General features: G+C 44.6%; 11 protein-coding genes and 3 long non-coding RNA genes across 20 annotated transcripts in view; 11 read left to right on the top strand and 3 right to left on the bottom strand.

Moving 5' to 3' along the window:
• Nucleotides 1-37,840, top strand: part of ryr1b (ryanodine receptor 1b (skeletal)) — a 53,425-nt gene extending 15,585 nt beyond the window's left edge. The window contains exons 18-106 of the mRNA XM_076036642.1: nt 29-270; nt 345-537; nt 629-845; nt 1,334-1,438; nt 1,747-1,850; nt 1,957-2,040; nt 2,125-2,284; nt 2,403-2,550; nt 2,630-2,835; nt 3,321-3,495; nt 3,582-3,790; nt 3,877-4,223; nt 4,439-4,571; nt 4,729-4,889; nt 5,126-5,288; nt 5,403-5,489; nt 5,613-5,839; nt 6,071-6,515; nt 6,594-7,145; nt 7,241-7,441; nt 7,557-7,668; nt 7,755-7,898; nt 8,020-8,293; nt 8,421-8,538; nt 8,661-8,793; nt 8,914-9,008; nt 9,083-9,218; nt 9,299-9,482; nt 9,612-9,723; nt 9,825-9,945; nt 10,042-10,211; nt 10,310-10,530; nt 10,607-10,697; nt 10,912-11,052; nt 11,183-11,346; nt 11,537-11,615; nt 11,701-11,790; nt 11,986-12,129; nt 12,249-12,326; nt 12,427-12,502; nt 12,678-12,801; nt 12,882-12,997; nt 13,088-13,155; nt 13,270-13,391; nt 13,644-13,693; nt 14,561-14,621; nt 14,906-15,032; nt 15,117-15,225; nt 15,355-15,436; nt 15,588-15,718; nt 15,825-16,145; nt 16,230-16,470; nt 16,588-16,675; nt 16,761-16,853; nt 17,265-17,279; nt 19,180-19,350; nt 19,542-19,601; nt 19,709-19,843; nt 19,943-20,055; nt 20,142-20,238; nt 20,322-20,428; nt 20,521-20,572; nt 20,702-20,782; nt 23,105-23,204; nt 23,339-23,418; nt 23,754-23,830; nt 23,934-24,007; nt 24,871-24,888; nt 26,506-26,586; nt 26,786-26,874; nt 27,451-27,579; nt 27,872-27,976; nt 30,132-30,213; nt 30,296-31,611; nt 31,716-31,798; nt 32,006-32,180; nt 32,323-32,409; nt 32,593-32,847; nt 32,933-33,063; nt 33,292-33,334; nt 33,414-33,547; nt 33,629-33,689; nt 33,780-33,926; nt 34,328-34,462; nt 34,547-34,703; nt 34,832-34,896; nt 34,997-35,097; nt 36,250-36,301; nt 36,432-37,840. Coding sequence (XP_075892757.1) covers nt 29-270; nt 345-537; nt 629-845; nt 1,334-1,438; nt 1,747-1,850; nt 1,957-2,040; nt 2,125-2,284; nt 2,403-2,550; nt 2,630-2,835; nt 3,321-3,495; nt 3,582-3,790; nt 3,877-4,223; nt 4,439-4,571; nt 4,729-4,889; nt 5,126-5,288; nt 5,403-5,489; nt 5,613-5,839; nt 6,071-6,515; nt 6,594-7,145; nt 7,241-7,441; nt 7,557-7,668; nt 7,755-7,898; nt 8,020-8,293; nt 8,421-8,538; nt 8,661-8,793; nt 8,914-9,008; nt 9,083-9,218; nt 9,299-9,482; nt 9,612-9,723; nt 9,825-9,945; nt 10,042-10,211; nt 10,310-10,530; nt 10,607-10,697; nt 10,912-11,052; nt 11,183-11,346; nt 11,537-11,615; nt 11,701-11,790; nt 11,986-12,129; nt 12,249-12,326; nt 12,427-12,502; nt 12,678-12,801; nt 12,882-12,997; nt 13,088-13,155; nt 13,270-13,391; nt 13,644-13,693; nt 14,561-14,621; nt 14,906-15,032; nt 15,117-15,225; nt 15,355-15,436; nt 15,588-15,718; nt 15,825-16,145; nt 16,230-16,470; nt 16,588-16,675; nt 16,761-16,853; nt 17,265-17,279; nt 19,180-19,350; nt 19,542-19,601; nt 19,709-19,843; nt 19,943-20,055; nt 20,142-20,238; nt 20,322-20,428; nt 20,521-20,572; nt 20,702-20,782; nt 23,105-23,204; nt 23,339-23,418; nt 23,754-23,830; nt 23,934-24,007; nt 24,871-24,888; nt 26,506-26,586; nt 26,786-26,874; nt 27,451-27,579; nt 27,872-27,976; nt 30,132-30,213; nt 30,296-31,611; nt 31,716-31,798; nt 32,006-32,180; nt 32,323-32,409; nt 32,593-32,847; nt 32,933-33,063; nt 33,292-33,334; nt 33,414-33,547; nt 33,629-33,689; nt 33,780-33,926; nt 34,328-34,462; nt 34,547-34,703; nt 34,832-34,896; nt 34,997-35,097; nt 36,250-36,301; nt 36,432-36,527 — 13,279 coding nt within the window. The 3' untranslated portion in view covers nt 36,528-37,840. The remainder of the gene's footprint in view (nt 1-28; nt 271-344; nt 538-628; nt 846-1,333; nt 1,439-1,746; nt 1,851-1,956; nt 2,041-2,124; nt 2,285-2,402; nt 2,551-2,629; nt 2,836-3,320; nt 3,496-3,581; nt 3,791-3,876; nt 4,224-4,438; nt 4,572-4,728; nt 4,890-5,125; nt 5,289-5,402; nt 5,490-5,612; nt 5,840-6,070; nt 6,516-6,593; nt 7,146-7,240; nt 7,442-7,556; nt 7,669-7,754; nt 7,899-8,019; nt 8,294-8,420; nt 8,539-8,660; nt 8,794-8,913; nt 9,009-9,082; nt 9,219-9,298; nt 9,483-9,611; nt 9,724-9,824; nt 9,946-10,041; nt 10,212-10,309; nt 10,531-10,606; nt 10,698-10,911; nt 11,053-11,182; nt 11,347-11,536; nt 11,616-11,700; nt 11,791-11,985; nt 12,130-12,248; nt 12,327-12,426; nt 12,503-12,677; nt 12,802-12,881; nt 12,998-13,087; nt 13,156-13,269; nt 13,392-13,643; nt 13,694-14,560; nt 14,622-14,905; nt 15,033-15,116; nt 15,226-15,354; nt 15,437-15,587; nt 15,719-15,824; nt 16,146-16,229; nt 16,471-16,587; nt 16,676-16,760; nt 16,854-17,264; nt 17,280-19,179; nt 19,351-19,541; nt 19,602-19,708; nt 19,844-19,942; nt 20,056-20,141; nt 20,239-20,321; nt 20,429-20,520; nt 20,573-20,701; nt 20,783-23,104; nt 23,205-23,338; nt 23,419-23,753; nt 23,831-23,933; nt 24,008-24,870; nt 24,889-26,505; nt 26,587-26,785; nt 26,875-27,450; nt 27,580-27,871; nt 27,977-30,131; nt 30,214-30,295; nt 31,612-31,715; nt 31,799-32,005; nt 32,181-32,322; nt 32,410-32,592; nt 32,848-32,932; nt 33,064-33,291; nt 33,335-33,413; nt 33,548-33,628; nt 33,690-33,779; nt 33,927-34,327; nt 34,463-34,546; nt 34,704-34,831; nt 34,897-34,996; nt 35,098-36,249; nt 36,302-36,431) is intronic.
• Nucleotides 14,035-15,161, bottom strand: LOC142895524 (uncharacterized). Its single transcript, XR_012928226.1, has 2 exons — nt 15,095-15,161; nt 14,035-14,967 (listed from the first exon to the last, which is right to left on the bottom strand). It is a non-coding gene; the product is annotated as an uncharacterized LOC142895524 (long non-coding RNA).
• A 2,899-nt stretch (nt 37,841-40,739) lies between the features above and the next one.
• LOC142895519 (galectin-4-like) lies at nt 40,740-43,923 on the top strand. The gene is made up of 10 exons (XM_076036640.1): nt 40,740-40,894; nt 41,277-41,365; nt 41,782-41,986; nt 42,151-42,264; nt 42,428-42,457; nt 42,579-42,605; nt 42,685-42,714; nt 43,263-43,351; nt 43,440-43,605; nt 43,681-43,923. The coding sequence occupies exons 1-10, from the start codon at nt 40,850-40,852 to the stop codon at nt 43,825-43,827; spliced, it is 942 nt and encodes a 313-aa protein (XP_075892755.1). The 5' UTR covers nt 40,740-40,849; the 3' UTR covers nt 43,828-43,923.
• Nucleotides 43,924-43,954: 31 nt separating this feature from the next.
• On the bottom strand, nt 43,955-72,994 carry axl (AXL receptor tyrosine kinase). 2 transcript variants are annotated; one of them, XM_076036631.1, is made up of 20 exons: nt 72,444-72,994; nt 68,520-68,730; nt 67,973-68,073; nt 67,708-67,890; nt 64,126-64,206; nt 63,891-64,006; nt 61,540-61,735; nt 56,731-56,870; nt 56,494-56,641; nt 56,217-56,234; nt 54,538-54,667; nt 54,203-54,294; nt 52,129-52,224; nt 51,680-51,757; nt 51,182-51,274; nt 50,696-50,817; nt 48,111-48,220; nt 47,786-47,945; nt 47,240-47,376; nt 43,955-46,995 (listed from the first exon to the last, which is right to left on the bottom strand). In XM_076036631.1, exons 1-20 carry the CDS (start codon nt 72,580-72,582, stop codon nt 46,530-46,532), a joined length of 2,817 nt encoding a protein of 938 aa, XP_075892746.1. In that variant the 5' UTR covers nt 72,583-72,994; the 3' UTR covers nt 43,955-46,529. The 2 variants fall into 2 exon arrangements, with proteins under 2 accessions (XP_075892746.1, XP_075892747.1); XM_076036632.1 differs by having other exon boundaries at nt 56,494-56,638.
• LOC142895523 (uncharacterized) lies at nt 62,134-69,798 on the top strand. The gene is made up of 2 exons (XR_012928225.1): nt 62,134-62,707; nt 67,654-69,798. It is a non-coding gene; the product is annotated as an uncharacterized LOC142895523 (long non-coding RNA).
• A 1,912-nt stretch (nt 72,995-74,906) lies between the features above and the next one.
• LOC142895371 (uncharacterized) lies at nt 74,907-76,154 on the top strand. The gene is made up of 3 exons (XR_012928209.1): nt 74,907-75,083; nt 75,170-75,336; nt 75,761-76,154. It is a non-coding gene; the product is annotated as an uncharacterized LOC142895371 (long non-coding RNA).
• A 115-nt stretch (nt 76,155-76,269) lies between these two features.
• On the top strand, nt 76,270-79,808 carry LOC142895520 (uncharacterized). Its single transcript, XM_076036641.1, has 5 exons — nt 76,270-76,331; nt 78,097-78,355; nt 78,577-78,610; nt 78,695-78,881; nt 78,960-79,808. The coding sequence occupies exons 1-5, from the start codon at nt 76,289-76,291 to the stop codon at nt 79,304-79,306; spliced, it is 870 nt and encodes a 289-aa protein (XP_075892756.1). The 5' UTR covers nt 76,270-76,288; the 3' UTR covers nt 79,307-79,808.
• A 633-nt stretch (nt 79,809-80,441) lies between these two features.
• On the top strand, nt 80,442-83,059 carry LOC142895517 (cytochrome P450 2G1-like). The gene is made up of 9 exons (XM_076036636.1): nt 80,442-80,684; nt 80,796-80,958; nt 81,047-81,196; nt 81,336-81,496; nt 81,640-81,816; nt 82,064-82,205; nt 82,302-82,489; nt 82,579-82,720; nt 82,850-83,059. Exons 1-9 carry the CDS (start codon nt 80,523-80,525, stop codon nt 83,029-83,031), a joined length of 1,467 nt encoding a protein of 488 aa, XP_075892751.1. The 5' UTR covers nt 80,442-80,522; the 3' UTR covers nt 83,032-83,059.
• Nucleotides 83,060-83,721: 662 nt separating this feature from the next.
• Nucleotides 83,722-87,400, top strand: LOC142895515 (cytochrome P450 2G1-like). The gene is made up of 9 exons (XM_076036633.1): nt 83,722-84,004; nt 84,488-84,650; nt 84,738-84,887; nt 85,600-85,760; nt 85,966-86,142; nt 86,255-86,396; nt 86,534-86,721; nt 86,810-86,951; nt 87,114-87,400. The coding sequence occupies exons 1-9, from the start codon at nt 83,831-83,833 to the stop codon at nt 87,296-87,298; spliced, it is 1,482 nt and encodes a 493-aa protein (XP_075892748.1). The 5' UTR covers nt 83,722-83,830; the 3' UTR covers nt 87,299-87,400.
• A 1,928-nt stretch (nt 87,401-89,328) lies between these two features.
• Nucleotides 89,329-93,467, top strand: LOC142895516 (cytochrome P450 2G1-like). Its single transcript, XM_076036635.1, has 9 exons — nt 89,329-89,605; nt 90,193-90,355; nt 90,450-90,599; nt 90,985-91,145; nt 91,349-91,525; nt 91,791-91,932; nt 92,070-92,257; nt 92,346-92,487; nt 92,640-93,467. The coding sequence occupies exons 1-9, from the start codon at nt 89,432-89,434 to the stop codon at nt 92,822-92,824; spliced, it is 1,482 nt and encodes a 493-aa protein (XP_075892750.1). The 5' UTR covers nt 89,329-89,431; the 3' UTR covers nt 92,825-93,467.
• On the bottom strand, nt 93,242-97,875 carry LOC142895518 (cyclin-dependent kinase-like 1). 3 transcript variants are annotated; one of them, XM_076036638.1, is made up of 10 exons: nt 97,508-97,875; nt 97,044-97,232; nt 96,430-96,548; nt 95,846-95,918; nt 95,381-95,471; nt 94,825-95,025; nt 94,442-94,524; nt 94,295-94,351; nt 93,959-94,111; nt 93,242-93,632 (listed from the first exon to the last, which is right to left on the bottom strand). In XM_076036638.1, the coding sequence occupies exons 2-10, from the start codon at nt 97,209-97,211 to the stop codon at nt 93,537-93,539; spliced, it is 1,041 nt and encodes a 346-aa protein (XP_075892753.1). In that variant the 5' UTR covers nt 97,212-97,232; nt 97,508-97,875; the 3' UTR covers nt 93,242-93,536. The 3 variants fall into 3 exon arrangements, with proteins under 3 accessions (XP_075892753.1, XP_075892752.1, XP_075892754.1); XM_076036637.1 differs by having other exon boundaries at nt 96,430-96,551; nt 97,508-97,872; XM_076036639.1 differs by lacking the exons at nt 95,846-95,918; nt 96,430-96,548 and having other exon boundaries at nt 97,508-97,874.
• A 2,978-nt stretch (nt 97,876-100,853) lies between these two features.
• On the top strand, nt 100,854-110,589 carry tgfb1a (transforming growth factor, beta 1a). 4 transcript variants are annotated; one of them, XM_076036630.1, is made up of 8 exons: nt 100,854-101,506; nt 102,095-102,159; nt 102,447-102,790; nt 107,177-107,461; nt 107,563-107,791; nt 108,586-108,736; nt 109,350-109,460; nt 109,570-110,589. In XM_076036630.1, exons 3-8 carry the CDS (start codon nt 102,460-102,462, stop codon nt 109,615-109,617), a joined length of 1,155 nt encoding a protein of 384 aa, XP_075892745.1. In that variant the 5' UTR covers nt 100,854-101,506; nt 102,095-102,159; nt 102,447-102,459; the 3' UTR covers nt 109,618-110,589. The 4 variants fall into 4 exon arrangements, with proteins under 4 accessions (XP_075892745.1, XP_075892742.1, XP_075892743.1 ...); XM_076036627.1 differs by lacking the exon at nt 102,095-102,159; XM_076036628.1 differs by having other exon boundaries at nt 102,095-102,790.
• A 13,016-nt stretch (nt 110,590-123,605) lies between these two features.
• Nucleotides 123,606-129,334, top strand: ppp5c (protein phosphatase 5, catalytic subunit). The gene is made up of 13 exons (XM_076036622.1): nt 123,606-123,724; nt 125,115-125,356; nt 125,772-125,919; nt 126,020-126,141; nt 126,225-126,290; nt 126,375-126,473; nt 126,586-126,691; nt 126,797-126,939; nt 127,035-127,122; nt 127,208-127,248; nt 127,378-127,556; nt 127,644-127,725; nt 128,175-129,334. Exons 1-13 carry the CDS (start codon nt 123,628-123,630, stop codon nt 128,235-128,237), a joined length of 1,476 nt encoding a protein of 491 aa, XP_075892737.1. The 5' UTR covers nt 123,606-123,627; the 3' UTR covers nt 128,238-129,334.
• Nucleotides 129,335-129,716: 382 nt separating this feature from the next.
• Nucleotides 129,717-133,707, top strand: LOC142895510 (uncharacterized). The gene is made up of 5 exons (XM_076036623.1): nt 129,717-129,907; nt 130,587-130,770; nt 131,298-132,115; nt 132,219-132,405; nt 132,504-133,707. Exons 1-5 carry the CDS (start codon nt 129,834-129,836, stop codon nt 132,612-132,614), a joined length of 1,374 nt encoding a protein of 457 aa, XP_075892738.1. The 5' UTR covers nt 129,717-129,833; the 3' UTR covers nt 132,615-133,707.
• Nucleotides 133,708-134,397: the final 690 nt, after the last annotated feature.

Raw genomic sequence — 134,397 nt, 5'->3', positions numbered from 1 at the left:
CTGATTTCCCGTCTGCTTCTGCCCGCAGCGTGAGACCCAACATCTTCCTGGGCACGTGCGAGGGCTCCACTCAGTATAAGAAGTGGTACTATGAGATGATGGTGGACTACGTGGAGCCCTTCGTGACAGCGCAGGCCACGCACCTGCGAGTGGGCTGGGCCATGACGGAGGGCTACAGCCCTTACCCCGGGGGAGGGGAGGGCTGGGGAGGCAACGGCGTGGGAGACGACCTCTACTCTTACGGCTTCGACGGCCTGCACCTCTGGTCAGGTAGGTTGACGTCAGACGCGGCTCCGCTCTGTTCTCCACGACGTGGCTTGAACTTGCTGTGTGGGCGTCGCCAGGCACCGTCCCGCGGCAGGTGGCCTCGCCCTACGCGCACATGCTGGCCGCTGATGACGTGGTGAGCTGCTGCCTGGACCTGAGCGTGCCCAGCATCTCCTTCCGCATCAACGGCCACCCGGTCCAGGGCATGTTTGAGAACTTCAACGTGGATGCCCTCTTCTTCCCCGTCCTCAGCTTCTCCGCCGGAGTCAAGCAAGTGTCTCTTCATTTCACCATGTGAAGCTAAACTCATGTGACAAATGGCCTAAAAACTAGATTTGCTGTGTTTTTATCATCATCACAGGGCTCGCTTCCTGCTCGGTGGCCGTCACGGAGACTTCAAGTTCATGCCGCCGCCTGGCTATGCCCCGTGCTACGAGGCTCTGCTGCCTAGAGAGAGGATGCGTATCGAACCCATCAAGGAGTACAAGCACGACTTTGACGGCGTACGCAACCTGCTGGGCCCCACGCTGTCCCTCACGCACACATCGTTCACGCCGTGTCCTGTGGACACCGTGCAGGTAAAAAAAAAAAAAAGAAGTCTCGTGTGTTGAAAAGTTATTCTTCATGACAATTTGCTCTACTAGCCTGAGAATAAACTCACTGAAAAGGTCCATTCTGTACTTGTTTTGCTCTGTCAGTCTCTAAGATTATGTGCGCAAACATACACTGTTCTGAAATCAGCCCTTTGTGATGTCGGATAGACCACTGTGACTTAATTCCACGTTCAGTTTAGTCACAGCCACTTTCTATGTTTACTCGTTTGTGTCCAGTGGAAGGTGCAGCAATGCATCAGTTTTAGCAGCACTTGTCTTTTGTCAAGGCTGTAAACAGAGGGCTAAATATAGGGTTTCCTGGGGATCTGGGTATTATGGGATAGATAATTATGCAGTGTTGACCTGACAAAGAAAAATCTGAAACTAGGTGTAAGACGGGAAGTTCAAATTGTATTGAGCCAAAGGACTTGGATGTGCCTGCCCTGTCTCACTCTGTTTATTTGTCCCTGCAGATTGTGTTGCCACCCCATCTGGAGCGCATCCGAGAGAAGCTGGCAGAGAACATTCACGAGCTTTGGGCCATAACCCGTATTGAGCAGGGATGGACATACGGGACGGTGAGTATACAGTGGAAACTGCAGTACAGCAGCACTGATAGCACTAATAGCACTGATGACCAGGTTGGCCTTTATCCAGTTCAGATGATTTGGAGCCTTTCAGTAGAAACATGGTTCGTGTCCACTCTGCAAGCTGTTTTAGCTGAATTATGAGGTTGTAGTATATCACTTGAGTCTGCTGTGTCCCAGGTAATGGTACTTTTTTGCATTATTAAAAGCATTCTTGATACAATGACATCAGTTTGAGAAGTCCTTGGCGAGAATGCACTGGCGTCGGTTGAATAGTCTCGCCTCGCCTGCCTCCGCAGTTCAGAGACGACAACAAGAAACTGCATCCCTGTCTGGTGGACTTCCAGTCGCTCCCTGAGCCCGAGAGAAACTACAACCTGCAGATGTCGGGCGAGACGCTGAAGTGAGTCTGGAACGAGGGTCTGAGTCAGACTAAAGTGCCAGTCTGGCAGAAAGCATGGCATATCCAGGGGGCGCCGGTGTTAATCCCCGCTTCTGCGTTCCAACAGGACTCTCCTGGCACTGGGCTGCCATGTTGGCATGGGCGACGAGAAGGCGGAGGAGAACCTCAAGAAGATAAAGCTGCCGAAGACGTACGTCGAAGAAGAACAAAATATTATCTTACGACAAGTTTTGTCTTTTGAAATCTTAAATCAACCGCCATTCTTGTCCTCCAGCTATGTGATGAGCAACGGATACAAGCCTGCACCCCTGGACCTCAGCCACGTCAAGCTCACACCAAACCAGAACCAGCTGGTAGAAAAACTGGCCGAAAACGGTCACAATGTTTGGGCAAGAGACCGAGTCCGGCAAGGATGGACCTACAGTATTGTGCAGGTGAACTCCGCATATTCACTTTTGCGAATCCTGCAGCACATCTAGTAATTCTAACTGATTATTTACTTTTTTATAAACAATTTTATTTAATTTTACATGTGTTCTTTCACACTCCTAGGACATCTTCAACAAGCGGAACCCCCGTCTGGTGCCCTACAACTTACTAGACGAGAGAACTAAGAAAACGAACCGCGACAGCGTCAACAACGCTGTCCGTACTCTCATCGGCTACGGCTACAACATTGAGCCTCCAGATCAGGAGGGCAGTAAGTTCCCCAGCACGCCACATCAAACATCTGCGCTCTTTTTGCTTTTACGTCTCACTTCCACTTCGTTTGTCTGCAGCTGGCCACGGCCTGGAGAACACGCGTGGGGACAAGGTGCGCATCTTCCGGGCGGAGAAGTCGTACGCCATCACCCAGGGGAAGTGGTACTTTGAGTTTGAAGCGGTGACGACGGGTGAGATGAGGGTGGGCTGGGCGCGGCCCAGCGTGCGCTCTGACACGGAGCTGGGAGCTGACGAGCTGGCCTACGTCTTCAACGGCAACAAGGTGAGTCACGTCGGTTAAAAGCTCAGGGAGAAGTGAGACATCAAAGGGCTTTTGTTTCAAAACTCTCCTGAAAGTTACGCATCATGTTGAGTCAATGGCGATACGTGGTATGTAGATCAGGTTTAGTGAATTCAACTTTTATTTATTTATTTTTTATTGATATATTCTATTTGTACTACAAAATGTGAACCGCATTACTGACCCAATGTGTCATCTATAGAGTAAACTACAGGCAAATATCGATTAGTAAAGATGTGAGATCAATTGCTGCATAACCAGTCATTAAAATGATGAGATGGAAGCAGGAAATAGAAATGCAGGATTAACATTAACACTGTGCCTTTTTGCCTCTGTACCTTTGGTGATCAAGTAATTAGCTACATCCAAATTAATTCTGGCGTGGTCTACATCTTTTTTGTAAATTTTAAACTTTTTGGCAAGTAAATCCAGAATTTCCTTTTGTTTGTCGATGCAACCCTCTCTAGGCTCAAAGATGGCACATTGGCAACGAGCCCTTCGGCCGTCAGTGGCAGTCTGGCGATGTGGTTGGTTGCATGATTGACCTGACTGAGATGAACATCATGTTCACGCTCAACGGAGAGATGTTGATCAGCGACTCAGGCTCAGAGATGGCCTTCAAAGACATTGAAGTCGGGGAAGGTAAATCTAAAGTTCAATACGTCTCGCTTCATTGCTATTTCTTACAGTCACACAAATGCTTTGCTTCCTGTTTTCACTCCTCTTAGGCTTCATCCCTGTCTGCGCCCTTGGCCTGTCCCAAGTGGGAAGGATTAATCTCGGTCAGAACGTCAGCAGCCTGCGCTACTTTGCCATCTGTGGCTTGCAGGAAGGATTTGAACCCTTTGCCATCAACATGAAACGAGATATCACCATGTGGTTCAGTAAAAGTTTGCCTCAGTTCGTGCCTGTACCCAGCGATCACAATCATATCGAGGTGATTTCTTCAAGACACCGGATTTACACGAGGCTGGAACTTGGTTTCAGGATTATTTAGCTGTTGTTCAACATCCTGTCTTCCAGGTGTCTCGTGTGGATGGGACTGTGGACAGCGCCCCCTGTCTGAAGCTGACCCACAAGACCTTTGGCTCTCAGAACGCCAACACCGACATGATGTTCCTCAGAATGAGCATGCCCGTCCAGTTCCACGAGACCTTTAAGATCCCAGCTGGTACCACGCCTCTCACCCGTGCCCTCACCATCCCGGAGGAGGAGGTGGTGGTGGTGGAGCCTGACTCTGAGTTTGAAGTGCTGAAAAAGTCGGCCAGCCGCAAGGAGCAGGAGGAGGACAAGAAGGAGCCATCTGTTCCAAAAGACATCTCTGTGGAAAACGAGAAGGACACGATGTCAGAAAAGGGCAAGAAGAAGGGGTGTGTATGATGAGCAGTGCAGGCTTTTGGGTGTTTAAAGGTGCAGTTTAATACATAAAAGCACATCTTTTCTCCTCCCTCCTGCTAATAAACAAAAACAATCTGACCAGAGTGAGAGGGAGTATGATTTCTGTGGAAATGCCTGATTGATATATGGTGTTTAACTAAGAAAAGAAACAATCAAACATCACTTCATGTTGTGCATGCTTCCCTAGATTTTTCTCCAAGGCCAAAAAAGCTGCCATGACGCCTCTGGCGCCTCCCCCTCCGCCCATGGTGCCTCGATTGGTGGAAGATGTGGTTCCGGATGACCGAGACGATCCTGAGATCATCCTGAACACCACCACCGTGAGCTCCCATTTCCCTGCCAGTGCTGAAATCACATAGAACCATCTGATTTTATTCAATGCAGTTTGTTGTGTTAGATAACACATAGTCAATACACATTTTTGCTGTTTGATTTGGATTTACTTCTCTCTAACTTTGCTTTAAATTTTGCTTTCAGTATTACTACTCGGTGAGGATCTTTGCTGGCCAGGAGCCCTCTGGTGTGTGGATGGGCTGGGTCACTCCTGACTACCACCAGTTCGATCCAAGCTTTGACCTCACCAAAGTGCGCAATGTCACCGTTACCGTTGGCGACGACAAGGGCAACATACACGACAGGTTAGCGTGTTACACAGACGACTGCTGTTTAATCTATAGAGGCATTGACATCGTCACTAATGAGTGAAGATTGTTGGTGTCAGTTCCACATTTCACCAGCTCACTAAGTTTGGTGTAAAACAGGCTCGAGTCGAGCAGCCCTGCGTCTGTTAGCAGTGCAGCATTTTGCTAGCTTTTGTTTTGTTTTTTTTGGCAAAAGCTGAAAGAAAAATATGCATGTGGTGTTTATTCCGCAGTATGAAGCACAGCAACTGCTACATGGTGTGGGGAGGAGACCTGGTCAGCAACCAGCAGACCCGCTTCAGCCAGGAGGACATGGTGGTTGGCTGCCTGGTCGACTTGGCAACAGGTCTCATGACATTCACAGCCAACGGGAAGGAGATTAACACCTTCTACCAGGTAAAGAGCAGCTGCGAGGTTATGTGTATGTCAAGCTCAGTGCTTTCCAACACTGGCCTGTGTGAGTTGTTTTACACAGCAAGTCCATCTAAGTGGAGACTCATCTATTCTCAGGTGGAGCCCAACACCAAGCTGTTCCCTGCCGTCTTTGTACAACCGACCAGTCAAAACATGGTGCAGCTGGAACTGGGCAAACTAAAGGTCAGAACTTGATTTTAAACTAACATCTTTGATCTCGGCTAAACAAATTTGTAATGGATGATTTAACAGTCATTTGTGAAACTCTAAATCAACCTAAGTCTTCTCCTGTCTTGCTGCTGTCAGAACATCATGCCCATCTCAGCAGCCATGTTCCGCAGCGAGCGGATGAACTCGGTCCCCCAGTGCCCTCCCAGGCTGGATGTCCAGATGCTGACCCCAGTGATATGGAGCCGCATGCCCAACCGCTTTCTCAATCCAGAGGTGGGCAGGATCAGCGAGAGGCTTGGCTGGGTCGTAGAGTGCACCGAACCTCTCATCATGATGGCTCTGCACATCCCAGAAGAGAACAGGTCAGTTTTTCCTTTTGTTTGACTTTTTTATGTGTTGGAAAACAGCAAAAAAGCAAATAAAAGCAACATTTTGCTAGTTTTAACCATTCTAGCAGGATTTTCATCTTCTGCTTTAGGTTGCATATATAAGGAGGGGCTTGTGATTCATGTCATTTATTAACTGTATATCCCAGCATAATACTTAGAAGTCCCTTAGCTTCGTTGTCAGTCCATGCATACTCCGTTCCCCAGGTGCATTGACGTCTTGGAGCTGTCGGAGCGGCAGGATCTGATGAAGTTCCACTACCACACGCTCATGCTCTACTGCGCCGTGTGTGCGCTGGGCAACAACCGCGTCGCCCACGCTCTGTGCAGCCACGTAGACGAGTCCCAGCTCTTCTACTCCACGGAGAACACCTACCTGCCGGGTCCTCTCCGCAGCGGCTACTATGACCTGCTCATTAGCATCCACCTGGAGTCAGCCAAACGGGCCCGTCTGGGCACCAACAGGGAGTTCATCGTCCCCATGACTGAGGAGACTCTTAGCATAAAGCTCTATCCTGATGCCATCAAGGCCCACGCTCTTCCTGGCGTTTGTCTCACCACCTGCCTGAGGCCCAAACTGCATTTCTCATCCATCAACTTTGTGGGCACAGACCCCGATTTGTACACTCTTAGTCCTGTTTTCCCGCTACAGGTGAGATACGCGAGCAAACAGCATGAAAAAAATTGCATTTTTTTTGATTATTCTAATCACGAACATTAATTCTTGTAGGACCTGAAGACCAGAGCGATTAGCATGTTAACAGAGGCTGTGCTGGATGGCAGCCAGGCTATGAGGGATCCAGTCGGCGGCAGCGTGGAGTTCCACTTTGTCCCCATCCTGAAGCTCATCAACACTCTGCTCATCATGGGCATCTTCAACGACGAGGACACCAAGCACATCCTGAAGATGATCGACCCAAACGTGTTCAGCGGGAAAGACGAGGGGGAGGCCACAGAAGGAGGGAGTGCGGATGCCAAGGAGGGGGTGACGGAGGAAGAAGAGGAGGTTGAGGAGGAGCTTGAGGATGAAGGTGTCGGCGAGGACGAGGAGGAAGAGGAGCTGAAGAAACTGGAAAAAGGAGATGATGAAGGGGAAGAGGAGGAGCCAAAAGAGGAAGGAGAGGAGGGGGCCGGAGGAAAGGCCGCGGAGGGAAAAGTGGACGGGGAGAAGGTGGTAGAGGAGAAGGAGGCGGAGGCGGTGGAGGCTGAAGTGAAGGATGAGGAGGAGGGTCTGGAGGAGGGATTACTGCAGATGAAGCTGCCAGAGTCTGTCAAGCTACAGGTCAATATCATAAGTCAGCACCTCGCGCCGCCTGCCAGCAGACTTTTATGCAGGTTAATTAATCTGGGAACGTGTGTTTCCTCTGCCTCCCTCAGATGTGCACGCTCCTGCAGTACTTCTGCGACTGCGAGCTGCGGCACAGGGTGGAGGCCATCGTGGCCTACTCAGACCAGTTCGTCCACAACATCCAGAGCAACCAGCGTGTTCGCTACAACCTGCTGATGAGGGCCTTCACCATGTCAGCCGCCGAGACGGCGCGGAAGACCCGCGAGTTCCGTTCCCCGCCACAGGACCAGGTGCTCATCGTCATATCATACCAGCTCAGATAAAACAGCTTGAATATATATATATATATATGTATATAAAAACTTGCAAACTGATGTAGCTGTCCTACTTTCCATTCCGTTCAAGGTTCTTCTGCTGACCCGCTTCAAGCACGGAACAGAGGACGACGAGTGCCCAGTGCCTGAGGAGGTACGGGACACGCTGGGAGACTTCCACAACGACCTCCTGCTTCACTGCGGTAAGGCCTTCTTCGGCCGCAGTTATGACCATCAGGATCAGGTGTGTCAGGTTCTCACAGGGACGTCTCTTTCACGTCACGTGCAGGTATACATATTGAGGAGGAGGCCGAGGAGGAGGAGGTGGACACCTCGCTGAGGGGGAGGCTTGTCAGCCTGGTCGATAAGATCAGGAGCCTGCGCAAGAAGGACGAGGAGGAGAAGCCTGAAGTGGAGGAGGAACCAAAACCGAGTAAGAAAAAAACTCATAAGTTAAAAATGTAAAACAGAACTAGCCCATTAAAATCCACTTCACAGTCCTGCCCACATTCTTCTAAAATAGCTGCTGACTCTCCACATTTTCCCCAACCAAGGCACTCTCCAGGAGCTCATCTCCCACACCATGATCCACTGGGCGCAGGAGTCCTTCATCCAGAACCCCGAGCTGGTGCGCCTGATGTTCAGCCTGCTCCACAGGCAGTACGATGGCCTCGGCGAGCTGATACGGGCGCTGCCCAAGGCCTACGCCATCAACGCCGTGTCGGTCCAGGACACCATGGACCTCCTGGAGTGTCTGGGCCAGATTCGCTCACTGCTCATTGTCCAGATGGGCCCAGAGGAGGAGAGGCTCATGATTCAGAGCATTGGGTGTGTGTGGGAAGGCCACTGATTACACAGTTCAAGGGTTTTCTCTTTTAATCGATATTCCATAACTGCTGTGATTAGTTAAAAGATGCCAGTGAATACTTACCCGTGTATATATATATTTTTTTAGGAACATCATGAATAACAAGGTGTTCTACCAGCACCCCAACCTGATGAGAGCACTTGGCATGCATGAAACTGTGATGGAGGTCATGGTCAATGTGTTGGGCGGAGGAGGAGACTCAAAGGTGAGGATGGTGGTCAAGTTTCCTCATCTTCTGTCTGTTCCTCGTTTCTTTTTTGGCTTCAATTGATTATCCCTTCAGTGTACAATGCAGCTGATGTCCCACTGTTATTTTTCTTCTCCCAGGAGATCCGATTTCCCCAGATGGTGACCAACTGCTGTCGTTTCCTTTGTTACTTCTGCCGCATCAGCCGACAGAACCAGCGCTCCATGTTTGACCACCTGAGCTACCTGCTGCAAAACAGTGGCATCGGTTTGGGTCAGTGTCACACTGTCTGTGGAGCCTTGTTCTGTCAAACATTTGGAATGTTTCCATTTTTCTGAGGAACAACAATAAAGAAAAATACTCTTTTTTAAATCATCTGTTTATTTCTTGCAGGAATGCGTGGCTCCACTCCACTGGATGTCGCTGCCGCTTCCTGCATTGACAACAATGAACTGGCCTTGGCTCTGCAGGAGCAGGATCTGGACATGGTTGGTAAAACGTGGCAGCAAAACCAGAAAAACGTGTGAAAAAACCTGACTTGTCCTCGTCCTTGTTCTTTTAGGTGGTGACTTACTTGGCCGGCTGCGGCCTCCAGATGTGCCCGATGCTCCTCTCTAAGGGCTACCCTGACATTGGCTGGAACCCATGTGGAGGAGAGAGATACTTGGACTTCCTCCGCTTTGCTGTCTTTGTCAATGGTTAGAACCTCAAATTTTTATTTTTGTGTATTTCCAGGGCGTTTGTTAGTTAATGAATGTCCTCACTCTTGCTCTCACAGGAGAGAGCGTGGAGGAGAATGCCAACGTTGTGGTGCGGCTGCTCATCCGTCGGCCCGAGTGCTTTGGCCCCGCCCTGAGAGGAGAGGGCGGGAACGGCCTGCTGGCCGCCATGGAGGATGCCATCAAGATCTCGGAGGATCCGGCAAGGGACGGGCCCACTGTCAAGAAGGACCGGCGCTTCATGTAGGTCATTCAAGGGCAGATGTGCGATTGCTGAACTAATTCCTAGACATTAGTATTTAATCTCATGCGTCAAGGGCTTTGCCGGGCAGTAGCTCACACAGATTTCCCGCCCTGATGCTGGACTTGCAGGTTCGGCGGTGAGGAGCAACATGAAGAGAACCGCGTGCATTTGGGAAATGCCATCATGTCTTTCTACTCTGCCCTCATTGATCTGCTGGGTCGCTGTGCCCCTGAGATGCATGTGAGTAGAGAACTTTCAAGAGCACGATGAGGTTCAGATCAAAGGTTAAAGGTATGTTTTCTCAGTTTGTTTACTCATTGTTTATTTGTTCCTCTGTACAGTTGATCCAAGCCGGCAAGGGTGAGGCTCTGAGGATCAGGGCCATCCTGCGTTCTCTGGTCCCCATTGAAGACCTGGTGGGAGTCATCAGCCTCCCTGTGCAGCTCCCCGCATATGGCAAAGGTCGGACCCTGGTGCAGCATATGATCGTGCACGTACATGTTTTGCCATCTTCCTTCACACTTCCTCATTCTTCCGTTTTCTTCTGTCAAACTGCAGATGGTCAGATCATTGAGCCCAAGATGTCGGCCAGTTTCGTCCCTGACCACAAGGCCTCCATGGTTCTGTTCCTGGACAGAGTTTACGGTATCGACAACCAGGACTTCTTGCTCCACGTGCTGGAGGTCGGCTTCCTGCCGGACATGAGAGCCGCAGCCTCCCTGGACACGGTCAGGAGAAGGATAAAACTCAACATGTAGTTGTGACTTAAAGGCTCCTCCAGCGTCCATATGATTGTTTATTGTTCTCCCTGTTTGGATGAGCGCAGGTTGCGTTCAGCACCACCGAGATGGCCTTGGCGCTAAATCGCTACCTCTGCTCGGCCGTCCTGCCACTACTCACCAAGTGTGCGCCGCTGTTTGCCGGCACGGACCACCGCGCCATCATGATCGACTCCATGCTCCACACCATCTACCGCCTGTCCCGTGGCAGAGCCCTCACCAAGGCCCAGAGGGACGTCATTGAGGAGTGCCTGATGTCGCTCTGCAAGTCAGTACCTACCTACGACAGGGTCTACTTCAAAAGTCAAATGTTTTATTAAATCATATTCTGATGAATCTTGCAGGTACCTTCGACCCTCCATGCTGCAGCATCTGCTCAGACGTCTGGTGTTTGATGTGCCCATTCTCAACGAATATGCAAAGATGCCTCTCAAGGTTTGACTTTTCTTGATTCAGTTGCATTTCTTACCAAATAGATTTAGGTTAACAATTTTAATACGCTGTCAGCGTTAAACTAAGCATCAAATGCTGATTCTGTTTGATTTACTGTGGTAGATTTACCGCTTTGCTGCACATTTCTTGTAAATCGCTCACTTTTCACACCCATAAAACACATTTTACATCTCCGTCTATTGTCTGATGGTGTCAGCTGCTGACGAATCACTATGAGCGCTGCTGGAAATACTACTGCTTGCCTAATGGATGGGCCAACTTCGGGGTGACCTCAGAGGAGGAGCTGCATCTGTCTCGCAAACTCTTTTGGGGAATATTTGAATCACTGGCACACAAGGTGAGAAGCAACATTCCTAGTATTCCTAGCAGCTTTGTCACTCAACAAAGTACTTAAAATGTCATCAACAAACATTTTAGAATATTGAAGGTATTCAAAAAAGATATTTTCTGATCCGTCCGAACTCTAGAAATTTGATGCCGAGCTCTTCAAGATCGCCATGCCCTGCCTGTGTGCAATTGCTGGAGCCATTCCCCCTGATTATGTGGATGCCAGCTACTCATCTCACGCTGAGAAAAAAGCCTCTGTGGACGCTGAAGGCAACTTTGATCCGAAGCCGATCGAGACCACCAAGTGAGCAGGGACATTCACAGCAGAACAAAATAATTTATCAGCGCCTACAGATTAAAAACAAATGTAACAGTGAAACAGCTGCTTAATTCATGCTTCTGTGAGCTGTTTGTGAAAGGTCACAGGTATAGGTATATATGCACTGCATATGTTTGGTATATATAGGAACTTCATTTACAGTCTTTATCTACAGCACCATCATCCCAGAGAGGCTGGACACCTTCATCAATAAGTATGCAGAGCACACTCATGACAAGTGGGCCTTTGAAAAGGTCGGTTTTTGGAGAAATTCAACATTGATTAGTTGTTTGAAATCATAACCCGGTTTTAATGATAATCTCGTGGTTTCTTCAACAGATTCAGAACAACTGGACCTATGGTGAGGTGTTGGACGAGAATGCCAAGACTCACCCAATGCTTCGCCCATATAAAACGTTCTCTGAAAAGGTGATAATTGATCAAGTTGCATGTTGCTCTTCCAGTGTTTTTGTATGAGCCAATGTGATATTTAAGATATAAATATTTCTATTTAAACATTCCTTTATATGTCCAAAGATACAGATTTTTAATAAGACATTTAAGACATTTGCATTATATTCTGTTTTGATTATTCACAGGCTGTTAAACTTTCCTTGCTTTCAGGACAAGGAAATTTATCGTTGGCCCATCAAGGAATCAATCAAAGCCATGCTGGCCTGGGAGTGGACGGTGGAGAAAGCCAGGGATGGGGAGGTAGAGGCTGAGAAAAAGGCCCTCGCCACGCGCAAGATCTCCCAGACTGCTCAGGTGCAAGAAAAAGCATTTTGGTCTCATTTGGCTGTCATTATTTAGTATTTCTGATCCCAAGCTGCTGCAGTAAATCCAGTAAAGCCAGTGAGGGTCTCACTCATCTTCTCTGTTATCAGGCCACTTATGATCCCAGCCATGGCTACAGCCCACAACCAATAGATATCTCAGGAATGGGTCTGTCCAGAGAGCTGCAGGTAAGCGTCTTTCTGACACTTCCAAAACGACAGCGACACGAGTAGATCAATCTTTTTTTTGTAAGCATATTAAGTTGAAATATTGCGTCTCGGCATGCAGTCAATGGCTGAGCAGCTGGCTGAGAACTATCACAACACCTGGGGCAGGAAGAAGAAGCTGGAGCTCCAAGCCAAGGGTAAGAGCGGTTCTCTACGTGGATTAAGCCTCTAACTGTGGCTCGTCTAAAGGGACAGATATCCCTCTGTGAAACTCCATTATAGTCTGAAAACCTCACCAGAGACTTAATCAATGCTTTAGGTTCCTTAATTTGAGGGAACAATTTCTTTAAGTCTGACTTGTTCCCCTACCAGGCGGTGGCACCCACCCCCTGCTCGTGCCTTATGACACCCTGACCGCTAAGGAGAAGGCCAGGGACAGGGAGAAGGCTCAGGACCTGCTGAAGTTCCTCCAGCTCAATGGATATGCGGTGACAAGGCAAGAGGAGCGACTTCATCCTCCTGCTTCAGGTCTTCAGGGCTGTCCCTGCTTTTACACCGTCCTCCTTTGTTCCTCAGGGGGCTGAAGGACATGGAGCAGGACATCTCCTCCATTGAGAAGCGTTTTGCCTACGGCTTCCTCCAGAAGCTCCTCAAGTGGATGGACATTGCCCAGGAGTTCATCGCTCACCTTGGTGTGAAAGCTTGTTGCGGCTCTTTTCTCCTTTTTTTAAAACCTTAACTTGCATTTTCTCAACAATGTCATTCTACTCCGTTCCAAACAGAGGCCGTGGTCAGCAGCGGCAGGGTTGAGAAGTCGCCGCACGAGCAGGAGATAAAGTTCTTCGCCAAGGTGAGCCATGTCAGCTCAACTTCAGCTTGTTGTTGTTGAGTGCAACTCAGGACTCGAATCAAGTCTGGTGGTCCTTGATTCTCAAAGTTCTTGCTGCCCCCTTTGTGTTGACAGATTCTCCTGCCTCTGGTGAACCAGTACTTCAAAAACCACTGCCTCTACTTCCTGTCCACGCCTGCTAAAGTCCTGGGCAGCGGAGGCCACTCCTCCAACAAGGAGAAGGAGATGATTGCAAGGTACTCAGGGACAGCTCTCCTCAAACACCTCATTTTTCCTCTCACTCCTTTAAACTTGAAGTCTTCACTGTGCACCTTGACTCAGTGCAGTCCCGCCCTCTCCCTCTGCCACGCCTCCACCCTACCCCTCCTGTTGTGCGATATCCTTTTTTCCCCTGACCTCTCTTTTGCTATCTGTGTCACTCCAAACATCTCTGTCGCCCTGTTTGCCCTCACTGTCCCTCCCTTTCCTCTTCTCTCCTCCCGCCTCAGTATCTTCTGTAAGTTGGCTGCTCTGGTGAGGCACAGAGTTTCTCTCTTTGGTAAGGAACCTGATAAGTGGCGCTACGCCGTGTCACCGTCCCCATGCCCTTTCCTGTCTGTTTTATTCTCATTCTGTGTCTTCTGGTATTATTTCCTCCATTTTCCAACACCCCCATTTATGTTATAACCAGCACTGTTTGGTCTTCTCTGCCATTTTTACACTTTCTACACTAACGCCTTGATTACCTTAGCTTACCGTCTGCTTGGCTTGAATGTGTTTCCTCAACTAGGAGTCAGATGCATCAGGCAATTTTTGCACTAAGGCCATCGTAGATGCGCTACTGTAGGTGCACAATATTGTCGACAGCTTTTAAGTGCTACCAGAGTTATTTTTTAAGAGTAAACAAATACAAATGATTTAATACATTTCCAATCATTATGATAAAACATTAAAAACATAAAACAATTACATGTATCATAGTAGCGCACATCACATCCTGATAATATGATAATAAATACACTGGTGCACAAAAAAGTTTATACAATACAGTTTGTTTACAAAATGACCAGATTGTTTCGTGGAGATCTTTGATTTTGCATAAACAATTTGTTTTATACATCTGGCTTTTTTAAAGACTTAGATTCAGATTGATATTATATTATATACTAAGTGAAGCATGAACATCAAAATCTGAACATACCAAGTAAAACTTGTGGTGTGTTCAGATATTGTCATTTCTACTGATGTGTATATACTGTAAATAATGGAACGCACCATATTTGTGACGAGTGATCAGTGATCTTGGGTCAGTCTTGTTTTTTCTTTGCAGTGTCACAGTGAGTTATTGCGAGTTAAATGATGTTGAAGCCTGCTGCCACTGCATGAAGTGCGCGCTGACTGCGTGTCCCTGTCGTATTGATTACAGGAACGGATGCGGGCGCAGTGGTTAACTGTCTGCATATCCTCTCGCGATCACTGGATGCCAGGTAGCAAACTTGTCACGTCAGAATATCCCATAGTAGGCGCTAACTCATTTATATAGATTGCATGGATGTGATACCTCACAGTCCAACATGAACTGTGAGTTGGTTTTGATAAATATATATTTAAAATGAACATGTGAAATCAGCTGTGATTATTTAGTTTAATTCTCAGCTTCCACCCAGCAGTTAATCACGCAGACATCAACCAGGCTGTTGAATGAAAAGCTCAGTGAGGTTGTGTTCTTCTTCTCGCTCTACTTCTCTCCGTCTCTCTCTCCCTCCACAAGGACTGTTATGAAATCGGGTCCTGAGATTGTCAAGGCGGGCCTGCGTCAGTTCTTCGAGAGCGCTGCGGACGACATTGAGAAGATGGTTGAGAACCTGAAACTGGGCAAAGTGTCCAGTCGAAACCAGGTCAGAGACAGCAGCACTCTGTCCCACTTTACTCTCTCCCTCCCCTCTTCCTGTGCACTCACATCTGGTATGTTGCTGGCGTAGGTGAAAGGCGTCTCTCAGAACATCAACTACACCACCGTCGCCCTGCTGCCGGTCCTCACATCACTGTTCGACCACATCGCCCAGCACCAGTTTGGGGACGACGTCATGAGTGAGTGATGCGCTTCTCCCCATTTGTTCATCGTTAAATGAAACATTTAAACATTTTTACGGTGACTGCAACAAAAAACAAAACAAAACACAAAAAAACAATTGAATCTTTTTCCTTCTGCATCTCCAGTGGATGACTTGCAGATATCCTGCTACCGTTTAATGTGCAGTATCTACTCCTTGGGCACCGTGAAGACTCCACATGCTGAGAAGTAAGATGGAATTAAATCAAAAGCTGTGAATAGATCCCAAGCTAGTTTTGAATTGATTGGCCTGTGATTCTCAAGGGATGCAAGACATCTTGCTTTTCAAAAAAAAAAAAAAAGGTTTGGCCTTATAAAGTTCTTTTTTCCTCTCATACAGGCAGCGACCAGCTCTTGGCGAGTGTTTGGCTCACTTGGCTGCAGCCATGCCGGTGGCCTTCCTGGAGCCAATACTGAATGAGTTCAACACATTTTCAGTTTACACCACTAAGACGCCCCGAGAGAGAACCAGTACGTTTATTTGCTCTCAGTTCTTGCTCCATTTTTTTCCCTCCTCAGCTTTACGTGACTATGTTTCCTAAGCTGCTGCTCTCATCTGTTTCCTCTCCGCTCTAAGTTTTGGGTCTTCCCAACCAAGTTGAGGAGCTTTGCCCCGACATCCCTGAGCTGGAGGTTCTGATGAAGGAGATCCACGACCTGGCCGAGTCTGGTGCCCGCTACACGGAGATGCCCCATGTGATTGAGATCACGCTGCCCATGCTGTGCAACTACCTCCCGCGCTGGTGGGAGAGGGGCCCCGAGAACTTCCCAGAACAGGACGGTCAGCTCTGCACCTCCGTCACCTCGGAGCAGCTCAACCAGCTGCTGGGGAGCATCATGAAGATCGTGGTGAACAACCTGGGCATCGATGAGGCCTCGTGGATGAAGAGGCTGGCAGGTCAGTGGCAGAATAAATACTTCCTGAGTGTTTTCCCATGAAAGGTTTCAACAGAATGTCGCTCTGGTTCCATCCCTCCTCCAGTGTTCGCCCAGCCCATCGTGAGCAGGGCCAAACCCGAGATGCTCAAGTCCCACTTCATCCCCACCATGGAGAAGCTGAAGAAGCGTTCGGGCAAGGTGGTGGCTGAAGAGGATCAGCTGCGGATGGAAGGCAAGACGGAGGTCGACAGCGAAAACGGGACCATCCGGGACGAGTTTGCGGTTCTGTGCCGGGACCTGTACGCTCTGTACCCGCTGCTGATCCGCTATGTGGACAACAGCAGGTCACCAGAACACACTGTGACTCTTTGTTTCCTCGCAGCTGTGTTTTTGTTCGGTTTTCTTGGTTCCTTCATGTGCCTGCCATGTGCCATGTGTGTTGTTCCTCTGCCCGCCTGCAGGGCGAGGTGGCTGACCTGTCCAGACCCAGACGCAGAAGAACTGTTCAGGATGGTCGGAGAAGTCTTCATTTTCTGGTCCAAATCCCATGTGAGTTTTCTCATCTTCTCTGGACATCTTCTCTTTATTCCTTACGATTCTGAGACATTTCCTCCTCTTCCCTTTTTCCAAACAGAACTTTAAGAGGGAGGAGCAGAACTTTGTGGTGATGAACGAGATCAACAACATGTCGTTCCTGACCGCTGACAGTAAGAGCAAGATGACCAAGGTGAGGTCGGACGTGCCTGTGCAAAACACAGCTCACTAGTTCCCTGGACACTTTATTGGCTTACTCCATATCTCGAGCCGCAACTCATTTTTAAACTAAACTCTAATAATTAATATGTCACTAACTCCACCCATTACAAGCAGGGAAAGAAAAGGAAACCCCTCTTGATTTATTTTCCCTTCTTTCATTCAAATCGCTATGGGTAAGGTAATCATGTAAGGTAATCAGGTAAAGGGATCAACTTGTACATAATGTTTTCTTCTTTGGATATGCACCAGCAATAGACAAACAGCCTAACAAATCACCTCCTTTTGCCAGGATAAAGTGCAGCGGTTGGGCAGAGGAGGGACTGTTTTGCTAACTGTGTTTTTTCCTTGTATCCTGTGTCGGTGTTGGACGCCGGGCCTCTAGGCCGGAGACGGAGAGGTTAGACTGTGTTTGTGCACGAGCGCTGTGCTGACCGCATGGCACCCTGAGTTCTTGGGGAAGCATTTCATCAAGCTCTCCTCACCGAGCGCTGTCTTTGTCACACGCAGACCCCTGTATTCATGCACATACATGCGCAGACAGACACACACATACACACCAGTAGGGTTTATGCAGTAAACAGAGAGGAATCAGTGAGTGCACTTGTGGCAGCAAGTTCAATGCAAAGAGCTGCTGTTCAATTAATAAATCAATATGTTTAAATCATCATTAAAAAAAAGGTAAGAATGTTGCGGAAGTTTAGTTAGAACGTTAGAGTTGTAGCTAAAATTCAAGTTTTCTTTTGTTTTTTTATTTTATTATTTACATATTTTACTGAGATATACTGATATAGAAAGACACAGATTAGATAGATTTGTTTCAATTACATATGTTAAATGAATATATAGACTATCCAATTGGACTCTGGACCAATTCTTCACATTTTAAGTAGCGAGTGCGTGTGTGTGTGTGTGTGTGTGTGTGTGTGTGCGTGTGTGTGTGTGTGCGCGTGTGTGCGTGCGTGCGTGCGTGCGTGCCTGCGTGCGTGTGTGTGTGTGTGTTTCACCAACGTGTGTATGTGTGTGAGTCGGGGTCTGGAGAAGCTTGATGAAAGCTCTTTGCTCTAGATGTTAGCGGCCTGTCCGGCCTCATGGTGCTCAGCTCGGCAGCTGTGCACGTGTTACTCATTTGAGTTTGCACTCCTGCAGCCCAGCACCATGGCTCCATTTTCCTTTTTCTGTGATTAATAAACAGTTTGCTGTTAAAGAAAGAAAAAAAAAAAAAAGATCGTCCCTGACTGGTAAATAGCCATGGAGCCCATGCTATTGTGCCACCTGTGATTTTAGGAGTAAGTGTTGTTAATGAAGCTTGGATTTTCTTTTTCAGCTTTTGTGGTTAGGATTCCAGCGCTGGGGGGAAAACTCTTCTCTTTCCACATTCTCACTGGCTTTGTGTTCACCTCAAAAAGAAAAAAAATTTTCATTCCTTGTCGTGTGCATCTCATTTGTTGGATCCATCAGCCGTAGCTAGCTGGGTCTGTCACAGGAAATGGGTGCTTCATGAGTCATTGACATGTGCACTAACCGGACTAGTCACTTCATATCTAATTCATTGACGTCATTTAGTCTTTCTGCTTTTTTTTTTATAAAAAAAACCCTGAGAAGCAAATAACTCAGCTGTTTCACTTTGCGGTAGAACGAATACAAAATAAACTCCTCTCCTTGACTGTCAGCCGGCCATTACTGCAGTGAGTGTAGTAGAGTCTAGTGAGCTTCTGTTGCCTGATCGTCGCAACGTCTGGCTCTGCCTCCGAGGACGCCTCCTGGGTGGCAGAGCCGGTGTTGGCGCGGTCGGACAACGGTCGGTAATGAGCCCTGGCAGCCTCAGGACCGGAGTGGCCGTGAGAAGAGCTCCAGGGCGAGCGAGCTGAACACCCCGCAGACCTGTGCTGCTCTTTGTGCTTGTGGGCGGACGGGGTCCCGCCAACCACTATACTAACTGAGGCTGTACACAGTGTGAAACGACTCTCGCTGGCGACCAAACAAGCTTACTCGACCTTGTTCTTTCCAGGATACCAGACTTAAATAGAGATCCCTTCTGCATAGAGTCACTTTATATCTGCATGTTGTGTTCTTGCGAGATCTCAGCACTTGACTCTGACCATTGACGGGTACCAGGCTGTTATTGCTTTACACGGTCCACACAATATTTTCACAAAACCATCCCAGGACAAAAAAATTGCAAAAAAAAAAAAAAAAGGTTTTGTAAATAAGCAGTGTGCGATGCTTGAAGGGCAGGTTCGTGTAAATCACGCAGTGAATGGATGTGTCCGAACTTTTCCCATCTCTCCAAACCAAAGTCTGGGGGCTCAGAACAGGAGCGCACCAAGAAGAAGCGGCGGGGGGATCGCTACTCGGTGCAGACCTCCCTCATCGTCGCAGCCTTGAAGAAGCTGCTCCCCATCGGCCTCAACATGTGCTCTCCAGCAGACCAGGAGCTCATCAACCTGGCCAAGATCAGATACTCACTGGTAGATATGCTGAATTTTGTCGAACAGGGTGACTGGAGCAGATAGAAAATCTCAGATTAAAGAACCACACGTTGGTCCTGAATTTTCATATTTTTAAAATTTGTTCATTATGTGTCAACACTGATACCGAAGTACTGAAATTAATAAAATATCCCTTATTATTACCTCAACCTCTTTCTCTCACTTTGTAGAAAGACACAGATGAGGAGGTGAGGGAGTTCTTGCACAACAACTTGCATTTGCAAGGCAAAGTGAGTTGACACTTTTTTTCTGGCATATTTTAGAAGAAATTTACATTTCGTAAAGCTCTTCATCATGTTGTTGCGTGCACTGTGACTCACCCACCCTGTGGTTGCAGGTGGAGGACCCGGCTATGCGCTGGCAGATGTCTCTCTATAAGGAGATGGCCGGGAAGGCCGAAGATGCCGACGACCCGGAGAAGGTGGTGAAACGGGTTCAGGAGGTGTCCGCCGTGCTCTACCACATTGAAGTGGTGAGTTCGGACAGAAGGGTCACAGGACTGTGGCCGTCATGCTGAGGTGACTGATAGTGAATATCTACGGTGTGACGTTTTCCCTTTCCACTCTTTCAGACAGAGCATCCCTACAAGTCCAAGAAAATGGTCTGGCACAAGCTGCTGTCCAAGCAGCGGCGCAGGGCCGTGGTGGCCTGCTTCAGGATGACGCCGCTCTACAACATCCCCGCGTAAAAATAACTCAACAAACTATAACCCGGAAACACCTTAATGAATACAAAACACAAGTTGTGGTAACCAGCTCTTCTCCTACCAGGCACCGGGCCACCAACATGTTCCTGGATGCATACAAGCGCAACTGGCTGGAGACGGAGGGTTACTCTTTTGAGGACAAGATGATTGATGACCTATCAGTAAGTCCAAGTTCATCCATGGACCCCAAAAAAGCATGCATGAGCATGCTTTCGATGCGTTTTTTTTTTTTTTTTTACATCAGAAAGCCTTGGAGGAAGAGGAGGAAGAGGAAGAGGAGACCGAGACGAAGCCTGACCCCCTTCATCAGCTCATTCTTCACTTTAGCCGAACGGCCCTCACAGAAAAGACGTAACAATCACCGCCTTTGCTTCTGCAGTGCAGCCTCTCGTCTCATCCTCACTCAGCCTCACTGACCCTCATATTATATCGTCTCATTGCAGTAAACTAGATGTGGACCATCTGTACATGTCTTATGCTGATATTATGGCAAAGGTAAGACCACCGCTTTGACGGACCGTGCAACTTAGAAGTGGAAAGTTGTGTAACGCACACGATAAGGCACCTGTTGGAACAGCACTGCATTATTCTCTCTGATTTTCTCCCCTCTTCATCTCCGTGCAGAGCTGCCACATTGGTGAGGAAGACGAAGGGGGAGAACAAAATGGGGAGGAACCAGCCTTTGAGGTGCGGCAGACAGAGATGGTATGGGGGGAACCGGGGGATGGGGACACGGGTGGGGAGGAGCCGGCGGTGATTGCAGCCGCCCTCCCCCCCACCCACGCAGTGAACCACACCAGGACATGACACTCGGCACAACCCCCCGCACCCCCCACTATCACCACCGACAACAACACTCCTCTCACTTTTTGCCAGTTGTTTCCTCTTCCTGCTGGGGTGGACTGACCTGTGCATGCCTTTGCTGGACTCGACAGTCGGATCAGTGTAACGGACTAAACTGCATGACTTGAGTGCAGAGAGAAGGTGCAGCTAAAGACAACAAAACGACAAAAACTATCGAGTGCGTGCTGTGCAACTGTGCCTTCAAATTTTTGTTGGGAAACGACAGAATGTGCGGTGTGTGTTTATCCACTGGCCGAGGCTGTTTGCAGAAAATCACCCTGCTGGAAATTGAAATTTTATTAATCTCTGAAAGTCTTCAAAACTTTTCTTAACATTTTAAGAATCAAAATATTGAAAAGTGATCAGGTTTGTATTATTTAGAGATTTTACCCACTGGAGCATAAAAATCAGCTCCACAACTCGTTGCCACAGTCAATCAACCTGATAGTCTGTAGGCAGGGTTGGACTCCGTGTTTGTGAAATGGTCGAGACCAAAGGCTTTTCCTGAATGGAAGCATCAATCTATCAACTTTTATTTGTACAGCGCTAAATAAATCCAAAGGCGTGTCAAAGCGCTTTGTACAATCAGAGAAAAAAATAAATAAACTAACTGGGCCTCCAGAGCAAGCAAGGTGCGACAGTGGCCAGGAAAAACTCCCCTGTGGGAAGAAACCTAGAACCTAAACCTGAACTTGCCTATGATACAATAAGTAGATACCAATTTACTCAACAAATCTTGCACAAGCTCTGCAACAACAACAAAACAAAATCCCGAAATTTTTTTTGTTCCTCATTGTCATTATTTTTGCTCAGAAGTGTGCTGCCCTATAAGAAATCATTGAAGTATTATTTCTATTAAAAGCCAATCCTTGAATTGTTTTTTTTTTTTTTTTTCACTTTAAAACTAACTGGTCTTGCACTACCGTTGTGTGACTCACTTCCTCCTGTACAATAGTTTGAACTCTAACAACTAAACAGCAGCAGCAGCAGATTTTGTCTGTCTTTACCTCCAATTGGACAAAGAAAACCAGCCTCCCTCTCTGTGCTCACTAAGAGCGACAGTAAAAGCCTGCACAGTCAGCCATGAACACACAAAAACACACAAACACACACACACACACATGCACGGAAGCAGCGGCTATCCCACCCATGTCTCACACATTTCCCCTTTGATCACCAGAAATCACCTGTTTCAGTAGAAAGATGAGCAGAATTTCACACAAGAGAAAAGTTTCATCATCATATTTAAAACTAATACAGAAAAAAACAAATACGCAAAACAACAGTCAGGCTTACGAGGGAGGGGGGCGGGTGGATGCATGGTGTGTCGTCGGGGCGGGTCAAATGACCTGACGTGTTTTCTTACCAACAGGATGGTTGTCAGCAGCTGCAATGTGTCGGCTTTGACACAGGAAGTTGTACTGTGAAAAAAAAGAAAAAGACGTTAATGTCAAGAGTGCACTGTGTATCTTTATCAAGATGTGTGTGCAATGGGAAAACGGACATGCATGCTGTGTCACTGAGACAACTGCTGTCGCTCTCTCGTGCCAAAGTGTGTTCAGAGTGTGTTTGCCCTGAAAGGAAATGTTTGCTTTGCCTTTTGGAGAAGCTCTCCATCACTAATGCACACTGTGTGCTGAGGAGTGAGAGAGGCTGGTGTCTATCTATCTGTCTATCTATCTATCTATCTATCTATCTATCTATCTATCTATCTGTCTATCTATCTATCTATCTATCTATCTATCTGTCTATCTGTCTATCTGTCTGTCTGTCTGTCTGTCTGTCAGTCATTTCTGTCTATCTGTCAGCTAAAAATTTGATTAGTTATCCAGCAATTTTATAAATGAGAAAAAAGAAAAGGGAAAACACCAGTTGAAAGCCACTAATAATACAGGAGGAGTCTGAGAAGACTCCCATCATGTCGCAAAATACCATCACGAGAAAAAGATCAAACCTTTGTACTCATTTTCAACCAGATGTTTAAAAGAGCGTTCCTGAAAATTGAATAATTAGAATGAACAAACAGAGCTTACTGTCAGTGGACAGAGGATGACGCGTGAGTGCGTGTGTGTATATATGTATGTACATGTATGTGCCGTATGAATGTGTGTGTGCATGTGCGGGGGGCAGTGCAGTCCCTGTTGGCAGGGTTACAGCCGTCTTTCCTCCCACTTTGCCCCGCAGGAAAAGGAGATGGAGAAACAGCGACTTCTGTACCAGCAGTCACGTCTGCACAACCGCGGGGCGGCAGAGATGGTGCTGCAGATGATCAGTGCCTGCAAAGGTAGCACACACACACTTACACACATTGTTGTCTTGTGCTGTCATCATGACGACTCAAACGAAAGACCGGCGTTAACCAGCAGCAGCAGCAGCAGATAATTTGGCAAAACAAACACACAGAATGTCTTCTTTCAGGTGAACCGGGAGCCATGGTTTCTTCTACTCTCAAACTGGGAATCTCCATCCTCAATGGAGGTAACAGTGATGTGCAGCAGGTAAGGACACCCTGGGGAGGTTTAAAGGTTCCATATGAAACCCGAGATCTTTAAGATCTTTACGTTTCATCCCAGACTGTTCCAAACCCAGAAAACAGCCTCCTGCAGACACAATCAGTTTTAGCTTCATGCTAATAAGGACCCTGCTGTGAGTGTTGGGTATCAATATTCGAGAAGTACTACAATCTTTTGTGACATGATTTATCATGTCACAAAAATCTGGGCTGATTTTGGAATTTTTTTTTTTATATCTGTGCTGATTCCCAGCACTGCAAGAACACACCAAACAAAATAAAAAATAAAAAGTGGTCACTCCTCACTATCTCTTTGTGCAGAGAATGCTGGATTATTTGAAGGATAAAAAGGATGTGGGATTCTTCCTGAGTGTTCAGGCTCTGATGCAAACCTGCAGGTCAGTCTTGTCTTGTCTTGTCTTTGGCTGGTCTGGACGCAGCGGTGATGTCGGAAGTGTGTAAGTGTGTTGTTAAACTGGACCCACTGTGGGCTGTCAACAGTGTGTTGGACCTAAACGCTTTTGAGAGGCAGAACAAGGCAGAAGGTCTTGGGATGGTGTCAGAAGAGGGCACGAGTGAGTACGGTCAACACACACACACACACACACACACACACACACACACACACGCACACACACACACACACACACACCTAGCATCCACCAATGTTGTATCTGCATTGTTTTTGTCCATATAATCTCACTTGTCTTTAAAGCACCAGTACGCACTCTTGTATGCATTTGTGTGTGCTTGTTATAGTGGATGCAGGATTGCAGGTATGTTTTGTTGCTGTTTGTCTATAGAGCCACTGTGTACTCGTTGTAATAGTCCCAGCATTTTGACAGTTGATGTATGTAAACGTAGCGCAGAAAGTAAGGAAATTTGTGTTTGGTGGATTCTCTTTCTTTTTTGGTTCCAGTGCTTCTTTGCAATAAATCTCATGTGTTTGCAAAGTCTCTTGATTCCCCCTTTTAAATGGAGTCACATTTGTAACGAACATGCATTTGTTGTCAAGAGCTCCTGGATCCCTCAGGTGCTGCCTCACAAGTAAAACGAGTCAATGACAAATAATTCTGATGATTATTCTTTTGTTCTTGGGAGCAACCCACACGCTCAGCTTTAATAAATGCGTGTTCCTTAACACATGTGGAACCGTTTAAAAGGGAAATAAACAGACTCTCCAGCAGTGCTCGATTTATTGGCAAGAAGCATCAAAGAATGACAAAGAAGTAATCCACCCAGCGCAGACTTCCTCACCTCCCGCGCTGACTTCATTTATCACCCACTGACAGCCACGAGGTGTCTTTTCTCACTGCGTCTCTTTTTTTTTTGTCTTTTTCTCTCTTACACCCGGTTGAATTTGCCCATGTCAACCCCCCCCACCCCCCCCACCCCACCTCACACCCGCTCGTCAAATTGCCGCATTCACGGTTCTCAGATAAGAAGCTAGAACGTGGTAAATGTGTCCTTCCATTAAGAAGCTCTTCTTTCTTTGGTTTCCCCTCTTTTCTGTCCTCTCTGTCCCTCTCTCTCTCAGCTCTTGATCACCTGACTGCTCTTTTCTTTTGCTGTGAACAATCATTTCGCACTCAAGGACCCATTGAAATTAAAATTCACACTCACTGTTGTTATTACCACGCAACGCTGATGCCTTTATGGTGACCGTAGCCGCTCCACTAAAGTGACTGTTAAGTTTGATTTTCGTTCTTCAGTGTTTTCTTACAGATCTACTGTAACTCTGACAGTCAGTCTCGCCAAGACCAAGATAATCAATAACCTTGTTCAGTCATCAGGACTCCAGCTGTGACCTAGAAACTCAGAAATGAATTGCAGCAGCACAATCAAAGCTTTTTTTTTGTAATCATTTTACTACATAACAAGATGTTTGTGATTTGCCCTTTATGTGGGCGGAGGCTGGTCATTGAGCAAGCAGTGTCAGCTGCAACGGCAGACAAGGGCGCCGTCTTGGGAGTAAACCAGACAAACACTTGAAATTCTTGAAACTTGAAATTCTGCTTAAGTGAAAGGTTAAACTCGATTCACACTGTTAGTATTGTTAGCTGTCAGTGAGTCACAAGCCGTCACACAATACTTCACACATGTTATGAAGTTGGATGTACAGTGCTGTACTCACGGCACGATGGCTCTCCCCTGTTTGTTCTCTCTGGCCTGTAGAATCTGGCAGTTTTTCTGTCAACATAAAACAGAAATAATCCGACCTTGTTTGATGTCTTTTGTTTAGTGATCCCTACCTAATCCACGCTAGCATTATTTGGTCGCCTTGCACCTCAACGTTTTTCTGAATGTTCCTGTTTCTGAACTCATGTCTTGCACCAGTTTGCAGAGTTCAGTAGGTCTGTCGCGCATGAGCGTGTGGCTTGAAGTTAACTAATCACTGTCAAAACAAGCGTTCCCTCAGTTGAGTCTTTATTTGTGTTTTTCTTCTGGTTTCCTGTCTTTGTTTATCTATGTTGTATGTTGAATATTGTACATCCATTTTCAGTGTGATGTCCTGTGTGCTTTCCTTTCCTGTATTTTTTGATTAACGGAGACCAGAGTGTTTTAAACATGCTGATCTATATTTACATTCTAATCTGGGACAATTCTTAAGCATTTTGCAGAGTAAATAATTAAGTTTGGCTGAGTGATGATCTTTACAACACTGATTGTGTTTTTTAATGGGGTTTCTTAATTGAAACAGCTGGTGTTTTATTTAGAATTTATTTAAATAAAATAAAAAAAATAAATCTAATTTTTAGTCTGTATCAAGCCGAACTGAATTAATCATCTCCCATTCACTTCAATTCTGGTTTCCTCTTAATTTTTTCATAAAGTGGCAAGTGTTTGACGCAAGTAAAAAGATCTAAATTAAAATACTCACCTAATAGTTTTAAAGAAAAACACGCTTTCTTCAAACTAATCCCTCATGTTTTCTTTTTTTTTTTGCTTCTGTGTTTGCCATTAACACAACAAGAGTATGATGTCAATGTGCAGACATCCTCTGTATCTGCACTGAAGCTTTTCAGACTTTAATTTCATTGATTAATTATGAATTCTTTTGCCCGCTGCCCAGATGAGAAAGTGATGGCGGACGATGAATTTACATGTGACCTCTTCCGCTTCCTCCAGCTGCTGTGTGAAGGACACAATAATGGTCAGTTTCTTTGACATGCGTCGCTTGTTTAGTGGCAAAACCTGATTATGTCCTTGTTTTATCGGGGAAAACATTTCTGTGTAGCTCTCTTACTCTTCTGTTGAATACAGGCTATTAGTGTCGGTATTCATCAAATAGTTTTTTTCCTGAAAAATATTTGTGTAAAATGATATTTGAAAGGCTTGTTTCTCCTTTTCAGATTTTCAGAACTACCTGAGAACTCAAACAGGCAGCACAACTACCATCAATGTCATCATCTGCACTGTGGACTACTTGCTGAGACTACAGGTCACGCCAGTGTTGTCTCTGTAACGTTAGCTTAGCGGCTGTTAGCTTAGCGGCTGTTAGCTTAGTGGAGTCGGTGGTGCTAACTTTTAGCCAAAACTCACCAGATCAGTACACGTCCCAAACAGTTTGGCAGGAGGTAGTTTGTTTTCACATTAAATCCCAGCCGCAAGCATAAACATATCTCTTGTTTGTGCTTGCTAGTAAGTTATGAAGCAATAGTGATCCTGACTCTAACCTGCGCACCTATCATCCAGTCCTCTTTCATAACAATGCTAAAGGCAACAAGGTGTAGGTGTCAATCCTGGCTCCAAAGTGCAACTTCCATTATGGAATGCACCGTCATTATGTTCAAACACTTCACACTCTTCAAGGAGTGAGCCTTCAATTCCCCAGCAGTGATAAAAACCCTTAGATGATATATTCCAAGGTTCCACAAAGTGACTCACACTGTGCCAGGTAGACCAAACTGCTATCCAGTGAGGTGCTGTTTCTGTAATCACTGGTTTAAGATGTTGCTGGACTTTAAAGTTAAAAAAAAGAGAGCCATAATAAGATTGTGTTTTGTCCCCATCACAGGAGTCTATCAGTGACTTTTACTGGTATTATTCAGGAAAAGACATCATCGATGAGCCTGGAAAGAGAAATTTCTCCAAAGCAATGACAGTGGCTAAGCAGGTGTTCAACAGCTTGACTGAGTACATCCAGGTAAGACAGAGTTTTCATAACCGTACTGGTCCCACTGGAGGAGGAGTAGCTCATTTGTCTATGCAGTAAGGCGGAATATAGGGAAAAGAAGTAACGCAAACATTCTCAGGTTATGGTTTGTAATCAGGTTTGAAAGACATAACATAAAACAATCTGTTCTTATGCACGCTCTTAAGACGTTCATGACTTAGAGTAAAATCTGGCATCTGTATATGGCTGTGCACTGAACTTTGTGACGGACATCTTCATCCTCCCCTCCTGATGCAGCTCTGTGTCTGTGTGTGTGTGTCAGGGTCCGTGCACCGGCAACCAGCAGTCTCTGGCCCACAGCAGGTTGTGGGACGCTGTTGTCGGTTTCCTCCACGTCTTCGCTCACATGATGATGAAACTTGCTCAGGTGAGAAGAGTCATTTTCCCATACAATGGTAAATATCTTATCACTCTGCGACAAGTCTACTGTAAGAGAAGTATTTAACATCGGACTCAGAATAATTGCTGTATATATGATGCTTTGAATCGTTATATTCATAATGTAAACTCATTTCTTCAACTCTCGTGGTCTCTCATATGGTCCCTGCAGAGTAAAGTATGTATTTATTTATTTTGAATTTTAGATTTCTCCTATTTTATGCAGTCCCTCTCCTTTACTTAACTAGCTTTCCCCTCTTACTCTGAGATTGTTGCTGCCTCTCTACTTTACATGAAAAATTGTCAAAATCAGGGACAGATTTTAGTTTATTTTGTACACAGTGTACACTGTATATTTTACATTAAAGAACAGGTCTTAGTAGTAGTTTATTAATAATTTATTATTATTATTATTATTATTATTATTATTATTATTATTATTATTATTCAGTGACCTTTATAGACACAATATGGAAAGTTAAATGAATATGTTGGCATAAAATTGAATTAACTTTGCATTGACCTTAGCTGTATGACTTTAACTGTACTGTACGCTTTTGAATTTAAGGGGTATGCCCATATGTAAGTCGCCATCCATGTTGTACCCAAACTCCAATTTCCCCCTGACTTTATAAGATTACCCACGAACAAGGATTAAGTAGAATTAAGTATTAAGTAGAGATGGCAGAAACAATTTGAGAAAAAAAAATAAACACCTTCCTTCCTTTCTAATTAAGTTTCCTCCTTATCCCTTTGTAATATAAATTTACTCTTTCCCACTGAATGTAGGTATATGACAGTGTTGTGTGTGTACTAACCAATGCTGAGGGCTTGAAAATTTGAGTTTGCGCTGTGTGCCTGCAGTTTGTCACCTGGCAACCTAACACGGAGCTGCAGTGTCTCAGTCTAACGTTGTTTCTGCTGCTTTTTAAAATTAACTGTACACCTGTATTTTTTTTAAAATGGTGCTATACACACACACACACACACACACACACACACATGCGCGCACACACACTTGCGCACGTTTTAAATTCACAACTGTGGACTAGATTCTGCTTAGGCTGCGGTGTTTGTTGTATTTGTTGTGCCTCTTTTATTTCAAGGAAATTCTATTATCATTTCGATAAAAAATTACAACATTTAAAATAAAGTAATGAAGATTTGAACTTTTTAAATACTGCAAGGCAGTGTATACATTGGTATGAGTGTATTACTGTCCAGACTAGGATAAATAAACAATGGAGTATTGATGGGTAACATTATTTTCATGTGAAACCTTGTCAGATGCACCCAGATCCTGGACAACGAAACGGCGTAAGACTCTGTGTCTCTCTGTAACGGCCATCCCATGTAGCCACTTCATACGCGATAGAAACTTCTCCTCATACCATCAACTATACAGTTAAATAACCAATTAACTTTCATTTCCCTTCCCTTGTGTCTGGCAATATTCCCCCATCTCCAACCCTTAAAAAAAGCATTTGGAACAAATGTAAAACAAAACCTACACAAACAGTACTCCCTAAAAATAAGATAAATTAAAGCAAAACTGGAAAGTGCAAAGGAATTGAAACTACTGTTTTTTTTAAATGCATATAGCAATGCTTTCAGGTGTTTACACTGTTATTTCCTTTTCATTTTCTCCATTTTGAAGTCACATCACTGAAAGGGACAATTTTCTTAAAGATGAAATAAAAAATAGGATATTTGAGTTCTTATTTGTGACTGAAGCTCTTCAGAAATGCTCATATCAGCTTCCTCACAGATGTTTGTCTCTGTTGCCCCCATGCTGCTGTAGACGCTCACAGAGTGGGAGTGGGAAGGCGATCCCAGCAGAGGAATCATTTCCCTCCTCTCGCACTCTTCCCCTTTTTACTGTGTCTGTTCTACTTCCTTTTGCATGATGTGTACCGCTGCTAAAATTGCATATGCTTTGTTTGAAAATGCAAACCAAGGATCCCTTTTGGAGTAGAGCGCACTCTGAGGTAGTATCTCTCTCTCGCCGTCTCATCCTTTCAGAAAGAATCACAAATCCTCTGAAAATAAAGCCATGTCATGTTCCAGCAAAGTTGAAAAAAAGATAAATGCAGGAGTCAGAGTCTAGTTCTGTTCTCAGTGATTTGGATTTTGGTCTCTTGCAGGACTCCAGTCAAATTGGGCTGCTGAAGGAGCTGCTGGACTTGCAGAAGGACATGGTGGTCATGCTTCTGTCTCTGCTTGAAGGTATTGCCCATCATTGTTCTGTTGTCCTTTTATTTTGACACATTTCCTCGACTCACCACTCTGTGCCCTCCACTGCTCTCAGGCAATGTCGTGAACGGCACCATTGCCAGACAAATGGTAGACATGCTGGTGGAGTCCTCCAGCAACGTGGAGATGATCCTCAAGTTCTTTGACATGTTCCTCAAGCTGAAGGACATCGTGGCGTCCGACGCTTTCCGGGACTACGTGACAGACCCCCGCGGGCTCATTTCCAAGAAGGACTTCTCCAAAGCCATGGACAGCCAGAAGCAGTACTCTCCCTCGGAAATCCAGTTCCTCCTCTCGTGCTCCGAGGCCGATGAGAACGAGATGATCAACTTTGAGGAGTTCGCTGACCGCTTCCAGGAGCCCGCCAAGGACATCGGCTTCAACATCGCCGTCCTTCTCACCAACCTGTCGGAACACGTGCCCCACGACACGCGCCTTCAGAACTTCCTGGAGCAGGCAGAGAGCGTGCTCAACTACTTCCGCCCGTTCCTTGGCCGCATCGAGATCATGGGCGCCAGCCGGAAGATCGAACGCATCTACTTCGAGATCAGCGAGGCCAACCGCAACCAGTGGGAGATGCCTCAGGTCAGGGAGTCCAAGCGGCAGTTCATCTTCGACGTGGTCAACGAGGGCGGGGAGAGCGAGAAGATGGAGATGTTTGTCAACTTCTGCGAGGACACCATCTTTGAGATGAACATCGCCGCCTCCATCTCCGAGCCGGAGGGCGACGCCGCGGAGGAGGAGGACGATGAGGAGGAGGAGGAGGAAGAGAGCGGGGGCAATGAGGTGGAGGCTGCGGAAGGGGAGGAAGGAAACGGCGAGGCGGAGGCTCCCGAGTCCACCTCGGCCTTCGCCGACTTCCTGAAGAGCGTGGTCAACTTCTTCAACATGTTCACCTTCCGCAACCTGCGCCGGCGCTACCGCAAGCTGCGGAAGATGACCATCAAGGAGATTGTGATCGGCCTGGTGACCTTCGTCTACACCATCCTGATGGGCATCCTCATGTTCGTGTACAACATCTGCAAGGGCTTCTTCACCCTCATATGGAAAGTGCTGTTTGGCGGAGGCCTCGTGGAGAGCGCCAAGAAGATGACGGTCACTGAAATCTTAGCCAGCATGCCGGATCCCACGCAGGACGAGGTCCACGACGACCTTCCCCCCGAGCCGGGAGCTCGAGAGGACCAGGTGACGGACGGAGTGGCTGACCTTCTGGACGCCGTAGGAGGGGAGGAGGAGGAGGAGGACAGCGAGGAGAGGGAGGGCGGTCGCCTGCCTGGTTTCAACACTCCTGGAGGCCTCGGAGACTTTGGTGAGACGACGCCCGAAGAGCCTCCGACTCCGGAGGGAACACCGCTACTGAAGAGGAAGCTGGTGAGGTTTTTTTTTTGTCGTTTGGTTTGGTTGTCTCCTGGTGCTTTGTGCAGAAACGTCTCTATCACTCGGCTCACTGATGTCGGGCCAACTTTTGTTCACAGTTGGCCGCCACAGTGGGAGGACAAGGAGAGGATGAGAAAGTGGAGGGAGTAGAGGAGGTTCCCCTGGAGACGGAGAAGGCAGAGTAAGTGGTGCACTTCTAGATCTCTGCACAAGTCATCAATACACATTGGGCTACTCTTAACTAACAATCCTTCATGCAGAAACTCCAAATGAATAATTTACCAAGTGATTACAATTGTTTAATTGGTTAGGCACAACTCACAAAAAATGTGTGCGTTCAACTGCAATGTAATAGAGAAATTGCGTTTCTCACTCTGTTTTATTCTAGTACTGAAAATGGCGAGAAGACAGAGAAAGCAGAGCCCGAGCCCGAAGTCAAAGAGGAAGAACCCGAGTATAAGGAGGAAGTCCCTGTGAAGGCTAAGCCGAAGAAAGAGAAGAAACATGCCGAGCAGGGCTTCGAGCTGTGGAACGAGCTGGAAGTTCAGAGGATCAAATTCATGGTGAGCCTTCGTATTTCGTATTTCAGCAGTAGTGTAAATGTCATGCTGAAATGCTTTTTTGTCATTAGTTGAACTGATTGAGCCTCAGACTTTTTTCCTTTTGGCCTAAATGCTCCTCTAACTCACATCCTCACATTTGCAGAACTATCTTTCCCGTAACTTCTACAACCTGCGGTTCCTGGCTCTGTTCATCGCCTTTGCTCTGAATTTCATCCTGCTCTTCTACAAGGTCTGTTCATTCGCAACTTCAACTCAGACTAAACACACAACAACTCTTCCTGATGTCCTTTTGTTCTGCTTTTGTGTTTGAGTTTGTTTGATGATCCTCTTTGACAGTGTTGTGTTTCCCTGGAGGATTAGGGCCTTTGTTCAGAAATTCTTACAAGACTGACTCTGCCAATGTGTCCTTCAGGTGTCTGACAGTCCTCCGGGCGAGGAGGAGTTCGAAGGCTCTGGTTTGTTTGAAGGCTCAGGCCTGTTTGAAGGCTCCGGTGGCGAGGAGGACGGTTCTGGGCTGGAGGATGGAGGTGAAGACGATGATGAGGAGGGTCCCTTGTACTATTTCCTGGAAGAGAGCACAGGCTACATGGAGCCAGCGTTGGCTTTCCTCTCCATCTTCCACACCATCATCTCCTTCCTCTGCATCATTGGCTACAACTGTCTCAAGGTGCTTGACATTTGGCCTTTGACTTTCTTTTTTTTTTTTTAAAGTGTACTCATAGGATTCACCTGTGCCATTTCCCCTCCTCCAGGTCCCTCTTGTTATCTTCAAAAGAGAGAAGGAGTTGGCCAGGAAGCTGGAGTTTGACGGCGTCTACGTCACTGAGCAGCCTGAAGACGACGACATCAAGGGACAGTGGGACAGACTGGTGCTCAACACTCCGTAAGAGCTCTGCAGGCTCAGAGTTGGACTTTATTGTCATTGCGGGTTAGGTCACCTGCAGCCCTCTTGTCAAAGCCCCACTAAGAATTTTTGCACAGCCTGCTTTACCAGCCTTACCATGAGGTCTATGTTTTTATCAAATGTGTGAGGCTGTGAAGTGTGGACTTGTGAGGTTTTTTTCACCCTGGCTTAATTCCAGTGTCAAACCTTTATCCTGTTTGAATGCAGATCTTTCCCAAACAATTACTGGGACAAGTTTGTGAAGAGAAAGGTGAGTGTTTTTTCTGGAAAAAAAAAAGGTTTTCCTTGTTTCTTGCTTCTTGCAATGAGTATCTGCATCTCATCTGTAGGTGCTGGATAAATACGGCGACATCTACGGCCGAGAGAGGATCGCGGAGCTGCTGGGCATGGACTTGGCCTCCCTGGACGTCAGCGCCATGACACACGAGAAGAAGTCCGAACCTGACACCTCCATGTTCAGCTGGTACGTGCTGGAACCTCCGAGTTAAACCGCTTTGTGGTGGAAATGCACGCAGTCACAACTAGTTTGTGTCCTTCTGTGCAGGATAACATCCATCGACATCAAGTACCAGATCTGGAAGTTCGGTGTGGTCTTTACCGACAACGTGAGCCAAAAAACGAGTTCGCTAATCAAAGACGGGGACATGTAGTAGATAAGGTCTCACTGACGGCTGACTGAACCTCTCGTCCTGCAGACCTTCCTGTACCTGGTCTGGTACATGTTGATGTCTATGCTCGGACATTACAACAACTTCTTCTTCGCCGCCCACCTGCTGGACATCGCCATGGGCGTCAAGACCCTGCGCACCATCCTGTCCTCTGTCACCCACAATGGCAAACAGGTACGCGCCATCAACATCAGCAACATTTACTTTGCAAATGTAATTGGTTACAAGTTACCCTATTGAAAATGTAATAGAAGTAACTATTTCAATTTTTCTATCTATTTTCAAAATCAGAAAATCATGCAAAGCAAACCATACAGATGTAATTCAAATTGTAATCATGACCTTAATCATGAATTTATTAAAATGTGTAATAAAAGTGTAATAAATTACAAAATGTGTAATTTAATTACCTATTTTTCCTAGTAATGTAACTGATTACAATCGTCTTTATTTTGTCAATAAATTACTTAACAACTTTGGATATAACTCGTTATTCCCCAACACTGGCCATCAAATCATGCGGCAACAGCCGACCTCGTTCTAACCACGCCCTTCTCTCCAACTGCTCCACTCAGCTGATGATGACGGTGGGTTTGCTGGCCGTCGTGGTTTACCTCTACACGGTGGTGGCCTTCAACTTCTTCCGCAAGTTCTACAACAAGAGTGAGGATGAGGACGAGCCGGACATGAAGTGCGACGACATGATGACTGTGAGTTGGAGTTGCGGAGGAGGGTTTTGGGGGGGTCAGTTGCGGTCGGATTTCCCTCTGTAAGGACTGTCCTCTTCCACGCAGTGCTACCTCTTCCACATGTACGTGGGCGTGCGCGCCGGCGGTGGCATCGGTGACGAGATTGAGGACCCGGCCGGCGACGAGTACGAGCTCTACCGAGTGGTGTTTGACATCACCTTCTTCTTCTTCGTCATCGTCATTCTGCTGGCTATCATCCAAGGTACGGCCCGTCAATAGGCATGTGACACCGACGTCCATGTCTCCCAAGTTACAGCTCAGACTTTGGTGAAAGCAAGTGAAAAATATCAACTGTCTGTCTGTCTGTCTGTCTGTCTGTCTGTCTGTCAGGTTTAATTATTGATGCCTTCGGGGAGCTGAGAGACCAGCAGGAGCAGGTCAGGGAGGACATGGAGGTAAGATGACGAGTTTTCAGAAGCACTTCTGTGTCAAAGTATCTTCAGCATTCTTTGGGTCACATTGCGCTCTTGAGTTTAATCTCAACTTTTCCTCCAGACGAAGTGCTTCATCTGCGGAATAGGAAGCGACTACTTTGATACGACGCCGCACGGTTTTGAGACGCACACACTGGAGGAACATAACTTAGCCAACTACATGTGAGTAGCCTCTGCGATCGCTTACAGCACACAACTCAAACCCTTTTGCTTTAGTATACAAAAATACCTACTTTCTGAGTACAGAAACACATATCTCAGTGACAGTATTAGACCATGTCTACCTGATTTTGATTTATAAGGAATTCTTTGTATGTAAATATATATATATATATATATATATATATATATATATATATATATATATATATGTATATATATATATATATATATATATATATATATATATATATATACATATATATGTATATATGTACATATGTATGTATATATATATATATATATATATATATATATATATATATATATATATATATATATATATATGTATATATATATATATATATATATATTGTCGCGTGTTGGTTAATCCAGGAAAGAATTGTACAAAAATACTAAATTTCAAAAAGGTTTAATACTGAAAAAACAAGCAATCATGGCCATGGATTCCCCGTTGGATGGTCAGAAGAGCAGCCCCAGATTAACCGAGATGGAAGTCTCCAGGTGACACCCCAAGTGAGAATGAGAATCCTGTCTTCAGTCCGAGTTTATGTAGGATGAAGTCCTATCCGTTGCAATGAGGGGTCATGGTTCAAGCTTATCCCCTCTGATTGGCTTCCTCTTGACCCTCCCGATGGAAACAGTTGATACCCTGAGAGTATGACAGATTAAGAGAAAGAAGGAGGAATCGCCACCTAAACAGAAAAAGGTCAAACTCCCCTTCCTTCCGATGCTTTGGAGGAAGGACAGTGATTTTTGGTTGAGTGTCCGCACGCTCAGCAATTAAGAACAGTGCCTTATTTGAGCAACCACTCAACCGAGTACTCAAAGAACAGTACGCTGTGAGTGAGTGACCACTGTCTTTGCCTCGTCATTACTGGTCACTTCCTGGACTTATGAACGTTTACCTATGCTGCCTGCCAAAATCACTATTATTGATCTGCAGTGTTTGCTAGCACTGCAGGAACTGCTATAACTTCAAAATGGTTAATTTATATTTTCTTTATTAAATGACTTTTAATCACTTTTAACTAACAATATACATATATATATATATTTTTTAAATGATTATTTCAAATATTATTACTTTATTATTGTAATTTTTATGCTAAACAAAACCTATTTCTCTTTCAGGTTCTTCCTCATGTATCTCATTAACAAAGATGAAACGGAGCACACAGGACAGGTAATTACACTAAGATATGTCATCTAAAAAAATAATAAAATTAAACAGTTAAATAAAGTTGCGGACCTCCTCCTGGAAAGCCTCCCCCTCTTCACAACTCTGCCGTAACGTTCTCCCGCCCGCTTTTCAGGAATCTTACGTGTGGAAGATGTACCAGGAGCGATGCTGGGACTTCTTCCCTGCCGGCGACTGCTTCAGGAAGCAATATGAGGATCAGCTGGGATAATAACACCCTGCCACCTTAATGTGCATCTGGAGAGGAGGACGAGTGGAGAGGAGGGGAGGGAATTCAAAATGCGTCTACACCTCAGTTTTGTCTTGTGTGTCTCTCTCCTGCTGAAGCTATGCATACGTTGACTGCACTACTTCCCACCTGCAGCATGTTCGATGGAACATGTCGATGATTGTTGCGATGGAGCAGCTTTATGAATGACCTGAAACAAGAGAGGCATAAGAGAAGCCCGGGGCCTTTTTAAAACCTTTGAAAACATGCTTAGAAAACACTCACATGGCCTTTTTTTTTGCGTGAAATACATATAGGTTGCCTTGCGTGTTAGTGTGTTAATACAGTCGCTACAGCTGTAAACGGTTCAGTGCCTATAGCAATGCCTTCTTTAGCGGTCACATTTTTTAGCTTCGACACTTCAAATCGTCTTGAATTTATTTACTTTATTTGTTTTGTGAAGTTTTCCCACTTTCTTGGTGTTCCCTCTCACTTGAGAACAATTTTAGCCCTCTCACTCCTTTTCTTCCTCCCTCAATACCTGGAAAAAAAGGTCATCTGGAGATTAAAGGAAGAATGGAAACTCTTGACGGACTGACAAGCCGAAAACTGCTTTGACAAAGTGTGCCAGCGTGAAAACAGCTGCGTTGGAAAAAAAACAACAAAAAAACACTTAGTTTTGCACTCTGAAAGTCTTACGACGCATCCCACGATGTTTGTGCTCCCACGCTGTGCCATATATAAGGTAGCGGTGATTTAAACATGCATATACGTATATATGTATACGACAATGACAAGGTTGTTTATTTATTTATTGTTCATACGCAGACGGAGGCCCTGGAGAGTGACCGTTTTGGCCCGTGTGTGTTTCTGGCCAGCAGTCCGTTTTATGACACTTTATGCACAGATATGTTTTTGCCCGTGAATTAAAATGAAGAGGAAGAAGAAGAAGAAGAGGAAGAAAGTCTTGAATGTATTCAATGTCAACACTCTGGCTGCAGTGTATAACTCAGAACTGTTTAGGCTGCTCAGAGGCCCTTTGATGAAAAGACATATTTTACATACGTAATAGATAGTCATATATTTTTTTCTTTGAAGAATATAAAACAATCACGGTATTTTTCAAACACAAGCTCCTCCCACACCAGGGAAACGTCAAATTTCAAACTGGCTTCTACTCAAAACCTGCCTTTGCAAGTTAGGTTTTTGCGACACATTTTATTTTTATTTTATTTTTTTTATCATAATTTTTTTTTTTTTTTTTTTTTTTTTTTTTTTTAGCAAATCCGGACATTGTTACGCAGTTACTACGCAGGGGGGGAGTCTTGTGTGACGCCGCGAGGTCTCAAACGGTTCTTTCCCAACACGCCTCTCGACATAAAGAACACGTACAACTCTTTGACCTGCATTATTCATCCTAATGAGTCACGAATGTCAGAGGCATGGCAGCATTTGGTTCGCCGACGGTCCTCGAGTTTGGTTCGCCGACGGTCCTCGAGTGCGTACGTGTGCGCGGCTGTGATTCATGCCGAGGCAGCTGGTGATGGAGCTGACGGGGGCGTCCTCTCAACCAAGCCTCTGTTTCACTGCAGAATAAACAGATTATTTTAAGGAGAAGGATTCGTTTTGTCTCGCTCTGTGCGTTTTTACTGTCTTCTCGTCACTTTGCGAGACCTGGCGGTAGATCATTGGCAATTGGCGGCTTTTCAAGTTTCCATGTGTGTGGTCTGTCGCTCCGCCACCATGACTCTCGGCTCTTTAAAAAGTGTGTACAAAAAAAAGAGAGAAAGTTTTGTGATATGACGTGACATCACAAAGAGCTCCTTCACTACATTACGCCCAGTTGATGACAAACCCTGTGAGGCTGTATGAGTGCTGTCACCCAAATCTGTCTTTTTGTTTAAAAAAAAAAAAAAAATGTGTGTGTGTGTGTGTGTGTGTGTGTGTGTGTGTGTGTGTGTGTGTGTGTGTGTGTGTGTGTGTGTGTGTGTGTGTATTTACATACACTACAAGTCAAAAGTTTGGACACACCCTATGAATTTAATGTCTTTTCTTTCATTCTCGTGACTGTTGACATTGCAGTTTCTCACTGAAGGCGTCAAAACTACGTATGAACACACATGGAATTATGAAGGAAACAATAAAAGTGTAAAATAACTCACACACGTTTTATATTTAAATTCGTAAAAATAGCCACCTTTCATATTTAGAATTATTTAACATGTTTTTCTTTGCTGCATAAGTACATATATCTGGCTCATATATTTGATGTCTTCAGTATCTATCTGCAGTATAGAAGTCGTTGTAAAAAAAAAAAAAAAAAATTGCACGAGATGGTTTGTCCAAACTTTTAACTGGTAGTGTATATATATATGTGTGTGTTTATGTATACATACATTTATATGTACATGTATCTACATATATATTTTCATATATATATATATGTATATATATATATATATATATATATATATATATATATATATATATATATATATATATATATGTGTGTGTTTATGTATACATACATTTATATGTACATGTATCTACATATATATTTTCATATATATATATATATATATATATATATATATATATATATATATACATATATATATATATATATGAAAATATATATGTAGATACATGTACATATAAATGTATGTATACATAAACACACATATGTATATATATATATATATATATATACATATATATATATATATATATATATATATACATATATATATATATATATATATATATATATATATATATATATATATTAAAAAGAGCGAGAGATAGAATGCGATGGTGTGACTTCAGGTTTTACCATCAAGTAATCCCAGCTCCACTCACCTATTGCCTCCATTAAACCACAAATACAAGATTGCAGCTGATGTGAAGATAAGGCCGAGCCCTGTCTCTGTTTGCCCAAGGAGGACTGGTTTGGCTGGATAGCTTGTGAAACATCTTATTCACACTGTGCAAGCTCACGCTTGCTGAACTCTGATCAAATGCGCTCCAACTTTCAAAGGAGTTTCGGGGGTTTGCGCTCCGTCCGTCATCCCCGAGGTGCAATTCTGTGCTGTAAAATGTGAAACACTGAGGAGGGTCACTGAATCCACACTACGGTTGTAAGGCGCCGGCTGCCGCTATTTTAAAGTACACTTTGTCAGTCATTTGAGTCAGAAAATGTTCTCGAGGACTCGCACTCACTGAAATCAAGAGACTTCTATTTAACCTGGAGCTTCTGCATCTCAAAGCAGGTTTGGTTGGATATCTCCAGGATGACGGCTATTGCACAGTCTGGGAGAGTTCAGCCGTATCAGGCTGCTGAACGTTGCTCTCACAACTACATGCTGACGGCTCTTGAAGAGTCACTAAAGTCATTTTCGTGATGCATAGGGGGGGTGGCAGCTACCACTTGAAAATAACAGAAACTCTTTGTGCAAGGACAAATTTAAGGTGTCCCAGGCTCACGGCTACTTTTTCTCCCAGCTCTCAAAAAGCCTTTTATCTTTTAACACGCAAGTATGAATGGAATTTCTGGCTGCACTAACTCGCCAAAGTAAACGTACTGTAACAGTCCATTGTGAGACCTGTTAACACACCACGTCAACCAGTTAATCACCTTAGTGTCCAGAGTTTACGGGTGGGCTAGAGTTTTGTGCGCGTTAAATAGTGGCCATCTTGGCACACTCCACTTTACAAGTTCACATTTTCAGCAGCTAACCGTATTAGCAGGGAACAGTAGCTGGCTAGTGCGAACAAAAAAAAAAAAAAAGTGGTGAACATTTGATTTTTTTTCTGTTCAGTGATGAGCTGATGATAAGCAGGTGGCCTGATGGCAGGGGCAGAGCAGGTGTGGCTGGTGCAGGCAGAGCAGCAGGAAACACACACAGACACAGACACACTCTTCTTCTGTTCTATTTGTTTTAGGGATGCTTTATTTGCACTCCAACCCTATTTTTTCATTCAGTCATGCTGTGTGTCACTGTCAACATTTAAAAAAAAAAAAAAAGCAAACAAACTAACAACACTTTCCAGAACGAGGATTTTTGAAACAAAGTCTGCACTTCAATTCAAACATTCAAGGGAATATTTAGTGCAGAATGTCAACGCATAGTTTTTCTGAATCTTCCACTGCGTGTCAAAAGTCAATGCATGGCTTGTTCCTGCAAAACAAACAGTGATGCAACGCCTGGTTGCCCCTCCCTCCCTCCTCACCTGTATAAAGCCGGGCCTCTAGGTAGGTGTGCAGCGAGCTCCTGACAACAACCTCCTGCTTCTCCTCCAGCCCGTTCATCTCCGTGCTTACCGCCATGGATTTTGTCGCTCCTCGTGGCTACCAGCCAATCTACGAACCTGTAAGTGTGGCTCTGTGACAATTAGTACAAAGGGATTGAGGTTAAACCGCAAGTGCTTCTTTCTTCTTCTGATGCATTAAGGTGACACCAAAAAATATGTAATTGTTTGCTAATGACCTCATTAATTGCTGGGGATTCTCTTGTAAAGTGGTTGTGCATAAAATATTTGGTTTTTTATAGTTTCTAAGAACTTACTTTTAAGATCTGGCCATACTGGTTGTTTCGATTTTATAATAAAACCAAACAAGTATCTTTATTTTAAAGTCATCGTTATTATTCTGCTCTAAATTAAAGCTATTTATAAGCTTAAAATGCAACACCAAAAGGTGGATCGGCTTTGTAGCTCAGGTTAAGCATGTTTGACACTTTGACTTTTGTACAGAGCATTCCCTTCATGAAACACATTCGTGGAGGCCTGAAGGAGGGCACTCACCTCTACATTCAGGGATCAATTCCTGAGAATGTTTCCATGTGAGTACAGAAAGTGTCAATCTGTGAAAACGCATATTTCCCCATCACATTACACACTGAAACAAACACTTTTTTTTTTTTTTTTTTTTTTTTTTTGCAAACCATTTCAAAGCAGAGGGAACACCTTGAGTAATCTCAACCTTGGTGCAGCTGCTTTCTGGTGGTTGAAAGTCAAACTGCACTCGAAACACACAGTCCCGCTCTAATCAAAATTGACTCCTCCTTGTCAAAATAGAAAAATCTGAGGCCTCAATGCGAGTTTATTGACCGTAAACGGGGAAAAAGACCAACAGTGCATGAGATCCGCCTGCATAGTGACATTTTTAGGAGCTTGACTCCAGTTTGACTGTAGCGGTGTTTTTCTGAGCTGAAACTAACCGACTGCCTGTGGCTCTCGTGCGGTTTCTCTCCTGCAGGTTTATCATCAACCTGCGCTGCGACATGACGGAGACCGGTAACATAGCCCTGCACATGAACCCCCGATTTGACGGATGGGACAAAGTGGTTTTCAACACCTTTGAGAATGACCGCTGGGGCTCGGAGGATAAGCAACGTAGAATGCCTTTTACCATTGGTGAAAGTTTTGAGCTTGTCATCGAGGTCACGTCAGCAGGATACAAAGTGAGTTAAAAAAAACAAACAGAAAAACAAAAGTAAGTCCAGACAATCAAACTGGAAAAAACAAACAAAAAAAAGATATGCCAGCCATTGCAATGCAACTCTAATTGGATGAATTCCAACTAACTCTTCCTTATCGCAGTGCAATGACGTTGTACCTGTTGCAGATCATTGTTAACGGGGAGGAGTACCACACCTTTGAGCACCGCATATCTGTGGATCGAGTGCGTGCGTTGAACATCACAGGAGACGTTGACATCCGGAGCATCAACTTCATCGCGGTGAGACTCTTGAACCTGCTGTGGCACAAATCACAATCGGGGGTTTTTGTTTGCTTATCTAAATAACGTCACTCAATACTTTAATGTCATGATGAGTAACTATAAGATCTGTCTTTCACAATGGACCTTGGTTTGGTTTTACAGTTTTGTTTGGTCATTTCAGGGTGGTATGGAGCAATTCCCTGACTATGAGGTATGCTTCTTTGTCAATTTCAGTATATTTCAAGAAACAGTACAACCAAAGACTTGTAATTTTTTTTTTGACCTGCCTTTCAAAATGAGTGATGTGCTTCTATCTATTCTGGCTCTTTCAGGACGACTACCCAGGTTTCGACTTGCCAGTGAGTAAACTGTCCGATACAGTTGCAGTACTGGACGTGGTGGCGATGATCTAATGTTTCCTTCTGAATCTGATTGTAGGGCCTGGACGAGAAGCCAGCTTTCAACCGTGTAAGTAAAAGTGAATTAGCGTTGCGCATAACCCCTTTGTGTTTGTGCGTGGTGTTTATGAAGGTTTTCTTTTTAATTTTTTTTTGTCAAAGTTATGAAATCATACTCATGCAGTCCTGACTGGATGAGTTTGCTTTATATTAAAATATTTGCAGCGCAACACTAAAAACTGTGCATATTGTAGTTGCGTGTTATGTTATCTGTTTTAATACTCTTTAAAACTATTACATCTGTACTATGTTTTGCACTCTATTTTAAGAGACAGAGTTAACAGGCTTTAAGGGATTAATTAAGTGACCAGATTCTAGCACTGCTGGCACCACACTGCTCTCTAGTGGTCACTGATGGGAAGATATTTTTGAGAAATTGCACCAACCATCACCAATGTGACCACTTCAAAAGCAGTATAAATGGCCAGGCTGGAGATGACGGGTTCACTGAGAAGTTAGCAGGCCATCATCTTCCAGAGCACTTCATGTTATCTTGTGAGAGCTGATCTCATTAATCGGAAGCTCAATGTTCACCTTGCTGTCGCTGCATGCTTTTAGCCTGTTCCGTGCCAAATCCCCATCCCACGAGGGATGCACCCCAAGAGAACTGTTATCATCAGGGGCAAGGTGCCCTACAACGCAGAAAGGTATATGCGTACGTGAATCTCCCACAAATCCCCACACTGATCATAAGTGTGCAAAATAAATCCGACCCATATTGCCTGATTTCTGTAGAATCGGTTTCAACTTTGTGAGGAGCTGCACCAAGGACATCGTCTTCCACCTCAATCCCAGGGTGAGGGAGGAGATTATTGTGAGGAACAGCCAGCTGGGAGGATCCTGGGGCAGGGAGGAGAGAGGGCACGATTTCAACCCCTTCAGGGAGGGCGAGTACTTCGACGTGAGTAGCTGCTGCCTCTGAATCACGCCTCTGCCTTCATGCTCTTGTTTAATTCCTTCTCTGTCTGTTCCTCAGATGTCTATCCGTTGCGGGCGCGAGAAGTACAAGGTGTTTGTCAACGGGAAACACCTGTGCGACTTCCCTCACCGCATGTGCGACTTCAATGAGATTGACAGACTGGAGATTGACGGAGATGTGGAGATCACCTACGTCCACCTCTGAGATGATGAAAGATGGTACAAAAGCTCACTTCAGCTCTATCATGTGTCCTTGGGTCATTGTTCACAGCACAATCATTAAAATAAAATATTAACTTTGTGTGCATGTGACAATTTACTGAGTCAAAACATAACAAATACACATTTATTTCTTATACAAAATACTGTAGCTGTGGTATAAAACAGTTTACAAATCATGACTGGTGGTTACAGGCTTGTCGTCCCCGCTCCAATATATAAAAATCTGGGTTTTCTGAAGGCACTGGAGGTAACACAAGGTAAAATGTAATATCTAAAGGCTGGTGCCACTTTAGGTTCTGCAGCTAACGCGGGGTTCTTTATCGTCAAGATTCTTGCAAAAAAAGGATTTGAAGTTTAAAGGCAGGATATTGTTAAATTTAGATCGCACCTCGGCCTTTCCACCTTAAATGGAGTCCACAAATACAATGGCGCATCAATAAACGTACCTCACGTTGTTCTAGCAATACACTTGAGAAGAGACTGAGGTATAACGACAAACATTAAAGTACCTTTGATGATGAACACAATTTGTAGAAATTGCCTCCCAAATTGTGTGTATGAATAATGCTTATATATACAGTATATACTTGTACAAAAACAAAGAAATAAGTGCATGCATTATGAAAAGTTGAAGCAGACTTTTTGGCTGCTTTCTGTCTCTTTTTCTTGAAGCTGGTGTTTTTTGTTCGTCATTTTTATTTAATCTATACATAGCTTAAACTTAAAGGTCCCATATTATGCTAAATTCCCTTCTTCAATTTTTTCTAATTAGTTTCTGCAATGAATTAACTGCCAGAAATGGAAAAAGTCCATCTTTAATTTGCTCCACATTTTAGAGAATGTGCATGTGCTAAAACATTAAATTCTGGAAATTGGCCTTTTGTGATGTCACAAAAGGGCAGTGGAAACTCTCTCAGGTTAGTGACAACAAATCCAGCCAGCCAGCAATTTAGCCTTCCAACAGAGGGCTAAATATACTGTTTCCTGGAGATGTCTTGAGGTGTTTGTTTGATTTAATTGTATCATGTTGCTGGGATGAAATCAGCATAATATGCAACCTTTAAAAAAAACACAATTCATCTCAGAATAGAGTTTCAGGATGATGACAGTTTTCTGACCCTGACTCTTTTTTTTCTGATGGACTTGTGTTTTGTGTCCAGCAGTGCATTTGCAAACTTTATACTCTGCTCTGAGAATAGAAAGACTGTTTCATGTGTCCATGAGTTCACAAAAAGACCTACATCCTTGGCAGTCATTAAAAGGCAAAATAAAAAAAAAATAATTAAAAAAACATACTAAAATACGCTGCTTAAAAAAACAAAATGAAAAACATTAGTGCAAAATTGACAAAAACAGCATATAAAAAATGTACAAAATGTGTGATAACACTGTGCTTGAGCCAAAGGCAAAGGTGAGGAATTCCTCCTGCCATTTGCCTCGTGTGACCACATCATGTCCATCCCCACCCTCAGCCCACCCACCATCCTCTGATTATTCGGGCCCTTTCTGATTTGACCAGTTCCCCCGACTCTGTACAGTCCTCAGGTTCCTGAGGTATGAGTAGAAAAAACAGAACGAAAAACAGGAGGAGACTTTTTCATTCATGTGACCTGTGAATCTCTAATGGCACTTAATGCACAAGAAACCCCGGTAGGGGGAAGGGGGGTTGTTAAGAATGCTACATGGAGCTAACACGTTAACTGTAAGAGCTTTTGAAGAACATGAGTGCGGCAACTCACAGTGTCCTTGTGCTCTGTAGAAGCTCTCGCTTCTGGTAGTAAGTTATTTTCTTGTACTTTTTTTTTCTTCTTATCTTTACGAAAGCGCATTGCTGCCATCCTAGAAAAAAACACCAAAAACAGGGCTCTGTATCACGTGATAACGTGAAACTATCACGTTTTTACGCGAAAATTTCCCGTTACAACTTAATACTGAGCCCTGTTTTTTTCTAGGGTGGAAGTAATGGGCTTCGGTATTCCCTGTTTTGTTTTTTTTCTAGGGTGGCAGCAATGGGCTTCTAGTATATCTTCTACTACTACTACGAAGCTTCTCTTTTAGGATGTTTCTAAGGTCCAAATGCTGCACAATCACTCACAGAATTGTTTTTCTGGATGAAGTGACTAGTGTCAACAATAAAAGTGTAACATTCTTGGTGCTGAATATATGAATAAGAGCAAATGCACCGTCTGCAGTACTAGCTTGGAAGCAGTCAGGTGGGGGCGCTGTTTCTCCGTTTCTCTTCTCCGTGAAATTAAGCAGGTGTTTTTTCTGGCAGTGTCTCAGCTGGTTTCACAGAAGATGTATGTATTTCTTTTCAGCTTTGTCACATTGAAGTGAGTACAGTATTGAATAGCTACCCAGATTTCTCTCTTTCATTCTTCTACAGAAAACATGATCCCTGAACTTGCTCTCCTCCTGCTTCATGCATGTAACACACGTGCACTGTTGTACTCAGTTTCAAATGCAAAAGTTATGATGTAAAAAAAAAAACCCCTACCCATGTCTTTCGGAATGCCTTGGTTGTGTGTGTATTTGTATGTGTTTTTGTGCAAAAATATCAACTGAGGGCCACACAAGGTTGTGGACAGTCACCAGCGGGAAGTTGGATCTTGTTCTTGGACTGGGGTGAAATAATGGCACATTTTGGCAGTGATCAGTCTAGTCATTGTCTTGAGGGCAAAGCAGTCACTGCCAGGGCGCTTTTCTGGAACTCTCCCTCTCCTCCAGCAGCTCCACGGTCAGGGTGGGGGTGGGGGCCGGGGTGGGGTTGGGGGTGGAGCGGCAGGACGGCTGCAAGGGCAGCGTGGCCGTGGAGGACGACACCAGCATGTCGAGGCTCTCCAGGGAGTCAGAGAGGGCTCGGCTGGTCTCGTGCTGGGGACACAGGACGTAACGGTTTGGTTGGTGGACTTCGACGGTGGTCACAGCGTCCAGGCCCTTCAGGCACAGAGGGGAGGGTCCCCTCATGGGGTCGCGGCCACCGACGGCCCCGAGTTCCATCGAGGACTCGTCCATGTTGACGTACAGGATCTCGTCGGGGTCCTGGTGGTCCGGCAGATCCTCCAGGGCCTTTTCCAGCTCGCAGCACAGGGACTCGAAGGACGGCCGATCCTTTGGGCTCAGGAGCCAGCAGGAAAACATCAGGGCATAGCTGGAGAGGACAAACACATGATCAATAGATAAAGTGAAGTGAAGGAAAGAGAGAAGACTCACAAACGAAGATGCGTGTCCATCAGAATCAGGGTGCTACACATTAGTTTGCACTAATGGGGTTAGTGGTGATTTGTTTTTACTTTGAGCTATGCACGGCTATTAGTGGCCAAAAAATAATAAATAATAAATCACAAGCTGGAATCCCTATCTAATTAATACATGCGTGAGAAGTTCACACTTACATGCAGTCCAGGCAGTCTGGGGGCTGTTTGAGACGGTTGCCCTGTCTCAAGTAATCATAAATCTCGCTGTTTTCCACGCCGGGGTACGGGGTCTGGCCCCGAGTGGCGATCTCCCACATGGTGACTCCAAACGACCACTGTGGGAGAGAGACGGTGGGCCAGAGAGGGTCACAGAGGAAGAGCAGAGTTGGAGATCAGCACCATAGAAACATTGGCTATGGAAATAGCACGGACACGCTTGTCTGAGCTTTCTTTACATCATACTTTATGCACGACTTCCGCAAGAATGCACATGCTTTGCAAACACTTTGGCCTATGAATGCAGAGTAGGGCCCCCCTTTATGTAAACATGCAGTGATCATATCAGCTGTTCCTGACTGATATGGCAGCTGTTTGTGGAGCCCACTGCTGTCAACCTTTCATTTACTGGACACTTGACCAGCTACAGGCATGAATGGTGACTTCTTTGCCAAATAAATACCCGTAGGCTGTGAAACAAAACAAACAAACAAAATACAACAAACAAAATACTTTTGGTAAACTCACCACGTCACTTTTGGTGGTGTAGACACGATCAGCCAAACTTTCAATGGCGATCCACTTGACAGGCATCTTCGAGATCCTGCCCTGCCTGTAGTAGTCTCCGTTGTAGATCTTCTTGGAGAGGCCGAAGTCAGCCACGCACACGTTCATGTTCTCATTCAGCCTGAAGCAAACGCACAGTGGTTTACTCACAGTCAGGCAGTCGTAAAATCATCCAAAATATGCAGTAAAACTACAGTGACAGTCTGTTGTTGTACACAAAATATATAGCAAAAGTAGAAAAAATAAAAGAGTAAGAAGTGGAAGATAGGAAGGAGGTTTGGCCTACATGCAGTTGCGAGCAGCGAGGTCTCTGTGGATGAAGTTCTTGCTGCTGAGGTATTCCATCCCTCTGGCGATATCGGTCATAAACTTTACCAGCATCTGAGATGGCAGGTACTGAAAGACAAAATCAAGGTTCCAGCGTTGACTGTTTGTTTCGTCCATCACACTAGAGGGCACTGCAGTCTGTCACTTCCCACTGCCAGCAGTAGAGAATGTTTCTGCACACCCAGAGACTGCAGATTCAGACCTGCTGTTTTGAGCTTGTACTGTATTTCCGCAACAAGGTTCTAACCCTAACCCCTATCCTAACCCTAATCCAGTGTTTCTCAAAGTGGGTGGCGCGCCCACCTTGGGGGGCACAGAGTCACATCTGGGGGGGCGCATAACAATGGGCGGTGAGGGAGACGGGGTGCCCGGGGGAACTAATGTTTTCACGGCGGAACAATTAACAAAAAGTGTTCAGTAGGTTGTAGCTAAGAAAAACGCTGCTGAGGTACACAGGATGGACAAATATTTGACAGGGACGAAAAGAAGAATTCAGGAGTCCGGCAGTGGCCAGTGTTCTATGTAGTTGGCCACTTTTGGCTGTAGAATCGTTCCGCGAGTAGCTGCGGAACGATGGTGTCGAAAATGTTTCTTCCTCCAAGGTGGGGCGTGACAGAGAAAGTTTGAGAACCACTGCCCTAATGCCATGCAAGTCTATGGGGTCAAAAATCAACTTTGTCCTAGAGACATGGGACCACTTGCAGGTTCATCAGGATCCCTCAAGACACAGCCATGTCAAATTTGGGGCTTCTAGCCCATGAGGAACCCCGAAACCCTAACCCTAATTCCAGCAGTAACCCTAACCCTAACCCTAATTCCAGCCTTATCGCTAACCCTAATGCCATGCGAGTCTATGGGGTCAAAAGTCAACTTTGTCCTAGAGACATGGGGCCACTTGCAGGTTCATCGGGATCCCTCAAGACACAGCCACGTCAAATTTGGGGCTTCTAGCCCATGAGGAACCCCGAAACCCTAACCCTAATTCCAGCAGTAACCCTAACCCTAATTCCAGCCTTATCGCTAACCCTAATGCCATGCAAGTCTATGGGGTCAAAAGTCAACTTTGTCCTAGAGACATGGGACCACTTGCAGGTTCATCGGGATCCCTCAAGACACAGCCATGTCAAATTTGGGGCTTCTAGCCCATGAGGAACCCCGAAACCCTAACCCTAATTCCAGCAGTAACCCTAACCCTAACCCTAATTGCAGCCTTATCGCTAACCCTAATGCCATGCGAGTCTATGGGGTCAAAAGTCAACTTTGTCCTAGAGACATGGGGCCACTTGCAGGTTCATCGGGATCCCTCAAGACACAGCCACGTCAAATTTGGGGCTTCTAGCCCATGAGGAACCCCGAAACCCTAACCCTAATTCCAGCAGTAACCCTAACCCTAATTCCAGCCTTATCGCTAACCCTAATGCCATGCAAGTCTATGGGGTCAAAAGTCAACTTTGTCCTAGAGACATGGGACCACTTGCAGGTTCATCGGGAACCCTCAAGACACAGTCACGTCAAATTTGGGGCTTTTAGCCCATGAGGAACCCCGAAACCCTAACCCTAATTCCAGCAGTAACCCTAACCCTAACCCTAATTCCAGCCTTATCGCTAACCCTAATGCCATGCAAGTCTATGGGGTCAAAAGTCAACTTTGTCCTAGAGACATGGGACCACTTGCAGGTTCATCGGGAACCCTCAGGACACAGTCACGTCAAATTTGGGGCTTCTAGCCCATGAGGAACCCCGAAACCCTAACCCTAATTCCAGCAGTAACCCTAACCCTAACCCTAATTCCAGCCTTATCGCTAACCCTAATGCCATGCGAGTCTATGGGGTCAAAAGTCAACTTTGTCCTAGAGACATGGGACCACTTGCAGGTTCATCGGGAACCCTCAGGACACAGCCACGTCAAATTTGGGGCTTCTAGCCCATGCTCAAGTGTATTTGAGTGTGATGCTGACATAGTTCCAGCTTTACTGGCATCCAGCAGGTGGCACTGTTGAAAAAAAAAAAGACAAAAAACAAGGGGTCCCAGAAATGCAGGACCAGAACTACAGGTCTGAAGGAAGGTCCGAGTGTCCGAGTCTGTAGAGACAAACTGTTGGGGAAGGTCCGTTCGTGACAATAACATTATGTCCAAGTGGAAAATAGGGCAAACACACCAGGCAGGGATACAGAACATTTGTCGACCTCATGGCTGCTTTAAATCTCTCTGTCTGTATCTTGTTTTAATTAGGCCCATGTTGTTGTTGTTTTTTCAACCTGACTCTTCAACTATTGATTCCAACAAAACAATCTCATCCAACAAAAAAGAAAAGCAAAAGCTGCTGATGTCACAGCGTACGTAATGTGAAGAAGGTGGATGGGGACTGTGACAAATCCTGAGTGGAGATCTTTGAATATGATTTTGCTGACAGACACACAAGTGAGCTTCTCACCCTTGAACTCATTAAGCTGCTAAGCTGTGTGTGTGTGCCTGCCCGCTTGCCTTTCAGTGCATGTGTGCATTGCTGACTCTGTGCCTTTATGGTTTGCCGTCAGACCTACCACAGGACAGTCTCCCAGTCGCGAATACAGAAGATAGCTGTGCAGATCTCCGTGTTTCATATAGGGCAAGATGACCACAGGGGAGGGGTATCCTTCGCTCTCCACTGTCTGCAGACACACACCTGCACAAACACCACGGCTCAGTATAATACACACACACTGCACATAGGCTAGAGTGCAAATTACAAAAACACACCAGCAACGAGCAACTTTCAGTTCACTTCAGTCTAGTTTCACTACAGAAAGTAATTATACTCTCTGCAGTACTTTTTACTTGTTTTCATTTTGCACATTGGAAGAAACCAAGTTTATGAGTGATATTTATCAGTAAGATGCTTTCACAAGACAGGGTCCTTGTTACTTTTTATAATCTTGAGAAAACCTGCTGTTGTTTCTATCTTGACAAATAAACAATTGAGTGAAAAAAGAGAGCATCCGTTGGAAATGTCAACCCTTGATATGCCGGGCAGTAAGAACTCAACTTACCCAGAAGCCTCATGACATTTGTGTGGTCGAACTCTTTCATGCAGGCCGCCTCTCGGAGAAAATCCTCCATCTCTGAGCGAGTGCAGATGGCAACTGGTGGTGAGACAGGGCGCAGAGAAAGAAAACATGAATCATTTGTAGGTGGACCAAATCCAAAAGGTGTTGTTTGAATTTTGAGGTAGTTGCATCATTGGTTTTATTGCCATGTTGGTACGGCACCACTTGAAACTTGCAAAAATCCTCTGTTTTTCAAACTATTTGGATTGGATTTATGGAGCTGACATGACCATGGAACGATACACCACTGCAGTGAACTCTATATGTGCCAATATTCCATACAAGCACAGTCTTTATCTCTTCTCTCAATAAAAAACGAAATTATTGGCCCTATAACTTGTGAACCTCCGACCCCAGGGAGGAGGGTCTGACCCTCTGTGAAACAGCCTGTGTCTCCAAATATGAAGGGACTCATTGTCACAACCTCGGCTGTCTACTCACTCTTCATCGTCTTGACGGCGACTTTGAGGACGGATTCCTCTTGAGTCAGCAGCCCCTCCATCACTGAGCCAAATTCTCCTGAAGAAACAAATTAAAACACAAACACGTCTTGGATGCAACGTTGACAAAATGCCTTATTCAGCAGCAGCAGCAGCAGCAGCTGAACATACATCAACTTACTAAGTGCAGCTAATGACATCATAAACTCTTAGAGTACAGTGCTGCAAAAAACGGGCATATAATGGAAACTACTTTAGATAAGTGGAGGCTTGTCATTGGCCCCCTTTTCTCCAGCACATAAGAACTGTATACGTGTACTGTGAACTAACCAAACATTTCAAGTGTGTCCAAATAACTTTCTCACACTTCTGTTTTTTGTTGCTCTTAAGTGATACTGAGACCATTCCAGAAACGAAACTGACTCAATGTGCAGAAAAACAAAGTAATACCTTCACCCAGAGTTTTTCCCAGGGTTAGTTTATGTCTGTCCACCATCACATCCTGCAGCTTCTGCTTCAGCTCGTCGCTGATTCCGAGGCTGTTCACTGGAGGAGACAAAGTTTCGCAATTTTAATATTGTGCGCGAAACAAAATACTTTATTTAATCACGCAGGAAAGATAAAGAAAAGGTAGATAACAATGTATATCTCAATTTTTTAACTCTCGAATAAATAATTAATATGGCATCTGCTCTGGGTAACATTGTGTTATTTCCTGTTTCTCCTATTCAATAAAGAATTACTCTGAATGTCAGAACTACAAAGCTGTTTATCTGTCCTAAATATGAAAAAATGGGACATTATTCAAAGGAAAAAAAGGAACTAAAACAACTTAAAATATTAAAATGCAAAAATAAACAAAAATAAAATCCAGGACCTAATAGAGAAAGCATGGGAAAAAAAGAGCACTAATCCCTAATCCAGAGCAACTGCATGTGCAGCAATGTGCGCCTCAGATTATCACTCAGGTGTGGGACACACGACGGGACAATCCGGGTGGTTTGGAAGTCTGGGGATTTAAGCTGATTCCCCCCCAGTCAGCACTTTCATGCATTTGTGATCAGCAAGGTCTCTCAGCCAGCTGGCGGCCGGTGAGTTGCGCACTGGCAAGCCGCAGACATTAGCTGTGTTCACATCTGGGTCGGGACAAGACGAGTCAACAACGAGTACGAAGGGCCAGCTGCTTCCCTATCAATCTGCCACGGGTCGAACAACAATGTGCTCAGTCTGAAGGCATGTTTCGACACATGCTGCCGTGACAGAATCTCAGCCGGTTGCATCCAATAAACAGGACCCGAGGGTCCCACTCGCTCCTCGGAATTGGCCAGAATTACTGCTCAGCATCTGCAGCGTAAATCCTGCACAAAAAATTCCTCCAATCTGACTTTTCCCTTTAATCCAACCCCCTTTTTTCATACCCACTCACCCTGGGTACACACTATCGCCACATCTCCCGCTCGCTCGCTCTCAGCTGGGTCATTTTACTCTTCAGAAACAAAACAAAACGTTGTTTGTGTGCATTTTCTCTGTGGCTTTCCTTTCTCCCCGGCCCCTCTGTGGCTACAGCAAGCTGAGACTTGTGTATGAGGTCTGCGCAAATATTGTGCGTACACCGGGGGACAATGTCGGGGCTTGAATGAGACCCAGCTGTGGGAAATTTGAATCCCTGCAACTGTGTTTACAGGTATGCGTCGCTTGTCTGTAATCAGCGGTGCTGGCTGGGCGGAGGCTGATTGACGACGGCGAACAAATAACAGCAGGCCGCTGCGCCGCAGTCTGCCAATATAAGACGAATGGGGGACAAAAATCAGACTATATATTTTTTTTCCCCGAGGGGTTAAATGAGCCCCTCACTCCCCTTGGAGTTGCCCGGAGACTCCTTGTGTGTTGTTACAGGCTGCTTGAATTTGAAATCTCATTCATATGTTGAGTCCCTTTCCCTTCCTCTGACGTAGCTGGAACCCGACTCTAATACCACCGCACTGAGTTGTTATCTCGACTCTCATACTTCCTCAGTCTGACTCCTTCTGGTCTGAGATACACGCGAGGTTCAAGCCTTTCGGCCTGAATAGACGCGCAAATAAAAACGCTGCCAACCAAACCAGTGACGGTGATGGTGAAGCGATAAGGTGAAGTGTTAGTTTAAGGGGTGCACTGGGTTTCCTCACTCCGAGCAGCCAAATTTCCTGCTGCGTGTCGTCTTTATTTTCATTCTAATCACCTTAATCTGCAAAAGCTAACAGCGCTAGCTAGAAAATGCGATAATTACAGCTGTCGGTGTTTTTGGGAAAATTCCTCCCATTGAGAGCGTGATGAGAAGGGATCCACTCCTAACCTGGGGACAATGGCAGGTTCGGGCGTGTTGAAAGACTCGCAGGTTGACGGACAGGTTTGAAAAGGCGTATCGTATCGCTGAGCATCACGTAGCGAAGGGAAGGGTGTGTGTGTGTGTGTGTGTGTGGGTGTGGTGGTGGTGGTGGTGGTGGTGGTGTGTGTGTGGGGGGGGGGGGGGGCGACAACTCACATGTTGCTTCAGTTGTCCTGCGACTGTAGGTGCGGCGAGCGCGGTACCTCACCACCAGCTCTCCGCTCTCCATCATGGGCTCGAACGCCTCCCTGCGAACGACACAGATGTCACGGCGTAATTAATCGTGATTAATCGTAATTAATCAACGGTCTTTGGTTCTCTTTTTGGTTCTCTTGGCTTCTCTCTACCCCTCCACCCAAAAAAATGCCTAATGCCTTTAAAAGTCAGGCAACTGGGTCAATAAACTAAAAACAACTTAAGCCTTTGGTTTGGCTCCGTAATCCAGTCACTCCCTCAATTCTATCCAAGGGGAGTAACAACAGCCTACGTACCCGAAGCGCGTCTCCTTGCGCCGCAGCTTTGCCACATAAACAGCCATGAGCACCGCCATGGAGATGGCGCCAGCGATGGCCATCACCACATACCACCAGTGCCAGGAAAAGGGTTCAGGCTTCGAATGACCTGAGGGAGAGGCGAGGAGAGACGGTTTGGTCATAGAAGTCTTTTTTTTTTATTATTATTATTATAGCAAGGAAGTTGACCATAAACAGGAGTGCCACATGAGAGAGAAACTCTGTGATTACTTTACTAACAAACCAAATGGAAAGTAGAAACACTCTCTGTCTGTCCACACGCAACTTTAGCCTAAAGCTTCTAAATGAAAGGCTGCACATTTACAGTATTTGCCTGACTTTGCCAGTGTTTTTGAACAATAAATACGGTAATATTTGTTTCCATCCACTAAGCAAACTCCTCAGAAACGAGAAAAGACCATCCATTACTTATTTTGTCTAATAAAATTCATGGTTCCAAAAAACAAGCTTTTTGTGATGTCACATAGGGGCAGTAACACTACCTCACTTGTGAGGCTGCTGTCTCTGCTCCCTCCCAAACATGTGGAAGGTTCGACCACGCATCAGTTTTAGTCGGAGGCTAAACTTAGTGTTTTTGTTGGATGTCGTAAACACAGGGCTAAATTTACCATTTGCTACGGATCTAAAGAGGATCTTTCTTTTTTTGCGGGGGAAAAATAACTGTGCGTGGCCGCCGTGCCGGAGTCTGGTATGAGAATAAGATCTGAGAACGGGCAAAATGTGGGACCTTCAAATAACAACAGCTTGTGCAACATTTTCAATATGAATGTTGCTGCTTGAATTCTTTACACAGACGCACAAATCAGTGACTGCATCTTAGAAAAAGATTGGACAAACAACAACAAATATTTAGGTCTAAATACAAAGATTTTGGGCTAAATGGTCGATTGTCTTGTACGTGCTGTTGGATAAAATCTGGCCAACCGTCGGGGTTGGTTGAAGGTTCACACATTGTGTTTGCAGTCGGCAGTGTTTACTTCCGCGCGGCATTATTGTGAGATTGCGCAAAAATGCGCCTGAAATGGTTGAACGGCTCTGAGTCTAAACACTGCTACTCCTTCTGTAAATACTCGCTGGGCCTTTTGTCTTTGGCGATTCAGAAAGTCTCCTTGTCTCCTTTCAGTTCTTGTTGTCTGTGTCCGAAAAGTCCCTCAAAACTCTGCCGTCCTGTGAGCGCCCCCTGTTACCTCGAAACCTAAATCCAAGTGTTTTTCCCGTTCACACCCCCCATCCCCCGAATTTCCCTGCCTCCTTTTATCTGCTCTCCTTGTTGTTTGGATCGTCTGTCTGGCTGTATTAGACTAAGCAAACAGGGATGCTCCACTGTTCCTGCCTGCTATAAATATTTATGATGCCCCCTCCCCCACTCCTCCCTCTCACCCCTCTTTCCTTACCCCCCCAACCCCACCCCCTGTCCCTCTGAGGTCATCCCTTCTCTTTTTTTCTGATCCTCTCTCTGGTTTTTTCTGAGACACAGGAAGGAAGTCGTAGAGGAACTGAGCAGCAGCGAGTCGAAAAGGAGAAGTCTCATGTTGGAAGTAGTGCAGTGAGGTGACCCCCCCGCTGTTAGAGCGTGGCACTTTCAGAGGTCACCCAAGTTTGAGTGGAAGGAGTGAGGAGGAGTGGATATTACTCACCCATGAATTCTTGCATTTCTGTGGGAATAAAAGAAGAAAGTAAAGTCAAAGCTTGAAAATTTGGAGAACGTTTTGCAAAAACGAACAAATATTCTCCATCCTGGCTAAATTAATATTCATACGCAATGTCTCCCTGCTTCTTGACATTTCAAAATGCAATTAGATTAATGTTCAGAGGATTCGTCATGACCATTTGTTCCCATGTGAACATTTGGTGTTTGTTTTCATCCTGTCTTTTGAAGTGAACTCATTGTTTTTCCCACTTGCTTTCACTCACCCGGAGACACGAGGGTCAGAGTCTGCGTGGGGGTCCAGGGTCCCGGCCCCGCCCCCGTGTAGGCACAAACTCGAAAGGTCACATTGGAGAGCGGCGCCGACAGATTGACTGACAGCTCGGTGTCCAATCCAGCGTCCACGACAAACTGCTGGAGACAAAAAAACAGCGTCAAGAAAAGAGGATTTGGCTGCAGTGAGTCATTTATTTTTCTTTTTGCTCAGAGAGTCTTTGACTGACCCGCTGTGCGGCCGGTGTGCTGTACTCCACCATGTAACCCTGAAGCTCCCCGTTGAGTTTTCCAGAAGGCTCCTCCCACGTCATCAACATCTCTGTTCCGTTCAGCACCGCTGTCACGTTCACGGGTGGGTTTTCCGGCACTGACAAACACACACGCACGCACAGGCAGAGAGAGAGAAAAGCAAACTTAGCTCTTGGGCATCTCATTTTTTTGGCTTCATATTTAGTTTTTCCCCTGCGTGGTTTGAATAAGCACAGTTCTCAGGGGCGTGTTCCCCGTGAAAAGATTTTTGTGTGTATGAATGAGGAGTCAGCGGGACTGTTGACCGCCGGCGCTGCTCGCGGGCTGGTGGTCAGCCAGGCGTGTGCTGTTTTGACAGCCTGGGGCGCCTTCAGGTGGTAGATAACTGCAACAGCTGGGAGCAGAGGACAGCCAGAGAATGCGGAGAATTCCGCTTTATTAGGACAAAAAAAATAAAAAAGGCTAACTGAGGGCAGCGCAGACAGGGGGCGAGATTAGCCGACTTTGGGAGCCAATGAGCTCGCTCCGTGCCTGGGATGGTCTGGTGACCTCCGATAGACGCATGCTGAGGCCTGTGTGTCTTTCCGTCACGCTCTCCTTCTTCCTCTGACCGTCCTCGTTTTGTGTTTTTTTTTTGCTTTCTTTGGCCTGCCCTCTTTTTTTCCCCTGGCAGCACAAATGCCCGGCGGAGAGGAAACTTAGACGGATAACGTGCTCAGAAATAGCGTCAGGAATTTTTTCCACGTGCGTGCGTGCTTGTGCGCTCTCGTGTGCATAAACGGCTCGGCGTGATTGACGCCGTGTGTAGCGCAAGAGGAGCAAGCGAAGCTTATTTCTTCACGTGTCAGCGGTGGAAAGGCGTCCATTGTCTCTCCCCGAAGCGCCACAATAGTAACACACGCGCGCACGTGCACGCACACACACACACGCACACATGAAGTCAGCCAGTGTTAGTCAGTGTGAGTCTGGCTGGGAAACACGGCCCGGCCTATGAGGATGATGCTATCAGGAAGCGTTTGGCGCTTGATTGTTTCCACATGCGCTCCGTCTTCTGGCTGCCAGCAGCAACAAAAACAACCTCCAAGAAAAGTCGGTTCCAGCCCTTCGTCTCCACCTATGATCCCTCTCTCCCTCTCTCTCCCTCTCTCTCCCCCCCGCCTGCCTTCTGCTCGCTTGCGTCGCTTTTCTTGCTTCCTTCTTTACGTCTTTCACTACGTCTCTTTATTCCGCCGAGTCCTCTGTCCAACACTTTCCCCCCAGTTTTCCTCCCCCCCTCCTCCCTCCGCCGCCCTCTGTATGAGGTAATGCCCCTCCGTTTTGTTTGGACGTGGAGTTCAAGTGAACAGAGGTGGAAAGTGTTTGACATAAAACTCTGAGGAGGAGTAAGGAAGAGGAGGAAAATAGAGCCTCCTCAACTGCTCGTCTTCGGGCAGTTTGTTCCAAGCAGAAAGCTCGAAGACACTTCGGAGCCAAGTTGTTTCCCAACAGCCGAAGTGAGCGTCTGCGACCGACTGTTTCACATCCTGGTGCTTGACGCAGGCAGAGCAGTGTCGGATAACTCAGCTGGGGCACATATAAATGAGGCTGCTCCCCCCGATTTTTCCTTTTTCACGCATCATCTCGCCTGTTTTGAGTCCGGTTACGCTACACTAGTGTCAAAACACGGGGGGAAGCGGGCCCAGAAGTGACGCACAACCCTGGGATTTGTCTGTTTTTCCATAAACGATAACAAACTACGTGGAAACAGGGCGCTTCCAAGATCAGTTGGAGCACAAAAGTTATGGGAGTCGTCAAGACCGAAGACTTTGAGTGACTTCCACCTCGTTTTTGTCGGCAGAACAGGCTGTTGTTCATCTTTCATATATTCATCCAAGCAATTTAATGCCTGTAGCGTTTTTTTTTGGCAGTATGAAGTGGGATTTATTGTGACACGTGTCTGTGATATGTCGGTCAGCATGACTCACTTCTATCGGCGAGTTGGGGATTAAGACTAATGTCACTGACGGGGTCCAGACAGATGACATATAATACTCGTAAAGAGGGAGTCATTTGTCCTGAATTAAAGTGTTTGTAATATGATGAACCGTGGAAGACAATTGGGGTAAAATCAAGAACACCACAATTACATGCCGGGCAGTTGCTTAAAATACTAAAGGCCCTGTATTCACATGTTTAAGCAACACTATGCACCTCCAACCTGTTGGCGAACAGAGAAACCTTCCCCCTTTTCTTGGTTTCTTGGCTTCACTGCTCAGAAGTAAAGTGTGCGTTAATACAAGCAGTTTTGGAAATCTGTGATGTCACAAAGGGCTCAGTTGCTTCGCTGATGCCTATTTATTCCCCTTCTAAACAAGTCTGTAAATTGTAAGTCTGACAAAGCATTAGTTTTGGTAGAAAACTCAAAAGTGGGCGTTCTTGCAGAAGGCTGCGACAGTGTTAAGTATGTAATAATAACTCATAACAAAAATATTAAACAATAAACAAGTCAACGTATGAAGTGGTTTTAACGTGGGACCTTTAATTTTCCCTTTTTAAAAATCAAACACTCAGGAATTATTTTGCGAAATCTAAAGGAATTTGTTCATATTTATGTTTACATAAAGGAAGTGTAGAACCTAATCTCACTGCAATTCGAGGATTAGGAGGGCGACATAGGTTGCCTCGCTTCCTCTTTCACCAACCCCCTCCTTCTGTTCTCTCATCCTCAGGGGAAAATCTTGGCTTTGGGAAAACAGCAAATTGAGTGTTTTCTCAAAGCGCCCCCTACCCTTCTTTCCCTTGCTCCTCCGTCTATTCCGCGGCCAGTCCCACCATTAACCCCCGCGCTTTTCCCACAGTGTCTAGCTGTGTGCACTCCTGGGTCAGCCCAGGTCAAAGTAGAGGGGAAAACTGGGAGCTGGGGCAAAGGAAGGAACGATGAAGGGAAAAAATGGAAATAATAAGAAGCACGGATGCGTGGAATAAATTCCACATAGATGAGAAAAAAAATAAATAAAGAATCCTCGACATGAGGGGGGACACAGAGGAGCGATGAATGGGTGCGTCCGAGCCAGATACAACACACATAAGAAACAGTGCAGCGCATATCTACACAGTTTTATTGACGAGAAACAAATGGAACAGGAGCTGGTTCCAGAAAGGCAGAGCCTCGGGGGAGTGTTTTCCTTCCTCAGCAATAAAAAACAACACCACGTAATAATTATGGCGCGAGCTGCTGATGTCCTCTCCCCCTTTCAACCTCCCACTCTCTCCCTGTTGACCCCGGCCGTCTCTGTCCGCCAGCTGAATCACGTCCTCCTTATCTCACTGTAAAAACTCAGCGTCCGGCTCGCGGTAACAAGTGCAGAGAGCCGCCTGATCCGGAAGCGAAACTCTACCGTCCGCAGAGAAACAAAACTCGGGGAGATTGCAGTGAAACAAAACAAAGCTTCTTAAGAACTTAGTCAAAAACACAGAAGTGAAAGATACGGACACGTCGACTCAAAAAATCAGACTTGTCCTTTTCCATGACACTGATATTTCATTTGTCTCTTTCTTCCCTTTTCTGGTTATGCTTTTACATTACAGGCACTTTTGTCGGAAAGCCCCGTCATCCCACCGCTGACATATCTCTCCTCTGAGTGTGCACTCTTTCCGATCCTGTTCATCCAGGAGTAGAGCTGGGAGCATGAGCTGGCATGGAAAATCCCACCTCAGTTTAAAGCGAAGCACACAGCAGCCTAGCATTACCGTTCTGGGCACAGCGCTACGTTCCTAAGTGAAGCCTTTCATGGGAGTCTTAATGTCTGCTTGCCCTCCCCTTCTCCCGACGTCCACCTACGCTGCTGCGTCTTTAATACCAGGCAGCCCTCCACCTCAAACATTTACATTGGGAGTCTGGTTTGGAGAGGTGGGACATGAACCTGCGTCTGGTGTTTTTCATTAGCACGGACTGAGTTCAGGGGCCACAGGAAGGAACATTGTGACTAACGTCCCGCTGTAACTTGATTCTCTGGCACCTAATGCCATATAGTATGTCTCTGGTAAGTTCTGAGTCAGAATTAAGATAGAAAAAAATTTTAAAAAACAATCCAGCAGAATCCAATGAGTCATGATTCAACTGATAGAGAAATATATCGCTAGGATAAAAAATCAGTCTGTGACACTTTTTTCTTCACTTCATTTTTGATGAGGTGAAACAATTTGAGTAATTATCACTCTCAATACTTTCAAGAACTTTTGGATCCAATGGTAGGTTATAAAACATTTAAACATCCCAAAGAAAGAAATCAATTGAACACAGCTGCAGCAAACAAATAACTCCCAATGAGGAGGGGAAAAAAGACTGACAGAGCCTCAACAAACTTCTCAACAAACTTCTTAAGAGACAACACTGAATAGTTTCAGTCATGTCATAATACAAAAAGCAAACCATAGAAAGTTCCGGTCACAGTGTTATAGTTAAATATTTTGAGACCATCAGACTCAATTGATGTGTTTGGTTAAGTTGTTTGCTTACACTGGCCTAAATGTTTCAGTAGACACTGAAACATGATAAATTGGAAATGAAAGCAAGCGGGATGGATACCGTTTCTATTCTCGGGGTTTCTGACGACAGAGTAAAATTGGACAATGATGGTTTGAAAAAAGCTCCTAGTAAAAGTGTAGAATCTTTCCTCTCTGATAAAAACACTAAATAGCTGAAGATGTACAAAGTACACGATTTAGACTTGGAGCTCTAGTGGGCCTCTGATAAAGACGACCCTCTTGTGGGCACGCACAAACATCTCCACACTTGGCGGCCTCACCTCCTTGTTTGGTGCGGAACTCCACCCAGGGCGACCAGTCGGATGAACCCTGGCTGCTGTGACAGGCCACCCTGACCGCGTAGAGGCTGTGGGGCTCCAGGTCGGCGATGAGGTGCGTAGCAGGTGGAATGTTGACATTCTGGTTGTGGATGATCTTATCCGGGCTTCCAGGAAACGACTCCTCGGGAAGCTTGGCCTGAAACGTAAAAACAACAAATCTGGACATGTAATAGCATTTACTTCAAATTGAATATTGCATTGGAAGTCCCATGTTATGCTTACTGCATTAAACAATAATAAGTGTCGCATTGACACGATCAGCCAAGTGCTGGTTGCAACCCTCCAGCTTGTTTTTGACCACTTCCAAACAAAATTTTAGATAGCACATTAAACTTAGCATTTTCTCAGGAGGCTGAAAACACGGGGCTAAACGTGCTGTTTTCTGGAGATCTCTTGTATTTAGATAATTGGAGTCCTGGAGGCAACATAAAGATCTGAAAACAAGTACAATACTCAACATAATTATTTCCATATTTTTCTCTTTGACAACCCAGTGACTAACGGCATGAACATACAGTAATGGGAGTGGATCACTAAGAGCAAATCTGTATGTGTTTTTGTTTGTTTGTTTTTTAATAAGAAGCAGGTCCAGTAAGGTGCATTGTAAGCAGAAGCCGTGACCTAAAAGCAGAAAAAAAAACAGCCTGGAACGTGCTGTCTCTGCAAACACACTGTGGTAAACAGATTTTAAAGAGGAACACAAGGCAGCGGAGGCGGGGGATCCTTCATTGAGCAATTTTCAAACCACATTAAAGTTCCTGGCGTGCACCATTGTTCTCCGCTGCACTGCTCATTATCAAATAGCTCCCCGGGAGAGACTTTAAAAATTACAAAGCGAATGGGCAGCACCCCGCAGACAGGTCTGGTGCAAGCGTGTTTCCAGCAGGTGATCTTGAAAACTGCCGAAGACAAGATTGTAAAAAAAAGAGAACGAAAAAAAAAAGGCACAGTTCAAAACTCAAAAGCTTGTTGGGCTGCTTTATCTTTTTGATGGTATTCCAAGGACTATGACATAGTTTGGGGGATAGGGTGTCGGCTGCGAGCACGTGCTGCTCTTTGCATTAAGAGCGAAGAAAGTGAAGAGAGCGAGGGAGTCACTCCTAATGGGGTGAGTCACCGTCCAGCCTGTAAACAAGTGCGTTTATTAAAAAGAAATTGTGGACGGCTCGGCCCTGAGTCACCCTCCAGCCTGCATTCTCCATGTATGGCTCACAGCCGCGGTACCTGCTGATGTCACTTTCCCTCTTTCTGTCTTTCTTGTTTTGTGGAGCACAGTAACATCTTTCTCCTCTCCACACTGTAGCTGTAGTTTCCCCCCCACCCCCCACCCCCAAACTGCAGCACAATGAGCCGTTAAATTCAGATTTTTGCCCCATTCTGCCTGGGCCGGCCCCTCGCCTTGTTCCCCCCTGTAAGCAAGTGGGGGAGGAGGAGACAGAATAGAGAGAGGTATGAGGGGCAGCTTTATTAGAACCAGACGTCGAAGGGTGGTGCTGCTTTCGCTCCCCCGTTCTGGGAGAACAAAAAAAATATGTTGCTGCTCTCAGGCGTGAGCCGTAAGTGGCCAGAGAGCAAGAGAGTGGCAGAGAGAGAGAGAGAGGGAGGGAGAGAGAGAGAGAGAGAGACGCCTGGGTTTCTTTTTGAATCTTTGCAAAAATACACACAAATTGGTAGTTTTGGTGGAAGCAAAGGCTACTAACTAGTAACTACACAAGAGCTGCAGCTTGGCAAGTCAGTACACACGGAAACGTCGGCAGGAATTGACTTTAACTGTGCAAGACCTAATTGTCCTTCGGGTAAGAGCGACCATGTTTACAGTGTTGCCACCCAGACGCTGAGATGAAGAAAGAGCAGCGCTGTTGATGATGAGCTGCCAGCTCAGTTTTTGTTCACCGTGTTACAACTGCAAAAACAAAACCACCTGAAGGGAGCAGAGCACCCCCCCCCCCCGGTCTCCAAGTTACAGATTTTTTTCGTTAAGGCACTGATGCAAATCCGGTAACGTGTCAAGCAGGCCTGGAAAACCTGGCCACCAATAGAGGAAACAAGGGGGATAAAAGAGGGAGTGGAGGGAGCCTCTCGGACACCAGACTTGTCCGAGAGGCCACTTTCCCAGAGGGAAACCTGATCCCACTCCACATGAATGAGGCAGGGAGTGGTGGAGGATGAGTTGAGATAAAGAAAGGGAAGCCCTCTGTGCTCTAAAACAGAGGGAGGGCCTATTTGTTTACGTGCAGGTCAATTATTAACTCTCAGCATCCTTCCGCCCTGTTTATTTGACGCTGTCTTACCTGGACGGAGCAGCGAATTATGGGGTAGTCCCCTCCGAACCCTGGCTGCCAGGACAAACGGAGGCTGGTCTGTGTGATCTCGACGGCTCTCACGTTCAGAGGCTGGGACGGAAGAACTGAAAACGAAAGACATCAACCAACGTAAGACTTACAGATAATACAAGAGGGGAGAAATACAATGGGAGAGAGTGCTAACAAAGCTTAAAAACGCTACGACTTCCACTGCTGCACTTACCGGTGATGGTCCCTGATGCGGAGGTAGCCACTCCTTTGCGGTTATGGGCCTCGCAGGAAAAAGTGCTGGTCGTGTTCAAGCCTACACGGCAAAATGAAATGACACGCATGTGTGAAGATGGAACACCAGGGGTCTTTTGAAACCGTGAGGCCTCGCTGAGGCTGCTGAGCCGCACATAACGTCAGGGTGAGAGACGCTGTGTGAAAGCTCAAAGTGAAACGAGAGTGGTGGCTTGTAGTTTCCACCAGTGAACTGGACTGATATTGGCAATATAATCAGTTTCCTAGAAACACACTTAAAAACAAAACAAAAAAACAAGGCCCTCGAGGAGATTGAAAAATATATAAAAAGCCTTTATTAGATCATGGCTTTATAGTTAAAAATGCCAACATGTGTCGGCCATGTAGGCCTTCTTCAAGGCAGATAGAGACCAAACTTTTTGATACCAGGACTACACTGCTTGTTTTCCACACCCAGCAGCACTCCATGTACTTATAGTTTGACTTAGAATCAGATTCCTTTTGGCTTTTAAGGTAAAAAACAAACAAACTGTGTTTTGTTGTACAGACGCATGATTTTGCCCTTTCAAAGTACATGTCTATAGCAGCAGACAGCAGTGGTGCAAAACTCTCCCAATTATCTCTTCCACTTCTATTTCATATCCATTCTCACCGCCACACTATGTAGCCATGTGTTTATGTTGAACATGAACTGGATTGAACAGAATTCTTTGAACAACGTACAACAAAATAAGACTCAGACTTTAAAAAAAAAGTAAGCTACTTGTTAAAAAAAACTCTGCACGGCTTAACTTAATGTGCAAGGAGGATCCTCTCCCTATTCTCCTTGTGCTTAAATGTCACAGAAGATACTTTTTGATTGACCGACAGACTAAATGTGGAGGAGCTACACCTTGTGTGGCTGTGTTGCACATACAACAAAGAGAGCAGCTGTGTTTGGGTCCAGGTGTGAAAGGCTGAGCTGCTCCTCCGGAGGCTGGGGGCCACAACACTGACACGCAACGGAGAATAAACCCTCTCACAAAGTGACTCACAGCGTGCTCACACTCTGCAAGATAACTCGTCATCCCTGCTCTCTCTCTCTCTCACACACACAGGCACTGAAACATGTGATATTGTAGCTCCATCACTGTTATCTAACATCCAAACACTGTCAGTCGGCCACAAACTGAGACATGCACGGAGCCGGACAGAGTGCTGCTCTGTGCCCCGCATCACCATGCCTCCATTGTGTCGCGGCCGGAAGGAGAACAGGGAGCGGTGGCTGAAGTGAGGGATTGTGGAGGAGGAAGGGATGAAGCAGAGAGCAGGGAGGGGTGACCGCTGCTGCCCGCTGGGGTGAATAAACCCGCTCGTCAGTGTCCCCTTGAAGTTGCACCACCGGCCTTTTCTGACTGGCTTCCTTCCCCAAATGTGAGATAAGTCCGTGACTCGGGAGAACCTCGGATATTGACCAATACTGTCAACATCAGCTGAGGAGAACCGTGAATGAGCACATGAGGAAACAGTGAAGCAACTGTGACATCATGTGCGAGGAATTTTGCAAACTAAAGGCGCAGTTTTTTCCATTGGTAATCTATACTAAAGAAAAGAAATCTCATTATTAAATATGCTTCAGTTACTGTCTTTGCAACACCAATGCCACTGAGTTCTGAGACATCTAGTTTTCCAAAATAGGAATCTTATCCCTAAGCAGTTTTTTGTGTTAATGGCCAATTCAGTCAACTGACAAACCGGCAATATGTCCAAACAGCTGAAACATTAAAAAAAAAAAAAAAAAAAAAAATCTGAGAGCAGCAGCAGAGTGGCAGACCATCATGATGGAGGAAAGCACATAGTGATTTATAGACCATACAGAGAACTTGACACCAAGTGTATATTCAATCAGATTTTCACAGGTATTATGTCAGTTCGGCTGTGTGCTGGTAACCTAACATGCCAGCTGGAACGTTAGGCAGACCTGCTGCTCTTATTTCACATAGCCATCTGCAAAAAGAGTGACTGGACAAGCCCTTGTGTGTATTACGTTCAAAACAGACCGACGGTGATGTTTTGGCCGCCACTTGAACAACTTGCTGATAGTGTGAAGCTTTCTTGTGGTGGAAATTGTAACATCAGACAGCAACACAGACCTGGAGTGAGCAGTGCTTAACAAAGTCTTACCAGAGTAGGAAGAAAACACCCACTTTGTTTTTCTGTGAATGCCTGCCAGATCTGATCAAACTGTCACTGCTGCAGCATCCAGGCTAATCTCCCAAAGCAAAGCTCACTTCTCTCTTCTTCAAGGCAGCTTGCAGACTGTTGCATTTGCAAGATTTCATTCACGACTCCACCGAGTTGATGGACTTTACAGATCCACACAAATCACGTCTTCTGCACGACGCTGACAGGAGACGCGCAGATGGAAGACGCCGACCATATTTCCTTCGGCACCTTCCTGTTTGGAATACCCATCATGCCATGTCTCTTTATGGGCCTATTTCAGATTATTTGTGTTAGCCGCCTCTTGAACATGTGGTCCTACGCTGCAGCTGCCCATTCCACAGATGTGAGTGTAGGTTACGGTTAAATGGGTTTGGTCAGTAGTAGCCCGCCTGCTCTGATGAGTCAAACCTGCTCATTCCTTCTGACTCAGTTCTCCTGCTGCTCAGTCAACAGGTCGGCGATCAGGCAGCAGCTGCGGTTGGCACCCAAGTCACAAAATGATCCCTTTCATCTTCTCCTTTTTATCTCTCTGTCTCCATCTACTTCCCTCCCCCAAATGCCCCCCCGCCCCGGTGCCTGATGCTCTTCCTTGACCCGCCAACCACGCGACCACAAGACCACACGGCCTCCGTGGATCTCCTGGCACATGCACCAGCCATCCTCCTCTCTAAGGGGACAGTGGTTGTTCGGTGGTTTTGTTTGGTGGTTTTGTTTGGACCATTTAAAGGCCTTTGAAACCGTAGCAAACAGAGGCTGCATGGTTTTGGAAGCGGCACGGATCGGAATTGATCACAGCCCAGTGATTTAGATCGTTTCCCCCTCTAATACTGGCTTTGCAAGGAGGGGTTTAAGTTTTTCTCATGAAGAATTTATGTTCGGTGTTTAATAAAATCCAGCACAAGAAAAGATTTTCCAAGCCTACAATCTCTATCAGTTAATCGTCGTAAAGAACTGAAAGGATTTTGTTGATTGATCACTTCAGTTGAGCCAAAAGCTGTCCAGTAAATTACCAGGCCGAGCGTTCAGTGTGTGTGTGTGGCAAGGTTTTGCAATCGAACGTACAATTAACTTTAAGCAAAAGACTTTTGGCCCCAAAAACACACATGTTTTTAATTTTCTCATCCATTTTTTTGTGCAAAATTAGACCGAGGCAGCCTCCATCTGACTGAAAACCACTCTGAACTGTGGCTGCACTGTGTATGAGTCATTGGTCTGTCTGTTACTCGAGGATGATTCGCCGCACTATTACAGTGAAAGCGTAATCGTCAGCTCAGCCCATAATGTGATCTTTCATTCTCAATAGAATTTGTGGACTGGCAGCAGCGCAGGAGGCGGCCGAGGGAATAAAAGACGCTACCTGTGAGGTTGAGCGTGGACGGCGAAAGGGCCACTGGGTCGTTGAGGGAGTTGAGAGGAGCGCCGTCCTGCAGCCAGATGAGCCGGACCGGTTCTGGAGGTCCGTGGGCCACGCAGCTCAGGCTCAGGGACACGTTGGCCACCGTGGTCATGTGCTGCGGTTCCACCGAGAAGTGAGGCAGACCTGGCGGGGAGGGAAGGAGTCAGGAGGCTCCGAGAGGAAAAGATTTCTTTCTGACGTGACGGCGAACTGCAGGTGGACTCACCCTCCAGCTGGACGCTGCCCTCCTCGGACAGAGTCTGGTGATCCTCGGACAGCACGGCGCACTGATAGGAGCCCATATCAGCAAGCTGGACCTTCTCAATGCTGTCATGAGCACAAAAGTGTGATACTCAGTATAAAAAGTCAGCCAAAGTGGTCAAACAGACAGACAATCAACCCAACATGAACAGATTTTGTGAGCTTCTCCCTCGAGATCCTTTCCCTCCAATCACGGCAGGATGAAATACGCTCATTCACAGCAGCAGCAGAGGCCTTTAGGGGTTGAGTGTGGGCGACAACATTTCTTGATTTGCTCCAAGTTTTGGGTAGCGATCAAAAGGGCTGACGCAACCCAGCAACTGGTTTAGCGAGGCGAGAGGGTGAAGGTGGAGGAACGGGATTGAAAGGACAACAGCAGAGGCATGACTGACATTTTCGGGGCAGGTGTGGTGGCCTGGAGGCTCACACGGGTTCACCCACTGCATTACAGGTCTTTGTCAGACTGCGATGGAGAGAAAAAAAAAATCAACGCGACGGAAAGCGTGGCATACCGGAGAGTGCTGATGACCGTCCAGCTGTTGTTGCCAGTGTAGATCTGGAACTGGTTGGTGTCGGTGAAGCGAAGGATGTGGCCGTCCCTCAGCCAGAGCACGTCGGGCGGATCTTCGTCCTCGGCGCCGGAGCCTCGGAGATAGCACTTCATGGTGACGGGTTTGCCCAGCGATGAGATGACGGTGGTGGGACTCCGTTCAAACTCCAGATCTTTGATCAAGAAAGAGACAGGGAGTCAGTTTCCTAGTCTTGTCAATACTTAATGGTTAGGTGTGTAAAAGTTGAGTCAAAAGTACTCAACCTTGAGCAAATGTGAAGCTTTCAGAACGTTGAAAGCACCACAAATATGAGCAGGATAATTGTTCAAGACCAGAACAACAAAGCTTCTGAATAGTATTTATAACTAATTTTAGTTTTAGGCACGTGGTATTTATATAATATCCCTCCAAAAATTCAAAGATTTCCAAGCCTTAAAGCGAATATCCCTCTTCTAAAATCCAAATCCTGGAGCAAATGCTGACATTTCAGAAAATGCAAGCAGTGAATTCTTGAACAGAGAGCTGAAGCTGTTTTGTGACAGACTTCATCATTTAACAACCTTTTATTCTTCTTTTTCACCGCTACGTATTGAGTCGAGCACTTGTACTCATAGATATTCATTTACGCTGGCCTAGCTTAACGTAGGCTAAGCTGCTCACGACATGATAACAGGTGAACAGTTTGTGCACCGCCCCGCTGGTCTGTCATTGAGCCCAGTTATCTCGCTGAGAGCGAGGCCGACCTGAGAGGGGCCGAGCTGATAGCGGGACAAAGGCTCCTTGTTAAGAGGACAGCGGCTCGGACGAGTCCACGGCAACCGAGAGCTCAACCACAGCCAAAACGTCTCCTCTCACACCAAAGAGAAGCCTGCAGCTCATCAAAAAGTCTGTGAACATGCCTTATGCATACACGTATTTAATAAAAAAAGAAAAAAAGAAAAGAAGATGCTGAGATTGGAAAACTTATGAGAACTGACTGCATCTGCTTTTTGTCCACACTTGCAGAGAAATGGGAAGTTTTCTTGACGACACCCATGCTGTCTGGCCCAAGAACGAAAGTCACTCTCTTTGTGGAAGAATTATGTGGACATTGCTGGACCCATAATCCATAACTTTCGGGCTTGTGTCACTGTTTGTATCACTGTGCCATTTTTCTGTTGTATTTTTCTGTAAAGCACTTTGTGATTTCATTTTCCAAAAGTGCTATACAAATAAAACTTCCCTGTTCACTTACTATGAACTTTTTTATCTACAGGAATGTTTTTCACTGTTTTCCTTTAACTCTATCAAGCAAAAAAATGCTTCAAGGGATACAAAAAGCAGGCTGCGGTGACACAAAACTACTTTGTATTATGAGGGGAAGAGATAACGACGAAAGAACAAAAAAAAAAAGTGGAGCGCTGCTCCAGAGTTGAAGTCCAGCTCAAATATAAATCACTGTTGTTTGGCTGAGGGACGACTGTTAAGATTTTCTCAAGCTTGTCAACCCGCCCTCCCAGTCCATCTCAAAGCCAACCTTCGACCTCTGACCCCTCGTCTGTGACCCCGCCTGAATCCCAATCCAAATAGTTCACTTTGGCAGCGCTGAAACGCAGAGCGCACCTCTGATGCCGTGAAGTGCACGTCATGAACAAAAGACACACGGACGCACACCGACACACACATGCAGGGCAGCCCTCTAGAAAGCCGTGTTCTGGGAGTGTGCACAAAGTGAAGGGGGTCTGCTGGGCCTCTGCTCGGCCACCTCGCTGCTCTCGGTGTGCTTCTTGGCATTAAACGTCAAGCCCTCTTTTATTTTCAGGCTTGGCTGAGCGCTTTCAAGGCTGCGCACAGCCATGACTTTGTTCTGTCTCGGAGTCACACTAAACAAAAGGAGCCCTACTTTCTGTCTCCGTCCCTCAGTGCTGCGCTGATATAATAATACGCTTGTAAACCTTTTATGAGAAATCAGACAGAGGCAGAGACAGCAGACCCTGGTAAAGACTCGGTGTGCGTGCGAGTGTGTGTGTGTGTGTGTGTGTGTGTGTGTGTGTGTGTGTGTGTGGGCTGTCTCCAGTGATTCATTTGTGTCTAACTACTCCATCTCCTCCCTTTTGTCCCCTGAAATTCTCCCGGGGTCCCACACTGTTTTCATGATGCTCTCTCCCACTCTGTGTCTCCTCTCTCTCTTTTGCACTAAATGCCTGAATTTTGAGCATCAGCAGACGAGCGCATACCAAAAATACCAACACAGTCCCAGTATCCATCCTCCTACCACTCCCTCCTTTATCTTTCCTACCCCTCTTTTTTTTTTTAATGTAATGCAGCCTTGACTATTCAGCTCCACGGATTCTGGCCTTTTCACATTTCGCCTTCTTTTCATGCCATTCTTCCGATTCACGGCTACACATTTCGCCGCCCTCCCCTCCGAACTCTTTCTCCTCGGCTCTTGCCCCCTTTTCGAGCCATCCATCATTTCACTGCCCCAGTCTGAGTCACTATACGGCTCTGACTCACTAACCAAAACATTTGCCCCCCTGAACCGCCCCTCATTCCTCAACCCCTGGGCCACAGCCATCCCTGCATCCTAAAAGGAAATGAGACAACAGAGGAAAATGTGCTCCTAAAAACAACGATCTGAGTTTATAAATCAACGTGCCGTCTTGGAATCCGCCGTCCATGTATCTGCCGAGGGCAGAGGAGCAGCCCCCCGAGAGAACGTAATGGTCAAAACACATGAGCTAACAGGTGGAGGCCCCAGTGGGGACTGGTACATGTTTTTGTCCATTAGTCCGCTTAGGGCAACTGATGGACCCCAACTTTTAAAGCCCCCATGCTACAAAACAAACAGTGCTATCCAACAATAATTATCATAGTAAAAAAAATAAGGACATGAAGGCTGTTGCTAGTGTGTCAAGTCAACTTGCCAGAAATGAACAGTCTGCCTTTTACTTCCTGTGAATCATTTCTCAGAAAAATTGAACTAAAACACAGAATTTTGGCAATCAGCACATTGTGATGTCACAAAGGGTGCTGACACTTCACAGTCACGCCTCTCCCAGGTCCGTGACAACACCCCCCAGCCAGCTGATTAATTTGTCCTCTGAGGACGCCTTGTTTTCCCTCCCTCCTAACGTGAGGAAGGTCCCAAGAAAACATTAGTTTCTGCTAAAGCAAAATCCAGCACATTTTAAGGAGACTGAAAATAAACTGCTTTTCAAAGATTGACAAGTTTGCAGACATATTTATCTGGTTAAACTGTTCCACTGGAGTGCTGCATGAAAAAATAAACATCTTAAAATGGGTTTAATTTGGGATCCCTAAACTTAAATCTCACTGGTGGAACAAATTAATGTAAATCTGTGACGGTTTCCGCCATCGTGAGACGTTTTGGTTCTTCCCAGGCAAGTTCCTCACCCCTGATCCTCTCACTTCCCAGCAGGATTTATTTTAAGCTCTCGCTCCTTCACCGCCTGAATACATATCTTAAAATTCCATGAATGCCAAGAGTAGTGCGAATCCTGCTTTGCACAAGCGTCCAACTGGAGGTCCGTGCTACACCTGATCTCTCTCCCTCCATCTGCCACAGAACGCGCACATGCATGTTGTTTACTTATTTACTAGCTCCTCTCCGTCACCTTTTCCCTGTCACCGCAGTATCTGCAGTATACTTAAAGGGCTGTAAAAGCAATTAGCCTTGTTGAGCGGGCTGAACTCTGTGGACTTTGATTGCACGGGTTTTAAAAGGCATTTTATGTGCGCACAAACCCATTTTCACCCCATGTTAGGCCAGATGTTGAATTTGCCATCACCCCAAAAGCAAATTAACTTAACGGGTGTATAGGGTGGGAGGGAAAACAAGCAAAGCTGACTGTGCTAATTGGCGTCTGCGGCTTCAGCCTTTACCTGTCAGAGTGCTGGCGGCTGGCGGCATACAGCAGGCGAGGAGGACGAGGGTGAGACGGAACCATCCAGACATCGCTCCTCTGGACAGTACGAGGCGCTTCTTGGGAAGATCGGTGTTCTCAGCGCAGCCCGGCTCCATCAGCACATCTCAGCAGCAGCGCGTAAAAGTTTGTGCCCCGTCCTCGGCGGATGCTCCAACACCACCGCCAACTCCAACCGCAATCAAAGAAAACCGGACCTCGGTCGTTTCGGTTCCTCCTTTGCCGGAAAGTTTCTGCTAGTCGCTATTCCTCTTAAAAGCTGGTTGGTTTGTTTGGAAGGTGATGTCCAGCGTTGGGGGGGGGGGCGCACAACCGAGAGAGAAAGAAAAGGCGCACAAGAGTTTCCGGTCGCTTCTTAAGTTGTTCAAAGTCTTTTTCTAGCAGCCGACGGAGGATTTCTAAAGCGATGTTTTCTGCAATCAGTCGTCCAAAGTCTCTCCCTCCGTCCAGTACACCTCACACTCCCTCAGACATTCCCTCGACTTTCTTCTACCTCCCCCCCTTTTTTTTTTCCTTCGCTCTGGATTCGAATTCCTCAACTCAAGTCCTTTCCTCCTCCCTCCTCCTCCTCCTCCTTCTTTCCCTCCTCCTCCTTTTCTCAGAGGATGTGAGAAACCCCGCGGCATGCTGATTGTCTCAGCACAAACCCCCCATTCGCTTGCTGATTACACGCCGATGCCCCCCCAAAGTTGTAAATAATGAAGGAAGTCACCGAAATTCCCGCGTCAAACAGCCTATTAAGTGATGCTCTGTTATTAAAAACAACAAGAACAACACCAACAACAACTACGACGACAACAAGAACAACAACAACAAAACACACATTGGCTGTGCTCGGCCATTATGGGGATCAGATGAACTGAATAAATGTAACATTCAGCCATATTAAAATATTCCTTGCACATGTTCAGATTATTGTTTTTCACCATGGACTCCAGTAGAGAAACCTTTAAATGATAAAATGTCAAAAGATCTGCAGGAAGCTGCATTTGCAAATGAGGATCTGTTCTTAATTGCTTGCCTGGGTAAAAAAATAAAAATAAATAAATATTCAGCCATCTGTTTACAACCTCCCACAAAAATGCTATTTTCTGAAATCTTCCAGTTGAAACGTATCTTTTTGTGGACCTCCACGATTGCTAGTGGACAAAAGCAAGGTGGTCTTTGAGGTTGGAGCCAACACAGTGTTGTCACGATAGCCTGGGCGAGGTGTCGGTCACTGAGGTACTGAGACCCTGTGTAACATCACAGTGGTAAGTTTACCGGAATTGACTTCGGTTTTATTTTTTCATAATACCGGGAAAGTCTACGTAATTCTGCGTACTTTGACACTAACAAGATTATGTGGGACCAGGCATGGAAGTAGTTCTAGTTTCAGTTCGTTCTTCCACATTAGCGACATTACAAGTGGTAGTTCAGCATGGACCTTCCTCATTTCTGGTTAGGGATAGAATATAAATAATAACTAAACATTACAAAATAAAACAATTTGTACATTTATAGATGTAATTTTATTTTATTATTATTTGTATGGATTTTTTTAAATTTATGAATATGTAGTTTTCCCCAGTATAAAACCAATTCTAATTGCATTATCTTGCAGCAACATTATTACAGGCTTAATTGAGCAATTTTACATTGAGGTTTTCTTTTCACAACGGCAGTGCTGCCAAAAGGTACAAACCCTTAAAAACATGGAAATACACAAAATCTTATTGCAGTTAGCCCCCACGTTTTTGCTTGTGTTTACACTTGCTCAGCATAACCAGCACCATGTCAGCGGAATGTCTCCTAATCTGCTTGAATGTAGCCGACACTCTAAACCAAAACAGTGACGCGCCATCAGCTGTAGTCTAAATAAATGTGTCTGCCGCTGATCCTGATCAGACGGGAGGAGAGGCAGCTGATATAATGCAGCGGTGGTCTGTGATGTGAGGTGATGCTGACGCTCATGACGAAGGCCGGTGCAGAATCCAGCCACCATCGATTTGCTGCAGATTTTTTTTTTTTTTTTAGAAAAAAAACAAAAAAAACTTCTTTCGTTCAACGATTGTTTCCCATGAGAAAGGTGGGAGCCGCTGGCACTCAGGTTGCTCAGACCTGAGTCCCTCTGGCCCTTTAAGAATGCCTCCCTGGACAGTGTTGTGTTCCCAAGCTCTTTAATGGAGACAGAGTAGGACTGAGAAAGACCCCATTGTATATGTTCTCTTTTCAATAGGAGCTTGAGCAATGGTGCTCTCACTGCTCCCCGATAGAGGCACAGAGCGGGAGAGAGACACAGGGAGGGAGGGAAGAGGGTCACCGAGGGGGTCCGGTACAAGAAAGAGGGCCGTTCTGCCCAAAAAGACAAAGTTTTGGGGCTGGTAGGAGTGGATGTTTGGGTTCGAAGGGGGATGGGCTTCGGCTCAGCGGGACAGAATTGTTGAGGATAAGCCAGACCATAATCCATGATTTGAAGATGAAAGTAAATTGGATTAACAAAGGCTGGATGGCCACACTTGCAGTTATTCTGCACCAATAAACATAGTTTGAAGTACAGCACAATGACCTTGTGCTGCAAAAGAAAATAATTACAGAGGACCTTCACCACTGGAGACCCGTGAGTAACCTTCTTTACATTAGAAACTAGCTGAGGATGCTTACTCCTTCTGACTCTTCCTCTTTTTCTTCATCCTTCTCAACCAGACTAGTCTTCTTGTGGTTGCACCGCTTCTCCAAACCTGCTCGCTTGTCCCAGGGGGACTTAATCAGCAAGTGGCTCAAGTTTACAGAAGTTCTTCTGCCTCCTGCTGGTGAAAAATGGAAAACCACTTGTTTCCTCAGACTCACGAAGACCTCAGAAAATGGCTATGGTATTTATGCTGTCTTCTTCATAATGAGTGTTACCTTAAACTGCAGTAAACTAGAAAACAAAGAGGTTTTCTGATTACTTTAGTGTATTTTGGTTTAATTTTGACCGTATTCTTTGTGACTTTTCAAGTCACACATCATCTGAAGTTTGAATAAAATAAAAGTTTATTTTCCTCTGTCATGTCACTAACGTAACTGAAATAAACAAGCACAATCATGCCAGTGAGTGGTGCTTAATCCCTCTTGATCATGACATTGGCCAAAAAAAAAAAAAAAAAAAAAAAGGTAATATTTTAGGAGTTGAGCACATATCCCCGAACGGGACAGTGGATTAAAATCTTGGTTGTGGCTAGCCACTGTGATACTACACCAGCCCTCCAGCTGCGCAAGAAGAATAATCCCCCTGTTTTAATCTGCCCTGAGCAGCATCCCATCCAGACGTGGGTTCAGAGGTTGTCAAGGAGCACAGGGGCGCACCTGAACACAGGTTTGATGGTCAATGGTAAATATTAAATGCTAAGCTCGAACAGAGTTTTCATATTCAAGAAGGGCCGCAATTACAGGCTCAGATCAACATGTTATCTATGTGTTTGAGTGTGTGCATGTGCATGTGTGTGTGTGTGTGTGTGTGTGTGTGTGGCCGTGAAACGAGCAGTATTAGGACATAACATCTGCTGATGACTGTGATGCACATTATAAGACGCTTCCGCTGGGATTTGTCCATTGCTATTATGAATATTTGGGCTTTGCACTCATGTTTATGTGTGCATATGTGGCTTAGTTCCCAAACCAGGGTTTTAATGGAGGAAGGCCTAAATAGCAGCGGATTATTCCCTGTCTCTCCCCTCATCCTCTCTCTCTTTCTCTCTCTCTCTCTCTCTTTCGCTAACCCTGACATTTGGCATCAAACACTCAACCTGTCATTTCACCCTCGTCACTGTGACGACCACAGGCATGACGGCAACAGGCGCCCACCGAGGCTATCTCAAAAAATATGGTACGTGTGCTTTGACTCTGTTTAGGAACTGTCTTCATGTTGTGATGGTGCGAGTCATGGTTTAGTTCATTTTTTTTTTTTTTTGTGTTTGTGTCTGTAGTGCATCAGATGTCAAGATTGTGAATGCTTTAGCCTGATTAGTTCTCGGTGCAGGGACTGGATAACTGCAGTTTGTCTCCGTTCACAATATAGTCCAATTTTGTTCACGCATACTCAGTTATTAAGCAAAGTACTAAGAAATGCTAATAGACAAACAGTAATCTGCACTATCTTCGACACCATTTTGATAACATCACTAATCCAGATAAATGCAGTTTGTAATGTATTTTGCTTTTCTGCGTGGGCCTCTCAGAAAATGCCTTGAGAATGACAAAAGGCCTTTTTTTTTTCTTTTTTAAGGAAATATTAGGCAAAATGTCTATATTTAGATCCATTCAATCTGGCTGTGAGATCATTTCTTATTTATTCATCCAAGAGCAACAAATCAAGAAGCTGTTGACCTGACAGAAAAATGAAGGGTAATATTTCAACAGCAGAATGAGGGATATCAATCTGGGTCTCCTCTCAGTGTGACATAATCCTCCGCAGATGTGTTTTTACAGTTTGACTAGATGTTGCTTTGCCGAGCCAAGTCGGGATTCTGTCCTCAGCCAACACGCCATGTATCCCCACTCATGTTACATCTGCTTTGAATCTTCCCTGCTGCTTGTCCTTTGGAAATGGCATCACATTGGCCAACGGCATTGTTTAGTGTTGCATCAAGAGTTAATCACAGGACATTCACAGAGGATACAATGTAATGTTGAATGTGCATATCAGTTTTCTCACACATCAGTATTGGGCGTGCCGTGACTCTCTCGGTCTCTCTTGCTCTCTCTGCCTCTCTTGCGAAATCCACCTGTCGGCCGCTAATCCTCTATGTGGAGAAATGGAGCAGATCCCTCCCTCCCGACATGTGCAGCCAATCTATTATCATTATTGCACAACCAGCGGGTGTCTGGGACACTAACAGTCAAACGCCATTGTGTGTGTCCTGAAAACTCAGAGAACACAGCGAAAACAGTGTTTGAGACATTGTGCTGTATAGCTTTTATCTTATGTTGCTGTCATCTAGTTAACTTTTGACAAGATATTATTATCACATGTCTGTTTTTACAAATGTCAGTTGAGCACTGACATTAAACATCTTATAAAGCTACGAAGATGATTGATTTTGATTGATTTTCTAGTGTAGAAATTATGCTGATTACAGGCTTAATGTTGTGTTTTTCTAACCGAATCATTTGACATTTTGAAGATCTCCCGGTACGTTAAAATAAGGTTCACATCATATCAACGTTAAAGGACTCTTTACATTTTTGTTGCAACCAATGCCCATCAAAATTTCTGGAAGATATGGTGCATGAGAAATTATAATTTTAGAACAGTAAATTGTGAACATGGTTAGTGTTTGTCCTGGCTGGCTGTTTATTTCAGGAATTGTACTTATAAAGTGTGTAGGATTCCTAACACACACACACACACACACACACACACACACACACACACACACACACACACACACACACACGTTGAGCCTGTAATTGCGGCCCTTCTTGAATATGAACATTCTGTACTAGCTTAGCATTTAGCATTTACCATTAACCATCAAACCTGTGTTCAGGTGCCTTGACAATCTCTGAACCATCTTATACAATACAATTATGGCCTTTATGGGAATTGATGAAACTACTTTTTTAACATATTAATTATTTTGGCGCTGCAGGGGGCTTCATGTTCAAACAATGGAAGGAGCGATACCTTGTTCTAACCATGGAGGGAAGCCTCTTGGTGTGTCGCGATGCGGATTCCCCTCCTGACCAGGTGGTGGCACTGCAGACCAACTGCGAGGCTGTTGCGGAGGGTAGAGAAATCCTCGACCTGCCCAGGTTGCCACCAGGGGGCAGGCGAGACTGTTGCTTTGCCATCATCTTGCCGCAGAAAAAGTTCCTGCTGCTTCTGACTGATAACCCAGAGGAGTGCAGGTGGGTGTGAACACACGGATTTAGACACAAACAAAAGTTATCCTCTGTCCCAGTTGGTTCACTGAGACCGATAACAACTAGGACAAAGGACTGGTGACTGTTACTTTACCCTACTTTTGTGTGTGAACTGTAGTAAACAGATTACTGCTGACTGAGTTTTTGTTTCAATTATTAAATATTGCTCATATTATTATTAATTCTCTCTGTCTTATCTTCTCCAGTCTGTGGCTGAATTTAATCAGGAAAGTCAGAGAGGTGAGCAGTTTGACTTGTTTGTTGACAGTCACATGCTGGTTTTCCTCTGCAACTTGACTCTAGCTTTATTGGCCCCTTTTCCAGGGTGTCATGTCACCCCTGGCCCTTCAGAGAAAGCGCAGCATCACTCCCTGCATCACAGACCGAGACCCCCTGCCGGACTCGTCCAGTGACAAGGACCCAGGCTCACTGAGGCTCTGCGAAGGCACCCCACCTCTGTCACGAGTCACAGAGCGGGGAGGTTCTTTCAAGGAGAGAAGCCACAGCCAAGGTATGTCATGATAGATATTATTTTAAAGGGCGCTGTTGTCACGATATTCTGTGATCATCTCCCACATGTCACCGACAGGCAGTGTAAAGTGGCGGCGCAGCTCCTCAGTGGCGCCCCCTCATCGCGTGTCAGACTGTCTTCGCCATGGGAACAGCAGCGACGCCCGGGCGGTGAGGGCCGTGTGTCTGCTGATGGGAGGGGCGGCGGCCTCTTCCGCTCTGGGTTACCTCAACTCCTGCCCTTCCTCGCCCCTGGCTGGCAGAGCCCCTGAGGTGTCCCACGGCACGAGCGGCTTCTCTGAGTACCCGCCGGCAGGTTCCTTCCACGCCTGCAGCCAGGATGTCGACTCTCCGCACATGAACAGCTTCGACTTTGAGGCAGACTCTGACTTTGACGCGTTTGACTGTGGCGGATTTGCGTTTTAGTCAACCAAACCGACCTTTTAATCTTATAGAGGCCCCTCAGTTGGTATTCCTTTTTGAGGGACGCCGTTATCCAATTACCGCACAATGGGTACTTCTGTATAGACTACTTCTAATTTATTGATAAATGAGCTCTTCCTGGCTTAAAGCCTTTGCTCCTCAGGTAAATCATTCATAACTCCTCAAAACACTTTTTGTGTTGTATTAGCCTATCCACACCACAGGATGGCTTCAGGGCAACCAGTGCAAACAGCCACAAACATGAGATTGTCAACTATAAAAGTTGTGTTTCTTCAGTATTTGTCTCACTGAACCGTGTTCATTTTATATACATTTTCTAAAATAAACATCACACCTGTAAATATCATTTTCTCATCCACATCTAGTCCATTTCTTCTAAATGTCAAGATTTGATTTTGCCATACTTGATGAAATCACCTACATCTGGTATTTCCTTTTTCAAATGCAGTCCAAAGGTGAATGTAAAATAAATTTCTGCCTCCACCATGGCTGTGTGTTTTTCTCCTCAGAGGAAGAGTGTGGAGTGTGTGTGCTTGGGCAGACAGTGGGGACAAAGTTTGCAGAGAGGAGGTGATGGTTTGCTTGTGACAGATTTTTCTTCTTCTTTTTTTTAAAGGAAAAAAAGCAGTGTGTGCTTATTTGAAAATTGTGCGGTCAGAAAAATATCTTGGTCTTGCAGCTTATTGGCTGGTCTTGGACTTGCTTATGTGGGTGTGCTTTAAAGTTTTATGACAGAATGGTCAGCAGGAAAATTAGTCCCATTTTCCTTTACAAAATACTGACTGCACTGGTCATTATATCCAAATTGGGAAAATGAATGTAAAAATAACCATTGAAATTGCGGAAAATATCTCCATCTGCAATTCCTCATTTTCTGCTCAGACATTTAATAATATAATCCACTTTTCTGATGTTTCTCAGGTCATTATGAAACTGCTCAAATTTGTGTTGCTCAGTTGTAGCCTGGTTTTCAAGCACTCTAAACTCTGCCTGTCTGTCTGTCTGTCTGCCTATCTGTTGATAAACAGGTGAGGGTGCACTGAGGCAAAGAGGACATCTCCTGTTGCCCGCGCACAAGTTTGGCCAACTCTGTTAAATATAAACTCAGTGTCATCTGTTTCAAAACACCAAACACACAGTGGACATGTAAGATTTGTCAGTGTCAACTGAGGAGGGACAAAGTATAACAACTAGGAACATGGATCTCTCAGCGACACTGGCCGTGGCCGGGATAATCTTGGCGTTGCTGTGGTTTGGACGGAAGAAAAGACAGAGGTTGCCTCCTGGACCATTTGCATTGCCTCTTATTGGCAACCTGCCACAACTGGAAAAAGAGGCACCATTTAAAAGCTTTACTGAAGTGAGTTCAGTGGGACCATTCATGTTCATGATTCATGATTTAGGACCTTTACCTGCACAAGATTTTCACATGGTTCCCGGACTCATATGTTTTTGTCCCCCACCCACACAGCTGAGCAAAACCTACGGCCCTGTGATGACTTTATATCTGGGCTGGCAGCGGACAGTTGTTCTGGTGGGATATGATGCAGTGAAGGAGGCTCTGGTCGACCAGGCGGATGACTTCACAGGCCGAGGACCACTGCCATTCCTAATGAAAGTTACCAATGGCTACGGTACCAGCGATCCTATTCAGCTGACGGTTTGATGATTTCTCATGATTTTCATCTGGAATGTCACCACACGTGCATATCTATTCGACAGGCTTGGGGATAAGTAACGGCGAACGCTGGCGGCAGCTGCGACGATTCACCCTGACAACCCTGAGAGACTTTGGAATGGGACGCAAGGGGATGGAAGAGTGGATCCAGGAAGAGAGCAAACACCTGAGTGACCATATAGAAACATTGAAGGGTGGGTTTTCTGCATCAAACAAGGTTGCAATAAATGAGTCTATCTCATAGTCTGCTGGTTGGCAATCTTTTTGCCCTATAGATAATACCCAAGTCACATTTCTCTTGATAAGAAGAATTTGTATTTCCCCATCCACTAGGAAAACCATTTGACCCCACATTTCTGTTGAGCTGCGCAGTGTCCAATGTGATCAACTGTATGGTGTTCAGCCAACACTTCAGTTATGATGACAAGCAGTTCCGCAAACTTCTGGAAACAATATCTGAAGTTATAAGGTTTAACAGTGGTTTTCTGGGTCAGGTAAGTGGAAGCAAAATCAGGACCATCTCTCAGCTCTCAGTCAAATAAAAGAAGGATATTTTGAAGTCCCTCTGCATAAATAAAATCTGCATACATGCCATTGGAACTTTGGCGGCACAAGACAGTATTCTTCCTTCTTTCAGATGTACAACGTCTTTCCCTGGATCATGGAGCATTTGCCAGGCCCTCATCACAAAATTTTCAAGCATGTAGAGGAGCTGAAGGTGTTCATCAAAATGAAAATCCAAGACCACAAAGAAACTCTGGACCCCAGCTCCCCAAGGGACTATATTGACTGCTTTCTCATACGAATGGAGCAGGTTTCTCACACTTTTATATATTGTCATGATCACCTATCAATCTATTTTTGTAGATGGGACAATCTTTTCTTTATTAAGGCTTTGATTTTTTTTTTTTTTTTTTACAAAACATTAAAACCACCATGTGAGATCAACTTTGCTAACCCCTTCTGCAATGCACTGTGCAGAGAAAGAAATAGATACATACACTTTGTATGTATTCTCACAATGGCATCATAGATTTATCACTGGTTCATCTTCTATACAGGAAAAGGACATTCCTACATCAGAATTCAATTACGACAACATGGTTGCTACGGTGATGAATTTATTCCTGGCCGGAACTGAAACCAGCAGCTCAACCATTAGATATGCGCTGAGCATACTCATCAAAAATCCCGACATACAGGGTGGATGTTTGTTTACTATTTTTACACAAGATGACTCCTCTCTAATGTTCATTGGTTTTAAGATGACAAATGTATTTTTTACTTTATCTGGTTAAGAGAGAATGCAAACTGAGATTGACAGCGTGATTGGAGAAGATCGCAGCCCCAAAATGGAAGACAGGAAGTCTCTTCCATTCACAGATGCCGTCCTCCATGAGGTGCAACGTTTTCTTGATATTGTTCCCTTCAGCCTCCCGCACTACGCACTCAAAGACATCTCTTTAAGGGGTTACACAATCCCCAAGGTGCGCTTGGTTTCAGTGTCTATCATTTTGATCAGAGTGAAAATGCTAAATGTGTGATCTCCCTCATACAATCTGCTGTTTCCATTTAGAACACTGTCATTATCCCCTTGTTGCACTCTGTGCTGAAAGAGAAAAAGCAATGGGCAACCCCCACGACCTTTAACCCGCAGCACTTTCTGGACCATAATGGCAACTTTAAGAAAAACTCTGCCTTCATGCCCTTCTCTGCAGGTAAAATGCACAGTGATTGGATTAAATTAGCCACCCTTAGGTACAATAGTGTTCAGGGAATCTGAGTGCCCTTTTTCTTTACGCTTCCCTATTTTAATTTTGATTTGTTTTAATGATGTTCCTTTACAGGGAAGAGAGCCTGTGTTGGTGAGTCTCTTGCTCGTATGGAGATTTTTATGTTCCTGGTGTCCCTTCTGCGCCAGTTCACCTTTTCCTGCTCTGAGGGCCCGGACAGTATAAACCTGATTCCAGAGTACAGCGGCTTCGCCAACATTCCCCGCAGATATCACATCATTGCCACACCACGGTGAAGAATCTGGGATCCTATGCACTTCACTGCACAACACTGCCGTGTTTTTCTTCATGATGACAATAAAGAAAGTCTAAGTCTAAAGGCTGTCCATCCCACTAACCCTGAAGAGTGTACATATTTATGGTACAATTGGATTGTAATGTAAAGGCAATTAAGACTTTGGAAAATAGCTTGTTTTTTTAATCAACTCTGATCCTTGGCAGGATGTCATTTCAATCTTCTTGGTTTTCAACTCATCATTTCTTTTACAAACATACTTTGTCTAATTGTCTTCTTTTGCAGTAAAACAGTAAAATAATAAAATAATAATAGTGACTATTACATGTATCTGCATAAATTATATTGGATGTATTTGTTTTCAGAACATTTAAAACAATATAAATGTGTTTACAGTGATCTACGGTGTGATGCTGTCACAATAACAATATTTTGAGTTGTATCACACATATAAATACATTCATACAGTTACACACGAATAAATTACAGATAATATCATGTATTCATTTCCAATATTTTTTTTAAGAGAGGGGGTTTGACTCGTTTGTTGCCTGGCCGCGGAGTGTTAAGGGTCTCCTCTCGGGTCGCCTCTCTGCCCCTCTCTTGACTGCAGTTGCTCAAGACTGCCGCGCGCGCCTGTGAATACACAGGGGCGGGGCAGCAGTTCGCGGTTACACGCGCTGCTGAGGAACGATACGTGAAAGTGAAAGAAAAAGAAAAAAGTCGCCATGGGGGGTTCGGTCGGTTAGGTGTTCTGTCTCCTTTGAAACCGCTCTCGACACTCTTGGGCTCAGCCGGACATGGAGAACTCCGTCACGCTGATATCAGCAGGGCTGCTGGTTGTTGTTCTCTGGTTCTTCCTGCTACAAAAGTCCCGCAAACAGCACCGCTTGCCTCCCGGACCCACTGCCCTGCCTATCTTAGGAAATCTGCCGCAACTTGACAAAAGAGCACCGTTTAAAACTTTTCTGGAGGTGAGAGCGGGAGACCTTTCCGTTTGCAGTGTCTCAGACCCACTTTCTTTTACTTCCTCTTGGCACTGAAGGCAGAAAATACTGTAGTGTGCTTACGGTGTTGAAATCACTTTGCCGATATTTATACACGTTTTTTTTTCTCAGCTTTGTTGTGTTTTGACCCATTGTGTGTTTTTAATGGTGGATGACAATATTAAGAGAACAGGCCAGCCAATTTCTGCTGGAAAAATCCACTTTTTATTTAATAACTTGCATATTTTAATGGAAAGTCATTGCTAAAGTTCAAGGAGCGGCATCTAAAGAAATGTAGAATGCATATATATGTATATATATTTTAAATATCACACTCTGCATTTCATGTTGGCAAACGCTTGCGCACATTAGGCCTAATTACTAAATTGGTTGATACTTACCTACTCATATAATACTTGGTCTACACCTCTAATTTTGCTTGATGTGACCCCAAACCGCCACCCCCTCCAGCTCAGCAAAAGCTACGGCCCAGTGATGACTGTGCACCTGGGCCCTGTGCAAGCTGTGGTTCTGGTGGGCTACGATGCAGTGAAAGAGGCGCTGGTGGACCAAGCAGATGACTTTGCTGGCAGAGGACCAATTCCTTTCTTACTCAAATTTACCCGAGGCTTTGGTAAAGCAGAAGTTTTATGTCAATCAGTCTTTCATGTGTAACTGAGAGTCCATTGTGGCCACTCACTCCATAACTGCACCTTTAAAGGTCTGCTCATCAGCAATGGAGACCGTTGGCGCCAGTTGCGGCGCTTCACGTTAACTACTTTGAGAGACTTTGGGATGGGACGGAAAGGGATGGAGGAGTGGATTCAGGAGGAGAGTCAGCACCTGGTGGCCCGCATTAAAAACACCAAAGGTTTGTCTGTGTTATGATGTCTTTACAGTCTTTTTTGCAGCCATTTCTTTATTGAATATAGGGCTTCATGGATTACTTTACAACTCATACTACAGGGACCAAACAATCGCTTGTGTTATGCAAGAGTTTCCCTTGAAGTAAGTCAAAAGTCAAACATGTTCAGTGCCACCTGGTGGTTAGCCACAGTAAGGTCCATGAATGACTTCAGAGAGCTTGGTATTATTATTATTTTTCTCATGCTATTTGAGTGTGTTTGCTTTTCAACAAACATGTTTTCAAAGTATTAAGTTTTCTGACAGTTTCTCTGTCTAATTTGAGATCTGTTCAAAAGAAAACTTTTGTTTTCTACTGCAGCTGTGACATTCATTCATTCATTCATCTTCTATACCCGCTTATTCCTATTCAGGGTCACGGGGGTCTGCTGGAGCCTATCCCAGCTGTCATAGGGCGAAGGCAGGGTGACACCCTGGACAAGTCGCCAGTTCATCGCAGGGCCACATAGACACAAACAACCATTCACACTCACATGCACACCTATGGACAATTTAGAGTGTTCAATTGACCTCACGTGCATGTTTTTGGACTGTGGGAGGAAGCCGGAGAACCCGGAGAGAACCCACGCAGACACAGGGAGAACATGCAAACTCCACACAGAAAGGTCCCAGGTCCGGGCGCAGCTGTGACAGTGAATGTGTTTCTTTGTTTCTTCCAGCAACACCTTTTGAACCCACCTTTTTCTTGAGCTGCACTGTTTCCAATGTCATCTGCTGTTTGGTCTTTGGTCAGCGCTTCAGTTACAACGATGAACACTTCCTCAGCCTTCTGAAAATCATCTCAGAAACCCTAAAATTTGCCAGCAGTCCCTTTGGGCAGGTAAGTAGATGATGTGGGGTGAGGTGAATGGAGTAAAGACAACCAGGATCAAGTTAATTTTTGAATAATGAAACACCATTTGTTTGGGGGCTATTCTTTGTTTTTGGAAGATGTTGTTTTTTCAGTTTGTCATTTTCAGCTTGTGAAAATTAGGACCTATTTGTCGGACACAGTATTTACATGTTTGTTTTCCTCCTTGTCCCAGTTGTATAATGTTTCCCCTCGGTTAATGGAATGGCTGCCAGGCCGACATCACAAGACGTTTGCTAATATTGAAAAGCTGAGAGAGTTCACAATGAAAAAGATTCAGGAACACCAAGACACGCTGGACCAGAGCTCACCCAGAGATTTCATTGACTGCTTCCTAATGAGACTCAATCAGGTATTTTCAGCATGTTCATTTTAACATTTGAGTTTGTTTTTTTTGTTTTTTTAAATTAGGCTACTTCTTTTGGCCAACAAGACAAATACTTCCTGTTTTATTTTTGTTCAAGGAAAAAGATATACACACCACCGAGTTCCATTACGACAATCTGGTGTCCACGGTATTGAATCTGTTCCTGGCAGGAACTGAAACCACCAGCTCAACCATCAGATTTGGACTAAATGTGTTGCTCAGGTATCCAGAGATACAAGGTAAGAAAAGAAATCTTTCCATTCCATCAACTTTAAAATTTTAATGGAAAATCAATTATTTGAATGAACTCTTGGTAATATATCCCAATGTGCAATGATATGAAAATGAAAATAAGATATTTTTCTTTTTCCTGAAGAGAAAATGCAGCAGGAGATCGACACTGTGATTGGACAGGCTCGTTGTCCGAATGTGGAGGACAGGAAGTCTCTCCCCTTCACAGATGCAGTCCTTCATGAAATCCAGCGTCTGCTCGACATTGTTCCCATGAGCGTTCCTCACTGCGCACTCCAGGACATCTCCTTCAGGGGCTACACCATTCCCAAGGTACTGTGGTGTCAGCTCACAGTGATATTGACGTAGAATGTATCAAGGTGATGGAATGTTTCAAAGGTGAAATACTCTGTCCCGACAGGATACAGTGATTATTCCTCTGTTGCACTCTGTGCTGAAAGAAGAGGAGCAGTGGGAGAGCCCTCACTCCTTCAACCCACAACACTTCTTAGACCAAAATGGGAGCTTTAAGAAGAACCCTGCCTTCCTGCCGTTCTCTGCAGGTAAATTCACTCGAACGGTCCCATATTACGCAAACAAAAGCAGCAAAGGATGGTATTTGCTTAATTCTCTAGGATTCAGGTTGGATATGTACATTGCTAAAAACCATATTTGTCCTGGTACTGTAGCACCATTAGTTTATAGTTTTTTGTGTCCACTTTCAGGAAAAAGAGCTTGTGTTGGAGAGTCCCTCGCTCGCATGGAAATTTTCCTCTTCATGGTGTCGCTTCTGCAGCAGTTCACTTTCACTTGCCCAGGAGGACCTGACAGTGTGGATCTCAGTCCTGAGTTCAGCAGCTTTGCCAATGTGCCTCGAATGTACAAGATCATTGCTACACCTCGGGGATAATAGCAGTTTAAAAAACAAAAGTGACTGTCACACTGTTAAATGTATCTGCATGAATTGTATTATATGTATTTATTTTCAAAACATTAAAAACAGTATCAATGACGTGTTGGCTACAGTTAGGGGTGGGCTGATAGGGCCACGATTCGATACTGTGACGATATTTGGCCCACAATAATGATAATATCACGATACACGATATCTTCGATATTCAATATATTGCAAGACATTTTGCTGACAATGTGTGACTGAAAAAGAAAAAAATACCCATAAAAAGGAAAATGCCTGTGATCTTGCATTTATTCCAAAACTTCGTATAATGTACAAACAAACGTGCACTGCACAAGCAAACATATTAAAGTGCATGAACATTAATAACTTTCATGTAAACAAGGTCAGTGCTTTCTGATAATGTAAAGTCAGCAGCAACTTGTTTTACCTAAACTTGGGGACTTGGAATATACAAACAGACGGGAAGATGAAAGAGGGAAAATCGTTTCACTGCCCCGATTCTGAAAATCAATCAAAAATTATGCAGACAAAATAAATAAATAACAGCGTCCCCGAAATATATGGGACAAAGTGAAGTGCGTCCCGTATCAGTTCATTACGGGACAGGTTAGTTGCCAAATATTGGACAATCGCGTATTTTACGGGAGGGTTGGCAACCCTATCTAGACCACAGACGGAAATCAAATGAGGTTTTGTCATTTTCCCTAAAAAAAAAAAAAAAAAAAAAAAAAAACGGGACAAATTGTGCCCCAGGAGAGATTTTATTTTTCCCGGGACAGGTGGTGAAAAAAAGAGAACAATTCTGGGGGAAACGGGACGGGTGGCAACCCTACCGTGATAGCGAACGAGGTGGCTCTGCAGATTCGTAGTGTTGCTGTTGTATTATACCGTCGCAAAACAGTTCTTGCAGATTGCATATTCTTTATCCAGTTTTCTCCCGTCATCCGTCTCGTAAAAGCCAAAGTGGGCCCACACTTTAGAGTGGTAACTTGCGGGTGGGTCATTGATTTGTTTTTCGTTGTTCGTATTTTCTTGCATGTTTTCTTCCGTTGTTAACTCGTCTTATTCACCGGCCGCTGTTTACGCCTACTTGACTCTCATTTACGGGACTAGCGCCCCCACAAACAGGACAGGAGAGATTAATAGTTGACGGTGACAACGAGGTAAATCCATAATGTGTGTTGCAATAAAATATCGATATTTGCCGTCAGTGTATCGATTATATATTGCGACAGAAAGCACAACAATATTTGCAATATCGATCCCCCCCCACCTCTAGCTACAGTGATGCTACAGTGTGATGCTGCCACAATAACCATATTGTCAATTATATCACACACACATACATACATACATACATACATACATACATACATACATACAATTACTCATAAATAAATTGCTGATAATATCATGCATTCATTTCCAGTTTTGTTTTTTTTCTGATTGTAACCTCACTTATGGTAGGTATTGTGATCAGACATCAAATTTAGAGGCTCGCAAATGCAGCACTTACAAAACCCTACAAATGCAGCCAAGTAGCTTTTTGTGTGCTAACTAACAGTAACAGCTATCCCGCCCTTTATTACTGGTTGACTGTACCTTGTTTGCTGTAGGCCTCTAAATAGACAGGTAATTGTCTTTAACGTCAACCCTTTGTGTACATAGAGTGAACTAATAATATCATGACCAATTATTGTCGTTATAATGGGCGGGTCAAACTGATGCCACCCACCGATGTGATTTAAAGTGAGGTGTGACAGGGAGCGCGACACCCTGTCACACCTGTTGGTGTTTATCAATCACCAATATCACTGAATACATAGGAATACGATGGCGAGGGGGTGACACGAAGTATCGCAAACAAACAAACAAACAAACAAAACAAAAACAACAACATTTAAATTAAATGAAAAATAAACTTACTTCCCAAGTCCCTCCCCTACCTGAACGGACTCCAACGTCCATTCATTCGGAAGTGCAGACAGAAAGGTTGGCCGCGAGTCCGCCTCTGTCCATGACGTAACATCACTCGAGCGACAACTACCGAGAGAGACGACTTCGGTCGTGTAGGTGTTCTGCCTCCTTTGAAACCGTTCTCGACACTCTTGGGCTCAGCCGGACATGGAGAACTCCGTCACGCTGATATCAGCAGGGCTGCTGGTTGTTGTTCTCTGGTTCTTCCTGCTACAAAAGTCCCGCAAACAGCACCGTTTGCCTCCCGGACCCACTGCCCTGCCTATCTTAGGAAATCTGCCGCAACTTGACAGAAGAGCACCGTTCAAAACTTTTCTGGAGGTGAGAGCGGGAGACCTTTCCGTTTGCAGTGTCTCAGACCCACTTTCTGTTACTTCTTCTTGGCACTGAAAGCAGTAAATAGCGCAGTGTGCTTACGGTGTTGAAATCACTCAGCTCATATTTACACAAGTTTTTTTTGTCAACCATACTCCATAACAAGATAATCTATACATCGCTGGTTGGTCATACGCAAATTATTCTCTGAATAAATCTCAGCTTTGTTTTGTTTTGTTTTGTTTTGTTTTGACCCACTGATGTGTGTTTTAAAAGGTGAATGATATTTAGAGAGCAGATCAGCCAATTTCTGCAGGAAAATCCACTTTTTACTTAATTAGTCGCATATGTTAATGGAAAGTAATTGCTAAAGTCCATGGAGCGTCATCTAAAGAAATGTAGAATGTGCATTGTGTATTTTTCTTTTTTAAATCTCTGCATTTCATGTTGGCAAATGCTTGCACACATGAGGCCTAAGTGGTTCAACCAGCTTTCTGCACATAGACATCTGCTGATGATCTCAGGATGTCTTAAATACTTGGTCTACACCTCTAATTTTGCTTGATGTGACCCCAAACCGCCACCCCCTCCAGCTCAGCAAAAGCTATGGCCCAGTGATGACTGTGCACCTGGGCCCTGTGCGAGCTGTGGTTCTGGTGGGCTACGATGCAGTGAAAGAGGCACTGGTGGACCAAGCAGATGACTTTACTGGCAGAGGACCAATTCCTTTCTTACTCAAAGCTACCCGGGGCTATGGTAATGCAGCAGTTTTATGAGAGTCAGTTTTTCATGTGTAACTGAGAGTCCACCGTGGACTTCTGTCACTCACTCCATAACTGCACCTTTAAAGGTCTGCTCATCAGCAATGGAGACCGTTGGCGCCAGTTGCGGCGCTTCACGTTAACTACTTTGAGAGACTTTGGGATGGGACGGAAAGGGATGGAGGAGTGGATTCAGGAGGAGAGTCAGCACCTGGTGGCCCGCATTAAAAACACCAAAGGTTTGTCTGTGTTATGATGTCTTTACAGTCTTTTTTGCAGCCATTTCTTTATTGAATATAGGGCTTCATGGATTACTTTACAACTCATACTACAGGGACCAAACAATCGCTTGTGTTATGCAAGAGTTTCCCTTGAAGTAAGTCAAAAGTCAAACATGTTCAGTGCCACCTGGTGGTCAGCTACAGTAAGGTCCATGAATGACTTCAGTGAGCTTGGTATTTCTGACAGTTTCTCTGTCTTCATTAATTTGAGATCTGTTTAAAAGAACACTTGTTTTCTACTGCAGCTGTGACAGTGAATGTGTTTCAAGTTGGATGTGTTAACGTGAAGAGAAAATAGAAATACTTCTTCTGATTTATTTTGTTGTTTCTTTTTTTCTTCCAGCAACACTTTTTGAACCCACCTTTTTCTTGAGCTGCACTGTTTCCAATGTCATCTGCTGTTTGGTCTTTGGTCAGCGCTTCAACTACGACGATGAACACTTCCTCAGCCTTCTGAGAATCATCTCAGATACCATTAAGTTTGGCAGCACTCCCTTTGGGCAGGTAAGTGGATGATGTGTGCTGGAGGTTTAAAATGTGAATGGAGTAATGACAACCAGGATCAAGTTAATGTTGAAATAATAAAACACCATTTGTTTGTCTTTGTTTCTCGGAGATGTTTAAAATTTGTCATTTTCAGCTTGTGAAAAATTAGGATCTATTTGTCGGACACAGTATTTACACGTTTGTTTTCCTCCCTGTCCCAGATGTATAATGTTTTTCCTCGGTTAATGGAATGGCTGCCAGGCCGGCATCACAAGACGTTTGCTAATATTGAAAAGCTGAGAGAGTTCACAATGAAAAAGATTCAGGAACACCAAGACACGCTGGACCAGAGCTCACCCAGAGATTTCATTGACTGCTTCCTAATGAGACTCAATCAGGTATGAGAACGCAGTGAAATGATTAAAAATTTGTTTTTTTAATTTAATTTTGGCATAGTGAATATTTTACAACTTAAAGAGATAGAATTGTTAAGTGTGCAGTGTTCTAGTCATTATTTCTACTGTCCTGACCTTTCCTGTAAGACACATTTTTTGGCATGTTTATTTTAACATTTGATTTATTTTTTTATTTTTTTATTTTTTTAAATTAGGCTACTTCTTTTGGCCAACAAGACAAATACTTCCTGTTTTATTTTTGTTCAAGGAAAAATGTATACACACCACAGAGTTCCACTACGACAATCTGGTGTCCACGGTATTGAATCTGTTCCTGGCAGGAACTGAAACCACCAGCTCAACCATCAGATTTGGACTAAATGTGTTGCTCAGGTATCCAGAGATACAAGGTAAGAAAAGAAATCTTTCCATTCCATCAACTTTAAAATTTTAATGGCAAATCAATTATTTGAATGAACTCTTGGTAATATATCCCAATGTGCAATGATATGAAAATGAAAATAAGATATTTTTCTTTTTCCTGAAGAGAAAATGCAGCAGGAGATCGACACTGTGATTGGACAGGCTCGTTGTCCGAATGTGGAGGACAGGAAGTCTCTCCCCTTCACAGATGCAGTCCTTCATGAAATCCAGCGTCTGCTCGACATTGTTCCCATGAGCGTTCCTCACTGCGCACTCCAGGACATCTTCTTCAGGGGCTACACCATTCCCAAGGTACTGTGGTGTCAGCTCACAGTGATATTGACGTAGAATGTATCAAGGTGATGGAATGTTTCAAAGGTGAAATACTCTGTCCCGACAGGATACAGTGATTATTCCTCTGTTGCACTCTGTGCTGAAAGAAGAGGAGCAGTGGGAGAGCCCTCACTCCTTCAACCCACAGCACTTCTTAGACCAAAATGGGAACTTTAAGAAGAACCCTGCCTTCCTGCCGTTCTCTGCAGGTAAAGTCACTTGTAACGGTCCAATATTACGCAAAGGATGGTATTTGCTTATTTCTCTCGGATTCAGGTTGGATATGTGTATTGCTAAAAAAAACATGTTTGTCCTGGTACTGTAGCACCATTAGTTTATAGTTTTTTGTGTTCACTTTCAGGAAAAAGAGCTTGTGTTGGAGAGTCCCTCGCTCGCATGGAAATTTTCCTCTTCATGGTGTCGCTTCTGCAGCAGTTCACTTTCACTTGCCCAGGAGGACCTGACAGTGTGGATCTCAGTCCTGAGTACAGCAGCTTTGCCAATGTGCCTCGAATGTACAAGATCATCGCAACGCCTCGGGGTTAATAGCAGTTTACAGCATAAACCCACATACCTCTTTATGACACTTTCTCTACATGTTGTGTATATGTTTTCTGGCACCCTAAAGACACATTTACACAACAGTGAACAACACCTTTTGCTTTGATTGGATAAAATGTCACCAAACGTCACGTGACTAAACCTAAGTTCGCAAGGACAAGAAGAAGTTGCCCCTGTAATTTGATGAATTCGAGGTCAGGCCATCAGTCATACTGTGTGTCAGCAGTTGTCACTCTGTTAATGTGTTTTCCAGTGTTTGGTGGAGCTGCAGAGTCAAGGTCCTTGTCAGATTTAAGAGGTCGTTGTCAAAAACCGAGGCCGCAACATGTTAAGTAGGAATCAAATTACTCACACACAGACCTACAGGCCAGGTTCCACTGATGTAGTGGAACTAAGCAGTCCTTGTCTTTTTCCAGTTATTTTTAATGGTGCACAGAAAAGAAAAACAACTACAGAGTTGTTGTCAGTGACAATGGCACACTTGTGACTGTTAGATAATAAAATAATTGTCTTGTGTGAGGAACAGTTAAAACAATGTCAACAAACATGATCATGAAATGAATATACAAGTATGCATTCATGCAAAGACTTAATGCAACTGTATTAAAATTATTAAAGTGATTTTTTTTTTTTTTGGTAGCAGAGTGCATGTTCTGTTTGATGCCACCGTTCAGCCACGACGCAGGCTGTTACTCCTTTAAATGTTGGGCAGGTGATATTTATGCTTCACTTGCTTCTTGACATCTGGTGCTGGCGAGATGTTGCTGTTCAGCAGCTGTGGCAGGTACTGAGCCTGGAGACAGAAAATATACAATATAAAAAAGGAAGTTGCTAAGAGCCAATCCTCTAAATTCTTTTTTTTCTCTCTTGGCTTAACAGCAGTTACTGAGAAAGAAAGGTAGCTTGGTCAAGAAGTCACATTTTGGAATCAGCTCCTGTGTGAATAATAAATTAGGCTGTGCATCCACTTTAAACCCTGAGCACCTTATAAACAAGATACCAGCAGGCCAGCAGCGTTATTAATTAAAGAAGACAGTGATCCCTCCAAGCACATCGTCTAAGCTCCTGCAGGTTGAACTCGGGTCTGGAAGTCACGCACTCATTCGTTATTCTGCTCACCCCGGGCTGCCTCCGTCTTGAGCCCTTCTCGTGACGTCTGCCTGTCCGCTCACCCTCTCGTCCCCAGTTGGCGCCACCTTCCTCCTGGAAATACGGCAGCTCCAGCAGCTCCTCACAGGACAGCCGTTGAGAGGGGTCCATCACCAGGCACGACTGCTCAAAAGTGGTGCTCATGATTAGCGTTGCCAAAAATATTTTAGAATGTTGAATTTTTGTGAAACTTTCTACAATCACTTCCATTGCACTTGAAATATTCACCGATTAAAACAAAAGTGCTTTATGTGCGAGCTAAATTTGCACTTGTATATATCAGTGTTGTGTGCAAAAGCAACATACTTTCATAACCTGTAGGGCGTTGGGAGACACACCGTGGAAGCGCTTCTCCAAAGGCTCCTACAAGCGAGAATATAAGGGCAGTTGGCGGCTTTAGAGACACCTGCCTAGCTGAAGGACGTGCATCCTAAGTGGTAACAGGACACGCACCATTGTGTCAGGTTCAGGAATACTGACTCCGTTGAAGAAAACATTGGAGCGAAAGACCTGCTGGTGACGGGGGATCAGGTCACCTGGGATGAGGCGAGGGAAATGAAAGATTTGATTTCGAAAGTAGCAATGTAATTAATTTGAAAATTCAGTTTCATATTTTGTGCATCTTTACATTATCGAAAACAAAATCATTTAGGGTCTGTTCATCCTTTATTTAAACGTCAGTATGACTCCTCATAAAACCACTCATTAAATAATATAGAATAGGACAAGGGTCCAACTTCAAACCTAAACAAGCCTTCATTTATTCTATTTAAATACATAATTTATCCTATTAAACACAGCTAATCTAAGCCATTTTAAGAATCATCAACTGGTACCCAGAGTCTTTTGGATGAGATAGAGCTGATCAACATCAGACTTCCCAGGCCAGAGCGGATTCCCATTCAGCAGCTCGGCAAAGACACAGCCCAGCGCCCAAACATCCACGGGGGGCCCATATTGCGTATCTCCAACCAAGAGCTCAGGGCCCCGGTACCAGCGTGTCGCGACGTAGTCAGTGTAGTCGTCCTCTGGTCCAGCTGGGTACAGGACGCACAGACAGATGGGGATAACTGACAGGATGCACTTGGATACTGAATAATGAACACTAAATAACGCAGGCATTGTAGAGCAGGGGATTACAAGGCACGCTGAATGACTACATGACCACATGTTAATATATGGTAACATGAGACTGAAACCGGAGGTGGGGAGTGTAAACAGAGACACTCTACATAGGAAGGCACTAACTGGCTGAATGGTCCCCCTATGCCACGCGTTTATTGGAACGCTGAAAGTGAGCAGCAGCCAATGTAGGTCCACCGTTAAATAAGTCATTAGGGCTACATTACACACTAAATGCTCATAAATGCGCCGGTGCTGTGGGTGACCTACTTAGAATGCGGGCGAAGCCAAAGTCGCAGAGTTTGATGACTCCGGTTTTGGTCAGCAGGATGTTCTCCGGCTTTACATCACGGTGGATGCACTGCAACACAATCGCACCGGGATCAACCATTTGGCAACATGATACACAGTCTGTTAGTGGCAGATAAAGAGCCCATATTAAGGCGGACTAATTAGGAATGAACGACATGAGCCAGCGAGCCGAAACCTATACACATCTCCATACTAAAAGTTAACATGCCCTTGCACTGACATCTTGCCATATTAAAAGTTAAGTACTGCTATAGCTAAACTGCAATGCTGATTCTGTGAAAAATGTGTCCTGCAATCAAGAGTGTATATGAACCTGAAGTTGATTATGTGCTGAAAATGATGAAGATAAAGATAAATATCAAAGACTTTTTGAATATCACAGACAAAGCACTATGCTAACTACCAACGTTTTTTCATACTGACGCTGTGCTTGTGGCAGAAGTTAACGGCCTGGAGGGTCTGCCACACTATGCTTTTCAGCTGACACTCAGGTACCCTACAATGGACGGGAAGAGGCACATAAAGCGGCTGGTTATTTGCCACAGTAGGAGAAGGACACGAAGAAATTGATTGTTCACACTTTATTATGTCCTATTGCTGATGATTTTAAGAAGTTCAAACAACCTTCAATTGCCAAGGTAAGCTTGCCTATGTCTCAAAAGAAGCAACTACAATTTCTACAGCACAGGCTTGTGGAGGAACCGTGGAGTCAGAGAACATATACTAAACAACATTTGTATAGTTGAATGATTGGAGTAGGTACATAGAAAAGTAATCAACAATGATTGCTGAGTTGTAATGGGGAAGAAAACATGGCTATGTAGTAGGACACAGTATACTGCAGTTATTATTATCCTTAGCAAATCTATCGTTTGAATGTGTGAACTGACTGCCAGAAATTACCATCACAAATACACTGCTGCTGGTTTAACTTCACTTCAATCAGTTTCCTTAAGTTGCTGGCTATTGTGCTGAGGGGGTGAAAAAAAGGTGGAATTGCTGCCTACCCCCGAGGGTGTCTGTCAAGCTCGTTGAGGACCGTCTGCTCACAGAACTCAAACACCAAATGGAGGCGTCTTTTCCTCCTGAACACCTCCAGCAGGTTGACCAGATTCACATGTTTCAGCTGCTGCAGGCACCACCAGAGCATATGGACAGTGAGAGACAAAAGTTTGGGCTGACCAAACTCTATGCTGTCTTGAAATAATATTAAAACAGCCTGTGTTTTTCTGGCTACCTCTAGTTTATTTTGCTCATTACAAGAGCAAAATGTGCTCCTGTGCACATGACACATGGCACATCCACGTGAAGTAACAAATGATATGATAAGGGTTTTGTTGTAAGATTTGACTTGGACTTGTGGCCACTTGAGGTTGCGGTAATTTGTGGTTGATGATGTCTAAAAAAAAAAGGTTTCAGCAGGTGTGTTGACTGTGAGCCGTTGATATGGCAGTGCTGTACAGTGTGTGACTTTACGTATTAAAAGCACTTGAGAAATACTGACACCATCCTCCACTTGTACGTATCACTGACAGGTTTTGTTTGGGTGTGTGTAAATACAGGTGACCACAAGACCAAACTTGACAGGACCACACATGAGGTAATGCCAATCTTCCCTTACCTTCAGCATACGAATTTCTCGCAATGCAATCTTCTTAATGACCGGATCATCCTCAGATTCCACAAACTTCTTGATGGCGACGATCTGGCCGGTGTCTCTGTGTCTGCACTTGAACACCACGCCGTAGGAGCCCTCACCAATTTTGGCCAGCTTTTCATATTTCTCCATGGGGCAATTTGTAGTTGTCACCTGTCACAATGCACACATCTTACAAGTGTCTCACTTTAAAAAAAAAAAAAAGAAAAGAAAAGAAAAGAAAAGAAAAAAAAAGCATTGTTAAACTATTGAGTCTTTGCAAGATGAAACCATATGAATATGCACATTTCATGCATTTAATTTGACAGTTTGCTAGCCTTTAAAAAAAACAAAACAACAGGCTTTATGACTATGTCAACGATGAAATGAAATTTAAACAGCTATTTTGGCAATTGTGTGATGGCAGCAAACGACAAACTAACACTTACAATCAGAGAAGATGTTCATGGACCAGTCACTAACAGGTCAACCTTGGATCCACACCCATTTAAAGTTGTCTTCAATAGTTTGCGGTCTCTCCCTCTGCTGGCTCCGCGGAGTTTGTCGTCACTGCCTTGGTAACCTTCTGCTGCTGCTGTTGTTTCCTTTTAGCATGTTGTTGTTTTTTTTTAGAAGTGTTTTTTTCTTTTTTCCTGTTGTCTTTTTTTTTTTTTTTTTATCAGTAAAACTTGGAATTACAATAGCGTTGAAAAGGGTGAACGTCTAACCGCGGCAGGTGACAATACGCTAAACTTCATGGTCTCACAACAGCAGCCGTGTTTATTAGCAAGTATCGTAACCAGGGAGACCGCCAAACGACTGACGTCAGGACGGAAGCGCTCTCTCTCTCTCTCTCTCTCTCTCTCTCTCTCTCTCTCTCTCTCTCTCTCTCTCTCTCTCAAAAAAAGGTATGACGCCCAAAAAAAGTGCAATAGCATGACTATCCTGAATCCTTTTCGCTCTTGTTGATATATCCAGACTACCGCGAGTATTATTACGTCAGGCTATGGAACCATACAAAGGGGAAAAAATAAATAATTCCAGAACAATTTTGTTTCTGTTTTGCAATTGAGTACAACATTTCAGGGGAAATCCAGCTTCCTATCTTCTGACAGCCACTCTAGTTTCAATTCTAATTTTAGTAATTTACGACGTAGCTCCATTACGTCACGACTATATACTAAATGTTGAGATTCATTCGTATGAACTCTCACTCGATCTCATTTTATGTACGACTTTCTCCCTCTTCAATCACTTTAATGCATTGTACATGTTTGTGGTAAATTTATCGCTTTCGATTAGACATTCAGTCGGTTCGGTATGTGTGTTGGCACGGCGTTTGCAGCTCTCGGCCACCGCACTAAAAAGCTCACGGTGACACTTAAACCAAATGATGTCAGTTTTAGAAGTATGAACGTGTCCAGTCCTTTCCCGAATGATACTGGAATAATTCTGCAAGGCGAAATGGCTTTATGTTATTTTGCACAAAACAGCCCGAGTTTGTTTTTATGCTTACATGAAGTGCAGTGAGACTTTGTTGTTGTTTGCTTAATTCCAGGGCCTCTCTTTGAATCAAATGACCCAGATTCTTTACCACGCTCAAAGGATTTCAAAACCTCTTTGTGAAGTGGGAGAGCAAACCATACACCAGGGCAGTGGTCAGAGAGACACACTTTGAGGCGCTGGCATTGATGTCCTGTGGTTGGAGGTATGAAATGCCCCATGACAGACTGATGACACGTGTGGGTTGCATGAGAACAGTAATGGAGAGCTGTTGTCATGTCTGCGTGATCTAAATGTGAAAACACGGATGAGCAATTAACTGGATGATTTATATGGAATGTTGCTCAAGCCTTTTATTTATTTATTTATTTATTTATTTTTTACTTTATTTGGACCCTTACTTCATTGGATTTAAAACTCTACTCCGTCTCTCTTCGTATTACATTGTGGTACCCTTAATAAACACTAGGTGGCAGTCGACACCAATCACAGCTCATCAAGACTGCCTCAGCAGCACTGTGAACAAATATGTATAGACCTGTTTTGTTCCCGCTCTCCTAATTTACTTCATACTCTACGTCACATAGACATGTTGTATTTTACACTGTGGAAGAAACCAGCATTCACACCGTCTTCAACAACCTGGCTATTGTTTTCTGCCATTATGTCAACATTTTGCTTTATTTCCTTGAGCTTTACCATACTAAACACCACCTTTTGTTGTCAGTGTTGGATCAATAGTGCATTCACTAGAAATGTCCCCGTGAGCAGACACCAAGTTAAACAGAATTTAAAAATTTCCACGACAAAGGCCGCACTGTGACAGTTCCCTGCAGTTATTTCCCCGTTGATTCATCACTCAGACGGAGACAAAATCAACAGAACCATCACCAGTCTGTTTTGGTCTAGCCTTCCTTTTGAAAATACACATTCCACCCTAAAAAAAAAGAAAAGAAAAGAAAAGAAAAAGAAAAAAGGCACCCAGCCATGACAGAGTGGACTTGCATGGTCCATCATGTTCTACTTTAATACACGCTCTTCCCAGATGGCTCAGTTCTTCGGATTGGACAAAGTTAATTTTAACAGCCTCCAGGTGAATTTTCATGTGTTTGGTTTCACACCAGTGCTATGTAATGCTTCTATGAAATGTCGCTCATCACCAGAGTTTGGAAGTAACAAAGTATAAATACTCTTTTACTGTACTTAAGTAGATTTTTCAGATATCTATACTTAACTTGAGTATTTTGATGACTTTTTACTTTCACTCCCTTTGTACACAAACATATCTGCTTTCCACGCCTTACATTGAAAAAAAAAAATGCTTGTTACTTTTCTGCTTAAAAATCTTTAAAATATACAAATTCTGTACAAGGTAATTTACTTATTAATACAGTTGTTGCTTGAGGTGGAGCTATTTGAACTATGCAGTTGTGTGGTTCAATATAAAAGTGTGTGATATTTTAGAGGGAAATCATTTTGGGGACCTCAGCTTTGGGGTCGCTGTTCAGTTTGGTTTTAGTCCAGAGAAAAATAAACATGTAGAAGATAACATCAGTTATTGTTTATTAAAACTGTTATTAAAAACATAAAATAATGCCTCACTGGTCATAACTATTATATTTGACCATATTAAGAGCACTTAAGCTGCTCAAAAAAAAAAAAAAACTTTGCAAAACGATCAACAAATGTATTATTTCATTAAAGGCAAAAAAAAAAAAGAAAACTTTTTTACTTTTTACTTAAGTACGTTTCAGAACCTGTACTTTCTTACTTTTACTTGAGGAAAGGAGTTGTATATGTAAAGTATAAGTATTAAGTTGTTTGTTTTGTTTTTTTTTTACTTTTGCCAGATTATTTTTTTATTTGTATTTTTATTTTACACAAGTATCCACTTAGGAATGTGAACACTTTTGCCACCTATGCTCACCACTGCCTCCATAGCAGCAGACATTCAGAAGTCTCTGAAAGTCGGGTTTCTCAGCTCCTGGCTTCCAGAATTGGACACGGTGCAGTCAGTCAGTCAAGCAGGCAGGCAGGCAGGCAGGCCGGGCCCGGCAGCGGAGTCTCTGTTAAAAAGCAGATGTTTTACACTGCGGCCGTTACCCTCATTTCCTGGGCGGAGTAACTCGCTTCATTCGACGGGGTAACAGGAACCAGAGAGACAGAGCGCGCGAGAGAAAGAGAGAGAGAGAGAGAGAGAGAGAGAGAGAGAGAGAGAGAGAGAGAGAGAGAGAGAGCAAAAGAAAAGTGAGGTGAGTTCAGAGCGTCCACAAATCACTTTGTCACCACCAGCAGCAGCAGCAGCAGCGGCAGCAGCAGCAGCAGCAGCAGCAGCAAGCTCTGACAAGCAGCAGGAGAGGGAGAGAGATGTTGGGAGCCGCCGTTAAATAGAGGCGTGAAGAAGGACCCGAAGTTAGAGGAGGAGAGTCGAAGTTCCGAGTGAAGAGGGCACAAAGCTGAGTGACACCCGTGGATGCGTCGAGGGAGCCGAGGACAGACGGACCAGACCAGACGACGTTCTCGTCCCAAGAAGAAGAAGAACTTAAAACAGAACAGAGTGCCGCTGCTCTTCTCTGGATGGTTGGATGGTTCCCTCAGAGAGAAGGTGTGTCAAACTCGGAATCTTGTAACCGGAGGACAGGGTTGAACTCACAGACAGGCAGACTGACTGACTGACCGACTGACTGGAGGAACCCTCGTCGTTTTTTTTGTGTGTTTTTTTTGTCACCTCGTCGACACCTCTCATCTGCGGGGCGACACGTGAGCATTTTCAGGCGTGCGCGTGCGTGTGATGAGGCTGAGGATGGTGATGAGGACGCAGTCACCGAGGCGGCTTTGCGTTTTGGCCAGCGTGTGAGTTCGGCGTGACTCCCCAGCTGCCACTGCTGCTGGTAGCGAGCTTGTGTCGAGGCGACGGATCACATGCTGCTGTTGCCGAAAAAGAGGTAGTTACAAGCGGGACTTCATCCTATGTTTCTCTTTCGCGACACTTCTCGGTCCCTTGAGCGCACGTGTTTGCGAATAAAGTAGAATTAGAGTATTTTTTGCGCACCTTCATATATATATATTTTTTTTACATTTATTTATTATTATTCGGGCTCTGAAGGAAGCCGGTGATTATCCGGTCGAACAGAAGGCCCTGTGTCTGTGACTGACGACAGTCAAGGAACTCTTAAAAAAAAAAAAAAAAAAAAAAAATCAAATCCACATACAATGCTGTTGACTAATGAACAAAAGCTACATTGTTGGTCAGCAAGTGAAGAATTCAGTCTTAAAGCCTTAAACTAAGACTTGAGGACATTTTTAGTGACTTTTTTTTTCTCTTTCCATAAACCGACACAAAGTGTTGTCGGTCCACTTTGTTTGCATCATCCAGGAGTTTAGTTTTTTATTCTAATTATTGTGACTCCTATCCTAAGCGACTTGTGCGATTCACGAGTTAGAAAATCCGAGACTCCAGTCATTTGTCGTTTGGTGATGGTGTTCGGGTCCCCCCAGAGCTCTTAAATTTCAACCTGCGTTTGGCCCCCTAGGCTTTTGACAGCTCCCCTCCAGACTCACCTCAGCATCTGAGACGTCACTGTTGTTACCTGCGTGGGTGAGTCACAGGCTGGCTCGTCAGCCCATGTCTGTCTTCGCTCTGGTAATCCTTTCACCTGCTCCTGTGCAAAAGAGGTTTTAGGGGTTTTTCACTTTAATCGATGCCTTGAACTCCCTCAACACTCCCCACTGCTTTGACTGTTCCCACGTCTGTAAACAACTTGCATCACTCACACCTGTATAGAGGGTGACTCACTGTTCCCCCCAGCATCCCCGCTCGTTGCCAGGTTGACAGGGAGGTAGCAGGAAAAGGGAATTGATAGTGATAGGAACCACCTTTCACAGTCGGGTTGACACCATGAGGCTGACGTTCCTGACGCTCGTGGTCCTGTGCGCGGTGGGAAGCGTGAGTGGCATGTCCACATGCAAGACACTGGACCTGGAGATGGTGAAGAAGAAGCGCATTGAGGCCATCAGGAGCCAGATCCTCAGCAAACTGCGTCTGCCAAAGGAGCCCGAGTCGGATCAGGGCGGGGACCAGGAGGAGATACCCACACCGCTCCTGTCGCTCTACAACAGCACCAGGGAGATACTGAAGGAGCAGCAGGCCGAGGTCCAGACGCGTGTCTCCACGGAGCAGGAGGATGAGGAGTACTTTGCCAAGGTGGTGAACAAGTTCAACATGACCAGTGAGTATACAGATTAACACAGAGTGGAAATACATTGCAGTGAATGTCCAGTAAAAGTTGAAATGTGCTTATGTGCCAATTTGGCCTCCCACAGGCCTTTGTGTGTATGTGTGTGTGTTTCTCTTTCTCTCTCTCTTCATTGACGTCCTTGAGATTCAGCTTTAGGAACAATTTGGAAAATGGTTGCTCTCCAAATCGGACCTCAGCAGATGCTGAAGGAGAGTGTTGCTGCAGTCGTCCAATGAAACAATGGCCAGCCTCCAAACAGATGTCTTTTAAAGTTTTATTTTGCTCTCGCCTCCGATACAGTGAACAATAAAAGAGGTCATGAGTAATAAAATGTAAGGCAAATAGTTCAATATGTCCTACTCTCACTTTAAAGGCCCTTAAATTGACAAGCCCAAAGACACTGGAGCACAAAAAGGAGCTTATTGGACCACGTGCAGACCAAACCAAAGTTATGGGGTCTTTTTTTTTTTTTTTTTACAGCAGTCATGTTATTCTGACCTATAACACCAATCTGAGGCGATCACCACATGTCCAGGCACATGTTTAACATTTTACTGATGTCATATTAAATATCCTTGGATAGATTTAGTACTAGTGGAAACATATAAAAAACAAGCATTGAAAATTCCAAACATGTCTGTGAAAATTCACATGGTGTGATGCAAGACGAGGGCAATTGGATACCCAAATAGCAAAGATGATGCTCTATTTTTTTATATATATATATATATATATATATATGTATATTTGCCATTTCTGCGGACGGGCAACAACTGAGCTTTTACTGGAAAAAGACAAACTTGGCAACCAACGCCCAAATTAACAAGCGTGGCCAGTGCCGACTTCAATCTTATCTATAAATTCCCCCAACATGTGCGCCACCTCTGATCTCCATCCAACCTCTTTAGGCAGTTTGATGGGTTCAGAGATCACAGGCGTTACCACTTAGCAGGAGCGTGTGTTGTTGCATCTGCGCTGATGTTCGGTGTTGCTTTCGTGGTGTCCATGGCATTTTTACTGCTTTATTACCAGCGCTTGTGAGACCCGGTGTGCGCAACACTGTGTGTTCTGCCAAACGGTTACGTGCTTTAATGGCGCATTTCAATCCCAACGTGTTATGATAAACAGATTTCTTTTTCCATCGCTCGCTCTCCCCCGACTGGCTTTTTGTTTCTTTGCTCCATTGTTCTCTACGTGCCTATACTCTTCACCTTATCATGCAGGCACTGACACAATCCCTCTTTCATCCACCACTTCAAAAGCAAAACTGGTGGTAGTTGGACCTCTCAGGAGTTTGTAGGCCAGAGAAAGAACAAAGAAGGGGAAAGGGCCTTCGTTTTGTTCTGGTTTTTTTTTTCTGGAAAAAAAAACTGAGTGGAAAATATTGAAATTATACGGGGAAAGAAATGCACTCCTTCACCCTTCTCATTCCCTCTCTTTCAGTTTTTTTTTCTCGCTCCCTGGAGGATTTGGGGGGTTTCCTGTAACTTGAGCATCAGGCTCTCCCTCTCTTATCCTGTCACTTGCTCTCTATCAATTTTCGATTTTCTTTTCAAACATATTTAATCTTTTTCACCATTAATGTCTATTTTTTTTTTTTTTATCTCTCTGCCTCGTTTTTTTTTTTTTGCTCCTCTCCCCACTGGGTTTCCTGAACTTATTATCAGCGTGCTTGCAGCATGTTTGTGACAGGGCAGCTTGGCAGGAAGGAAGGCAGGCCGATGGCCACTGAGATCTTGAGTGATTCAGGTCCGGTGCTGGCGGTGCCCATGGGGAGCAAGTGTTTCCTACCTCTGTGGAATGCCAGAGAACACCCTTGCAATGTTTCGACCGGCAGCGCAACTCCCCGAGAAAGTCAACCTTCACACACTGGGAAAGGGTCACCGCTTTCTGCGTGCGTGCGTGCAGGGCGAGGAAGAAAGGTTTTGCAATTATTAGAAATAACACGCTCGTTTTTTTCGGTGGGGAGTAGTGAGGGCAGCCCGCTTTTCATTCGCTGTGCATAAGCAAACATAGGTGTTAAAAGGCACCCAGTAAATAAGATTTAATGAAGACTCCTTTTTCAAGCTCATTAACAGCCCTGTTGGTAATTCCACGCTTAAATTTGTGGTATTTTTATTGGATGACTCACACTTTCCTGTTGTTGCTGAATACAGCCTCCAGGGATGCTTTTTTTTTCGTGTGTGCAGAACATTTCAGTCTGCATCTCCGTAATTGTGCGGTGGATTAACTTAAATTCCTTCCCTCGGCTAACAGTCACATCCCTCCCTTAAAGCCTCTTAAAATAATTTCTGCTATTAAACATTGTTTTGCTGAATACTTTTTTTTTGGTGGATGCTCATCTCTGGAGTTCTTATTTAGTATCACACCATGCAGTGTAATTACATAGAATAGAAAACTTTTGAAATTAAGAGAAGCGGAGGCGGGGGCCGACCCACAAGGAGCGAAATAGGTGGAGGTGTGAAAAGAAGACGTTGACGAGTGGGCTCGAGCGGGAGGGTGGAGTTGATCGAATGAGGGAGGCAGGTATTTAGGCTGGAGCTGGAATCTGGTTCCTCCCACTGATAATTACAGAGCTGTCTGTCTGCTTGTCACAACAGCTGTTGCTGCTTACCTGTGGATAGGCCCTGAATCAACAGCCAAATCTCCCCACACCCATGCTGATGTGCAGGCTAGGGCACTATCTTTACCCTGGGGAGCCAGCTTGTTCTGTGGAGGAGACTTTAATTTTTTTTTTTTTTTGACTCTGGTCTCACCGTATTGTATTATGATTACAGGAGGAGTTCAGTGATAGACCTCTGGAGACTATGCAAGCGGTGTTTACTGGAAAGTAGAAGCAAGAATTAGGTTTCACTGTAATTATGCTACTGCTGCCAATATGCTTCTCAGGGGGAAGTGACGATGTTTCCTGTTTCGTAAACACTTCTCTAACCCCTCGCACATTTATCTCAGGTCACTAAAACCAGCCGAGGACGATCATTTTCTAAGTGCACAACTACCTGATACACAATTAATTTCTCACATTTGACTGTACAGGGCTGAGACATTGATGTGTGTTTCCATTATATTATTATATCATATATATTATATTATTAAAAAAAAAAATGACAACTAGGCTATTGTCTCTGCTCTGGGTGTAACCACCAAATGTCATATCATCCGCCATCACACCCTCCCCATTCTTTTTTATTTTCTCTTTTGGCTCCGCTGCAAGGGCTGAAATGTCAACCTACACAACACAAATGATGGTCAATGACGCACGCTCACGGAGGATCCTGGTACGATGTAGATTAACTCCGAGGCTCAAGCATGCGTGGCTGGGTTGTAGAGCTGTTGTCAGAGAGGATTTGAAGCCAAAGATTCCTGGCTCTGGCAGGCCGAGGCAGAGTGGAGACTTTGGGCTCCGGCCAAACTTTGAGCTCCGCCGATACGCATCTCCTGTTTCTCTGCTCGTGTCAATCACAAGCTGGATTCAAACGCCCTTCAAGTTGCCCTTTTTTCCATCTCCCAGCCTTTCCTTCTTATATATTTGTCTCCTGCTTCGCTTTGGATCACGTGCCATCCTGTGCTTATCTTCGCACGTCTATCGTACCAGTTTGATGCCTTGTAAAGTTTACACCACAAGATTTATGCCGCAAAAGCCTTCAGTAGCCGAGCTCTGTTTTCCATCTGGGGCTGCTTGGGGGAATGTTACCGCTGTAGTGATATAGGGAGGCTCCAGAGGAAAAGTTGCAAATATGGACAGGGATACTGTATGAAAACAAAACACTCACTATAGTCGACCTTACTGCAGCTGGAGAAGATTAATGTTTGGCTGCAGTGAAGGATATTAAGCAATACTCTGCATTTGGCAATTCCATTTTTTTTACCAGGGAAGAAAAATCAGCGATGATGGCTTTGTTGTGTAATAACGAAAAAAAAAAAAAAAAGGGTTCAAGAATTTGAACTTGTCGGGTGTTGACTTACATACACGGGGTGCAAAGACTATATATTCTTGTGCCAGACATCTTTGCAGTAAATTTGTGCACATTCTACAGACCCTGCAGGTTGTCAACAATCTAAGCAGACGCTAAAGATTAAAGATACACAAATACCACCACACCCCTTAGACCACAAAGTACATTCTTCTCAATCTTGAAAAAACATTGAGTGCTCATCATATCGGGGCAGTTAGAAAGAAGTATATATAGTGTGGAACTTTTTTTAACCAAACAAATTCTTGTAAAGAAGAACATTACACCTTAAGTAATGCCATGTTCCTAAACTACAAACCACTCCCTTAAGGTCCTCATAGACAATCACTGCTGCCACTTTTCAGTCTTTTCACTGACAATTCTCAATGATTCAGAAAGACTGTTTCTGTTTTAAACCACGCAGAAAACAACAACACGGACCCCAGCCAGGCCACCAAAAACATTGCGATGCCCTTCAACATCTCAGAGATACGACAAACCATTGGGGCTTACCACCAGCTAACCAGCGCCGAGCTGCGCATGCTCATCAAAAAGCCAAATATGCAGAGCGAGCAGCGGGTGGAGCTGTACCAGGGCCTGGGCCCCTCGGCCCGCTACCTCGCCTCACGCTTTGTCAGCAACCAGTGGAAAAACAAATGGCTGTTCTTCGATGTCACGGAGCCCCTGCAGCAGTGGCTCCAGGGCAACGGTAAGACCGAAATCAAACTAGCGTCTGCTCCAAAGATTGAGATGCTGAAGGAGAGTGTGGCTGCATCGTGACCTGATGACCGTTAACGTCTGCTTTCACAGACGACGAGCAGGGGTTCCAGCTCCGGCTGTTCTGCGAGTGCGGCAGCGCCGAGGGACATTTTGGCTTTTCCATCGCCGGAATTGTCAGCGGAAGGGGAGATATTGGGACCTTTGAGACGATGGTGCAGCCGCCGCCCTACATCCTGACCATGTCCATCCCCCAGAACGTCAGCAGCCACCCCTCCTCACGCAGCAAACGCTCCACGGACTCCAAGGAAACCTGCACGGCGTAAGCAGTCACATATATTCATAGTAGCTCATTCAATTTGTACAACATACTTTTTTTTCTTGGCCACAATGGAACAAGATTTATTTGACAACATAATTGACAAATAAATATTGTTAATGTAAAGTAAAGAATTTAAGGTTTAGGGTATCACCTTAAAGACTTTCCAATTTGTGAACTTACCTCATTTTTAGTTATTAAAAAAAACCCAACAATGTTCCTTTATGAATAATTTTTTCTGTCTTTTCTTTTACAAAGAAATTGGTGTTTTACCGTGGAAGTGACATCAGATCGTACAGGTCTCCAAAGTGCTTAGAACGTCCACTGATTTAAAACGTCAGCATAAAACTTTACAGAGGCGTATGTGAAACTGCCTCTTAATGTCTCAGGAGTCGTCACCTCTCTAGAATCTCTATGAGCCAGTGTTCTCAGCCACAAGTTTCAAGTCTTGCACCGGCACAATGAGATTTAATAGTAATAGAAGCGTAGCGATTCTTTCCTTTTCCTGCAATTTTATACAAATGTCTCCTCCCTGCCAATGTCACCTCAGTGCTTCCTCTCAGTGGAAACACTTTGCTTTATAAGTGACTTGTTCTCCACTGAAACTGCCCTGACATTACTTTGTTATTGCTCTGTGCACATGAGGTTGAGTATTTGATGTATTTTGGCTGTCAAACACTTGCTGTTTGTTTCTCTGTGAAATACACATACAGCCAGCGCGCTGTGAGAAATATCAGTGCCAATCATTTTGTACCCAGCTCCACTCAGAACCCGTTTCCTTGTTGTCTGTGTTGCAGCCAGACTGAGACCTGCTGTGTGAGGAGCTTGTACATCGATTTCAGGAAAGACCTGGGCTGGAAGTGGATACACAAGCCGTCGGGCTACCACGCCAACTACTGCATGGGTTCCTGCACCTACATCTGGAATACTGAAAACAAATATTCGCAGGTATAGTGCTCGACTTTTAACTTGCAATCCAGTGTTTTGTTCTTTGTTGTAGTTTTTCAGTCCGTCAGTTTAAAATGGATGAATGGATAAAAGTTTGGTAACAGATTTATCACCTCCAGTGTAGAATGAACTAGCACCCTATTCATTTGGTTGGAATTTTGTTTTTTATCTTTATGTGGCTTGATTCCCAAATTTGAAAACCCCCTCCAGCTAATAACAAAACAAGTCACAATGACTTTTTGAGTCATGGAACTTTCTCTGTTTTTTTCCAACTTCAATTATCAATGTGTTAAGGAAGTCAAGATAGTGAGCCTGGTTAAAAAAATGATACCTGCGTGCAAGCGTTGACTTGTCGTCTGGCTCAGGTCCAAAATGAAGCCTCACAGAGAAAGCCCACATGGGAAGGTTGTAAGAATATTTGTCCCAGGGTTGTTGAAGACGCGCATCAACTAACCAGCTAAGGTTCCATCTCTAGTGAATGTTTGCCAAATGTAAATTTGGCTGTTTGCAGTAAAACAAAAACAGCGTGACTGCGTGTCACATCATTAATGAAATTCCCAGACGAGACCTTGGGTTTTCATCTCTTCCCCCACCCGCATACAATTGTTTACAGATTCTGGCTTTGTATAAACACCACAACCCGGGAGCTTCTGCCCAGCCGTGCTGCGTTCCCCAGACCCTGGAGCCTCTGCCAATCCTGTACTACGTGGGCAGGCAGCACAAGGTAGCCAAGTAAATCCCAGTCAAGGGTTTAAAATGTTTACAGAACATCTTAAGCCCTGTGTGGCGTTTTCGGACGGCTCCTCACGCTGCTGTTGATTTTCACTTTTCAGGTGGAGCAGCTGTCTAATATGATCGTCAAGTCTTGCAAGTGTAGCTAAAAATACGACGTGGCACGCCGCTCCGCCTTGCCTCCAGCATATACGGAAATGGAAGGAGAAACTGTGTTTGGGACCACAGACGGAGGGGGCGGGGGAGGTGTGACTGCACCGAAGAGGAGGATGAGAAGAATGTGGACAAGGCGAGCAAAAAAAATATATGTGTTTTTGGTCGACCCTCCCTCCCTGCGAGCACCTGCCATCGTCAACGCACCTCAAGCCCAGGAACGTTTTGCGGCGACACGGCAGAGCGCAATCTCTATGTATATACTTTATCTTTGCAGCCGTAAACACGCCTGTAATTTATTTGTTTAAAGGACGGCTCTGCAAAGAAGTGCAGTACATGTATTCCACCAGCCTTCCCTGGCAAAAGATGCATGTCTTGTCAAAATAAACAAAGCCAGAGGGCACGAGGGCCAAAATATTCGTCCCATCTCACAGATGATTGTCTCAGGCATTTTCAATAAGCCATATCATTTTGACCAAAGGCATCACTGATAAAGGCGCTAAGTCCCCGGTACGGACTAGCGGGGATTTTGGGGAGTTTCCTGCATGACAATGGCCCCAGGTGATGTTTTTTTTTTTTTTTTAAGAGAGCAGCACCGTAAAAGGACAGCGGCAGGGGCACTCCGAGCGGGGGAAATTCCCCTGGACTGAGAGACTGGATCATTTCACTTGAAGCGTCCACATGCTGGTTTGTCTTTCAACCCGTGCGGCTCCAACACAGCTCGTCCAAGTCGCTCTGTTTGTGCTCATAATTAAACGTGGGCTCGCCCTCGTGAAAAGCTCTGTGCCGTCGAGAGCGACGGGCCACATCAGCATCTGCCGCGGCGGCGATGACACCGTGTTTTTCTCCCCCGCAGGCATTTCACAGACTGCTTGTTGTCTTTACCTGTGGAAAAGCCGGGCTATGCGCTCGTGTCATTGGTTTTAAGGGAAACTACTCGGACTGAATGCACACATTTACATTTTTTTTTTTTTAGTAAATCACCACAGTAAATCTTTGGTCAATTCTCACCTTAACTTCTGTCAGGACAAGTTTATATTTTTTATCTGAAGTTCATGCCTTTTGCACAGCTCAAGAATAAATTCAGCTTTTATGATGTTGTGATATCACTGTGTTTTAAAATGTTTATGTAAAGCCAACGTTTTCTTTTCCTTCCAGTTTACTACAATTTTATAGTGCACTTATCATTGAACATTTTGATTTTGTAGATATTTAAAAAAAAAAAAATGAAATAAATGATGGATAAATTGTCAGAGATGAGAGTGGAATATTTTGTGAACAAAAGAAAAAAAACCCTGTGTAAAGTTTGTATTGTGTTTCTGTTCCCTTTGTCCTTGCTTGCATGTGGGTGTTTGTGTTTTGAATGAAATGAAAACATACACGGTCTGTTTCACCTTTTTACTGCTTTCCCAATCTCTCATTCTTCCCCATCAAAAGTGATCGAGCTTTCTATCATTTTGGGTCATCGTACCAGATTTGAACTGTAGATAGAATTAATTTGTTTTAATGAGGCTTCCTGGTCGCTGCTCCCTGTGTGCAGACAAATGCAGCCTATTGCAAAATGCTGTTTTCTTCCATTGTTTGGCACCAGCTTATTGACTTTTCCTGGTTGGCAGCCAGACTGCGCCTACACAGGCGGGTTGCTTCATTTGTGAAATCTTCAGCAAGTTTAATCGAGTAAAAATGCAGAGGTCAATGATGTTCCACCATGAAAATTGGATGGCGCAAAGCCAGGCAAACAAAAATAACAGATAGAACAAGTAACAAATCTGACTAGAATATCACAATCGTAGTGCAGGCCTGGCCTTTCAGTAGGAACTGCGCTGAGTGCAGAGTTAAACTGATATACTGGCTCTTCTCCTACACAACTCCCATTCCAACGAGTCCTTTCCTAGAACTATAAGGCAGTCTTTCACAACACCCCTTGCTGACAGGCATATTCCTTCTTCAGCTTCTTTCAGTGTTTTTCTTTTTCAATTTTGATTCATTCATTTGTGAACTTGAGGCAATGACAGTAAAGAGATCTGCCACTGGAAAACGCCAAACACATGCCAGGCGTCTGTGGTCTGTTTCTGCGAATCGGCTATATGGACTCCTCAAAAAAACAGGCTGTGATTGACACTGATCCCTGTTGGGATGCACACTGGAGCTGTCTCCTTATTTCTTTTTTTCCCCCTTCTACTATCCCTTCGCACCTCGTCCTTCCCAGCCCCCACCACACCACTCTGCCGGCCCCACCCCTCTCCCTCAATACTCAAGGGATTACTGGCAGCCCACGAAGCTGGATTGGAAGCGAGGAGAGCAGGTTCAGACCCGTTGGTAAGTCCTAGACTTAAGGGCAGTGACTGCATGGAAAATTAAACACACACACACACACACACTGTTCACATGCACACGAAAACAGTGAACCCACTGACACACAGCCGAGGCCAAAGCACATCAATGTCGAGGCCTTTACATAAGCGTTGTTCAAGCGAGTGGCATTTGCTATGGGGGGATGCTTCTCCTGCAAACAATGTGAGCGTGATTCGCAATATCTCCTTTCAGAACTTCTCCTTACCTTTTGCCGTCCTGTGGAAAGCACAGGAATTTTCCTCCCGTCAGTCAACACAGAGGCTGCTTGTTTGGAAAGCCCTCGCTAATGTCGGATAAACACAGTAAGATGTAGCACTGTCAACATAATTGAATCCTCTTAAATCTTCCCCTCTCAAAATGTCTCAGTCAGATCTGCTGCCAGGTCTTTATTTTTAATGCAGCCTGGGCACCGTAAACACCGTTGTATCTCGGCATAGCGAGTGTAATTGGCATGTAAAGAGTGTTTTCTTTTTTGTTTGTTTTTTGCCAAGAAAATGTGCTCATTACCAAAGACGAACACGCAACTCATGAACTTCACGAGGAAACGAGATGGTTAAGTTCAGTGTCTCGTAGCGCCCACGCTTTCACCTGTTTTACTCTTCCCGTTAAAGGCAGAGTGTATAAATGTCGAGAGCCCCATAAATCTATCAGTGCTGACGGAAGAGTCCCGCAGGGACGTCAAACTAAAGTGGGTTCGTCCTCCTAACCAAAGTTCATTTCTCAGCAGCTGCTTCCTCTCCAGCCTCTGAGGCTCTCGTGGGACTGAAGCAGCGCGGTGGCTCCTCCTGCCACTGTGAAACCAGCACGTATTTTGGCATCACCTCGCTCAGGACGAGTATTGCGCAAAGGAGAGAGACGTGGATGCCTGCAGCATTTCAAGCCAGAGCAGGTGTTTTTTTTTTAAGCACTTGTCCAATCCACGTGCCAGATTTATACGATGGCATGAGTAACTAGAAAATTGTTGCTTTGTTGCACTTCATTGCACCGGGTAAGTCATTAAATTTTGGCACCACTGGCCCCTTTAATTGAATTCACACGCAGCGGTTTGTTTGTTGTCTTTTGAACAAGGAAATAAAAAAAAGTTTAATGTTCTGCCAAATACTTTTAACAAGTCCAGAGTGAAGACCTTTCTAGATGCAAGATGAGACGGCGCAGCACCGGACTGGAAACACTATTTTGGGTTCTGTTTTCTGACAACATCCACAGCATTTGCGATTACATGAATTAGACTCGTATGTCCACTGATCTTGTGCCACAAGTGCTCATTAAAAGAGGTCCGGCCGAACGGCCCATTGTAATTCCTGTGGACGCAGACGGAGCTGACGGTGACCCTAATAACACAGCGCGGTGTCCTGTTGCCGCTCGGCGCTGCCTCACAATCACACAGCTGCTCAGAGCCATTGTTGCTGCAGGTGCTCGGTGTTGTGAGTGCACACGCGCGCACGGACACACAAGCACACGCCTTCTTACACACACATTATACATATATTTACAGTTATTAAATGACTAAAATATTTATATCAATATACATTTATTAAGATATAATAGCTCTTACATTTAATGTAAAACCCCCAACAGGCCTTTGTCCTCAATAATTTCAAAATAAAGTCCCATCTTTTTTCAGATATTTAGAAAAATACAATACAATACAATAAAAATCAGCTTCCCAAATATTGAAATCTGACAAACAAAATGGGCATGGGAAACAAATGTTGTATTTTAGTCTTCAGCAGGTAAAACTATAGCCATGAACCAAATTGTTTTTTTTGTTAGTTAGTAGATGACAGGTGTTCCCTCACCACCTGTCTTGAATTTACCGTCCCTCTCACTTCACACCTGCAGTAGGCCGAGATGCTTATCATGGTCTGAGTCAGCCGGCCATATCGCACTCCATCTCTTCCTTTCTTTTCGTAGGCTCTCGTCTATTCTCTCTCTCTCTCTTTTTAACCTCTGCCAGCTCTTTGAAGATGTCCCTGGCTGTTTTGAGTTATCTCCTGAACCAAACAAGGCAGACAAGCTGGCAATAGGGGAAGCAAAGGCATGTAGGTGGCTGAATGAATGTGGAAAGATGGAATAAAGACCTCACACACATGCCTGAAAGACATTTCACCGGCAGGAAAACATCTTTGCCACAAAAGAAGAAAAAAAAAAATCCTTTTTTTGTTTAACCAGATGTTTGCTTCATTTCTGAGTCATTCACATAACCAGTAGTTAATACCGTTGATTAACGCGTATAAAGATGGGCGAGAAAACAGCCTCTTCAAAGTGAAAACTACAAAGGACAAGTATATGATAAAACCTTGTGTGAGGGTTTGAGTGAAGCCACAAGGCATGTTGCACCCTGACTCATTTGCTGGACCTCGGTAAGTCAGAAACATTTTCTAAAAAAGGAAAGGTACCAATTACATGTGTGGAATGGCTCCTCGTCATGGACCCGCCCCTCCATTTCCTCCCCTCTCTCTCGTCTCTCTCTCTCTCATTCCCTGGCGCTGTCCCTGGACACTGAGGGACAAATCGGCCCGCATAAACAGCTACCACGTCCCTGGGTAATAAACAAAGGAAAGCATCTGACTCTGGGGTCCCAAAAGACAACACTGGTGCTGCGCACTTGGAGGGGAGGCAAATGCTAAATAAAAGTTTAATCTCCGTAATGGAATTGATGACGGTGGGAGTCGGAGGAGCGGAGGGAGGGGGTTTGAGGTTTGAGGGTACCATAATTTCCAGTGAGGTAGCCCCTCACTCCTAAACCCAATGACTTTTTAATGCACGGTTTTCTCCGAGAGGCTCCTCCAGCAGCCCTGAACATCTTCTTCTCATACTGCGCTGGCTGGCTCACTGGCTAACTGGCAGAGCACGCACGCAGCGGCAGCAATTTATGATTCACTTTCATTCTACTGATTAAAGCATGTGCTCTCGGGACTACAGCAATTCCAACATCACAATAACGTTGACACCAAAAGTTTGTGACATGTTTTTAACCAAGTCAGAAACCCCAACATGTGCTGGGGTAACATTAAACACCATCTATTGGATGTAAAAATGTGTTTGTGTGTGTGTGGTTGAAATGAGTCAGACGTGCAACGTTGCTGCTGCTGTTGTTGTTGTGTGTACTTTTTATGTCTTGTAGACACAGTTCCATTCTCTAATTGCCTGTCAATCAACATTTTGGTAATTACTGAAAAAAAAAAAGAAAACAGAAAAAGGATTGGGTGCCACAAAGTACCACTAAGTAGAGCTCTCCTGTCCTCCTGAAAAACATTTGGATGTTGAAGCTGCCTTTTGTCTTCCTAGTAATTATTGAACAAACCCAGCTTGCGTACCGGGTGCACCAGTGCATGAGTTTTCAGTTAATGTCATCATTCTGGCTTAGATAAAAAAGTTTTGAATTTTATTTTTATTTTTTTTATGTAACCTCTCAAGCTCATATCATCCCACACGCTGATTATTATCTTTTTGTTATGTATTTCTACCAAAGTATAGAGAATAAATAAGGCAGTAGATATTAACCTATATGCTAAGTCTTCTTTTAAACAATAATTACTGTATAATTGCTGCCTGTATATGTAAACTGGAGAAACTTTGGAGCACTACATTGTCGCAACTTTTACCTTACGTTACTTTCGTCACTTTTACTTTTACTTGCTGGTAACAAACAAGTTGCTTGATAAACAATGTAAAAGTTTTCAATGTAAAAGTTGGTTAGTACCATCATTTGAGCAATTGACCTGTTGAGCTGATTCACGCTGAACTGCTGGTCATCTTCATTATGGTGAAAACCCAGTCTGGGTCATTTCCCCTGTGAGCCTCCCCAATGATGTCATTCAAAACACTTGAGATACTTGTAGCCATAAACTGGAAGTCATACTGAGTTGTTAAATGTCTGTGGTCATACATTTTACATTTTGGATTCACACACACACACACGCACGCACACACACACACACGCACACACACACACACACACACACACACACACACATATGAAAGAATTTGAGTTTATATTTAAGCACCCGTGTTTCAATGACAGATATAGATGGTCGAAGTTATGTGTATATATTTTTGACAGCGGTCATCCACCACAGACAGATGCATGCTGGGAGAAGACGAGGGGCTTCAGGTGTGTGTAATGCCCCCTCCCCCCTGAGCTTGGCTTTGAGTCCAACCAGTGGGAGTCACCTTAGGTTCCATCACACACCATTACTCACCCTCCCACGCGCACACACGCACGCGCACACACACACCCACGAATGCACACACTGACATGCGCACACAGTCAAGTCGGGGGTGAGACCGCTGACTCGTAATTAATAGACCTGTGACTAAAGTCACGTATTACACACCGCTGTTAACCCAGCACAGGTTTGCAGGGGGTTACGTTACACATGGAATTATGTGCACACACACAATCTGACGCGCGAGCGGAAACCTGAGTCTTCGTTATTTGATAAATTGGGGGCATCAGGGAGGTGTTGGTTTTGGAGGATGGCTTGGTCTGGTTCCTATTAGCCGCCATGTGTAGCCTCCATTGTCGGCAGGGTTCCCCGCTGCCTCTTCAGCGACAGCGGGGAGACGCACAGAGGGCCGCTCAGCAGCCTGTTACTCCATCGTCTCCGCTTCAGAGGGACGTGAGGTCAGCGTGACTCCCACCACCGCCCCCTTCCTTTCCCTACTGGCGTTGAATTCCCCAATGAACAACACATTCCTCCATCCCAGTCCCTCTGTTTATGACACGCTATCCTTTGAAGTGGCATGAGAGAGTTGGTGTATGTGCACTTGGATGCACAAGTGTGTGCGAGTGTGTGTGTGTGTGTGTGTGTGTGTGCGTGCTTGCACGGACATGTATTTCATTTACATTCGTCTTCAAGTTGCTCTTAGTCTCAAAGCACCTGACAACATTTTATTTCACTTTCAGCCATTTATCCACCAGTTGGGGTCAGAGGTCAACATCTTGCCAACAGACAATAACACAACTTGTCTGTTTTTGTTTGGGGAGCCATTGCTGATGGACTACTGTTAGTGTAGGGACATTTTACTTCCTAATTTCAGGGTGAAGACTTAATATAGAAACAATTGTTGCTGGGTTAAATTTAGCTAGTAATTTGTGTTCCTATCTATAGTGTGTGACTGCTTTTGTTTTGTTGTTGTTGAATGTACTGCTGTAACCTTGTTTCTGCTGCCCTCTTGGCCAGGTCGCTCTTGAAAAAGAGATTTTAATGTCATTGAGTCTTTTTAAATCAAGGATATTGATTGATTGGTTGCTAGAATCTAGCTGAATGGGAATTAATGGAGGTCAAAAGTTAAAAATCCTCACAAAATATACCAGTGTGTTTAAGTGTGAGTATGTTTGTATGTGTTTTTGTGTGTGTGTGTAGGGGGGAGGCAGGGGTGGGCGTGTAGGTGTGCATGTTTCTTAGCCTTGAGCAACCGAGCCCAGCTAAACGTTTCAGCATGACGCTATCAAAGCTGTGGCGTGCGTCGGAGCACATTGTGCGCATTATCATGATCACACACACACACGCACACGCACACCCCCACACACACACACACCCACACACACACACACACACACACACACACACACACACACACACACACACACACACACACACGCACACACCTGAGCAGGTGTGATCAGGCAACACATCTGGATGTCAGCTGTTACTCTGCCGCCGCTGTGCTGAGGGCAGAATCCAGGCCAGTTGGAATTACGGAGAGAGGGGAGAGTGCATGAGAGAGATGGGTGGAGGTGAAAGCAATGAGTCATCGCGCGAATTTGGGATGCGCTTGTTTAAGAGGAGCGGAGACGAAAGGAGGAGGAGGAGGAGGAGGAGGAGGAGGCTGAGTGGAGAGGGCTGGGTTTTGAGAGGAAGAAAAAACAAACAGGTTGCCTTTCTAATTGAAGAATCCCTGAAGGAGAGGGCGGGGGGAGCGGCTGAGGTCAAAGCGAAGCTGAGTCATTTCTTTACACCCATTTCCTGTGATTCGGGCCACTCTGGGAGCAGACACAGGATGGAATTATGTGTTCGTTTGTGCGATCCCTCATCGGCGGTTCTTCCGTACGGTGCGCTCACTCTCACGACACATGAGAGCGTGCAGCATGAAGGCTTGCTCACACCGATTCCCTCACACCCGAAAGGCCAGTCAGTGTATGACGAGCACGCTGTTGTTGCCTTTCCCTCAATTTGTTTGTTTACATATTTAATTGCTATTATACATCACTTGACATCTGTTGAAAAACTGGTGTTAACTGGTAACTGGTGACTTCTGATGGTAATATGAACACTTTTTGTCCATTGTCCTTTTGCTACTTGCAAATGTACTCCTGTATGGCTCTTTTCAATTGGTCTCTAACAGTTTTAGCAAAATAACACGACCCCTGTCACAATTAGCGCAACACACAACAGTTGCACTGCACCGAGGTGCACTGGGACACAAAGACCAATCACTTAAAGATTTCAAGAGCCAACAAACAGTCAGAATGATTGCGACGGTTTAATTTTTCTCATCTGTGTCTCTTGATTTTTGCCGCTGGTGAGTCTTTGCCAGAAAATCTTCAGATTAAGCAGATCAGATGATTTCCTCCCTTGTGGCATCGTAGCGATCTTTGATTAAATTAATTTCCGCTTTATCCCTGCAGCGATGGGAAAGGCGGAAATCGCACAAGTCTACCACAGTCTGAGGCGCGCGCGGTGAGTCTGCGAGATGGCATCTGTGGCTGCTTTTTGTTTGCGCCACCTGACGAACACGTGCGACGACGCCGCTGAGTGTGGTCCCTGTTTTCTTTGAGATATAGGCCCGCTAGTCTCTCCACTGCAAAATAGGGGTAAAGAGGCTGTCTGCTCTGCATGGCGTACCTACAGCTGACGCTGCCTCCTCTGCCAGCCCACCCAAGTGTGCAGGATATGAACTAATACTTTACAGTTAGAAATCTAGAACTCCCCAGAGATAAAAACAAAAAGAAAGACAGAAAGAAAAAAGGGCTCGGGGATGAGTCTGGAGGGCACCCAGCGGTCTGTCAGCGGTTAATGCAAACTGACAGGAACGTCCAACAGTAACAGCAACAGGAAGAGGAAACTCTCCCCCACAACATCCTGGATGGCCTGCCTATGTGTGAATGGATATTTTCAGACACTGCTGTGCAGGGTTTCTGCGTCTGTATTTGTGCTTCACAGCCGGTATTGACACTGTAAAGTTTGACTGCGCAAGCATCTGTGCATCCGCTGTTGCCCCGCTGACAGTTAAGGAGCTCGTGACCACTGCAGGAATCTTCTGTTGTGCTCAGCTGCTGGCGCTCCAAAACTGTTTATACCCGGCGACAAAGAGGACGTCTCTCTCTCACACTTTGTTTTTCAGAGTCTTCAGTCTAGTGGAAGTTGTATTTTCCCCTCTTTGTAAGTCCCACAGTCAGCTGAACGTTCAGGGCATGTGCACCCAGACACCCTGAGTCACCCATGATGCGGATTCTTTCCTGTGGGAAAGCTTGATCATGTGTGCCACAGCTCCGTCGTCTCAGCCCCCATAAACAGCCGAGGCGCAGCCTTGTGAGGTAAAATAAACTTGGGCCGCCGCAGCGATGGCGTCGCTACCGTTGGCCACCGCAGAAACCGCAGGGCCGCCGCCAGATGAAAGGGTGACACCTCGTAGGCGACGGTCACTTGGATTGGTCATCGCCAGCGCCAGCCCGGCTTTATGAGCTCATTCGTCGGGATGCCGGGCGTCTGGCACATTCACTACAAGTGTCGAATGTGAGTGTGATGCAGAAGACCGCGACTCTGACGGCGTGACCTCAAGGTGAAACGGGCCAACGCATACAGCAACTGTCTGTCTGCAAGCAGATCCTGAATTGAGCGCAGAAGCCGTTTAGAAATAGACACACACGCACTAAAAAAGATTGAGTGGATGAAATCGCAAAGTCATTCCTAATGGGTCGAGTCGGATGGTTCATCTATAAAAACCAACAGAGAGAAGCAGCATGGGTGGCCGGAGTCTATTAATAACGTACTTTGGGGTGTCCCTCATAGCTCTCTTCAAGCTAACATGCCTTTTAAAAACAACCTTTTCACCCTCCACTTTTAAGCCTCTTGATTCATAGCGTCTATTACACATCCTCCGCAGTCTGCCTCGCTCTATCTGTCTGCATTCCTCCTGGCAAACTATTGGCTTTTTCTCCCTCCAAAGGCCCGACAGTTTCTGGTCTATTTGCTTGAACTTCTCATTTCCTGTTTGGGGTGTATATCCGATCCCTTGTTGTCGTGCCCAGCACACATCAAACAATCTCAAAACGCTGCTGTGGACAAGAAAGGGGAGACAGATCTGAGTATACAGTCCAAGCATACAAATGACGGATTTATTTCAATAGTAAATTAGTAAAGGCAGTTAAAGGGGAGAAAAAACAATCCTGATGATATGTGGGCACAGAGGAATGGAACATTTTGACAGATGACACAGACCCAGTGAAAGGAAAGTTAATAAGAAGCAGGAGAGTGGTCAATTATCATAATGAGCAAACAAATAAGGACAAATTAGGTCGGACTCCTTTCAAACCCTCAGTCTCAGTGTTTTCTCTCACACTCTGTTGCAGTTCCCTCCCCTAATTGTTGTGTTTGTCTGTCCAGTGTCATTTTCCAAGTTTCCTTTAATAAGTCTGTGGTACTAGTAAACTCAACGTGTGCGTGCGTGTGTGTGTGTGTGTGTGTGTGGGCTGGTGGAGGTATGCCTGATTCCATTCAAGCTGTGTGTAGACTTACTTGTACACTTTGGAATGGAGCCGTGGCGAATGCCCAACTACTTTTTTTTTGTTGGAAAGAGATTTGGTTGGCTCGCAAAGACCATTAATCTAGACTTAGACAAACTCTGAGATTCCTTTTTGATTGGAAAATGATTTTAAAATTGAGCCTCATGAACACAGTCTGTGTTACGATACTATTCTGAAACCAAACTCGGCTTTTTGCTTCCAGAGTGACAGTGTCCATGATTTAAATGCAGTCATAAGCGAATGATGTGATATCAGAATGGATGAAACCTCTTTTGTACAGGAGTTCTATAAAATTGGAAAATAGGTTGTTAAGACAAAAAATTAACAAAAAAAAAACATAGCTGTCAAATAATCATGTTTAATCATTATAGATTTTCAGTAAATTTCAGAACTTTTGCACTTAGCACAAACACATGATTGACTTTTGATTTTGTTAAAGAGGCAAGTGTAAAACAATTTTTTTACACTTCACTAGACTTTAAAAAAAAATGTATATCCTCCACAGCAGCACAGCCATGCATGCATGTAAAACAGACTTTAATGAGTGTCTGACAGTATTGCGGCTATTTTGGCGGGTAGGGTGATCACTTCTTTTCCAATTACATAAAATTCCCAATTTCTCACTCTGCCCTGGAGCACAATACGTTTGGTGAATGTGCGATGCATCATTTCAGGGTATTGTTTTACAACATGATAGAGCAGCACAGGGTTGACTGGGACTTGAAGAGGAGACTGTCCAAAGCTGCAGCCCGGCCAGGTGCCGATAACTCAAAGGAGCTCCAAGCAAACGTCCTCAGAGGTAGCAAAAGTCTCGACGAGGCAGATGTAGATTAGAAATGCAGGCAATGAGGTGGGGGTCGCGGAAATATTGTTATCCCCAATTTTTCTTCAATTTTCCTTTCATTTAAGCAAGTTGCAAATGAATGTAAATTGCTTCCTTGCCAATGCCCGCAAGAAAAACACATGGTTCAAATAAGAGTGACCCCCCACAGACCTCCTGAGTTCACGGTATCATTAGTGAATTATGTGGAAAGAGTGGAGCAGAGTAGGGGGAATGTTGACTCCCCACGTAAAAAATAGTGGAAGGGTTTGACGCCATGGCTTAAGGAGTTCTAAACAGACTGAAAGTCATGGGCACGCTCCATGATTCTCTCACGATAATATATATAGCAGGACGTTTTGGGTGAGGCTGATGCGTACTCTACACTCTCTGGGTTCTCACCGTTCATTCACTCGCAATCTTGGAATGTCACTCATATTCCCCCCGACCTTCATCTCATATCTTCCTCCGGTTGCTCATATATCTCTGCACTCCTCCCCTGGTATTTGCTTTAACCTTCCCAGGACCACTGCAGAGGCCACGCTCATGCATCGCAGGCCCAAGAGGACGGCAATTTCCCTCCTGTGTCCTCCAGGCACGTCAGATTTTCTCTACCTCTCTCCCTCCCACGCAGTCTCTCCCACTCGCTTTCTGCGTTCACTTTCATGTGGGCCCGAGTCTTTGGCGTCAGCCCGTTCCTCAGCCAGTTTGAGTGATTTGTTATATTTTTTCCCCTTCCTCCCCCCTTCAAGCGCTCGGTTGTAAAACCGCCTTTGAATGAGACGTGTTGTGGCTCAGAGAAAAAAAAGGGACAACTCAGATAATATTCCCAGAGAAAGTGAACTCACTGTCCAGAGTTAGTAAGTATTCGACAGGGGTCAGAGTGAGTCACCCGACTGTTTGGCTTCTCACTCTTTGCTGCGGGATGTTGCTCATGAGTCACAGCAGCAGACTGGACTGGTCTGTACACTCTCTTTCACATGATTCCCCTCTGCGTCCCTACCCTGCTGAACTTCTAAACCCTGCCATCTAAAACCCAAACACACCAAACCACAAACAAAATCTCAAGTGTTTGGCCTCTTGTCTTCTTTTCATTTCTTCTGGTACACAAGACAGAGGTCCCTTCCCTCAGTCCAGTGACTTCACACTACTTTCTGGCTGTACACAAATTACAGCTTCTGTCTGGGAGTTTTATCTTGAAGGTGTGTGTTTGCTTAAAGTTGTGTGATGCTTTTGCAAACTGGTTATTTGAGGCTTGGCTCTGTCAAAATGCCATGTGTGAATAAGTAAAGTTGTGGAGATGATGTGCACCTGCCATGTTTGTCTCCATGCTGCCATACCTGCAGTTGGGTGACACGAACTCTTCCCCGCAGCATCAAGGCTCAGGGGGCATTGGGGGGGGGGGGGGGGGGGGGGGCTGACGTCGTTCTTTGGTTGCATGATAAAATTATATCCGCGTGCTTAAGTCGTGCCAAGTAATTATCTCTGACAAGACAGTGAACACTAAATGGCACGTGAGTGATTATGCTTGTCAACAATTATTGATTTAGTCCTGGAACATTGCTAAGCGTACAAACATTTTTTTCGGTTAACCGAACCACACAAGTCCTGCCTAAATAGCGTTTCAATTCCATGAGCGTTGTAGAAAGATTTAAAAGACGGTCCATACTGACCCCTGTTGGTAAGCAATGAAAAAGAAATGAAGTCTCATGACAAATAAGTTACTTTGTTTTGGCAATAAAATACCTAAATATCAAATAGGAATAGGAATTATTAGTAAAAATTAAAAGTAAATTAGTCGATCTATTATTCTGTCATAGGCATAGAGAGATTCAAAAATATTGGAGTTTGGTGGTTTTATTTATTTATTTATTTTAATGTATGTTTTACTGCTCTCAGACTGCTGGCCCAAACTGCTAGTAATTATGTCATACAACACACTAAGTATTCCTCCACCTCCCGATATTTACCTTCGAACTGGGAGAGTTTTCAAGAAAAACAAACAAACAAAAACAAAAAACAAATTCTTCTTCTTCTTCTTCTTTTTTTTTTTTTTTTTTTTTTTACGACTGTCCAATGGCGCTGCGATCGGAATACGGCAGCGAAAAGAAGATGGCGGAGGGAGGTAACGAAGCAGAGCTGCTGAAGGAGAAGGCAAATAACTATTTCAAAGGTAGGTTTGACAGACCTGTCAAGTCCGCAGCTTTTAACTGGTGTTTACAGCGGCCGCGAACGGCACCACCAACTTTTGTCTCGGCACGGTCTTGTCGCAGCACGATTCTAATAGAGCCAGTCGCTACTGTTCAGCTATGCTAACATCGCCCGGAGAGCACGCTCAGTGTAAAGCCCATTCATTAGATTAGCACTAGCCGATTGAGCTAACAGCCAATCTGGTACCAGCAGCAGCCACAGCGCTGAGGTTCACCCATGCTGTCACGCATGTGGTAAATTGTGCCCCCGTTAACTAAGCTAAATGAAATGGACTCATTTTTCAACAATGTCTTCAGTAAGAACGGTCTGAAGCACTCCAATTTTATTAAATCACTGTAATGTTTTAAGGTGCGGAAAATCTGTTTTGTATTAGCACGCGGGTGCGTGCTAGCAGCGGTATAGCCTCTTTATAATAGCAAAGGCTGAGATTCATTAGAACAATCCCTCGCTATCTTTACTCGCATTTGAAAGGACATCTGTGTTCCGGTGGATTGATACGTGACTTCTTGTTCCCCTCTCTCACACGAACGTACACTGAAATCCAAATCAGTTTCCATGATTCCCCCCAACAACATTTGATGAAAACAACTATAAGATAACACTAAGGTGCCCTCGAGCCGAAGTGCAAACGCAGTCTGAAACCGTTGGAACACAATATTTCTAATATTGAATTTTCAATTTCTAATATCCGAATCAATGTATCCGACAGTGAGGTTAATACCACAGGGTACATATTTGTCACAAAACTGCAAAAACATCAATGTTTACCCCTTTTAAACTTCTTGTGCCTCCGTTTTTGTTTTTCTATTATTTAAAAAAAACAAACAAAAAAAAAATGTTTTGAATTGTCTTTCTACGAAATAGAGGGCCTTACTTCCTGGTCTAAGTGGAGAACATCACAAGAACAACAGCGCTCTTTGATGAATCAGATGGAAGGGAGGGGCCTTCAGTCCACACTGAGTCAGCTTTTGCCTGACATTGCACATTCAATTATGTGTTATATGTTAAATATTATATATATAAAAAAAAAACTCTTCATATGTGAATTCCTTTTAAGCTTTCCTCTACAATTGTGTTTCTCAAACAAAATGTATTGATGCACAGCAAAATGCACCTTAGTGTGATTTGGAAATTCTACATGAGCTACAACTGTATCAATTCCAAAGCACATTTGTGTGCCCGAATTAATTGCAGTCATGGTATAAGTGAAATATATACATATATAACAAAAACCAGAGTGTTTGTATTGAATAAAAACATATGTACAATTATATTTCATGGGGTAAGTTGCGATTGTACTTTCTTATTAGGTTTTTGTGTCACGTGTGTGTTTGTATTACTTTCTTTTTCAGCGAAAGATTATGACAATGCAATCAAGTACTACACAGAGGCCCTGGAGCTCAATCCATCCAATGCCATCTACTACAGCAACAGAAGTCTGGCGTACCTACGCACAGAGTGCTATGGCTATGCCCTGGCGGATGCCACGAAGGCCCTGGAGATAGACAAAAACTACATTAAGGGGTATTATCGCCGTGCCACATCCAACATGGCATTAGGGAAGTTCAAAGCTGCACTTAAGGACTATGAAACGGTAAGAGATTCAAGTGTAAACATAGAAAATAGGGTTTTAGCCACAATGAACCGTGTGCTTGGCTGCTTGTCTTTTCATATTCAAAACAAAACAGCCCTTCCACTCTGCTGTCATGTCAGACTTTTCACTCCACACTTAGATCCAGGATACTTTAATTTAGTCACAGCGTCAGCTAGCATGATAAGCAAATGCACACACGTACAATAGCTGTTTTGGTGTCTACACAGCTGTACTGCTCGAACTTAGTCAGACAGCTTTAGAACAGATGCAGAGCATTGCTATGTAGATTACGCAGTTGGAGTTAAAAATGTCATACCATCACACAGAGCCAATTTCTCCTGTTTTCCCCTCAATGTGTGGTTATGATTAACCAATAGGCTTAATTTCATATCTCATTTCTTTGCTTTGACAACAGGTAGTGAAAGTCCGACCAAATGACAAGGACGCGACAATGAAGTATCAGGAATGTAACAAAATTGTGAAACAGAAGGCGTTTGAGAGAGCCATTGCCAGTGATGAAATTAAGAAATCAGTCGTCGACTCACTTGACATAGAAAATATGAGTAAGTGGAATTCTTTATTTTTTTTATTTTTTTAATGAACATTTTTTGTTATACTCGTAACCCAGAAATTATAACTCCTTTGCATGATCTCGTGCTACAGCCATTGAGGACGACTACGGGGGCCCTAAACTTGAAGATGGCAAAGTTACATTGGCGTTCATGCAGCAGCTGATGGACTGGTTCAAAGACCAGAACAAACTGCACAGAAAGTGTGCTTATCAGGTAACCTAGTGCGATTAAGAGCTTCCCTAGGAAAATTGATTTTCCAGAAAATGTTTTGCAATTTATTTATTTTTTTCTTCCAGATTTTGGTGCAGGTTAAAGATGTTCTGTCTAAACTTCCAAGTATGGTTGAAGTCACGCTAAAAGAGGTGAGAATTTGAAACTGCAGGACATTTCAATAGGCACAACTGTTTATTTTTGTAATAAACTTATTTTCTTGCTCTCCTTCACAGACAGAGAAAATAACAATTTGTGGGGATACTCATGGACAATATTATGATCTCCTCAATATCTTCAATCTGAATGGTTTACCCTCAGAGACAAACCCTTACGTATCCTTTTCTGTGTTATTTGGAGACTAGTTTTGTTGCACTCTGTTTCTAAAAACAAAACATAAAAAAAATCCAAATCTTGTGCCTCACAAATCTTAACCACGCAATACAGTTGTTCAATGGAGATTTTGTCGACCGTGGCTCATTCTCCCTCGAGGTCATCCTGACTCTCTTTGGCTTCAAGCTGCTCTACCCCGACAACTTCCACTTGCTAAGGGGTAAAAATTCCTCATGTGTTGGTGCACAAGTCTACTGGACTATGTAGCGCATCTGCTGCTTTGATGTTATGTCAATGTTTTGTAAGCAAGACTTTTAACCCGAAGGTAACCACGAGACGGACAACATGAACCAGATGTATGGGTTCGAGGGAGAGGTTAAAGCAAAGTACACAGCCCAGATGTTCCAGCTGTTCAGCGAGGTCTTCCAGTGGCTGCCTCTTGCACAGTGTATCAACAGCAAAGTACTGGTAAGCAATGTTGTGTGGCTGGTGTTCTTGGTTTTTGTCCCTTTGGAAGCGGCGTTGACTTAATCCATGTTGCTAACTCTAACTCTTCATGCCAGGTTATGCATGGTGGACTGTTTAGTGAAGACGGCGTCACTCTGGAAGACCTCAGGAAGATAGAGAGAAACAGACAGCCTCCAGACTCAGGTACTCTAGATTTCAGGATTCAGGCTGTAGGTGACCTGAATCAAGAGAAAACCTGCCCTTTAACTGCGTTCCTGCTCTTTCACAGGCCCCATGTGCGACCTGCTCTGGTCGGATCCGCAGCCGCAGGTTAGTTTCCACCTTTTCAGTACCTCATCTGGTCTGTCGGGTTGGATTAACCCTGCGCTTTTTGATGGAGCTACATTCATTCCAGAGGAATTATAATTTTTTTTCCCCCTCCCTCTTTTTCTTTTACAGAATGGCCGCTCCATCAGCAAGCGAGGAGTGAGCTGCCAGTTCGGGCCTGATGTGACGGAGCGTTTCCTGAAACAGAACAACCTGGACTTCATTGTGCGTAGTCATGAGGTCAAAGCCGAGGGCTACGAGGTCACTCATTCAGGAAAGTGCATCACCGTGTTCTCAGCGCCCAACTACTGGTATGTATTGGACTTGGAGAACTGCAAAGTATTGAGCTGAGTATCACTGTTTTAATTGACCTTATAATGTAATTTCAATTTTATCAGTGACCAGATGGGAAACAAAGGAGCTTATATCCATCTCAGGGGATCAGACCTCAAGCCAGAATTTCACCAGTTCACTGCTGTGGTAAGTGTTACTTGCTTTGTATTACGGAATTGAATAGAATTTTTGTAATATGAAACTTTGTCATCTCTAATATAGGGTCAGGGTTATTTTGGCTGCTGCATAATGAAAGCCAGATACAAATAATATTAACCTTCTGTTTACAGGATTAAGTCTGTAAATGACAATGATAAATCCTTTAGTCTATGTATTGTAATATTGCTTCATGATCATGTTATTAAATGCAAACACCCCCCCCCCCCCCCCATCATTTTGGTCCCTCATCTTTGGCCTTTTAATGGTGAAAATATTGTTTGTTTCTTAAGTATAATTTTCAATGATTTTATTTGGTTTTTTCCTCAAAAGCCGGACTAGTCTGGTTTTTGAATTTTTGATGGTCAACTAAATGACCAGACTGACTCAAAAACTGTAACTGCAGAGAGTGTAATTTTTCCTTCCACATTCTTTTCCAGCCTCATCCAAATGTCAAGCCCATGGCGTACGCAAACACGCTAATGCAGCTGGGGATGATGTAGACTCCACGCCGATCTGTCTGCGACACCGACGATCTCCCATCTGACCCGAACCATGCCAGCCACCTCACTCCCTCCAGTCCTCGGACATACTCACGTTTGTGCTTAGCTCAAGGATCCCTCATCCCTGAACAAACTTCCACTAGACGTACGCAGAGCGCACATGGTGTAGTTGAGATGGGAAGAGATCACTCTCACCAGACCAGTTCAGAACTGGGTATGTTTCTTTATGTTGTCAGCTAAAACTGGAAAGTTGCTGTTCCCTTTCTTGCTTACCCACTCCCCGGGTACAGATTCCAACCCTCACAATTTTAGATGAGTCTCTGTGGAGCTGCCTGGTTTTACAGTATGCGATCTACTCGATAGATGGGATCAGATAGCTGGTATGTACCAAAGATCTGTTATGAAAATGATTGTTCAGTTTTTACGAGGAGGGTCATGTGATTCTGAAACTTAACATTGTACTGTTGGCCTGTGTAAACAGCTTAGAGCATCGTAAACTGGGTTAAGAGCAGCATGCCTATCAGTGTTTCTCAAACCATCCTTTCATATGTGAGTTATTTTTCTTTGCAGAAGTACAGTTTATGATAAAAATGTACGATCCCAGTGACAAAAGCTAGATTGATTGTCTGTGGCTACACCCTTAAATGTGTTGATTGGCACTGGGGTGCATTGAGTCAGTTTGGTCATATAGCTGGCAACATTTATTTTGCACTGCTTCCTGCTGAGGAAGATTCTGCTGCTCTCCATGTTTTCATCCTCCACTGTCACTGTGCCGCCCACCTGGCAGCTCCTGACCAGTCCAGCTCTCCGAACTCGCTTTGGTTCAAGACAGACACTGATGTCACTCTAGTCTCCCATACACATTCAATTAATGGAGATTTACACCCTGATATGTGTAAAAACCTGATATCAAAGTGCACAAACGTCCAAAATGCAATCCTGTCTTAAACGCACAGCAGCAATGTCCAGTGGCCCTCAACTTTTTAGATTAAAAAAAAAAATACACTGATGTGTATGTATATATACTGTATCATTTAAAGATTCCGTGTAATGTTTGGGAAAAGAAATATTGAATAAAAAAAATTCCAGTCCAGTGATTTTAGTAAAAGTGGATGTGTGTATTTATTAGTCAGTTTGTTTCAAACCGCAATGTAATCTCAGTACATGAAGTGACGTGACCACTAAACACAGACAAATTTTGAGTAGGAGTGGTCGCATGTTGACGTGTGATGTACACAGCAAACGCTGAGTCAGTTGTTAGCTTGAGAGCTAGCGCGCCACATGAACATTATACCCCTTTTTTGTTAGCAAAGTATAGCATTTAGTTATCTCCGAATAAATTGTGAGACGGTTTCAGAACTCCAAAAAATGTTATCATTTTCGTGTTGTTTGTTATACGACACCGCTCTCGTGTGCTGCAATGACGTTTTCGGCGGTCGCATACATATGACGTCCCGCTCGGCCGCAACAGCTGATCGCGGTTGGTCAACGGCGAGCCACGAGTTGCGAGCAGGTTGCGACAGTACAGCACGCGTTTCACCTTGTTATTAACCCAACTGGACACGAAGGTATCGGACCCAACAAGAGCGAGCAGAGATGCCCAAGTACTGTTCGGTGCCAAACTGCCGGAATGACTCCGAGAGCGGCGACGAAAGGAAAAGTTTTTACAAGTAAGTAGATTGTGTTCACGGGTTTCAATAAAAAGAAAAAGAAAGCTAATCCCGTGAAGCGCTGTCTCGCATTCTATAATGTACGATGAATCAGTCTTTCGCGACTTCAATCTTCAAAGTTTTGCTGAGTGACGCACGTTTGTGTAACTTAAATAAAAACGCAGGTCTTATCATTTATCTTGACTCAAGTTAGCGTTGCAAAGTTTTCCTTTGTGATAACCTTTGTCAATAGTTCTTGATTAAATCAATCCGATTGTAAGTTAAAGCATAACTTGTCTGCTTGTTAAGTGATTTTTTTTTCTCTTACTCCACACTGTAACCTCGGAACTTTTCTCAAGTTTTATATTTTTCAACAACTGTAATTCCAACAGTGGTTGTAAGATCGAAGGACTGATTTTGACTTTCAATCTACGATATAATCCACTTCTGTTCTCACGGGGAAAACTCCGTTGCTCGGAAATGCTGTTTTCTTTTACATTAAAAAAAACAAAACAAAAAACAAAAAAACTCGGCTGTTAAATATCCCAAAACCAACCAACAAACAAACTCTGGTGCCCACATATAAAGTAAATACCCTCATATATATGTTACTTTTGTAGACGTCCCCATGTCCCCCCCCTCTCTTCCTCTCTGTATTGTATTCTGAAATAAACGGTGCCGCGTCTGCGCTGCGTTCAAGGCTTCCCCTGCATGACCCCATCCGGCTGCAGCAGTGGCTGAGGAGCATGAGACGAGAGAACTACACTCCCACTCGCCACCAGTACATTTGCCACGAGCACTTCGACCCTTCCTGCTTCAAGATGCGATGCGGCGTCCGTTGTCTCGAGAGCGATGCGGTGCCCACGTTCTTCCAGGAGGTGGAGGTAAAACGCAAGCAAACTCGCCACAAAGTGTGTGTATTTTGACAATTTGAAACAGTAAAATTGGGAAATATCTATAGAGCTGACAGTTAATCACTGCTTTTAATGGTCTGTTCCGGTATTGCAGTGTGAATAACAACAACAACGACAATAATAATAATAATAATAATAATAATAATAATAATAATAATAATAATAATAACAATATAAATACAGAGGTTTTGTCAGTTAAGTGTATCATTGTTTGATTGTGATACCACCCAACAAAGAGGCAGCGCTTTGAATCAGAGCATTTACCGCCCTTCCACTGCATGATTGCAAGACAAGCACTGACTTGGCTTTGTTTTCGCTGGGCGTCGTCACTTGAAACCATTGTGTGATTCTGAGCGCATCAGGATCACAGACTGGTTCGCAGCATAAAAAGGGGCTTGACTTGCTCCTGCCCACTCCTATTGTAATACAACTCAGGAGATGCCATTGAGTGGAAAAAGTGAAATGCCGACAACTCCTGCTTTCGCCCCCCTTCACAGAAACGGAAAGCTGCTGATCACAGCGAGAGGCCACCAAAACGAGCCAGAACAAGTGGTGGCCAAAGTCTTGCCACGCTGGAGGATTCTTCAGTGGCGTCTGACGCTGTGGAGGTGGAGAGCGCGTGTCACACGGTCCACCTGTATGAGGCCGTTGCCGACTCCTCACAGCAGGGAGAAACCTGCCCGGTGGATCCGAGCCTTGCCACGATGTATCACTCTTCTACCCAGGCAGAGCCGAGCTCGGCCGTGGAAGACCACAAAACGGGATCGAGCTTCCCTTTGACTTTTTTCAAGACCGTGGGCGACCGTCACGACAGCGACGGGGGCACCGGGTTCGTGCTGATGTCAGAGTGCCTCGCCGGCGAAGGCCAAGAGGAGCTGTTGAACGGGATCGCCGCTGCTATTTTAACTCAGGGTCACGGTCTGCTCGTGAACGGGGCGACGCTTGGCGGTCAAGGCGACTCCTGGCTCCCTCTCTGCGTCGGAGGTCTGGGCTCTGCCACGGAGGAGTCCTGCAGCGAGCCAGAAGGCCAGGAAACCCAGATCCTCGCCTACGTCGAGTCGGTGCCGAGCTTGTTCCCCGACGAAATCACCTCCCAGCTCACGTTTGTTCCTGAAACGGTGCTGTCGTCCGCGCTGAGCTCCCAACCCATCACGTCCACCGTGCCCATAGTGTCCAAACACGCGGCGGCATCCAAGACGCCCGCGGCCGTCGCGGAGGAAAGGCCGCAGATGGACACGGACGGATGTGAAGGAGACGATGAGCTGTCAGATGAGGACAGCATAGAGTGGCAAGATCACCAGCTTGAGGAGCACAGGTAAGAACTCTTCTTAACATGTCAGAATATTAAGTCGTGAGCAAACTAAGATGTGCCTTTAATATATATATATATGTATATTGGGCCGACTTTACACAAACAGCTACTATAAGAGCAGCCTGAGCAAAGAGCAGCTGGAGGTGATTGTGGTCGAGCTGAAGAAGAAGGTGAAGAATCTGCAGCAGCGCCACCGCCTGCACCTGGACAAGCTGGTGGACCTGGAGAACACGGTCACCCACCTGCGACAGAGCAACCTGCTGAACGAGGAGCGGCTGAAGCTGCTGGAGAGGGTGAGCCGCTCACAGCGCCTTCCTTGTATCAAATATGCGCATTTGACGGAGGCGTGAACTTTTTATTTACCTTCTCTTTGCCTGCTCGTGTGTCTCAGGCATACATGCAGACCGACGTACCAGCGTCAGACGTCGAGGAGACCGTCGCCATCATCTACGAGGAGAATGATGCCGCATATCTTTACGCGCCACTGAATGAGGAGATGTGAGGCCCAGCTGACTGAACGTCTCGTCTTCTGCTGCCGACTGTGCCAAAATAATAACAATAACACTGTGGGAAATAACTTTCTTAACTAAATTCCATCTATTTTTTTTTTTCTTTAAAAAAACTAATCCTCTGAAAATGTGATGATCAATCTGTTGGTTTGTTCAATCTTTGGGGAGCTTTGCACAAATATTGAGGGATATGGTGCAATGTTGAATGTATTGTTTGTTTTTTGATGATGCTGTTATAGTTTGTTTCTCATTCAAACCTTATGTGCTTTAAAGACTTTCGGTTTGTGTTCTAATATATTTTGTTATTGATTAAAATATATCAGATTTAAAAAAAAAGGAATCTCCACTTGTGTTTTCCTCGTGCACTTCACACAAGAAGACCACAGCCATGTCGAAGATATTCAGATTGAATTTTTATCCACAATTAATGTCTGTAGTTGCAAGGTCATTTTAATTTATTCATTTAATTAATTTATATTCATTTATTTTATGTCATTCCTACTATGTTCTTATAATGTCCTTCACTAGATGGCAGCAGATGTTACTGCATTGCCGTGGTAAGTGTCCTAATGTCCACTAGATGGGAGCAAAGGTTACACTTAACAGCATTGTCCCATTGTCCCAAGTTTGGATCGTTCATATGATTATTATTATACAAAACTACAAAACCGATGTTTTCTAACAGCAAACCTTGTCTATCCTGTCAGCACAGTCCCCAGAAATTACAACAGTACATCTTTTACTTCTCAACTGATGCTTTTTTTTTGTTTTCTTTTTCTTTTTTTAACCTTTCAGGGAGTGAGTCTGAAAAGACAGCACTGGAAGCCCTTTGAGGTGTGGCTTTATTTTGCCCCCTTTCAAATGTGGAAAATTGCATTGGTTTGTAAGGTTGTGTTTTGCCCTTAAGCTGTGCACGTGGAGATAATCATGCTAATAATGCTAATCCATCTGTTTTTGCAATTTTATTTATATACCTTGCTTTCTCTGGAGGGATTTGTTGGTTTTCTCTTGATTATGCCTGAAAGTGCTTTGAGATGCCTTTGGTTGTGGTTTAACACTTTACAAATAAAAGTTGATTGATTTATTAATTAATTGATACATACTCGATGTTCTGGTTGATGTGTGTGAAGTGTACCTCTTTTTCTAAGATTCTAAATTTGACGTGCTGTGAGATCTTTTGGGGAGTGAAAGGGGGGCTTGTACTTTGCATGTAAGTCAGAGTCCCATTTCCTGAACACTGAATAGAGGATATAAATAATATAAATACTCTATTTAGATTAAAATACAGCCTAAATTTTATTGAGATACTTCCTTTCTGAGTAAAGAGCTGTTTACATTTCTGTATTTGGGTGTGACAGCCTGCTTGAGATACCTCTCGACATGCAAGTCTCTCTTCAGTTGTACCTGCCGAATCAAATGAAGGTGTCTTTTTGAACGGGTCTGCTTGCACGTTCACCGATTGCCGTCATATTTATTTTTTTTTTGCGCCGTTGCAAAACCCTGTTGACGTGTCTGACAAAACTGAGAAATAGAGAAAGTGATTGTCTCTTATCACTGCCGGAATGTAGGGAGGGTGTTTTTTTCATCTCACAGAGGACTCTGTGAGATGCTGCTGATAAGCAGTTATCGTACTTCTTATATCTATGTGCCAACAAGCAAAAAGTCTGAGGGAACACACAAAAACACACACACACCGGAGAATTACGACAACGGTTACTATCACATCTAGACTAAATTATTTTTCACTCTTAAGCTCGTGTTACTCGCCTTCTTAAC

Source organism: Nelusetta ayraudi, unplaced genomic scaffold, assembly GCF_046127955.1.
Source record: "Nelusetta ayraudi isolate G7.1 ecotype Tasmania unplaced genomic scaffold, CSIRO-AGI_Nayr_v1 ptg000048l, whole genome shotgun sequence".
Taxonomy (NCBI): domain Eukaryota; kingdom Metazoa; phylum Chordata; class Actinopteri; order Tetraodontiformes; family Monacanthidae; genus Nelusetta; species Nelusetta ayraudi.
The sequence above is the reverse complement of the archived record's forward strand: the minus strand, read 5'-3'. Positions and strand labels throughout refer to the sequence as shown.

What these genes read in the sequence shown, in the direction of transcription:
- LOC142895519 (XM_076036640.1), top strand. Translation starts at nt 40,850, where the DNA reads ATGGATTTTGTCGCTCCTCGTGGCTACCAGCCAATCTACGAACCT. An exon ending in TCACGTCAGCAGGATACAAA is followed by an intron (nt 41,987 to 42,150) that starts GTGAGTTAAAAA and finishes TACCTGTTGCAG; the next exon opens with ATCATTGTTAACGGGGAGGA. An exon ending in AGCAATTCCCTGACTATGAG is followed by an intron (nt 42,458 to 42,578) that starts GTATGCTTCTTT and finishes TGGCTCTTTCAG; the next exon opens with GACGACTACCCAGGTTTCGA.
- axl (XM_076036631.1), bottom strand. Translation starts at nt 72,582, where the DNA reads ATGGAGCCGGGCTGCGCTGAGAACACCGATCTTCCCAAGAAGCGCCTC. An exon ending in CGCAAGGAGACGCGCTTCGG is followed by an intron (nt 54,295 to 54,537) that starts GTACGTAGGCTG and finishes TGTCGTTCGCAG; the next exon opens with GGAGGCGTTCGAGCCCATGA. An exon ending in CAGGACAACTGAAGCAACAT is followed by an intron (nt 52,225 to 54,202) that starts GTGAGTTGTCGC and finishes TGTCTCCTCCAG; the next exon opens with TGAACAGCCTCGGAATCAGC.
- LOC142895520 (XM_076036641.1), top strand. Translation starts at nt 76,289, where the DNA reads ATGACGGCAACAGGCGCCCACCGAGGCTATCTCAAAAAATATG. An exon ending in GATAACCCAGAGGAGTGCAG is followed by an intron (nt 78,356 to 78,576) that starts GTGGGTGTGAAC and finishes TATCTTCTCCAG; the next exon opens with TCTGTGGCTGAATTTAATCA. An exon ending in GGAGAGAAGCCACAGCCAAG is followed by an intron (nt 78,882 to 78,959) that starts GTATGTCATGAT and finishes TGTCACCGACAG; the next exon opens with GCAGTGTAAAGTGGCGGCGC.
- LOC142895517 (XM_076036636.1), top strand. Translation starts at nt 80,523, where the DNA reads ATGGATCTCTCAGCGACACTGGCCGTGGCCGGGATAATCTTGGCGTTG. An exon ending in GAAAGTTACCAATGGCTACG is followed by an intron (nt 80,959 to 81,046) that starts GTACCAGCGATC and finishes TCTATTCGACAG; the next exon opens with GCTTGGGGATAAGTAACGGC. An exon ending in CTTCATGCCCTTCTCTGCAG is followed by an intron (nt 82,721 to 82,849) that starts GTAAAATGCACA and finishes GTTCCTTTACAG; the next exon opens with GGAAGAGAGCCTGTGTTGGT.
- LOC142895515 (XM_076036633.1), top strand. Translation starts at nt 83,831, where the DNA reads ATGGAGAACTCCGTCACGCTGATATCAGCAGGGCTGCTGGTTGTTGTT. An exon ending in CAGGTATCCAGAGATACAAG is followed by an intron (nt 86,397 to 86,533) that starts GTAAGAAAAGAA and finishes TTTTTCCTGAAG; the next exon opens with AGAAAATGCAGCAGGAGATC. An exon ending in CTTCCTGCCGTTCTCTGCAG is followed by an intron (nt 86,952 to 87,113) that starts GTAAATTCACTC and finishes GTCCACTTTCAG; the next exon opens with GAAAAAGAGCTTGTGTTGGA.
- LOC142895516 (XM_076036635.1), top strand. Translation starts at nt 89,432, where the DNA reads ATGGAGAACTCCGTCACGCTGATATCAGCAGGGCTGCTGGTTGTTGTT. An exon ending in CAAAGCTACCCGGGGCTATG is followed by an intron (nt 90,356 to 90,449) that starts GTAATGCAGCAG and finishes GCACCTTTAAAG; the next exon opens with GTCTGCTCATCAGCAATGGA. An exon ending in CCGCATTAAAAACACCAAAG is followed by an intron (nt 90,600 to 90,984) that starts GTTTGTCTGTGT and finishes TTTTTCTTCCAG; the next exon opens with CAACACTTTTTGAACCCACC.
- LOC142895518 (XM_076036637.1), bottom strand. Translation starts at nt 97,211, where the DNA reads ATGGAGAAATATGAAAAGCTGGCCAAAATTGGTGAGGGCTCCTACGGC. An exon ending in ACTTCTGCCACAAGCACAGC is followed by an intron (nt 95,472 to 95,845) that starts GTCAGTATGAAA and finishes ATTGTGTTGCAG; the next exon opens with TGCATCCACCGTGATGTAAA. An exon ending in TGGCTTCGCCCGCATTCTAA is followed by an intron (nt 95,026 to 95,380) that starts GTAGGTCACCCA and finishes TCCTGTACCCAG; the next exon opens with CTGGACCAGAGGACGACTAC.
- tgfb1a (XM_076036627.1), top strand. Translation starts at nt 101,484, where the DNA reads ATGCTGCTGTTGCCGAAAAAGAG. An exon ending in GAACAAGTTCAACATGACCA is followed by an intron (nt 102,791 to 107,176) that starts GTGAGTATACAG and finishes TAAACCACGCAG; the next exon opens with AAAACAACAACACGGACCCC. An exon ending in GCAGTGGCTCCAGGGCAACG is followed by an intron (nt 107,462 to 107,562) that starts GTAAGACCGAAA and finishes CTGCTTTCACAG; the next exon opens with ACGACGAGCAGGGGTTCCAG.
- ppp5c (XM_076036622.1), top strand. Translation starts at nt 123,628, where the DNA reads ATGGCGCTGCGATCGGAATACGGCAGCGAAAAGAAGATGGCGGAGGGA. An exon ending in GGCAAATAACTATTTCAAAG is followed by an intron (nt 123,725 to 125,114) that starts GTAGGTTTGACA and finishes TTTCTTTTTCAG; the next exon opens with CGAAAGATTATGACAATGCA. An exon ending in ACAGAAAGTGTGCTTATCAG is followed by an intron (nt 126,142 to 126,224) that starts GTAACCTAGTGC and finishes TTTTTCTTCCAG; the next exon opens with ATTTTGGTGCAGGTTAAAGA.
- LOC142895510 (XM_076036623.1), top strand. Translation starts at nt 129,834, where the DNA reads ATGCCCAAGTACTGTTCGGTGCCAAACTGCCGGAATGACTCCGAGAGC. An exon ending in CACCAGCTTGAGGAGCACAG is followed by an intron (nt 132,116 to 132,218) that starts GTAAGAACTCTT and finishes TTACACAAACAG; the next exon opens with CTACTATAAGAGCAGCCTGA. An exon ending in GGCTGAAGCTGCTGGAGAGG is followed by an intron (nt 132,406 to 132,503) that starts GTGAGCCGCTCA and finishes CGTGTGTCTCAG; the next exon opens with GCATACATGCAGACCGACGT.